This window comes from Eschrichtius robustus, chromosome 1 (genome assembly GCF_028021215.1).
Source record: "Eschrichtius robustus isolate mEscRob2 chromosome 1, mEscRob2.pri, whole genome shotgun sequence".
NCBI classification, from domain to species: domain Eukaryota; kingdom Metazoa; phylum Chordata; class Mammalia; order Artiodactyla; family Eschrichtiidae; genus Eschrichtius; species Eschrichtius robustus.
The window spans coordinates 117,084,753-117,203,642 of record NC_090824.1 but is presented as its reverse complement, the minus strand read 5'-3'; the positions used below and the strand labels follow the sequence as shown (position 1 = coordinate 117,203,642).

General features: G+C 40.5%; 2 protein-coding genes across 6 annotated transcripts; both read left to right on the top strand.

The window, feature by feature from the left end:
• The first annotated feature begins 11,219 nt into the window (after positions 1-11,219).
• On the top strand, positions 11,220-84,072 carry RAB27A (RAB27A, member RAS oncogene family). Of its 5 annotated transcripts, XM_068551819.1 has the most exons (7): positions 11,504-11,621; positions 24,859-24,950; positions 57,051-57,225; positions 65,366-65,451; positions 67,430-67,533; positions 72,658-72,781; positions 81,742-84,072. In XM_068551819.1, exons 3-7 carry the CDS (start codon positions 57,073-57,075, stop codon positions 81,938-81,940), a joined length of 666 nt encoding a protein of 221 aa, XP_068407920.1. In that variant the 5' UTR covers positions 11,504-11,621; positions 24,859-24,950; positions 57,051-57,072; the 3' UTR covers positions 81,941-84,072. The 5 variants fall into 5 exon arrangements, with proteins under 5 accessions (XP_068407935.1, XP_068407920.1, XP_068407911.1 ...); XM_068551834.1 differs by lacking the exons at positions 11,504-11,621; positions 24,859-24,950 and adding an exon at positions 11,220-11,241; XM_068551810.1 differs by lacking the exon at positions 24,859-24,950.
• Positions 84,073-90,243: 6,171 nt separating this feature from the next.
• On the top strand, positions 90,244-105,526 carry RSL24D1 (ribosomal L24 domain containing 1). Its single transcript, XM_068551785.1, has 6 exons — positions 90,244-90,398; positions 94,668-94,781; positions 96,499-96,571; positions 99,323-99,386; positions 101,147-101,232; positions 102,209-105,526. Exons 1-6 carry the CDS (start codon positions 90,318-90,320, stop codon positions 102,280-102,282), a joined length of 492 nt encoding a protein of 163 aa, XP_068407886.1. The 5' UTR covers positions 90,244-90,317; the 3' UTR covers positions 102,283-105,526.
• Positions 105,527-118,890: the final 13,364 nt, after the last annotated feature.

Genomic DNA, 118,890 nt, shown 5'->3' with positions numbered 1-118,890 from the left:
ATTTCTTATTATTGATTTTTTTGAAAAGTAAATTCATTGTAACTTAATCTAAACTATGTTGAGACCAGCATAGGTAATTAAAAAAAAAAAGTGAATAAAAAATTACAGAGTAGTACATGTTCACCTCATTAAGAAAACCCAAACAATACAGAATGAACAAAGTGAAAATTACTGTTTTTCAGTATACATTGATTTAATTAGCACCTTTAATAGTTTGAGCTTTTGAGACTGTTTTTCTTCTATGCACACTGAAAAATATATGTAAATTTAAAACACATACCAAGTATCTACTGTGTGACAGGCTTGGCTTGTCTGTCGGTAGACTGGGGTTCTGTTCTGTGTGTCTTCTCATTGTGGGCCCCAGGCTCAAGGAGTAGCCCCTGTCTGGGATATGACAGAGTTTAGGATTAAGAGAGAGAGAGACTGAAAGGAAACATGAATTGTAAACGCCTGCTCAGTTGTGGCAAATATCTCCTCAGAGTCTGCTGGTTTAGAGCATGTCTCAAGGTCCTGCCCAAAGGTGAGGCCAGGGACAAAGACTCTTCCCACAGGATACACAGTCAAGTGTATTCCTGCCTGTGACCATAGGCAAGAATATATAATCCTGTTATCCAAGGAATGATAATCCTATTTAACATCATGTGAAATTGAACTGCTTTTTTTTTTTTTTTAATTTCCAATCTGGCAGAGATTTATGATCTATAATAGTTTTGTTTTTTTAAATTAATTAATTAATTTATTTTTGGCTGTGTTGGGTCTTCGTTTCTGTGTGAGGGCTTTCTCTAGTTGCGGCAAGTGGGGGCCACTCTTCATCGTGGTGCGTGGGCCTCTCACTGTCGCAGCCTCTCTTGTTGCGGAGCACAGGCTCCAGACACGCAGGCTTAGTAATTGTGGCTCACGGGCCTAGTTGCTCCGCAGCATGTGGGATCTTCCCAGACCAGGGCTTGAACCCGTGTCCCCTGCATTAGCAGGCAGATTCTCAACCACTGCGCCACCAGGGAAGCCCTTGAACTGCTTTTGATCCTCCTTTTGAGAAGGATGGGTTTGTCAGTTTGGTAGTCACATACCAAGTGCCAGAGAATGAGTTGTTTTTTGTTTTTTGTTTTTTCCAGTAAAGGTACTGCAGCCATTCAAATCAAAGCCACAGTGAGATGCCGCTTCACATACACTAGGATGACTACAGTCAAAAAGGGGAAATAATGAGTGTTGACAAGGATGTGGAGAAGTTGAAACCCTCATATATTGCTGGTGAGGATATAAAACAGTGCAGCTGCTGTGAATGTTTGGAAGTTCCTCAAAAAGATAAACATAGTGATACCATGTGACCCAGCAATTCTGCTTTTAGACATATGTCCCAGAGTAGTGAAAACATAGGTCTACACAAAAATTTGTAAATGAATGCTCATAGAATCATTATTATAATAGCGAAAAAGTGAAAATAACCCAAGTGTCTCAGCCAGTGAAGGGATAAACATATTGTGGTATATCCACACAATGGAATATTACTCAGCTATAACAAGGAATGAAATACTGATACCTGCTACAACATGAATAAACTTTGAAAACATGAAAGAAGCTGAGCACAAGAGGCCATATATTGTATGATTCTATATGACGTGTCCAGAATAGGCAAATGTGTAGAAACAAAGTGTATTAGTAGTTCCCAGGGACTAAGGGGAAGGAGGGATAGGGATTGACTGCTAATGGTTATAGTTACTTTTTAGGACGATGAAAATATTTTGGAACTAGATAGTGGTGATCAATGACAGCTTTGTGAATATATTAAAAACCACTGAATTGTACACTTTAAAGCTTTATTGTGTGGGATTATATCTCAACAAAACGGTCAGAGAAAAAAAAACCCACTGCATCCAGAATAGCAGCTGCAGTTGAGGTAGTCCATTGTTTCCTGCCATAATCCATCTAGTATGTGTGTGTGGTGTAGAATATACATAACATAAAATTTACTGTTTTTACCATTTTTAAGTATACATTTCAGTGGCATGAAATATATTCACATTGTTGTGTGACCACCATCACCATCCGTCCCTAGAACTTTTTCTGTTTAGTTTTTGCAGGACGCAGAGAGGTGAATTGAATGGTGATATAGAGAGGAACCCCCCCCCCCATATACTTCATATCTTTGAAGGTGGCATTAACGTCTGCAATTTTTTGCATGAATTGCTTCTAATTTACTATTGGAGCCAGGGAAAGCAGATTTAGGGGTTTTCAGTTGGTCCTTTCTACCATAACGATGTGGTATGGACTGAGTGCTTTTCCCCATTCATATGTTGAAGCCCTGATCCCCAACGTGAGGGTATTTGGAGGTAGGGCCTTTGGGTGGTAATTAGGTCATGAGGGTGGAGCCCTTATCAATGGGATTAGTTCCCTTATAAGAAAAGATACAAGAGAGATGCTCTCTCTCTCTCTTGCCCATGTGAGGATACAGCAAGAAGGTGGCTGTCTGCAAATCAGGAAGAAGGCCTCATCATACACTGAATCTGCCAGCACCTTGATCTTGGACACCATAGCCTTCAGAACTGTGAGAAAAAAAATACCTGTTTTTTAAACCACTCATTTAATGGTGTTTTTTTAAATAGCAGTCTGAGCAGACTAAGGCAGGGGCTCTTCCTTTAAGGTCAGTGTGAGGTTTCTGCCAGCTACTGAGTATATGTATGTATCCTATGGAATGTACCCTATGGAATGACAGAGTGGGTCCTGTAAAACAAATTTGGGCCAAACCTGCATTCATCGTATCACCCCCACAAGCCCCCACTCTAAACTGAGGGACTGTGGTAGCATTTAGAGCCTCCTTGTACCAGTTTCAGCTCAGATCTTGCGGTCATCAAAGTCTGAATTCCTCTTTCCCCAAGGCACATTTATCCTGGTTGAAGGCCTTGGTCTCTTGGTAGGAGCAGAGGAAAGTTTATGATATAATTCTTGTGGCATTGGTATAATTCTTGTGGTATTCACCTTCCTCAGGTGAATACAGCTTCTTCAGTCATTGGCTCTAAGTCTGTGAAATGACTTAAATCAGGAAGCTGGTGAAAGACCATGATTGCCATTGTGGAGACTGACAGGCTTCTGCTCACTAGTTCTTGATTTTCTTTTAAAAATATTTGAGTCAAGAAACACCCCTTCTCTCCTCAAAACAAAAACACCCCATCTGTCTTTTCCTTCAGAACACCATGACCTATAAGCCACCATCACAGATCTCTGTGGGTCAAGACACCCTGGTTGCACCCCAGCCTGGCTTCCCATTATAGCACTTATGGCCTGCCATCTGTTCTTTGCCATTTGGGCATTCTTCTGTTTCTAACTGATACTCAGGAGTCCTGTTGCAGCAGCATCTTCTGTCAGTCTCAGCTCATAAAGGACGTCCACCATTGTGCTTTTCCGAGGCGTCAGTTGCCCTCCTCACCAGTGCCTCAGTGAAAGGAGTATCATCAGGGCCTTCCCAGGTAACATAATCAGATGGTGGTTCTGCAGTCTCATCACAAATCCATTCTAACTCCAAGGTCAGGAGAGCAAGATAGGGAGAATAAGAGACTTAAAGGGGGAAAGCCTAGACAATGGTAGATTTTCAAGGGGGCCACTAGACTTGATCCTGTGGGATTTCCTGAAGAGAATTCTAAAAGTTTTTTAGATATTATTTTGAAATAATTTCAGACTTGAAGAAAAAGTGTAAGAATAGTACAAAGAATTTTCATATACCTGTTACCCAGATTCCACAAATGTTAACATTTAACCACAGTTGCTTTAATCTCTATATATGTGTGTGTATGTCTATGCACACACACACATTATTGTTTTTCTAAACCCTTTGAGAACAATAAGTTGCCCGTGTGATTCCCTTTTACCCCTAAATATTTCAGTGTGCAATTCCTAAAAACAAGGATATTCTCATTTATAATTATAGTATAATAATCAAAATCAGGAAGTTAAGATTGACAGGATATTATTATCTCATCTCAGATTTCATCCAAATTCTACCAAGTCCCATTAATGTCCTTTAGAGCAAGACAAAAATTTTTTTCTGGTCTGGGAACTAATTCAGGATTACATATGAGTTTAGTTGTCATGATTCTTTGGTTTCATTTATTCTCATTCCTTAGTCATTGCCTTTCATGATCTTGAAATTTTTAAAGAATACTGGTCTGTTTTGTAAAATTTCCCTTAATTTGGGTTTGTTTAATGCTTCCTCATGATTAGACAGATTCAGGTTTTACCTTTTTGGTAGGAATACTGCAGAAATGATCTGTCAGTATGATTCACAGATCCCTATTTTGTTCAGTGAGTTACAATCTATTACTGTCACCAGTGCTAGCCACATGATTTGTGGGGCTTAGTGCAGAATGAAGATGCACAGCCCTGGGTGAGGATGAGAAAGTCAATCTCCTCTTCTCATGGACCCACCACTCCAACCCATGGTGAATGTGCACCCGCCCAGGGATTGCAGCCTCCATGCTGGAGTGCTCTTGATTCCTGGGTGGTGGCAGGAGCCCCCTGCTGAGTGGCACATAGAATGTACTGTGGTGCTACCAGACTACGGCAGTGATATCTGCCTTCTTGCCCGCCCCATGGTGCCATGGGGCCTGGGCTCAACCCTGATCCCTTCTGCTCTCACACCCAGGCTCCTGGCCAGGTGGAAGGTGATGGCGGAATGTGGGCCTCCCCCAGCCAAGGTGACTTAGTCACTGCCCTGGAGTAAGGTAGTGAATGCAAGGCTGGGTAGGGCCCAGGGGACCAGGGAGTGAGGAGTGGGCAGTGGCAGGAGCCAGAGCCATGTGTTTGCAGAGGCTTCAAGCCTCCAGCATCCTCCATTGTGCCATCAGATTTCACATAAAACACAAATTCAAGGGTAAAATTATTAAGAATTTTAAGACAGTGACTGCAGAGCATTAAAATTCTGAGTGCAGGGCCCTGTGTGATGTCCTAGTTGCATACCCATGAAGACAACCCTGACAATCACTACATGTTCAAATTGTCCCAGATTTGGCTGGTTGGAGTCCTTTCAAGCTGGCTCCTGTATTCTTTTTTTTTTAATAAATGTTTATTTCAAATATGAAATGTAATGTTTAAGCATTTTCTGAAAATAATTTTGTAGTTTAACAAGTGTAAAATAAGACTTCTTAAAAAAGTTTACAACTAGGTATAAAATACTCAAGAATATACTTTGACATTCACAATGGACATTTTTGAAAAGTAAGTTTTGTTAATGTAGCTTATAAACAAAAATATATTGACAGTCCCAGTTAAAATAAGCAAGCTCTTAGCTGAGGAATAATCCTCCCTCAGATGGGTCCTGTGTCCCTTTGTTATGTCCTTGTCATTCTCTGAGTACTTCTTTACTTTCTGGCTCATCCTTTTCTTAGACCAAGCTTTGACTCTAGGAGTTTGGTTCTTTTTTAAAAATTGAAACAAAATTCACATAACACATTTTAAAGCATACATTTCTGTGGCATTTAGTACATTCACAGTGTTGTGAAACTATCACTTCTGTCGAGTTCCAGGACATTTTCATCACCCCAAAAGGATGATGTGCAGTAAGCAGTCATTCCCTATTCCTCTTCCCCACAGCCCTGGCAACCAGTCTGCTTTCTGTCTCTATGGATTTACCTTTTCTGGACGTTTCATATAAATAGAATCATACAGTATGTGACCTTCTGTGACTAGCTTCTTTTACTTAGTATACTTTCGAGTTTCATTCATGTTGTAACAAGTATTAGTGCCTCACTCCTTTTTGTGGCCAAGTAATATTCCATTGTATGGATATACCACAATTTCTTTATCCATTCATCGATTAATGGATATTTAGATTGTTTCCACCTTTTGGAACCTTTTGGAGTAGTGCTGCTATGAACATTTGTGTACAAGTATTTGTTTGAATACCTGTTTTCAATTCTTTTGGCATATTTCTAGGAATAAACTTGTTGGGACATATGGCGACTCTCTGTTTAACTTTTTGAAGAACTGCCAAACTGTTTCCCAGAGTGACTACATCATTTTACATTCCCTCCAGCAATGTATAAAGGTTCCAGTTTCTCTATATCTCGCTAACACTTGTTATTTGTCTTTTCTTTTTTTGTTGTTTTTTTAAATTTATTTATTTATTTTTGGCTGTGTTGGGTCTTCGTTTCCGTGTGAGGGCTTTCTCTAGTTGCGGAAAGCGGGGGCCACTCTTCGTCGCGGTGCGCGGGCCTCTCACTGTCGCGGCCTCTCCCGTTGCGGAGCACAGGCTCCAGACGCGCAGGCTCAGTAGTTGTGGCTCACGGGCTTAGTTGCTCCACGGCATGTGGGATCTTCCCAGACCAGGGATCGAACCCGTGTCCCCTGCATTGGCAGGCAGATTCTTAACCACTGCGCCACCAGGGAAGCCCTGTCTTTTCTTTTTTTAAAAAAAAGTTATGGCCTACCTAGTGCGTATGAAGTAGTATCTCATTATGGTTTTGATTTGCGTTTCCCTAATGACTAATGCCATTGAACATCTTTTCATGTGGTTGTTGGCCACTTTTATATCCTCTTTGGAGAGATGTCTATTTTAGTCCTTTGCCTGCTTTTTAATTGGATTGTCTTTTTGTGGTTGAGTTGTAAGAGCTCTTTATATATTCTGACACTATATTCTTATCAGGTATATGGTTTGCAAATATTTTCTCCCATTCTGTGGATTGTGTTTTCACTCTCTTGAGAGTATCCTTTGATGTGAACAAATTTTAAATTTTGATTAAGTATAATACAGTTTTCTTTTGTTGCTTATGCTTATGCTATCACATGTAAGAAACCATTGCCAGATCCAAGGTCATGAAGATTTCTGCCTATGTTTTCTTCTATGAGTTTTATAGTTTTAGTTCTTATGATTTAGGTCTTTGATCTATTTTGAGTTAATTTTTATATATGGTGTGAGGAAAGGGTCCAACTTCACTCTTTTACATGTGAATATCTGTTCTCCCAGCACCATGTGTTGAAGAGACTGTTCTTTCCCCATCAAATGGTCTTGGTACTCTTTTTGAAAATCAGTTGGCTATAGATTTATGGGATCATTTCTGGACCCTCAAGTCCATTCCACTCATCTATATCTCTGTCTTTATGCCAATACCACACTGTTTTGATTACTGCACTTTTGTATTAAGTTTTGAAATCAGGAAGTGTGAATTAACTTTATTCTTTTTCAGGATTTTTTTGGGGGCTATTTGGAGTCCTTTGCAATTTCATGTGAATTTTAGCATCAGCTTTTCCTTTTCTTTTTTCTTTTTTTTTTTTAAGAAATTCACGTTCTTTTATTTATTTATTTATTTATTTATGGCTGTGTTGGGTCTTCGTTTCTGTGCGAGGGCTTTCTCTAGTTGCGGCAAGCAGGGGCCACTCTTCATCGCGGTGCGCGGGCCTCTCACCATCGCGGCCTCTCTTGTTGCGGAGCACAGGCTCCAGACGCGCAGGCTCAGTAATTGTGGCTCACGGGCCCAGTTGCTCTGTGGCATGTGGGATCTTCCCAGACCAGGGCTCGAACCCGTGTCCCCTGCATTGGCAGGCAGATTCTCAACCACTGCGCCACCAGGGAAGCCCCAGCTTTTCCTTTTCTGCAAAAATAATGTTGAATTTGATAGGGATTGCATTGAATCTACAGATTGCTTTGAGGAGTATTGCCATCTTTACAATATTATGTCTTCCAATCCAACAATGTGGTATATCTTTTCATTTATTTAAGTCTTCTTTAATTTCTTGCAGTAGTGTTTTGTAGTTTTTAGTGTATAAATCCTACATCTCCTAAGTATTTTATTCTTTTTGTTGCTATTATAAACAGGATTTTTTAAAAAAAGTTCCTTTTTTGATTGTTCATTCCCAGTGTATAGAAATACAACTGATTTTTGTGTATTGATCTTGCAACCTGCATCTTTGCATATTTCATTTATTAGCGCTAATAGTTTTTTTGTAGATTCTTTAGGACTTTATATATAAAAGATCATGTCTTTGGTTCCTTTTATTGGAAAAGGGTATTTAGAAATCAAGATCTGAGTGCTAAGTGTGTTCATAGCTACTATGATATACTTGCTTCTAGGACCTCTTAGCAGATGGAGCTGGAAAATATATACTTAATACATATCTATACATAACTCTATTTCTCCATATTAAAAATCATGAGTTTGTACTGATACCTCCAATTTCAGTCCTATTAATGTGACTGGAGCTGAGACTCTGCATGTTTCAAGCAGCAGCCTGCAGTGTCAGAGAAGCTCCAGAGCTGGAAGCAAGAGGTGTACTGTGACCAGTTCTGTGGCTAGAGTAAGAAGTGGTGTGGGGAGGATTTTGAACTGGTGCACAAGATGGGTTTAATATACTTAGTTTCTGTAATAACTTTCTCTCTTTGTTTTCCTCTGGACACACTTTTCTCAAATTCCTTTTTGGATTTCCTCTGCCCATGCCTTAAATACTGAGTGATCCTCTGGGTTCTGCACCAAGCCCCCTCTTTGCCCTCTCAGCACATTTTCTAGACTAGCTCATTGCCTCTCATGTCTTTGAGTCCCCTTGGTAATAGCGCCAGTTCACGTCTTCTGTGCTTCAGACCAACTTATTCAACTACATATTAAACAGTTTCACTTGGATGTTCTGCTGGTGCTGGTATGTCAGAGTTGAAATGTCCTAAACTTGTTTATTATTGCCTGTTTCACTCTCCTTCCCTGTTGCTTTCTTCCTTTTGCTCAGGGGTTCCTAGTTGCCCAAACCAGAAATCTGGGCATCTCCATGGATTCCTCCCTCTTCTTCACCCCCTACAGCAAAGTCTTCCTCTTTTTTTTTTTTTTAATTAATTAATTTTTATTTTTGGCTGTGCTGGGTCTTCGTTGCTGCACGTGGGCTTTCTCTAGTTGCGGCGAGCGGGGGGCTACTCTTCGTTGCGGTGCATGGGCTTCTCACTGCGGTGGCTTCTCTTGCAGCAGAGCACAGGGTCTAGGCATGCGGGCTTCAGTAGTTGTGGCGCATGGACTTAGTTGCTCCGCAGCATGTGGAATCCTCCCGGAACAGGGATTGAACCCGTGTCCCCTGCGTTGGCAGGTGGATTCTTAACCACTGCGCCTCCAGGAAAGTCCCTAACAAAGTCTTCTTGATTCACTCTCTTAAGTATCTCAAATCTGTCCATTCATCTTCATTCTCAGGACCACTGCCTTAAACCAGATCACTGTTATCCCTCACTTGGACTTCAGCGTGCTAATTGGCCTCCCCAGCCCATTCTTCGCCTTATAGCCATTAAGAAAATGGGTTCTAAGTTCTGGTCCTGGCTTTGCCACGTATTAGCTATATGAACTTGGGTTGCTTAATCCCTTTAAGGCTCAGTTTCCTCATCTGTAATATGGGGACAAGAATAGTGCTTATTTTATAGGGCAATTGTGAGAAGTAAATGAGGTGATATATGTAAAGTTCTTAGCATATTGGCTGATTCAGAGTAAATGGTCAATAAATGTTAGCTAATATTATTATAAGCATTCCAGGGTTCTTCATATTCCAGCCTCTGCTCATTTCTGCAGTTTCTTTGATTGCTTTCTTCCACTCAGTTTTTCAGCTCTCCGAACTTCTTTCAGTTGCTCCAATATCTCATTCTCGCCTCCAGACCATTCCTCTGCTCTCTTTCCTAAAATTCTCTCCTCTCTCACTTTCCCCTCTTATTCATCCTTCTGAATCTATACATCACTGTCTCTGGGAAGTCTTGACTTGGTGTCACTTATCTGTGTTCCAGTTACACTCTTTAACTTCCCTTATCAAGAATCGTATCTCACTGCACTGGAGTTAACTTGGTTTCTCTGAGGGCAGGATCCCTGAGAGCAGGGACCAATTTACCTCGTTCACTATTGCCTCTCCCGTACCTAACACAGTGCTTGACTCACTGAATGAAATGAATGAATGGGTGATGACGAATGGGCCACAGCATCGCTATTTTCTGATCTCCTGCCTGGTAAACTCCTGGTGACAGCCCTGCCTGGCTGCAGGAGTGGGGAGGGCTGAAGGGGGAGCTCTCCTTATATGAGCCATTAGCGGTTGCTGCATTGTTGGCCCCCCAGATCTTAGCTGATCAATGACTCCCAAGACTTCCTTTACACATGAGCATCGGGCTACTTTTCCTGTCCTAACTTCCATCAGCAACAGTTTGATGGCCTTTCTCTTCCCTGGGAAACATCCCTTGAAAGCATCACCCTATGGTGAAATCTGTTATCCCTAACTTTGAGATGACTGTGTTATATTTGGAACTATTAAATTGAATGTATATTCAATATTTGGCAATTTCATACGGTTCATCCTATATGTGAATCTGAGAAGCTAATTGTACTGTAGTGCAAACTGTGAGTAGTTATAGACTGAAAGAATGATGGAGTTGGGCAGGTCGCCCTGAGACAGCTGGAATTTGTGGTGCAAGAAGAATCAGTGAGATAGAACAGATAGTAAGAGACAGTAGACTAGGGCTTCCAGTCATTTTCTTTTGCTTAGAAGTAGAATTATTTGGCTCAGAAGTGCTTTGCCTGAAAGCCCACGGGGCAGGCCCAAAAGCCACTGTTCAGACCCCCAGGCCACTGGAGGAGAATTTGGCTGCCTCTCAGTGGGAACCTGGTGGCCCCAACAGCCACAGGTCCAAGCGGCCCCCACAAAACCGTCGGCACTGAGAGAAGGAAGCCGCTGGGGGGCAGCAAAGGCTCGCAGATTTCTCCTTACAGGGGCTACAAGTGCTGTACTTTGCTTTTTTTTTTTTTTTTTTTTTTTAACGAATTGCTCTAATCCTCGGAAATTTAACTGAGAGCGATTTTATAATCTGAACTAGACTGTAAGAGTAGAGACCCCGTTTGTCATTTCCTTCCGGAAATATATTTTTTCCTGCCAGAATTCTACTACTCTCCCCCCGCCCCCCCTTCCCAGGGTCATTTTCAAGAATCCCAGAGCTTTCTCTCACTCCAGGAAGGCCATGTCCAGGCCCGCCGAGTGAGGAGCTGGCGGGGCGGGATGGACAGTGGCAGAGCCGGATGCCCAGCGCGGATCCGGTCCCTGGGGAGCCGGACCACGGGGGCACTGTGAGCTGGAGCGCCCCCGGGCCTCAGGAACCGCGTGCAGGGCTGACTTTGCAGCCGCTCAGCACCTCTGGCTGCAAGGTGGACACACCGACCTGCTGCCCTGGAAAACACCTTTAGAAAATGGCTTTTAGGGGAGCAGATTTGGCGAGAGGCACCAAACTATACCTTGCAGTGCCCGATCCCGTGGCAGTTTGTAAGTGTCACCACTGTGTCTCAGAACGAAAACAACCCCCTAAGGTTTCGCGCCTTCCAGGAAGCGGCAGTGGAGACCCAACTTGGACTAAAAAGAGGCGAATGGGGCCTTTGCTTGGCAGGTGCGGTGGGGCTGGGGGCGGCGCGCGGGGAGGGCGCCTGCAAAGCGCTCTCGCCGAGTTGGGCGGGGGTGCTCGCCGAGGTGACAGTAGGAAGCGGGAGGTGGAGGGTGGAGAGGAGGTCCCGCCCCCACCTCGCTCTCCTTTACGGGAAGTGATGTGGGGCCCGACGGAAAATACCCGCCGAGGACCCAAAAAAGGCCGTCAGCGGGTGGACGCGGCGTGCGCAGAAGGAGCGGCGTGGGGACCGCGGGCGGAGCAGGTGAGGCGGCGGGCGCGGGCGCGGGCGGGGGAGGCGCGCTCAGGCCCGGGGCTCCGGGAGGCTCCAGTCACCCCGCGGGGCTGAGCGAAGGAGCGGGCGGGCGCAGGGTCCGGCCCTGGGGCGGGGGGTGGAGCTGCAGCTCCTTCTCTCCCCGCCTGTGGGCAGCTGAGCCCACCAGAAAAGCTGCTTTGCTTCTCCCAGGCCCTCAGCACAGACCCCGCGATGACAGTGACGGGGGTGGGGGTCAGCTTGGGCGAGGTGCTGATTAGGTGGAGTCCCAGGTTGGGACGGGGCTGAGGTCACCTCCGGGCGGCATCCAGGTGCGAGGCTCCCCATCTCGGGGTGGGAGGAAGGAAACTTCTCTGGCAGGAGAGAAGGAAGGTCCCAGACCTCCTGCACGCCCCCCCTTCGCCCCCCAGTCCCCCGCCGTTCTTTCCTCCCCCCCTTTGTTGTCGGTTGAATGATTTAAGGTCTTGACACCTTTGCTGGTGAGGGTCTGGACGGACAAACTGCCCGGGTAGGAGAGAGTTCTCTCTTTCCCTGCCAGTCAGACAGAAAACCCTGCCAGGCAGCCAGGCTCTCGGGTCTTGACTGGTGGTAGGGCTGATGTGATGACTCGTTTCGGTAACTATTGCCAAAGCTTTTACCTCTGTCCCAATAGATCACCGATTAAGCAAAGTCAGGCCTGAAGTGAAGGAAATCTTGTGAGCCCTTGACTTCACCTTCCCAGCATTTCGGCTCCTGCGGGCCACATGGCTTCCTAATCTCCTGCCAGGGGGTCCTCTTTCTTACCTCTGTGGGCTACCAGCTATTTTTTCCTGCTGGATAGATTATCACTTTTGGGTCAGCTCATCATTCAGATGTTGGAAGGGGGAGTAGTGTTATGCTGCATAAATTTTCTATAATTATTGGTGATATAATTTGTTGGTGCTTCACTGTTCTTGTTCCATTTATTTATTTATTTATTTTAACCTTCTTAGAAACTTGCTGTAGGGGGAAAACAGTCTGGAAAACAGAATTTCTGCAGACGGTTACAAATGAAGAAACGTTAATGTAGTGCTGAAAAAACTTGACTGACCATCATTCTTTTCTGTATTTTATGTTAGTTTTCATTCCTACTTTCTTCCTTTCCTTTATTCTTTCTTCCTTACTCCCTCCCTTCCTTAATTTCCATGGCCTGCCTTGATTTTTAACTTTGATGAAGTACAATTAATTTATTTTTTCTTTTGTTGCTCTGCTTTTGGTATCAAATCTAAAAGCCATGAAGATTTATGCCTATGTTTTCTTCTAAGAGTTGTATAGTTTTAGCTCTTACATTTCCATCTTTGACTCACTTTAAGTTAATTTTTGTATATGGTGTGTGGTAGGGGTCTAACTAAATTTTTTTGCATATGGACATCCACTTCTCCCAGCACCATTTGTTGAAAAGAGTATTTTTTTCCCCTTTGAATGCTGTTGGTGCCTGTGTTGAAAATAAACTGACTGTAAATGTGAGGGTTTATTTCTAGACTCAGTTCTACTCCACTGATCTGTATGTCTATCCTTACGCTAGTATCATACTCTCCTCTTTATTAGCTACGTACATGGTAAGTTTTGAGATCGGGAAGTGTGAGTCCTCCCACTTTTCTTTTTTGAGACTGTTCTGGCTATTCTGGGTTCCTTGAATTTCCATATGAAATTTAAGATCAGCTTCTCAATTTCTGTTGCCTTGGTTTTAAAAGAGATATAAGGGTCTTGAAGTGGGCAACAGTCTCTAGGTACCAGACTCTTGATTTTCCTCTTCCAAACCCGCTTTCGCTTAGGCTCACCTGTCTCAGTTAATGGCAACTTCACTCTTCCAGGTGCTCAGGCTAAAAACCCCAGGGTCACCCCTGATTCTTTTCTTTCTCTCACACTCCACATCTAGTCCCTCAGCAAATCTCATTGGTTCTATTTTGAGTCTATACCTAGGATAGGAAATTTCCACGGTTTCCACTGCTTCCACCAAGTTCCTTTCACTTCTGTCGCCTGGATTACTCAAAAGCCTCCTACAGGGCCACTCTGCTTCCACCCTCACCACTCTACGGTCTGTTCTCAGTGCAGCAGCCAGAGTCAATTATGTCTCTCGCTCCGGTGCTCAAAGCTCTCCAGTGGCTTTTTATCTCAGAAGGAAACCAAAGTCCTCGCTGTGGCCTGCAGTCCCCTTACATGGTGTGGGGGGCTTCATCTTCTATTACTCCCCTCTTTTCACATTCTGCTTCAGCCACGCCTCAGGACCTTTGTATTTGCTGTTTCCTCTGCCTGGAATGTTCTTCCTTCAAAAGTCTGCACAGCTTACTCACTCATTTCTTTCAAATCAAAAGTCATTTCTTTAGAGATGCCTTCTTGTACCATCCCGTCTAAAATAGCATCCTTCACCCCCCACCCCCGCCCTGCCCCATCATTTTCTTCCCCTTTCCCTTGCCTTATTTTTCTTTCGAGTATTTATAGCACTTACTGTCATCACACACACACACACACACACAGATTTTGTACACAACATCTATCTCCCATTGGTGGAATACAAGCTCCGTGAAGGTCAGGAATTTGTCTTGTTCACTGTGGTGGGCATAGCACCTAGAATGGTTTCTGGCACATACTAAGCCCTAAAAAATCATGTTGAGTGAATGAAAAGGGAATGAGAGGCTGAGAAATGGGGATCACTCTGCTATTTCTTTCTCACTCTTCTTCCCACTTTATCCGAGAAGCAATGTCCATAGCTACACCGCAACTCCTAAATCTCTCCTCTCCTCTCCTCCTATTTTCCTCAAGATAATGGCCTTACCCTCCTTGGAAAGGGAAAGGTCAAACAAGCAGAAAGGTGAGGACTTTGGGTCCTTCCCACCGTGGCAGTGGGGAGCCCTCTTCTCTGTAGCCTGGGCAGACTGGGTGGGGGCATTCAGCATCTGTCTCCAGTGATTCGGTCTCTTGTGCTGATCTAGGGAGAGAGTGAAATCCCTTGGAAATATGAGAAAATGGAATTTCATTTCCTAATGAATATTTTGCAGTACAGTGAATTTAATCTTTTTCTGACTTCTAACTGAAATGGCCAATTCTGAGACTCATTTTGGCCTTTAATGACGTAACGACTTTAGACTGTCAACTGAGTATGTGTACGTGGCCTCATTTCCATGAGTAGATTGTAATATCCTGGAGGCAGAGCACTGGCTTTAGCTCCTTTGTGAGTCCTATACTGCAAGCTATCATAGACAAAAAAAGAAGTGTTCAATAAACTCTTGCTGAATGTACCCATAAGTTAATGAATAAACTTGGATTTGTTTTCCTCATTAGAAACCTCTAGTCCATATATTTAATTTTTCTTAATGTACAGATATAAGTATCTTGTCTTAGTCTACCTCATCCTGCTGCTCCTGTGAGATCAATATTGGCCACAGTTGAGAGGGGTTTTCTGCGGACCTCTCTCAGTGAGAATTGAATTAACTGGCCCAGACAGCATAGTAATCAATCTTTATTTAAAAATTAAATTAAAAATTAATTTTTTTAAAATTAATTTTTAAAAAAATTAAAAATTATTTAAAAAACTGAACTAGCCTATTGTTATTTAAACTTACCTTGGAATGTGCCCTGTGTATATCTTCACTACAAACTATGAAAAAGGATTATTTTTACATACATGGAATATATATATATGTATATATATATATATATATATATATATATATATATATTTTTTTTTTTTTTTTTTTTTTTTTTTCCTCTCTGATAAATTAGGATAGGCTTGATACCACCTGAAAAACAAAACAGGGCTCACATGTTTAAAGTGTGAGCCCGTAATTAACTGGATGGGTGGGAGAATCCCTCTCACAATGTGTATGTATATCAAATCACCATGATATACACTTTAAATAATCTTACAATTTTATATGTCAATTATGCCTCAATAAAGCTGGCTCACAATAAAAAAAAAAAAAAAATGTGAGCCCCTAGGCAGCAAGATTGTCTTGCCATTGTTCGAACAAGATTGCCTTCTGAAGAGAGGAATTTTTCCCTTTCACTGCCTTCGCTTTTTATGCTGTGTGCAGGTTTTGCTTGGATCATATTTATTCCTCTGCCTCTTGGTCAGGAAGTTCCAGTTTATGGTCTGGTTTCCCTTAAGCTGATTATCTTGGGAGCAGACCTGAGCACTGAGTTGGAGGAAGAGATAAAGGGTTTGTAATTAACTTTATGTCCAGAGGGTGAGAGGTGTGGAGCTGTGAGCATGCAGCTTGTTTAGGCCTCCTGTCTGGCCGTGCAGTACACCACAGTCTTTTTCTTGTATGATTGAGGTCTACTAACACTCATATTTCACTTACTGTTAAATAAAACTTGATGCCTCACTTACTCAAAAGAAATGCTGAAAGTTGTTCTTCCTTGCCTGTTTTTGTTTTGTTTTTTGCCTCTGTGTATGTTACCCATGAGAAGGCCTCCCATTTAGTGCCTCAGCCACGCTTGGAACCACCCACAAATATGAAATCAGACTTTTGAGTCTTGAAATTGAACTTTTAACGTGGGGTCAGAGGTAGGGTGCCAGATTTAGCAAATCGGAAAAAAATAAAAAAGAAATTTGCATTTTTGGATGACCAACAACTAATATTTTACTATAAGTATGTCCCATGTAATATCTGGGACATACTTTTGCTAAAAAATTAGTTGTTTTTATGAAAGGCAAAATCATCTGGTGTCTTGGATCTAATCTGGTAACCCTGGTTTGGTAAACCTAGGTTTATGCACAGGGAATGCATTGATCATGATAATGTCCAAAGAACGACTGAGCTGTGGCTCACTTCGGTGATTGCACATGTGTCCATCTTAAGGAAGGAGATGGCTTGTAAACTCAAGGAGTATTAGAACTAGAAGGAAGTAGAAGATTGTCTTACTCTAGTGTTTGGTAGTTAAGGAAATTTTTATCCAGAGATGTTAAGTCATTTTCTAAGATCACACAGTTAGTAGCAGAGCCAGAACCGGAACTCTGGGTCCAATGGTTGGTCTGCTACATAATGTCTTCCCTGAAGAGATCATGTGTGAGTTGCTTATGTGTTTGTGCTGACCTTTAATCACTTCTTTTGCCACCCTCCCATGATCGCTCCATTATCCTGCCGTCCTTCCAGTCTCTAGATCCGTTATGTGGCAGGCAAAGCCATCCTCATGGATACCCTTGTCTTTTCTCTGAGAACCACAGGACTGTTTTAAGCCACCATTGGTTGTATTCCTGTGGTGATGCCAGAAAGCCAGAAAGCCTGTCTTTCCATGTGTTTTTATTCCTTTTAAGGTCTGGTTAATATTTTTGTCACCTTTGAGTGTTCATTGTAAGATGCTTTGATTTAGGAGGACTTGCTGAGAATAATTCCACAGCCAGCAAGTACTGTCACACTGTAAGTCACTTGCTTTGTGTGGCCTATTCCTTTGATACTGCGTATCCTTTTGTATTTTGGTAGAATAAATATGGAAGCTACATGGTAAGGACCAACGCAGTAGATAGGTATATGTGACTTCCTCTTTAGAGATGTGTCCTCTTAAAACACTGGGTTATTTTCTTACTGTTCTAAAGTTATTTGTACTTATTTGAGAAAGCAGTCTTGAAAACGAATATGCTTCCTCTGACTGCCACGAGAATACCATATTTCAGAGCCACTAATCCTGTTTTTTCATAGCTTTGTTCATTAATTCATATAAAGCCTTACCAGCTGCCCGGTCAAAGCATAACAATAAAATCGGTTGCCAAGAGACTGAAAAATCTGTTCGTTCTTATTAACTGCTGCTCATCTGTCTTGCCCTGATCCCACCACATGGGCAGCTGGTCAAGTCTTATTTGAGTATGGCTGGTTACTTCTCTCCTGTATGTTTGTATCATTTGCAACAAAGAGAGGGTCTCAATCAGCTAATAAAACTTATGGTAAGGTATTGTTTAAATTCTTGCTGTACTAGCCCTAATACGGGAAGGAATGAGACATGCACCTGAGAATTTTAAAATATAATCCATGGTTGTGGTCGGGATTTCTTTGTTCCCTGCAATGTGTGAATCATTTTCATAATGAATCTCACCACTGCAAGGGAGCAACCCCAGGCATGAGTAAAATAGTCCAGCAGCCCTTGAAAAGATAAGGTATCGTCCTTCTAGTCAGATACTGGAGACCAAATGTGGCCAAACAAGCTGCCGGCTGTTCCAGGCTGGGCTTCCTTCGTCAGGGACAAGGTCAGTTCTCCATTGCCCCCACTCTGCTTAGGCACAGAGGGCCGTGAAGTGGGTTGTGGTATTTCTTCAGGGAGTGACTCATCCCTGTGTTCCACAGCTCCTGCTGGAATGTGGAGGAACCAACACAGGCAGGAATTAGTGGATTGGTTTTTAGTTTCTAACACTGCCAATAATTAACTAAGTCATATTACACCAGCTTTCTCAATTGGGCTGGTTCCGACTCCCTCCTCCCGCAGAGGGCACCGGGCAATGTCTAGAGACATGTCTGGTTGTCACACCGGGGGAGCTATTGCTGGCATTTAGTGGGTAGAGACCAGGGGTGCCTCTAAACATCCCACAATGTACAGGACAGCCCCTCACGGCAAAGGGTCAGTCCTGCCCACCATGTCAGTAGGGCCAAGGCTGAGAAACCCTGCGTTAGACACATCATTGAACCTCTCTGGTGTGCAGTTTCCTGAGTTCCACATTCTCTCCATCATGTAAAGTTAACTAAGCCTAACTCCACCACTCTTGCCTTTCTAACCTCTCCCTCACCCCAATTCTAGGTCATTAAATGTGAAGTAGGACCCAGGCATCTATATGTGTATATCGTTTTTAATCCCCACCAGGGATGCTGATGGGCAGTTGGGACTGAGAACCCTGCCCTCAGGGACCATGGAGTGAGGTCCTCACCAAGGTGCCAGGGTGGACCATCTGAGGGAGTGGATGCTGTGGGGAGAGCCTGCCAGCAGGAAGTGAGAGCCGGGCGGCAGGGCCTGGCTGCCGTGTGATTCAGCGCAGGTGGAAGGCTGCCAGAAGGGCCGCAGGGAGTGCTGTGACTGAAGGCTTGGCCCCTGAATTCCTCAGAGATGGGGCCCTCAGCCCCTCGGCCTGACGAGCTCTCAGCTGCCCGGGAGTGTGTGCCCCACAGATTGCCAGCTGGCCACCGTACCCTTGTGCCAGAGGTGCCACAGACCTCAGAGTTTCCCAAGGAAATAGTAGGACTGGCCAGTTTCTTCATTAACACCCCATTTCCTGCTTAGCTAGAGCCTCTCTGGGAGATTAAAAGTCAACAGCAAAAACCCCAACCCTGAGTCAGCAGCCCATTTTGCCACCCAGATAAGGAAACCTCACTTCTTACACTTACGGCATCGTGTAATTTAAGGGCTGGTAGGCACCTTAGAAACAAGGGAGCCCAGCCTCCCCTCCACCTCAGAGGTTCAGAGCGGTCCCCAAGGTCACATGACAAATTGATGGCAGAGACGGTTCTAGAAGACAGATCTGCTGGTTCTTTCTATGCCCCTGTGCTAATGTTTCTTAATTGTAACCAGCAGTGTCTCTTCCTTGAACTCTTCTAAAATATCACAGGAATTGAAGCAAGTATATTAATGATTTTCCCCTATGTTAAAGCAGTCCAGAAATATCTGATTGTCTGCTATGGCTGTGTGCCAGCTGCCAGTTAAAGGCCACCATCATTTTTTTGCCTGTACTGTTGCTTTTCTTCTTCTTCTTCTTTTTTTTTAATCTGGCTCCGCCAGGTCTTTTTTTTTTTTTTTAATTAATTAATTAATTAATTAATTAATTAATTAATTTATTTATTTATGGCTGTGTTGGGTCTTCGTTTCTCTGCGAGGGCCTTCTCTAGTTGTGGCAAGCGGGGGCCACTCTTCATCGCGATGCGTGGGCCTCTCACTATCGCGGCCTCTCTTGTTGTGGAGCACAGGCTCCAGACGCACGGGCTCAGTAATTGTGGCTCACGGGCCTAGTTGCTCCGCGGCATGTGGGATCTTCCCAGACCAGGGCTCGAACCCGTGTCCCCTGCATTGGCAGGCAGATTCTCAACCACTGCGCCACCAGGGAAGCCCCTTTTTTTTTTTTTTTTTTTTTTTTGTGACCACACCATGCAGCATGTGGGATCTTAGTTCCCCGGCTCAGGGTCAAACCTGCACCCCCTGCTGTGGAAGCGTGGAGTCTTAACCACTGGACCACCAGGGAAGTCCCTGCTGCTTTTCTGGTGCTGTTCTTTGCCACCCATAACCCATTCCTCACACAAAGCCAGTGATCTTTAAAAAATGTAAATCAGATCGTATCCTTCTTCTGTTTAAAATTCCTCAGTCACTTCCCACTGCAGTTGGTGTAAGATCCAAATGTTCTAACCGTGGTCTGGAAGAGTCTCCGTGTTCTGAGCCCTGTTGACCTCCTTGACCTCAGTTCATCCCTGTGCCCCCGTCTTTCAGCCTCCTCTACTTCCTTTCTGTCCCTTAAAAATGCCAAGTTCTTTCCTTCCTCAGAGCCTTTACACTTGCCTATATTTCTTTTTTCTAGATCCTCGCCTGGCTGGTCCCTTGCAGCAGAGTAATCCCTGATCACTCTGTTGAAAGTAGTCTCTACCCTATTATTACACTATTGTCTTCACAGGACTTAGTACTATTTGGAATTATTTTACCTCTGTGTTCACTTATTACTGTCTGTGTCTTGCTGCTGAATTGTTCTCTCTATGAGAGCAGGGACTTTTTCTGTTTTGTGAACTCTCTATGCTTAGCACCTAGAATAATGCCTGGCACATGGTAGATGCTAAGGTAATAAATGAATGATAGAGTAACTAGGGAGTTGGTGTTAGAGAAGATTGCTTGACAGATTGTCCTATGTAATTCCTATTTTTTCCTACATTGGACTTTATTTATTTATTTTTTAAACCTGTTTCTTTTTTTAAAATTAATTAATTAATTAATTAATTTTTGGCTGCGTTGGGTCTTCGTTGCTGTGTGTGGGCTTTCTCTAGTTGTGGCGAGCGGGGGCTACTCTTCCTTGCAGTGCGTGGGCTTCTCATTGTGGTGGCTTCTCTTGCTGCAGAGTACGGGCTCTAGGTGCGCAGGCTTCAGTAGTTGTGGCACGTGGGCTCGGTAGTTGTGGCTCACAGGCTCTAGAGCGCAGGCTCAGTAGTTGTGGTGCATGGGCTTAGTTGCTCCGCAGCATGTGGGATCTTCCCGGACCAGGGCTCGAACCCGTGTCCCCGCATTGGCAGGAGGACTCTTAACCACTGCGCCACCAGGGAAGTCCTGGACTTTATTTTTTGAACTAAAACTGGAATGCCAGTTTGATACATGAGAAAAGCACAACTGTTAAGCAGACTAGATTCCTTTCTTTGAAGACGAGTGTACTCACTTCCTCTGGTAAAAACTCTGTGGGAAGCAAATATAAAAGGACAAGGGTACTTGGTAAGCACAGACACAGACACAGGGACTTAGAAATCAAACAGGTCCAAGAGCTTTAGTGCTGGATGGGGCCTGAAAGATCACCATGGGAATGGTTCCTCAAAACTGGCTGCCCATGAAAATCACACAGGGAACTTTTATTTAAAACATACTCACGCGGGGACTTTCCTGGCAGTCCAGTGGCTAAGACTCTGTGCTCCCAATGCAGGGGACCTGGGTTTGATCCCTGGTCAGGGAACTAGATCCCACATGCCGCAACTAAAGATCCCGCACGCGGCAACAAAGATCCCGTGTGCCACAACTAAGACCCGGTGCAGCCAAATAAATATTAAAACAAACAAACAAACAAACAAAAACCTAAAAAAACATACACACGCAAAACCACACGTTTTTCAGTCTCTCCTTTGGAGATTTTAATTTGCTATTCTTGGCATTAAGGCTGGGGAATCCATGTTTTATCTAAAATGCTGCTGTAGTGATGGATGGTGCACAGCCAGGTTTGGGAACCAGTGACTGAGCCCACTTCTGTTCCCAGGTGAATACACTGAGAGGTTCAAAGAGATCCCCTGTCTCACTCAGGGGCACCCACCTGGGGAACTGGGAGATGGCACTCAAATCTCCCAGCCTTCTCTCTGCGCCTTTCGAAAAATGTAGTGAGAAAGAGTCTCAGGGACAGAGGTGGCACAGCCTTGGAAGTTGTGGGTTTATTACTTTTTTCTTTATTGACATGTAACTAACCAGTCTGGTGTCAAACAGGAAATGCATCTAGCATCGTTTTCCTTTTTTATTACAAACTATCAGAACAATCTGATTTTAGTGGAGCGATGATCAAAGTGTGGTTCTGAGACCAGCAACACCAGCACCATCCGGGAACTTGTTAGAAATGCAGATTCTCAGCCCTGGCCCAGAACTACTGATTCTGGCACTCTGGAGATGGCGCAGCAGTCTGTATTTTCAAGCCATCCAGATGATTCTGATGCCCACTCAAGCTTGAGAACCACCATCACAGGTACTTTTTACAACCCAACCATTGGTTAAAGAAGCTGGCCTCGGCCTTTTAGTTGGTGACTCATTAACATGCAGAACTTAAGCTAGCCATCTGCTTTCCTTGGTGAAGTTTGTTCAAAATAGGGACTTTTGTTATAAATCTTCATTAGACTGCTACACAAGAAGAAAGCGGGGGATGGGTTAATACTTGCTGAACACCTGCTGCGTGTGAGGCTCTGTGCTGGAAGCTCTTACCTGTTGTCTCATTTAATTCTCACAACCATCCTGCTAGGTAGGTATTATTATCCCTATTTTACAGATTTGGAGTCTGAGGTTGGTGGAGGTTAAACGTGGTCTTTCCTCTGGGTTATTTGCCCAGCGATGGTTGTGCATTTTTCTGTCTGTTGTCTCCATAGAGCAGCTGCTCTCAAACCTTTTTATGCACAATCAGGAGTTTTCTGGGAATCTTGTTATAAATGCAAATTCCCTAGCCATCCTCTCCGAGATCCTCATTCAGGGGCCTGGGTGGATTTTCTTCAGGTGCTCCAGGTGACTCTGCTGCCAGTGGGCATCAGGCCATACTTGGAGAAGTTCTCTCCTGGATCCAATCACTCTTGCCTCAGTAGTTGGACCAGATGTCTCTCAAGGCTCCTCGGAGGTTCTGTGGTTCGCCAGTGTTTTGCTCACAGGCCTTGGGCACTGGGTGGGGACTCTGGCAGAAGAAATATGAGCATGGGAGGTGGGAGCTTGGGAGCCTGGACAGAGAAGTCTCTTACATGCCTGGTGGTTCATGCTGTCTGCTACCTCTTAGAGTGCCCAGGCCATGTTTTGGCTTTGAGTAACTTGTGACCCTTTCAGTTATCTACCCCAAATTGTGCAACTTTTCTTATAGCAACTTCGCCCTTGTGTTGGTGGACTGCCCTGATGTGAGCAATTTCCTTCAGCTTTTGAGGTCAGAATGGCATTTCATCTGTTTGATGATAAGATCCCTTATTTTTCAGGCATAGAATGGACATATTTAGTGAATGCATTGTTAATCCATTAGGAGACAATGATTTGGTGCCATTATGAAGGAAAAAAGTGAGATGCAAATTAAAAAAAGAATGTCAGGTATGATGTCTGATGTCCTTCTTTGTGAGTTGGAATGCTGATTTCTGTCCAGAAGTTTAGAAGCAACTGCTAACATAAATACCCCAGGGCTTCTGTAGTAGAAAAGACGCATGTATCCAAAGCTGGTGGAAACCTCTCAGGCCTTTGCCCAGTGGAGAAGTCAACATTGTTGAAATATTACATTTCTTTAATAAGTCTTAGTCCCTGAAACAAATTGTGTAGGAAAAGGGTGGAAGGAAATTCATGAAAGCAAACATTTCAGCTTCCTGGAATCCATTGTATAAAAGGTAAATTATTTTTCCAGTAAGAAAATAACCAAGGTACAGGTTAAGTTTCTAAGGATAATTTGTTTTGCCACTGATCAGAGTTGGTAATAACAATAGGTAACTGAGTCCAGTAGCTAGAGCTATCATTTATTGAGAGCTTACTATGTGTCAGGAATTATATGAACATTCTCTCACTTCATCCTCAATAGACTTTCAAAGTAAATATTATCCTCCATTTTACAGCTGATGAAACAGGCTCAAAAGGATTAAGTAATTTAACCAGTGCTGGGACTGGGGTTTCCAGGTATGCAGGACTTTCAGTGCTAAAACGCAGTCCCAGGTAAACTGGGATGGTTGGTTTCCCTGAGTGTCACCCAGCGCACTGACCTACAGTTGATAGTTAGAAAGTAAGCCCAAAGGGTTCTGAATTGTCAGATAGATGATTTGTATATGGAAATGTGCAGATTTGCCCCACAGAGAGACCTTCAGAACATTTTGTGGTGCCCGTTTTTCTCCATTTTATACATAATTCTAATCTTGGTTATTTGGTTTCCATGTGCCTTGTCAATTAGAAGCTGCACATTGGCAGGGGAAGGGGTCACCCTAGAAAGGCACGCTGATTATTGTGGTGAGGGACAGCTGGCTAACTGACAGAGAAGGTGAGGGCAGGGAGAATGAAATATAAACTAATAAAAGACAAAATCAATACAGTGTCAGGAGGCTTTTACTACAGGGGCAAACATACCTTAATAAGAATAACTACTATTGAACATTTACTATGTGCCAAACACTGTTTTAAGCACTTTATAGGTATTACATAATTCAATTTTTACAAGATAATCCTGTTATTATCCTGGTTCCACAGATGAGGAAACTGAGGCACAGAGAGGTTAAGTAACTTGCTGAAGGTCACACAGCCAGTGAGTGGTAAAGCTGAGATTCAGAGCCAGGCAGCCTGTCTCCAGGGCCCAGATCCTCAGCATCCTGTTTCCGTGTAGGCCCTAGATCCTGAGGATGTAGCACACATTTGGTGTGTTTATTGTGATGGCCTGACTCATCCAAGAAAAAAAAATTTAAGCTTGGGCATTACATTTCATTTTGTATTAATTAATTTTAAAGATTTTATCAGGCCATAGTTCTACAAGGCCTGTTAGGAGAAGCTGTCAGAGTCCCCGCCCCCAGTTCATTTCCTGCTCCCCAGAGTCAACTGCTTTCAGTTCTTGCAATGAGTTGACTCTTGCTGGTCGTTATATCCCCTGTCTCTAAATGACGTACTTATATTTCTATGGCCGATTTTTCAGTTTTAGGCATTATCTGTTGATGCTTTACTATGGAAGAAGAGAATTTTAGCTTGTTTTTCCACCTACCCCTACCACACACGTATACCATTTCCATCTCCTCCTTCTCCCAACAGGTACATCATAGTTTTAGCTAGATTGACATGTCATGGGCTCCTTTGTATCTTTCAGCGTCCCTCCTGGGTTGGGCAGATTCTCCCGAGAAGACCATTTGAACCACCTGTCTGTGGAGTATGCCTGCCTTCTGGAAGTCCAGTGTGTAGGTGAGGGTGGAGGTGTCTTCATACTTACTCTGCAACTTCTCAGTGCCTCCCCCTGCCTCCACTAAAGTTGGTATGACTCAGAGACCCTCTGAGAGTTTGATACTGGGAGTTCTACTCTCTCCAGAGAATAAACCTTCGACTACTGCCAGAGCTGGAGGAGTTACAAGGCTGGCAAGGGTGGGGCTTGGGGTGTGAACAGACTTCCACCATTTTTAGCCCCACTTTACCCTATCCCCTCCCTCAGAGGTGTTTGGGGCTCCAACTGCCTAAGCCTTTCTGGAGATTCTGTGATGAGTTGCTTGTTGGCTTTCTCTAATGGCAGGTAAGGAGTCTGCTTTCCTGGGTCTGCTAATCAATTACCTCTTGTTCATCTATTCGATACTTTCTAGCTTGCAACATTTTCTTCCTGTTGTTTCCACTCACTTTCTCTTTGTTTTTGTAAGTTTATGTCTATAAGAAATAAAATTCTCTTCATTGTTATACTAGTGAGATTTGGGGAGGTAATAGAACTAAATGTATTTCGTGTGCCGTCTGTATCCTGAAGCCTGAAAGACGTTTGAGAAAGCTTTCAATGCAAAGTGGTCAAAAAAAGGTTGTGTTGCTCTAAGGAGAAGACTTATAGTTCTATGAAAAATGGGGTTGTTGAAGTTTTACTTGCTACTGAAAGTGTAGTTCTAGGATCAGGTGCATCATTGTTACCTGGGTATCACCTGGGTGCTCCTTAGAAATGCAGAATCCTGGGCCCTACCCAGACCTATTGAATCAGAATTAGCATTTTAACAAAATCCTAAGATTCCTAAGGACACTGAAGGCTGAGGAGTGCTAATAGGAAACTCTACTCAGCTTCTACTGTAATTTAGAGTAAGCTAACTATAATGAATTTTAATCTGGGATTTAAACATTTTGGTACATTCCGTTAATAAATTATTCTCCACCTTCTAGAGGTTGCTGTGAGAAAAGAGGAGTATATAAGTTTTCCTTTATAAACCACATAAACCGAAAATTCCGTGTCATTTACCAGATGATGTCAGACTGGTTATGTTCAGGCTTTTTCAGTTGCTCACATTTCAGGTTGGTGATGAGATTGTGTAGATTGTATCGGTGGAGTCTTCAGTCACACTTTGAGTGGTCAAAGTGAGAGGGTGGCTTCCCCCAGAGGCAAAGGATAGAGTGATTCGTTTTACGCCCAGCATCTATCCCAGTGACAGGCTTGTGTTCAACTAGTGATTTGTGGGACGGGTGAGTCAGATAAGACACAATTCCTGTCTTCAAGATATTCAGGGACTTCCCTGGCGGTCCAGGGGTTAAGACTCCGTGCTTCCACTGCAGGGCAGCACGGGCTTGATCCCTGGTTGGGGAACTAAGACCCCCACAGGCCGCGCGGCACGGCCAAGAAAAAAAAAAAAAAAAGATATTCACCAACCAGCAAGAAATAAATTGGATAATTACCATACAGGGTTAACCTGTTCTAGGAAGAGTGAGCACAGAGAAGGGGCATCTAATGCAGCATTACTGGCAGAAGAAGGAGCCGAAGGACTGAGTCTCTGGGTGAACAGGGCTTGGTGGGTTTAGAGCAGGTGCCCTCTGGTGAGCATATCAGAATCACCTGGAGGGCTTGTTGGCCGCCCCCATCCTTAGAATTTCTGCTTCCATGGGCCTGGGGTGGACCCACGAATGTGCATTTCTAACGGTTTCCCAGGTGCTGCTGATGACCCTGCTCTCCCATTTTGGAAATCACTGGTTTAGAGAATTACAGCTAGCTGTGGTGGCTGGAGTCAGGAGGCAGGGATGACAAAGAAGGCAGAGGCCTAAGGAGTGGGGATGCCACTGCGGAGGTGGTGGGGAGCCGTTGGCTGCTTTTGCAGAGGACAGTGATGGACACCCGCTTACCGTTTGGAAAGATCACTTTGGGTGAGGCGTGGAGGATGGGTCCGTGGGGGGGGGGGCCCAGTTGGGGGCCAGAAAACCAAACGTGTGGTTGATTGTAGCCATCCAATGAGGAATGAGAGACACTTGGAATACAGGCAAGAGGAGGAAAGAGCCCTAGAACTTGGTGGCTAGTGGAAGTGGGAGGGGTGAGAGGGAGGGGCCACTGAGGACCGTCAGATGTCTGGCTGGGTGTGTGTTCAGATTGTGTTACTCAAGACGCAGGAGGAGAAGAGGGTCTGAAGCAGGGTCTGGAGAGAAGAACACAGGAGGTAAGTGGAGGGCAGGACATGTTGAATTTAAGATGCCAGCAAGATATCTGGGTGGACCGCGCAGTAGAGAGTTTTCCTCATGAGTCTGGAGGCCAGAGTGAGAGGTGTGGGCAGTCCCATCACTTCTGCCACTTAACACTGATCTCCCGTGGTGTTTGTTTGGATCAGGCCTTGTATTGGTAAAGAAACAGTATTAATATAAACCTTCAGGGCCTTGAGAACACAATACTTTTAAAGAAGTTTTTTCAAGAAACATCTAATTTTTTGATGGGGGGGAAAAAGAAAAAGTTGAAGTATGAGTCTTCTAACATTGGAAGGCGGTGAATACAGCCACCTTCTGTCTGAGAGACCAGGAGATTGGGTTTTAGTAAAAACTTGAAAGGGGCAAAGTCACTTGACTGGTTTGCAGGCCATATGACGAACAGCTGAGACTAATTAGCTGGATTGTGGGTTTTTACAGAGATGCCTGATTTGGAAAGTTGATGGAGCAAATTGCTTTTCAAAAGGCTCTTTTGAAAAACTTTTACAAGTAGGCGATTCTGACTTTCACATCTTTGTATTAGACAAAAAGTAACTTTTTAGAAGAGGACATGTGATTCCAAGTTGTCTAATTGTTGAAGTATTGGGAACGCCAGTCTCTAAAGTTTTAGGAAAATTAACCAGCGATTTATACTTTGTCAAGGTATGGTTTTGCTTTTTTTGGTGGTGGGGAGGGAGGTAGAGTTCTGCCATGCCAATTTTCAAGTACTTAAAACATGTGCAAGTTAACATAAAATACCACTGCACATGTTAAATTTTTTTTAAACAAAGACTTCAAGACATCTGCTAAATTTCTTGGGTTTAGTTTGAAAAGTGCATTTTCAATTACCAGAGAGTGAGTATGAATACTGACTGCATTCTTCCTTTCTTTTCTGTACTTTAACAAAGTAACAGAGGCTTTTATTCTCAGATAATATGTTGAATAAGAGAGCCGATTATGGAATCGAATTGCTCTAAGAGTCTTGCTCATCCTCTGAGCATTTTATCCACAAAAATTCAAGCTTATTGGGATTTTGTTTTCAATATTGTTAATAGCTCTAGTGGAGGATTATGTAAGCATGTGTTTTAGTATAAGGTGTATTTCTTCTGTCAGTTAAATTTGCCTTCAAATTATTAATTTTGTGATGTTTGGAAACAGCATTGTGAGGAAAGGTCCATCTATTTTAGAGATGCTTAGTGATAGTATGCAGGAATGAAAGATCTGGGTGATGAGTGTGATGGGGTATCTTATTATACAATTCTCCCTACTTTTAGATATGTACCAGTTTGCTGGGACTGTCATAACAAAGTGTCACAGACTGTGTAGCTTAAATAACAGAAATTTCTTGTCTCAGTCCTGGAGGCTAGAAGTCTGAGATCAAGGTGTTGGCAGGGGTGGCTCCTTCTGGGGGCTCTGAAGGAAGGATCTGTTCCCGGCCTCTCTCCTTGGCTTGTATATGGCTGTCTTCTCCCTCTGTCTCTTCTTGTCATCTTCCTTTTCTGTGTGTCTTTGTTCAGAAATCTTCTTATAGGGACACCAGTCACACTGGATTAGGGCCCACCCTAATGACCTCTTTTTCATTTGATACCCTCTCTAAGGACCCTCTCTCCAAATCAGGTCATGTTATGAAGTACTACGAGTTAGGACTTCAACATATGAATTTTGGGGGAACACAATTCAACTCATAACAGATAAATTTGAAAGATTTCATTACACCACACTTTGCCTCCACGTGCATGCAATAAGTATTTATTAAGCCAAGTGCCTAGACTGTGTTGGGTGTTGAGTGTGTGAAGGTAAATAAGACATGGTCTCTGCCCACTAACATTGGTTTAATCATATGTATGGATATAACTTCGTGAGTGTGCGTTCACTTATCTCTTCCACTGAGTTGTGGCCACTTTCACTGTTGGGTGTCCCTGGAGACACAATCAGAATCTTGGCACAAGGGCACCTGGAAGGGCTCCCTTGCTCTGGAACACCCTCAGGATAGGTGAGGAGAGTAGAAGGACCCTTAACATTCATCTAGTCTGACCTCCTCATTTCACAAATGAAGAAACTGAGGCTTCAAAGTGCTCAGGTCATTTGGCTGATGAGTGTCAGAGCCAAGGCAGTGTCCTGACTTCCACTCCAGTACATCGTTTTGTTTTCTTGGTCACAGTTCATGCTTTCACCTAGGAGTGAACCCAAAGTCTCATCAGAAATCAGATGAGAGGGGGACTTCCCTGGTGGTCCAGTGATTAGGGCTCTGCGCTTCCACTGCAGGGGACCATCCCCGGTTGGGGAACTAAGATCCCACATGCTACATGGTGTGGCCAAAAAAAAAAAAAAAAAAAAATCCCATGAGAAAGAGACTTGGTAAAAAGCCGACATTCTCTGTTGAGATTCTTGTAAGTACTAAAAAAAAAAAAAAAAAGTTTTGGGGAGGAGTGTTTATTCGTGAGGGCATTTCATCCATAGAATGTCCAGGTTGTATTTAATACATCCCAAAGGAGTTTGCTCCCACCTTGGTTAGTTTCTCTCTTTCCACTTTCCCTTTATTCTTTCCAGGCACAGTGTTCAGTGACCCAGCGGCCATTAGAGTACAAACAACATTTTTTCTTCTTTCTTGCTGCTGCTGCCGCCCACAAGACAGGAACTGTGGTAGAAAGAGAAGGCTGATGCAACATTACCGGCCAGCAGGATGGCGCCATGGCAACCAGGACCTGCGCCTGTTTGGCAGGTGCTGGGAGCCCAGGGCTGCCTCTGCCGCTGTTTCAGCATGTGCCCTTTCCAGTCCCTCAGTACCTGAGTGCTCACGGAGGACATGCTCCCCACTTCCCTCTGCTTCTCTTCTCTCTTTTGCTGTTATTCCCTTCTTCCTCCCTAGGAACTTGGTTGATTTATAGCTTGAGCCAGGGTGCAGCATATGTGATAGCTGATGAGTCATGGAACAGGCCCATTAAAAACAAAAGCTGGTTTTTGCAGAAGCCATCGTTCTCTGGGGCTGTCTTTGCAAGAGGACACCTTCCTGCTTTCTCCGGCGCTCCCGGGGTTGCTGTGGCGTGGCTGGGGCCCTGCCCTCTTGGCAGAGCAGAGGCTGGGTTCGGTGGGGGTTGGAGGGTAGGGAGGTGATGAGATGAGGGCGCTGCATGAGAGGTGAGCTTGCATTGCTGCTGCTTCTCTGGAGGCAGGAGCCACTTTGCTCAAACACAGATGCAAATCATCCAAGAGCTGAGAGCATCGATTTTTTTTTTTTTTTGTCTATTTATTTTCTTGTTTTCCCCATTTCATCCTCTGTTGGGCTTCTCTTCTCCCTGATGTAATCTGTAAAGGGGTCCTTTATTGTAAGTGCTGGATTTATCACTCAGCAAATATTGAATGGATCCTCTGTTTTCACAAGAAGGCGAAAGTCCAGACGGCTTTAAGCTGGCACCTCTGTGCGGTGGTGACTGACCCAGCCTATGGACTGTCGTTTGAAAAATTTCCTTCCTAGGGTCCTTCTTGGATCTCTCTTGCTGAGCCTTACATTTTGGCTCTTCACTCTAAAAGGCCATCTTATCTCTCCCATTTTCTCAGTAAATCAACTGTGTTGATGGCTTTAAAATCCATCTTGTTAACCCTTGTTTTTCTTTTGAGCCCTGGTTCTATTTTCCACATGCCAATTAAACACAACTCCCTGAATGTCCCTGAGACATGAGGGACATTTAATTGGTCTTGTCCCATACAGTATAACATAGTAGTTGAGAGTGTGTCTGGGTTCAAATCTTGGCTTTGCCTTTTATTGGCTGTGTGACCTTGGAGAACTTACTTAGCCTTTCTATGCGTGAGATTTCTCATCTGTAAATTAGAGAATTCATAGGGTTGTGAAGCTCTAATGAGTTAATATTTTAAAGGGCTTAGTAGTCAGTGAGTGTTACTTATAATCATCTCAAACCAGCTTTTCCTCTCTTAGTTAATGATAATACCTTTCATTCAGTTTTGGTTATCTTTAACTCCTATACCAGTCAGTTAAGAAATTATACTGATTTTCTGCCTCCTAAATCTATCTTGAATTAATCCCTTCTTCTTCATCCCACTGTCACCAACACATGTCACTCACTGTCTCTCCTCATAGCTTCCTGGTCCTCTGTGTATTCCCAGTCTCCATGTGGCTGCCAGAAAGATCTTTCTAAGACACAGACCTTGTGTTCCTGTTCTTCGTAAAAGCCTGTAGTGGCTTTCCATTGCCCAGAGGATAACACAAGACTTTCTAGTGCCACATAAGAGTCCTTTCAGGCCCAGGTCCCAACTCTCTCCCATCTTTTCAGCCTGTTGGGACACCTCCTGTCGCATCCCCGTGCAGCCCTTTAGCAGCATGCATCTGCTGAGGTCCCCTAAGTGAATGTAGCCTTTTCCCTCTTAGACCTTTGCAAGTGCAAGTGCTTTTCCCCTGACTCCCACCCTCCCATTCAGTCACCCCAGCATCTGCTCCCTTCTCATGGCTCTAAGCCTGGCCTGTGTTTTGCACTTCGAATGTCAGACAGCCCTTACCTAATTCCATCAAAACTTGGTTACACCTTTAGGATTGGCATCGGTGATCATTTCGGTTGATGGTTTCCGTTATCTTTAAAGGATAATGCTTATTTGACATATGAGGTGAAGTCCTTTACCACATCATATGTGAACTGTGTAATTTTTGTTCATTCACATTTGTCACTTGTGTCTCTGTGTGCTGATGTAAGTCCTTGGCTCAGGTGCCCCTCTGTGAGGCGGCATAGTGGGCTCCCCGCCCCTCTGGCCCTCTCTGCGCCAGGCCTCCTGGCTGCCCAGCATTGTGTGCCTATTTCTGTAACATTCTTGTTCCACTGCATTTTCGTTGTTCCTTTCCACGTACAGCGCTTCTATTAGACCGTTGCTTTTCTGGAGCCTTGTTCTAGGTGCTTAACATAGCGATGAGCACAGGGCCTGTTCTCAGTGCTAACTTATTACAGGCATGATGTTTGAACTGATGTGCTCATCAGCCACGACCTGAATTTCTGTCATTCATACCAGGCTCTCCCTCCTCAGTGTCTTCAGGCTTTGCTGGTGTATCTTTGGATCATTGGTGTAGGACAGTCCACTTGTCAAATTTTATTTAAAATTATTAACACCTTTTAGATTGATATTTATATATCATTTTGCATTTAGTTTTGGTTATATTTAAGGACATTTGGTGTATGTATATTTCTTGGGAAATACTTCCGTATCCGTCACAGCCATTCTCCACATCATCCTATCCTTTATAATTTTTGCAATTTTGCATTTGTCTTTTTTTTTTTTTTTTTGGCCGTGCCTCACGGCATGCGGGATCTTAGTTCCCTGACCAGGGACCAAACCCGCGCCTCCTGCAGTGGAAGCACAGAGTCTTAACCACTGGACCGTCAGGGAAGTCCCTGCATTTGTCTCTTGAGCCAAGATTTTCCTTTATTTATTTATTTATTTATTTATATAAATTTATTTATTTCTTTATTTATTTTCGGCTGCGTTGGGTCTTCGTTGCTGCCCGCCGGCTTTCTCTAGTTGCGGTGAGCGGGGGCTACTCTTTGTTGCGGTGCATGGGCTTCTTGTTGCGGTGGCTTCTCTTGTTGCGGAGCATGGGGTCTAGGCACGAGGGCTTCAGTAGTTGTGGCACGTGGGCTCAGTAGTTATGGCTTGCGGGCTCTAGAGCACAAGCTCAGTAGTTGTGGTGCACAGGCTTAGTTGCTGCACGGCATGTGGGATCTTCCCGGACCAGGGACTGAACCTGTGTCCCCTGCTATGGCAGGCGGATTCTTAACCACTCTGCCACCAGGGAAGTCCCCCAAATTTTTCCTTTAAAGCCACTTAAAAGTGTGTTAAAAAAAATAGATTCCCATCTAGTCTAGTTTTTATAGTTCTGAAAAGTGTTTAAAAACTGAAAGTGATTAAGTGTTTATAGAAATCACAGAATGAAGATAGTCTGTTTTTTGTTTTGTTTTGTTTTTGTTTTTGTTTTTATGGTGTTAGAAAACTTAATGCTGGCAATGGCCCTGGGGCTCCTTGGAGTCAGGTGTGAATTACAATTCTATATATTCTTGTGGTGTTTAATTTACTTTTCTTAGGATGAAAGACTCTAGAAGTTTGTTTGAGAGCTGCTTGCTGATTTCTATTTAATTGCCCTTTTTCATTTCTAGGTCATGTCTCATCTAACATCCTTGATAAAATAAGTGTATTTCATGGAGTTAAATACAGACTTTAGTATAATTGTATAGGCCAATTGAAACAAAAAAAACTTGGCAAAGTTTTTTCAAAAGTGCATCCTAAATAATTAGCCAGAGTTTAGAAATGTACCTTCAACTTCTTTAATTTTAAAATGAAGATGTCACTTTTTAAAAAAATTTTTTATTTTTTTAACTTATTTTTGGCTGTGTTGGGTCTTTGTTGCTGCGTGGGCTTTCTCTAGTTGCGGCAAGCAGGGGCTACTCTTTGTTGTGGTGCTCGGGCTTCTCATTGTAGTGGCTTCTCTTGTTGAGGAGCACAGGCTCTAGGCTCACGGGCTTAGTTGCTTTGTGGCATGTGGGATCTTCCCGGACCAGGGCTTGAACCCGTGTCCCCTACATTGGCAGGTGGATTCTTATCCACTACGCCACCAGGGAAGTCCAAAATGTCGCCTTTTAAAAAGTGATAAGATCACATTTAAAAAAAATTTTATTGGATTATAGTTGATTTACAATGTTGTATTAGTTTCAGGTGTACAGCAAAGTGATTCAGGTATACACATATTCATTCTTTTTCAGATTATTTTCTCATATAGGTTTTCATAGAATATTGAGTAGAGTTCCCTGTGCTATACAGTAGGTCCTTGTTGGTTATCTATCTCATATATAGTACTGTGTGTATGTTAATCCCAAGCTCCTGATTTATCCCCCACCTTTCCCCTTTGTTAACCATAAGTTTGTTTTCGATATCTGTAAGTCTGTTTCTGTTTTGTAAATAAGTTCATTTGTATCATTTTTAAAAATTAGATTCCACATATGAGTGATATCATATATTTGTCTTTGTCTGAATTACTCCTGTTAGTATGATAATCTCTAGGTCCATCCATGTTGCTGCAAATGGCATTATTTTGTTCTTTTTTAATGGCTGAGTAATATTCCATTGTATATGTGTACCACATCTTCTTTATCCATTCCTCTGTCGATGGATATTTAGGTTGCTTCCACATCCTGGCTATTGTAAATAGTGCTTCTATGAACATTGGGGTGTATGTATCTTTTCGAATTATGGTTTTCTCTGGATGTGTGCCCAGGAGTGGGATTACTGTATCATATGGTAGTTCTATTTTTAGTTTTTCAAGGAACCTCCATGCTGTTCTCTGTAGTGGTTGTACCAGTTGACATTCCCACCAACAGTGTAGGAGGGTTCCTTTTTCTCCACACCCTCTCCAGCATTTATTGTTTGTAGACTTAATTAATTAATTAATTAATTTATTTATTTATTTATTTTTGGCTGTGTTGGGTCTTCGTTTCTGTGCGAGGGCTTTCTCTAGTTGTGGCAAGCAGGGGCCACTCTTCATTGCGGTGCGCGGGCCTCTCACTATCGCGGCCTCTCTTATTGCGGAGCACAGGCTCCAGACGCGCAGGCTCAGTAGTTGTGGCTCACGGGCCTAGTTGCTCCGTGGCATGTGGGATCTTCCCAGACCAGGGCTTGAACCCGTGTCCCCTGCATTAGCAGGCAGATTCTCAACCACTGCGCCACCAGGGAAGCCCTGTTTGTAGACTTTTTGATGATGGCCATTCTGACTGTTGTGACGTGATACCTCATTGTAGTTTTGATTTGCATTTCTCTGATAATTAGTGATGTTGACCATCTTTTTATGTGCTTTTTAGCCATCTACATGAAAAGCACATATTTTGACTAGTAGAGGGAAATGGCAGATTGGGTAGGATCTAGTGCATAACAAGAGAGGTATAGTAAGGCAAGAAGGATGAGGAACCTATTTCATACTCACTGTCATAGTCTTCTCTCCAAGTATCTGGGGAATACATTGATTTTTTTTTTTTTAAACTGTAGCCTTCAGGGTGAGTCACACAGTTGTGTGTGTGTATGGGCAGTGGGGTGGGATGAGGGGAGAGTATGAATGAGGGTCTTTGGATCTTTCAGCTTTTCTATTCTCTCCTGTTCTACACTGTTGGACTGTAGAGTGCTTTCCCCCCAGGGAATCCCAGCTTTAATGTACTATTTAGGGCTGCAAATTACTTAGAGAACTTCTCCATCTCCAGACACCAAACACTTTGTACACTTCCTCTCAGAACCCACCTCACCTGTATCTAGGTTAGGTGTTAATCTCATGTGCTCCTTCCATTATGCCAGCCATAGGTACTAACCACACTTGGAGTCTTGCTTCAGTGGTCAATATTCTCCATTAGATGGTAAATTTGAGGCGGGGCAGCAGGTGCTGTATCTGTCTTATTTGCATTTCTATCACCTTGCACAGTGTTTGCCTTTGGTGGGCACTCAACTATTAAATGAATGAACAAAACAAACATATAATAACCCCTCATTAACATAGAACGTGGCCAGTCTTTTCTAGAGGTATAACCTCCCTTGATGCAGCATTCCACAAATCAGATTTGTTCACCCTGATTTAAGCAAAAGGAAATAACTATATTTTCCCCTCTATCCTCAGATTGTACAAATTACATGATCATTGTGGCTGGTCTGGTTTAGGTTTGGAACCAAGGTTTTGAGACATGGGCTGGCCCCTTTGGCTGATAGTGTTGAATTGCAAAATATATATAAGCATCACTTTTTATCTCTCTTAAGATGCTTACCATTTTTGAAATCTGTTACCCTCATTGCTAGGTGTTATAATGGGGGGGGCGCTTGAACCCCAGTACTTAAAGTCCAACATAGTACTGAAAAGAAAATTCAAAAGACAACTAATGATTTTCTGATATTTCTCTAGGGAGTAAAAGACTATTTCAGTTGAAAACTTTCTGTGATAATTACTTCTGTCTCTAACTGACTGCATCTTGAGTAACCTTTTTCTTTTGGCCCCAAGCTAGAGCAACCTATGTACACGTGATGTGTTACATTTGAAGATTGGTTTTGAGTAAATCCTCTCAATTATGTGATACTTATTAGGTATTTCATTTTTTTATTCATTCAAATATTTATTAATGATTCTGAGAACTATAGCGTCCTCTCCTCAGGGATGCACATGGAAGAAACAATGACTTTGAAAGAGAATTCTTGGGTAGAGAGTATAGGTAAAGAGGAGAAGTCAGGAAAGTTAGAGAAAAAACTAGAAGAAAGGAAAAATAAAGATCAAAGGCAGAATAATTGTAAAAGCTTGTAAATTAACAGAGGGAAGGAGAAAAAAAATCACATAATTTTCCCAATAGATTTAGGAACGAAATTTGATAAAATTGATATGCATTCATAATACTCATTCTTAGAAAACTAGGAATAGATGGAGCACTTCCTTAACCTGATAAGAGTGTGTACCAAAAACCTATAGCAAATGTTATTCATCACAGTGAAACGTTAGAATCAAGACAAGATTTTTATTCAATACTTTTGGAGGTCCTAACTAGTAAAGTAAGACAAGGAATATAAATAAAAGGTATAAAGATTAGAAAAGAAATATATAGAACGTATATATATATATATATGCGTGTGTGTGTGTGTGTGTGTGTGTGTGTATATATATATACTACATATATATTATATATATTTAAAAGATGTCACTTATAATAGGCACAAAAATATAAAGTACCAGTAAATCTAAAAATGTACAAGGTCTTTATGAAGAGAATTTACTTTGACAACATTTTTAAAGGCATTGAAGAAGACATAAATAAAGGTACAGATTATACATTACATGGATAGATTCAATATCATGAATATGTCAATCTTCTCAATTTGATCTATAGATTTAATGTACTCCAAATCAAAATTTCCTTATGGTTTTTGAGGAACTTAGATGGAAGTGTGAAAGGTCAGGGATGTCCACAGTGAGGCAGAGGGGCCTGGTCCTCCCAGATATAAACAATAAATATAAAGCTGTATTATAAAGCCATAGTAGTAGTTAAGACCATATGACATTGGCCCAGGGGTAATGAAAATGACCAAAGGAACAGAAGAGAGAGCCCTGAAACAGATCTGCCCAGATATGGTGACTCACTAGGGAAAGGATAATTTTTCTCAATAAATGGTACTATGATAATTAGGTGTCCTTCTGGGGAAACTAATGAAATTGGATTCCTACATACACCTTAAAAATTCCCACTGGATTGAAGACTTAATGTGAAAGGCAAAATCTTTTGGAAAATAATGTAGAAGAATATCTTTATTATTTTAGGTAAAGAAGGATTTCTTTTACATGATATAAAAAGAACTATCTATAAAAGATTGATAGATATGACTACTGGAAGATCGAGCCATTAAAAAAGTGAAAAGACAAACAACTAGACCCTACTGTGTAGCACAGGGAACTATATGCAATATCCTGAGATAAACCATAATGGAAAAGAATATAAAAAAGAATCTCTTGCGCTCTCTCTCTCTAAATATATATATATATATATATATATATATAAACTGAGTCACTTTTCTGTACAGCAGAAATTAACACAACATTGCAAATCCAACTATACTTCAATTAAAAAAAAAAAAAAGAAAAAAAAGTGAAGAGACAAACCACAAACAGGAAGAAGATATTTGCAACCTCTGTAACTGACAAAGGACGAGTAGCCAGAATATATGAAGAACTCCTGCATGTCCATAAGAAAAAGACAACCCAATAGAAAAAAAGGGAAAGGACATGACTATGCTCTTCCACAAGAAGAAATCAAATGGCCAACAAGTTAAAAAAAAAAAAAAAAAAAAAAGAAATTGAATGGCTCAACCACATTAGCAATCAAAGAAATGCTGATTTAGATTACAGTGTGTTACCATTTTGAGAAGTCTGACAATAAAATGTTGGTGAAGATGTGAAGCTGGGAGAGTACAACAATTATGCTGGACAACAATTTGGCATTGTCTTGTACTGAATATTATTGAACACGCACATACCTATGCCCCAGGAATGTCACTCTTTGGTATCTACCCTTCTCCCCTGGTATGTTCTGAATTGGTTCAGATGTGTTGAGACAGTAAACCCTTCTTAGGCCTGTTGGGCAGGGCCTGGCATTGCTGGAATGCCCAGATCTGTGGCCTTCGATTATGAGCATTTGACCCAGTTTGTCAAACAAATAGCATGAAAAAGGTTGCCAAGCAATTTGCTGGAGAAGCTCTTGCTGGCATGCATCAGGAGACGGTGCACATGCATATTTATAGAAGTGTTGTTTTATTTTAAATGCGAACAAAAACATGGGGGACATGGTCTAGTTAGCGAATTCTCTTCTGAAAACCCACAGGCATTAAGTAATTAGAAAAGGGTTTGGGCTTGTCATTTCTTAATATCAGCGGTAAAAGTGGTAATTATTTCAAGCCAAGTGAGAGAGGCAGAGAATGAGGCTGAAGGAAAATGATATACTCCTGGCCAGTATGTATTTTTATTAACATGTAGTCAGATGAGTGGGATATAGGATGATGTTTTGAACCTGAATTGGTGCCCTAATAAAGGCTCCCCAAAGGAGAGAACAGTCTAGAGGCAAAGAGATAGCCAGCTGTCCTCCTTGACATTTCCTTTTTACTTACTGTCAGATACTAGAGGCGTGATGTCTGCAAATGAAGTTTCATCAGAACAGCAGGGACTGCCCATCATGTCCCATGTAATTTAGTTTGAGTGAGAACACCCTGCTGTGATCCTTGGTCTTGTGTGTTCCCTCTTCTGTGGTTTGTACAGTCATGGCCTTCTTTTTGGACCTTTCACTGTTAGCCCCTCTGCCTCTGTCCCAAGGACAGGGATAAATGTGGGACCATAGTGAAAGGGGATGGTTTTCAAGCACTCCTCTGTCATGTGGCTTTGTTGACCCCTCTCAGTCTCTCCCAATCCAATCTCATCATCTTTTCCCTCCAAAAATCTGATGGCCACCCACAAGAACCTTCTGCCCACTTCAGCTTTCTCCCTTCCCCCACTTCAAATATCCTGTTTCCGTCAGCAGCCCCATTTTGCTCTCTTGGTCACCCAGTTTCATCCTTTGTAGTACTTTCTCTTTGCTGCTTCCTCCTCTACCCAGTGAGACACTGCATTTTATTATTATTATTTTTTTAATACTATAACCATTTTATTTACCATCAAGAATCCACACAATCAATGCAGATGTCTCTTGGATCTTTTCCATCTCATGCTCATGTCTAGGCTCTCATCTTTAAGGAGTGAGAGGTGACACGAGGGACAGCTGCCACCATGACCCCATTTAAACTTCTCGTGGCTAAACTCTTCAAATGTAGAATGTTTGTGTAGGGAAGAGACCATTGAGTTCAGCCCTCTTATTTCATATTTGAGGAAACAAGGCCCGGAGATGGGTGGTGAGCCATGCTGGATCACACACAGATGGTAGCAGAGCTGAAACGAGTACCCAGCACAGTGACAGGTTCGTTGTCCAGCCCTCTTCAGCTTGCCACATTGCCTCATAAGCATTCCTTTGAATTTATAGCCAGTTTTATAGTTATTTGTGGATTTGTCTTATGTTTCTCTGACTGTAAATTTTGAGGGAAAGAACTATATCATATTTACATTCATAGCCTTTGAAGTAGTTAACAGGGCTTCTCAATACTTGTTAAATTGCAGTCAAAACATGCTCTTGCACCAAACATGCCATCTTTCCTACTCCTCACCACTGAGCTAAATCCTTTCCGGCTTTGAAGGTGTTCAGCTAAGGCCCTGGTTTCTGTTTGAAGCCTTGGTCAGATTGTGCCCTGTTTCTGACCTCTTGGGGTCTTTAATCCTCCCAGTGATCTTGCTAGATAAATACTCCCATATTGAGGAAACAGGCTGGGAGAGGTTACATGACTTGCCCGAGATCACACAGCTAGGAAGTAAGTCGCAGAATCCAGGTGTTCTGACTTCAAGCCCATTTCACTTTTGATATCCTGGGCTGGGTGACATTTTGCTTCCTGATTATCTTATTTGTCCTTTGTTGGAAGTGAGTTCATTTTATTTGCTCATCCCAATTACCAAGTTCTTGAGGGTTCGCATATTTCTTTTGTGCCATTTGTAGTTACCAACACAGTACTGGGCACATAGAAACTGCTTATCAAATACTGTTGAGTTGAATGCCAGTATAAATTAATTTACCAAAAAAGAGCAGCTAGGGACTTCCTTGGTGGCTCAGTGGCTAAGAATCTGCCTGCCAATGCAGGGGACACAGGTTCGAACCCTGGTCCGGGAAGATCCCACATGCCGCAGAGCAACTAAGCCCGTGCGCCACAACTACTGAGCCTGCGCTCTGGAGCCCGTGAGCCACAACTACTGAGCCCTCGTGCCACGACTACTGAAGCCCATGTGCCTATCGCCCGTGCTCTGCAACAAAGAGAGGACACTGCAATGAGGAACCCATGCACTGCAATGCAGAGTAGCCCCTGCTTGCCACAACTAGAGAAAGCCTGCGCGCAGCAATGAAGACCCAACACAGCCAAAAATAAATAAATAAATAAACTTATTAAAAAAAAAAAAAAAGAGCAGCTATCAGTGGAGCTCCAAGACACTCTATGAGTCATTCCTGAACGAAATCAGCAGGGAACAGAGGGAAACGGAGGAAGGAAAACGCTGTCAGAGAAAGCCAGATGGTAGACACAATTAGCAATTGAGTGGCAGCTGGCCTGTTTTAAGTCCAGCGGTGAGGTGTGGAGGGGAAGCGACACACAAGAAGAACAGTCCAGGCAATACGCACGTTTACTGGGGAGCTGCGGAATGGGAGAGGAGTACTCAGAAGTAGTGTTAATACCCGTCCAAGTTGACGAAGATAAAGCACTCATACATATTGAGAAAACATTGGTTAAAGGAATATCCAGAGCATGATGTGGCCTAGGAGGACTGGTTTCCAGGGTGAGAGTGGAATGGGTAGAGAAACTTTTGGCTTAGTTCGTGATCATACTGTTAATTACTGAGACGGTGAGAAAAAGAACGTAAGTAGGTGAAGATGTTGCCATTGAAACAACTTCCCTTCCCCTTTCTCTACTACGGCGATCAGTAGGGTCTCAGTCCTGAGCCCTGATGCTCAGAAGTGAAGGGAACTCAAATGATTGCACGTGTCCTCTGTGCCCAGAGGTGTGTTGTGATGGCCAACTCCATGGCTTTTCTGATACTGCTTCATTTCAGTTTTTTCTATGTGTATTTGCCCTATAAATTAGTGAGGTGCTTTAGAAATTCCAGTACTTTGATAACTAAACTATATTCCCGATTCTGCCTTTTTCCCAAAACGGTCATGAAAATCCACTGACAGACCTCATGCCCCAGATTTTGGTTTGGAAAATCACACTGCATCTCCTGAGTTAATAAACATTTTGCATCTTAACAAAATGTAAAACCTCTTGCACTAGAACGTATGTGGTAAATGTCCAGTTTCCTAATAGAAGCTTGTTCTCTTGCTGATTCATAGTTTCCTTGCTAACACAGAATCTTTATTTTGTGTTAGCAAATCTATACTGAGGTTTATTTATTCACTCTTTTTTTAACAAGGCCCTGTAGATTCTTTCTGAGCGGCCGTCTTGCTTACTGACTTTGGTCCCTATATTCTTAGTCCTCTGCCTTCAAATAGCTTTCTCATAGGTGCATTCAGAAAATAGGAGCCTGGGCCTTTCTCCCCTTCCGAGACGGCCCACACTCTGTCTGTGGAGTGTGTTTCTCTCTAAATAAATCCACTTCTTACCCATCCAAAAAGAAAAAAAAAAAAAAAAAAAGAAAATAGGAGCTTGGTTCCCATAGGTGTCCTTATCCCAGGCTTGGCTGATGACAAAGACAGGTATGGCTTTGGGAACCAAGTTCTCACCTGGATGCTTGACTTTTCCATTTGCCCAGGGCAGCAGGAGGACACTTAGTGAAGGAACCTGTTTGGGTTGATTAGGGAGGCTTTGAAATTGGATAGGTTAAGCAGGGGAGAGCAAGTAGATGGAATAAATTGCCCTGACTTAGAAGGGAAGAATCTCTCTGGCTTTTGATAAAGTAACAACTACCTGGGTCTTTTCTAGGTGTTGTTCCTACTGGCTCTGATGAGCAAGTGGTCTTCCCAGTCTGTATGGCTAGCTGTCCTCCTGAATTCCTCAAATCCACAAGCCATCTCTCCCCTTTTTGATCTGCTCCTTACTTTTTTGGTGTTTGACTTTGATGTGCCTTTATCCACCTGTCTGGGACCTCCATTTGTATCTCCCCCTTCTGGCCTGAAGTTGGTTCTATGCCATCTTCATATGAGGCTGCCTGGTCTGGTAGGGAACACTAGGGATTGCTCTGTTTCCATCTTCCCCATGCCCTTTCCTCCTTCCCTGGAACTTTCTAATGGTTCTAAGTAGCAGTCCTTTCTTTTTTTTTTTTTTTTAATTAAATTTATTTATTTATTTATTTATTGGCTGCGTTGGGTCTTCGTTGTTATGTATGGGCTTTCTCTAGTTGCAGTGAGCGGGGGCTACTCTTCATTGTGATGCGTAGGTTTCTCATTGCAGTGGCTTCTACTGTTGTGGAGCACAGGCTCTAGGTGCGCGGGCTTCAGTAGTTGCAGCACGCGGGCTCAGTAGTTGTGGCTTGCGGGCTCTAGAGCGCAGGCTTAGTGGTTGTGGCGCAAGGGCTATGTTGCTCCGCGGCACGTGGGACCTTCCTAGATCAGGGCTCGAACTGGTGTCCCCTGCATTGGCAGGCGGATTCTTAACCACTGCACCACCAGGGAAGTCCCAGTAGCAGTCCTTTCATATGAAACATTCCTCATGACATAGCCATTAGCTGGAACAAGGGGTTCTATGGAGAAAATACAATACTAGCAATTTCTTTTGAATTTATAGAAAAAAGTCAAGTTAGTGGAGAGAATTTTTTCTCCCATCAGTATTTTTTTTTAATTTATGCTGCTTTGTGTTATCCTGTGCTGTACTTTAGTACAAAGTGGCTTCTGACGTAGCACAAAATAATATCTTCTCAGTTATTTTAAGTTTGCTATATCAACATTTCATTGTGGTCTTCAAAGCATATCTTGACTTTTGAGGGTTCCACCCAAGCATAGGTTGTTGAGTCCATTGAGACTGACATGGCTATGTTTTATATGCCCTTTGGGAAAAGATCACCAGTGTAGCTGGTGATAAGCATCCTTCCAATAGTTCCCTTTTTCAAGGACACTGGTTTTCTGTCCCAAGGGGGAACGCTGCCCCTTGCTTCACTTCTTGCCAGTTTGGTCTAGATTTTTCCCTGGACTGTTCAGCCTTAGATCCAGAGCTCTTCTTTCCCTTTGGTTGACCCAATGATCATTGTCCTTTCCTACAGACTTATTCTGTGAAGCTCCAGGTAGCCCTTCTTGGAATTCTTACCAGGGTCACCCAATACATTCCAGATTTTCAATCCCAGATAAGGAGAGTCCTAAGGTGGTGGTAAGGGGACGAGATCTGAGAGACGGCATTTTTAGGAGATGCTGAATAAAAAAGTGTAGCATACCTTGTAATGAGGTCTCAGTTTGAGGTGTTCAGGCAGACAGGAAGTGTTGGGTACAAAGTTGAAGGTAAACGAGATGATTCAGAGCCATTTGAGGTCGAGCTTTCCACATTGATTTTTCACATGTGTACAATGGAGCACTTGTTAGGACTTTGTTGGGTCCACAGGCCTTGGAGGTGGGGTCTTACCTTCACTTCCTTTACCAGAGTGGTTCTACTTTCACCTGTTTTATATGTTAAAGTGCCAGGTAAGATTTCATTTGAAGAATCTTGCTAAAGAAAGTTTGCAACCAGCTGGACCAGAGCAGTTTTCTGAGGGAGCGAAAGATTTGCTGCAGTGACATTATGTAGCTTTTCTGAGACGCTATGCAAGAGTATTCAGCTGGCTGTGAAAACACTGATCTGCTATGAACAAGAAGTAACCCAAGCTTAGCGTAGCTCTAAGTCAGATAAGAAGCCTCCCCAAACATAAAATCATCTCTGCAGTGCTCTATAATAAAATATTAGGATGCAGCATACTGTGTTAATTCCTTATTGCTCAATTGACTGTCCTAACTGGAGAAAAGCCAACATGTGCTGAACAGATGTGCCTGAGCCTTGCTGTCATTTACTGAGTGTGGCTCACATATGCTTCCTTAAATATTCTCACAAGAGTGGACATGTGAATCCACTCCAAATTTTTTTTAAAAAGGAAAGAGAATGACAAAAGCCTAGTGCAAATTATAGCCTTCTCAATTAATGACACATTTATAAGAATTCCAAATAATATGTATGCACTAAAGGCAGAAGCAAATAACTTAGCCAGGCAGTAAGTGAACAATTTGGAGGTCTCTAAATGTGGTATATAACTCATTTGACTGTAAGTGTTTATTCCAGTTAAAAAAAATAACAATAAAGAGAAAAAGGACATTTGAATAAAAGTTTATAGACTCCTAAAGAACCTCAATGGGTCCCAGAGTTCCACAGACTTGAGGCCTCTCTAATAAGAACTGCAGTGTCTTATTCTTTTATGATGTGTTATATTCATCTCATTTAAGACATTGTCTTGTGCTTATTTTCTTTTTTTTTTTTTTTTTATGAAATATGTTACATTTTATTTATTTTTTTTTACATCTTTATTGAAGTATAATTGCCTTACAATGGTATGTGCTTATTTTCTAAAAATAAATACGATCCAATATTTTTCTCGGAACCTAACAGGTGAAGTAGGAAAACATAAACAAGGATATATCAGATTGAAAAATACAACTAACTAGCTTGAACTAGTACATACGTAATTCTGCATACAACAAACAGGGAATACAGATCCTTTTTACGCAACCAGGGGACATTCGTAAAACTTAACAAATCCCCCCAAATTTGATATTAGGTAGCATTTACTGATTCAAAGGTAATAAAATTAGAAAAAACAACAACAATCGCAAAAAAGCCAACTGTGATCTGACAGGCTGATTTAGAAATAGGCTGGATGGCTGCAAGTACCTCAGTCCTCTTTTGCATAAGTAAACCCAAGGCACGCCCTAGTCTATAAACAGCTGTTGATAGAAATGCAAACAGTCCCTGCTAAGACTGCCTACTGCATAGGTGGAACGGGGCAAGAATCAATAGGAAGTATATCAGATTGGACCTGCACCACAGGTGAGTTTCTCTTCTTTCCTTTTGATTCAGCTATTAAAGAATATGATATTTAGGGAGCAGTTAAACATGTATTGTAAGTATATTAAATGGAGAGAGTGGACCTGATCGAGGACCAGGAAGACCTATAGCTGGCTGTTTAGAGCTTATTGACACCAAACGAGAGAGGCTAAGAATCCTAGTACTGTTGTTTTGTGGTGCTAAAACATCAGGAAACAGTTTGATTTTTCTGAGCCTATTTTACTGTTTTTAAAAGAACTAAGTTAACACATGGTAGAATATTTACAGACACTAGTTTTTTTAAATAAATTTATTTGTTTTTTATTTATTTTTGTCTGCGTTGGGTCTTCGTTGCTGCACACGGGCTTTCTCTAGTTGCAGCAAGCGGGGGCTACTCTTCGTTGCGGTGCGCGTGCTTCTCATTGCGGTGGCTTCTCTTGTTGAAGAGCACAGGCTCTAGGCATGAGGGCTTCAGTAGTTGTGGCTTGTGGGCTCTAGAGCACAGGCTCAGTAGTTGTGGTGCACAGGCTTAGTTGCTCCGCAGCATGTGGGATCTTCCCAGACCAGGGCTCGAACCCGTGTCCCCTGCATTGGCAGGTGGATTCCTAACCACTGCGCCACCAGGGAAGTCCTCAGACACTAGTTTTTTAAACTCATGATTAACTTGTGTCAGTATGCTGCCTTTTCATCAGTATATGGTAAACCCCAAACTGGCACAGTGGAGAAGCACTTGGGTTTCTGAAATGGCTCTGTTCCCAGACTTAGCTGGGGGAAAATTTTCCTTATTGGAAAAGCAGAAGTCCCTGAAGACAGAGTAGCAAATGAGCTTATGGAGGAGAGTCCAGTACCTTGAAATTGATATAGCAGCTCACTGTTACAAGGAAAGCACCAGTATTCATGAACTGGTGTTGTTGGTGTGAGGTCAGTTTTTGCACACACAAACTGGAGTTTGGGAAGAGTACGTGGAGATGAGGGACAAGGAAGAGTAGAGAGGCTCAGGGTAATGGATAGAAGTGGGACTGTTAGAACCCAACATGGGGGTGCTGTAGGGTGGATAGGAGACTATGGGAAAGAAAACCAGTTGTGCATGGGGCTTCCCTGGTGGTGCAGTGGTTAAGAATCTGCCTGCCAATGCAAGGGACAAGGGTTCGAGCCCTTGTCCGGGAAGATCCCACGTGCCGTGGAGCAACTAAGCCTGTGCACCACAACTACTGAGCCTGTGCTCTAGAGCCTTCGTGCCACTGCTACTGAAGCCCGCGTGCCTAGAGCCTGTGCTCCACAACAAGAGAAGCCACCACAATGAGAAGCCCGTGCACCGCAACGAAGAGTAGCCCCCACTCGCCGCAACTAGAGAAAGCCCGTGTGCAGCAACAAAGACCCGACACAGCCAAAAATAAAAACAGACAAATAAATAAATTTATTAAAAAAAAAAAAAAAGAAAGAAAACTAGCTGTGAAGAGATGGAATCCTGTGTGCTTTCATAAGCCAGACTGCACCTGAGAAGCATATCCCTGGGGGTGGAGAACAGCTGTGCCCTGGTGTGGTCAGCGCGGGTGAGGCTGTGGTGTAGGCAGGACGAGGGAGAGGTGAAGCCCTGTCTGGTGCATCTTAGTGGCCTTTGTAAGTATCTGTGTGCCAAACTGATGCTTCATCTTAGCCTTCAGAGTAGGGTGTGTGGGATAGGAGCCCTCACCATTTACAGTTTCTGCAAGTATACAGTTACAGTATCTCATCACAGAAAAGTTGAGGTATGGTCTATGCCCTTTGTTTAAGAAGTCAGGGAAATGGTTACAGTACACTGTAGAAGTCACCCTTACAAAACAACAGTGAAAATAATATCCTGGTATGCAAATGACTGGGTCTGGAAAGGCAGGGTGGTGGTATATTCTGGACACAGTGTCTCTACGGGGTGAATAAATATAGAGCACTCATTCTAGTTTTTAAAAAAGGCAATGATAAAGGAATCCCTCTCCTCCCCAGCTACTGCCAACTCAGGGATATTAATCTAATTGTTTTTATTACTTGGACAGTCATCCTCAACAGGTCTTGATTCTTTTAATTCACAATTATTTTTCCATCCTAAAATTTTTCTTGGAATGAAAGAAGCATCATTGCTCCATCACAAAGTGAAGTGATTCTCTTCTTGATTTGGTGCATTTCCTCTGACAAATCAACATCTTTCCTGTGTTGCAGCACATGAAAAACTTTGAGGCAGGTGAGATGCAAGAGGGCAGCTAGGTTGTGTTGGTCGGAGGCCTTACAACCCTCGCATATTCCGGGAGGACCAGGCTTGGCAAGAATCCCTGACTCCATTTCTAGGTCATAAATGGAAAGGTGTTCTGTGTTTTGCAACCTTGGAAATGCACTTTTTTTTTTCCTTTTTTTTGAATTTTACTTTATTTTTTTATACAGCAGGTTCTTACTAGTCATCCATTTTATACACATCAGTGTATACATGTCAATCCCAATCTCCCAATTCATGGAAGCGCACTTTTCAATTTCAAGTCCTTTGAGTGCTACTTGATTTGTAATCCTTCCGGTCCTGGCCGCGGTAGCAGCACAGTCACTCCTAATATTTCCACCTTTGAGTCTTGGGCCCAGGAGTTTGGCATCACTCTGACACAGCCAAAGGCTCTTCACTTCTGCCTCTTCAGAACTTAACAGCAGAATTCCCTCTATGAATCAGTTGGTCTTGCATCTACCTTCCAGGTGGCTTAGGTCGCTCCTCCTTTTCCATTTTCGGAAAACAGTTTTACTCCATTCTTTAGGAGATTTATTAGGTTCAGTGTCCCTCTTAAGGAATAGTGGAAAAAGCACCAGTCTTGATGCCATAAGGTCAGTGTTCAAACCTTAATCTCTCGTAGTCATAAGAACAGCTACGATATATTGATCTCCATCATGCATTTTGCTACTCACTTTACACCGGTAGGTGGTGGTCCCCTGTTTGAATTGAGGAGACCCTGACTCCAACACCTATGTCTTACTGTTTTCTATGTGCTCACAAAAAGCAACCACTGAGTGGGAGTAGACTTTACAGGTTTTGCACTTCTGTGGAATTCTTGGAGAATTCCAAGAATTCTCCAAGAATTTCCTGCTTCATGGTGTCATTAGGAAACACATTTAGCCATGGGTGGGACATTCCATTGCAGGGAAGTGTGGTTGTGGCCATTATGGGGCTACTTTCACCTTATTTGAGATATTACTCAGCAAACCAAACAGCCACTCCTATTGCCACTGTATTGTCTATATTTTACAAAGGACAGATTCTGTAGTATGCCTTTATTCCTATTACCGTGTGTCTATAAAATAAGATGTACTTGTCACAAACTGTAAGTAAATAACACCCAGTATTTACTTTCCATAAATTTCTGTAAACAGTTATACTCTGATTGTAAAAGAGGTGTGGGCAGCAAATTATGTCTTTTGAATAAATGAATCGATGATCTCCATATCTTAAAAAAACAAAAAAGCCAGTATCTCATTTGAGTCGTTGACAGTGGTCTTCCAGAAGAACATTTTCTACTTTCAAGAATCATTCCAGTGCCCCTTTCTTTCTTAATGCTTATTAGTTACTTGTATTATTTGACTACTGGCTTATGTTAGTCACCTACTGAGGTGATGGTAACATTTCAGAAATAGTAGGTCAGCTCCTGGATTGAGACTGCTTATTTTTTCTTTATTCTCGTCTTTCTCTTTAATACTTATAAGGAATTGCAAATGGCTGAAGGATGCTTTTACAAATGATATATTTGGATGTCCTGGCAGTATTTGGGAATGTATATTTAATTCAACAGTGTTTGTAGATGATTTTATTTTTTCTCTGAATAACTTGCTATGTTGGAATATCATCGAATACTATAATTTAGTCTTTTCACTTTGTGTAATTGGGGAAAATGGAATATTCCTGTGTAACAGGCACATTTATAAATATTAAGCCAAATTGTATGTAAATTTAGATTGTCAATTTTTAGCTATGTACCTCTCTTCTCAGTTAAGGGTGGATCTATTATATTACTATGAAACAGATTCCAATTTCTGTCTATTCTTCAAAGCCATTACATTTCTACTTACTTCTCTCTACCTAAGATCTTTGCACAAACAAGATAAGCTCTTTGTTTATAATTTCATCTATTCTATGTCAACCTATTCAGGAGGGCAGAAACCTATCACACTAGATCAGAAATTGAGAAGAGGAAGGTCTCGTGCACAGAGAGCAGAGGCTATCTCCTTTTGTGGAAATGGGGAGCCCCACTCCTGGGCAGTACACATCTTGCTTTTGCAGTGAAAGTAAATGTATTTCACTTCAGGGTATAGCAATTGCAGTGATCTAAGACAGTTGTAGCCAGGGCTCATCTGGTAAACACAAGTTGCCCCTACTCATATCTTGGTACATTATAAAATGCTGCTTTTTTTTTTTTTTTTTTTTTTTTTTGGTTTTTCCTTGCGGCTTGTGAGATCTTAGTTCCCCGACCAGGGATTGAACCCAGGCCCCCCGCAATGGAAGCACGAGGCGACTTAATCACTGGGCCACCAGGGAATTCCCCGTTATAAAATGCTTTTATGATGAACACTCTAGCTCTGAAATTGCCAAAAATCACCCAGTTAAAACTCATTGTTAGATTGGAATGCCACGGTAGCTTTTGTGATAGAGACCTCATAAATGATTGCACCTAAATTGACTTTCTTTGTCTATTTTTCCTAAAGGTTCAGGTACTGGTTACATTAAGAATAGGTTATAAAATTACATGCCTTGCCTAATAAGAACTTGATGAGGCTATACGTTAGTAATAGTATTGCTAAAAAGAAGTTTCAGTTATTGAACACTTAACACAAACCAAGCAATGCGCTAAAACTTTCTGTGGATTATGTCACTTCATCCTTAAAGTAACCCAGTGAGGTTAGTAATGTTATCTCCACTTTGTAGTTGAAAGAGAGGAGACTTAGTTTGAAGAACTTGGACCAAGTCACACCAAGAAGAGTCCAGAATTTGAACCCAAGCCTACTGGCCACCACAGTAAGAAAACAACGTTCTCTTTATGTCTTACCCAGACATTAAGTTCCGCTTAAGGATGATAAAGTAGAACCATGTCTACTACCATTCGTGACACATAATAGTTGTTCAGGTAGTATTATCCCTCCCTGCTTTTTTACTCTCTGTATTAAATGTGGTTGATAGAGGGAAAATTGGGCTTTTAAAAACTGGCTTATCTGGAGTAGATTTTGAATGATTCTGCCTAGTGATTGGGGATCATAAGGCTGTAATCTATGACTGAATTTAATAGGAAGTTTCATGGAGAATTTGGGCTATAGTGTGTGTGTGTGTGTGTGTGTGCGCGTGTTTGTGTGAGAGAGAGAGAGACAGAGAGAGAGAGAGAGAGAGAGAGAGAGAGCTTTCCCGTTTGCACTTAACTAAAATCAATTTCTTCTATCTTATTTCCTGAAAAGCAATTAAAATATATTTTATTTTTTAAATAAGGAAGAAGATCATTGACTTTCTCTCACCAGGCAATTATCACCACATGGTACATGTTGAGGAAGTAGGTGTTCCTTGCTTTCTGTTGTTAATCTGTTGAGAGTGAGGGTGTAGATCACTTTGAAAAAATATTTGTGTAAGGAGGAGAGATAGATGTGAGATGAATAAGAAAATCTTTTGCCTGTTTCAAATTGAGGGCATTCTTGACTTTTTAGAAGACATTTCCTTGAGGTATTTAGATGCTACTTCCTCCAGGAGGTACAGTGTTTAAAGAAGTGACCTTAGGTTCAAGTGCTCTCCATAGATTCTTTTTTTTGATAAAATTTATTTTATTTTATTTTATTTTTTACATTTTTATTGGAATACAGTTGATTTACAATGTTGTATTAGTTTCAGGTGTATAGCAAAGTGAATCAGTTATACATATACATATATCTACTCTTTTTTTTTTTTTTTAAGATTCTTTTCCCATATAGGCCATTACATCTCCATAGAGTCTTTTTTTTTTTTAATCTTATTTTTCGATTAGGGATTCAGTTCTTTCTTCATTTCTAAGAAAGAATATTGCCTTTGTATTGACCCTTCGGAGCTAGACTGCTTGACCATGCTAAATGCAGTTAATACTTATTACAGGACTTACTGTGTGCCAGGCACTGTTCTAAACTAAACTTTATATGTATACTCAGTCCTCACAACAGCCCTCTGAGATAGGTTTGCTGTTGTGCTCCGTTGAATCTAAAATGTGTTGATGCTGCATTCTTGATTTTGCTTAGAAGTTGCTAATGAAAGGTTTCACACAACTGTATTTCCAGTGCCACCTTATTTAATAACAATTGCAAGATGTCATGGGTTGTAAGACTGTGAAATATAAGATGCACCCCGCTTTTAAAGAAGTTAAGAAAGCAGATACATGATAGTATTAATAAAATAGGTTATCATTCCCATTGTTAAGATGGGGATCCTGAGGCAAAAGACATTAAATTTTCTAAAGTGAGATGACTGGATTCATAGCCAGGTGATTCAACTCTAGAGTCCTTGCTCTTAATTTCCACTTTTTTTATGTCTCTCAACAATTCATTGGAATTGAGCCCATGTTAATATGTGGAGAGACTGCCCAAGGCCCACTTCCTCATCCTTTCATTGTGGCATTCATGATAGACTGGCACCGAGATTCTTCCGAGGGAGGAAGTGTGTGTGATGTATGTATCACCTGCCTTTAGGGCTGTGATGAGGGCTGTTACACTAATGCACGTAAAGTGCCTGACATGTGGGCATCTTACTTATTTTTAGCAAGAGCAGTGCAATTGGGAGGCCTTGATGAACTAGCTTCCCAAGCATCAATAGGCTGGAGTGCTTGCTGGAAATTTTGTGCACAAAATGTTGTTTGGGTGCCCCAAATTCTGCATTGTGTATTTTTACTGTTTCCCTGTCTGCTCTAAAATGCCAACATAAAAATAATTTGTTATTTCCATAATTGGGGAGTGGAGTTTTTTTTTTTTTTTTCTGAAGAACAGGTTCCAGAAACACCACTCAGGACTTGAGTAACAAAAATAGGAAGCAAAAATAATTTTTATTTTTTTTTAATTAAAAAATTTTTTAAAAAATGTTTATACTCTTTAAAAAAATTTTTTTTTCTTTTTTTTTTAAAATAAATTTATTTATTTTTTATTTTTATTTTTGGCTGCGTTGGGTCTTCGTTGCTGTGCGCGGTCTTTCTCTGGTTGCGGCGAGCGGGGGCTACTCTTTGTTGCGGTGTGCAGGCTTCTCATTGCGGTGGCTTCTCTTGTTGCGGACCATGGGCTCTAGGCACGTAGACTTCAGTAGTTGTGGCACGTGAGCTCTAGAACGCAGGCTCAGTAGTTGTGGCGCACAGGCTTAGTTGCTCCGCAGCATGTGGGATCTTCCAGGGCCAGGGGTCGAACCCATGTCCCCTGCATTGGTAGGCGGATTCTTAACCACTGTGCCACCAGGGAAGCCCTGATTTTCTTTTTTTTTAATGTGGATCATTTTAAAAGTCTTTATTGAATTTTTTACAATATTGCTTCTGTTTTATGTTTTGGTTTTTTGGCCCTGAGGCATGTGGGATCTAAGTTCCCTGACCAGGGATCAAACCCTCACGCCCTGCATTGGAAGACCAAGTCTCAACCACTGGACTGCCAGGGAAGTCCCAAAAATGATTTTTAATAATATGAAGATGGTTCTACGTGAAGACCTACCAGAAGCTGAAACTTAACATTTAGTTGTCTTTACCTCGTGGTGGTAAGCGGTGGCGAGACAACCACATATAGGACTGCAGGATGGGTTTGGGATTGTAGTCTGCTATGGACTAGAATTATTTTCTCCTGAAAGATGGAATGATTCCATTAACTGTAGGCTTTGACTAACTGACTGTAAGCTCAGATAAGGAACCTGTCACCACCAATACCCTGAAAAATCTCTGTCAACAATTTGAAGACCTGCCTGTTCCCTGAATACTTTTATTTCCTAGCAGCTTCCTTACTCTTTAGAATTCTGGTCTCTGTTAACCCAGACCAGCCTGGTCATTGTGACCAACTTAGGGCAAACTCTAAATAGCATCCCAATTTGCTAAAGGTTCCCCCCAGCTGAAATCTCTATTTTATTGTTGGATCACAGATCAGTGTTTTGCTGCCAGGTCCTTGAGATAAGGTAGGAGGTGAGTTCTCAACCAGGGAAGACTGTGTCACTCATCATACCTTTCCCTGTTGTTTATCGTATTCTCCTCTGCCAGTATCCCTTCTCCCAACCTGTTTACTGTACTCCAACACGTACAAGCTGTTCAAGTGTAGAAAGAGACTGTACTGTGGTGGAGATAAATATTTGAGCACAGATTGTCTACAGTTGGGGTAATTATAAGTAAAATTTTAAGTTTGTTGATTTGGTGTAAGTTTAAAGCACCAAACCATTGCTTTTGGTGCTTCTGAGTATCATTTTACATTTTTAGTCTTGAACTGTTTGAACATCTGATCAGTCAACTTGGACTGTTTTGAGCCAGTTTTTACCTTGAACTAGTTACAAGCAGTTTGATAAAATTAGAGCAACTATGACCCAGTTGGAGATAGATTTAATTGGTCAGCACTAGCTTGATTCAGTAAAATATGCTCTGAACCAATCAAACCTTAGGTGAGCCAGTCAGAACCTGCTTGTCCAGGTCAGAGCTTATTTGAGCTAGCTAAAACCAGTGTGAAGCAATTTGAGCTCTTAAAACCAGACCTAAATGATTTTCGTTAGATACATGTGGTTTTAGCCAAAGTGGCTTTAGATCAATCAGAAATGGTTCTGTAGGTAGAATGTCTTTGAACTTAACTCTTTCACTCTGAACCAGAATGAATCATTGAGATCCTTTTGAACAAGTATGAATTATTTAGTATGGATCAGAGTGTTTTATACAATTTAAACCTGTTCTTAAGCTGGTCATAACTCTTTTGAAATTGACATATCTACTTAAAATTAATTGAAAATGGTTTGAACCAGCCAAGAAAGAAGGTGATGTTTGCTGACTCGGTAAACTACTCTGAGCCAGTCAGCAATCTTTTGTGCCAGAAATACATGTTTTGAGCTGCCCAGAGGCAATTTTAGAAATTGTTCTAGGTCTTCAGAGCCTGTCTGATCTGTCCAGAATGGGGAGAAGAGAGTGAGCCAACATTTACTGAGTACCCAGCATATGCCAAGCATTGTGCTGGGCACTCCACAAAGAGTATCTCATTCAATCCTTAGAACAATGGTGTGAAGTAGTGTACATTATCTTCTTTTTCATGGAATGGAAACCTGAAAATCCAAGACTGAAAAACGTCTGAGTAGCCAGTATGTGGGAGATACGGAATCCAATCCAGCTCTGCTTGACTTCAGAAGTCACATGTTTCCTGTTAGGCTACCTTGTATGATATCATACCTGGTCACTTTTAAATCCAACATCCATTTGTAAAAACTTGAGTAATGGCCACAAAGCTTGAGGTAGAATGGACATTGGACTTGAAGTTAGGAGACACATGTTCTAGACTGTGCAAATGAGTTAAACTCTCTGGGTTCTGTTTCATTCTTTAGCAAACTGAACCCAGAAAATGGAAGGTCTGAGCATTTATTTTCAGGTCAGCAAGGCAGATAATTGTCTAAAGGTACAGTCTGAAGAGTGTAAAATATGATTAATTTCAATGGTGGTATCTATACCTTCAGTTGTGGTATTTTGTTTGTTAACACTTCCTTTATGATGGTTTGGTTTGGGAACAAACTGTTATATATTGCTGTCATCACGAATAGAAGACAAAACCCATGAAGATCATTTGTAGACTTGCCTGTGTAATTCTTCTCCCATGATAACTAAACATATTAAATTTTGGTGCAGCAGAGATAGGTTCATCTGTCTTTGAATTCCATTCAAGTAGGTTTAGAGAATTCTAGAAGAGTATGCCATTGGTGACATTTTCTCCTGTACCTGAAATGATACAGAAACTAGTTATAAAAATGACCAACTTTTTTCAAAATAAAAGTAAAGAGGAAATAAGGTAGCCACAGCGACTTCTTGCATCATTCTCCTTGCAGAATTTGGAGTTGCTTTCTGCTTCCTCATTTATTTGGAGGGGAGCCCCCCCCAAAAATGATTCAATGTTATCTGGACCTACTTTTCAATTCTTAGCTCTTATTTATGAATAACTTGGAGCCAAGTGAGATACTGTGATAAAACATACTAGAATCTTTATTTGTACCCAAGTGGTCATCTTCTAGAGAGGCATTCTGTTACACACCATTAATACTGGCAACCTGCACCTGTGAGTACAGAAGCTATAACATAGGAAAGCCATCATCTGTACAGTGTCACTCCTTATAGTGTGTAAATAGAATGCCAAATGTTTGTAGAGGCTTTGCCCTTGTCGACTGACCAGCCATATCTGAATGTGAGGCCACAGCTCTGCACTAAGGGACTCTGTGGAAGTCACTGCAGCAGCTCTTGGGGATCAGAATTCAGGATTTTTGAGCATAAGGTGAGTCACCAAATTGAGGATAGGGTGGGGGAGGCAACCTTGAAAATCAATAAATGTCCTTGCCTGAGCTTTTATGAATTTTATGGATCTGTAGAAATAATCCTATAGGAAGCGTTGAGAATTGTGGTAAAGTTTCTGGGCAGGAGATGGCTGGGTGAAAAGGGGACAATGAGAGGAAAATCAGCAGCATCTAATGTAGGGCATATGATGTGTATGTGGATGGGTGAATATGTATGTTGAATGGGCAGGTAGAGTTGTCAGTGGTAACGGAATAGCTGATTGTTTTTCTGATTTTCAGGAGGGTTTATCGGTATTAGAAATGGGAGGATAAAAAGAAGTAAGCCTTCCCTGTAGACAGACTATATTTCTAGTCAGACTGATATTTTGAATAGTTTGAATCTATTTAGAGGATAAAAACAAATCTTGAAAAGTGCTGATTGCAAAGGATAAAAAGTAACCATGGTTAGGTCTTGCTGTAAAACCAAGAATATTTCTTCTCAAAGGTAGACCAATATTGAAGAGCTGAATTGGTAGCATTTCCTGTAGAATACCAAGGCAAATGTAGATAAATGAGCCCTTCATGGTGGAACTCAGTTCTCAAGTGAGCAGTGATATTCTAGAAAGATCTGATTTAATATGTAGTAACAATAATAATTTGTAAGAAAGGTGCAAACCAAGTTTTACTTGTGAACTTAACATTATCTTTGAAGGAATGATAATCACATGTGAAAATGCATAGGATAAATGAAATTGCCTCAATGTCCACGTAAAAAGAGAAAAGCCAAGGATGCAGCACTAGGAGACTTTGAAAAAGGAGGGGCAGTTGGAACCACTTGCACTCTAAGAATTATTGTTATTCCTGTAACATTCTCCTTCCTCCTTTCTTTCTTTGTTTTGTCAACTCTTGTTCTACACGATCTGCATATAAGCCTTAGTGACCATTATCTTTTTGATTTTCATTCTCACTTGGAATTTTTGTCTTAACAGTACTATAATATGCACAATAAATTTAACCTAAACTGTTAGTTATTTACAAGTTCAGTAGCATCTCATCTAGCAAATGATTAAGTCCTTGGAATAGTGAATAATGTCTAATCCTCTCTTCACAGAACCCTTAGGCACATAAGTGTTACGTAGAAGTACTTGATGAACTGGATATTAAAGGAAGTCATTTTATTCATGGAAGATTCTAATATTTTCTAATTGGTTTTTGGTAAATATATATTTGTTTGTATTTTTCAGGTGAACCACTGAGTTCTTCATTATGTCTGATGGAGACTATGATTACCTCATCAAGTTTTTAGCTCTGGGAGACTCTGGAGTAGGGAAGACCAGTGTACTTTACCAGTACACAGATGGTAAATTTAACTCCAAATTTATCACGACAGTTGGCATTGATTTCAGGGAAAAGAGAGTGGTAAGTTCTGTATCCTTCTATATAAAAACATAATCTGAGCCAACATTTGCCTGTCTGTTTTGTTTACTTTGTAGGAATTAGGAGGACAAAGGTTGGAATCTAAAATTAAAGAGTCCTCATACCCCTGTTTTGTGGGCTATTTCTTCAATTTTTGATATCATTTTTAATGGATTTTCTCTTAATTAAGGCCTCAGCTATCACATAGGGAACACTAAGTGGCAGAACTCATTGATCCCACCAGGAGTGTGAGGTTGGAGTAGGGATGGGAATGGCGGTAGGGCATGTGGATCTGGGAGGTAACCAAGGGAACAGCAAGGTTCTGCAGAATAAGGGAAGAGGATATTTTTTAAAAATTTTATTTAATTTATTTTTCAAAGGACAGCAAGGCAAGTTATTGTGGGGTAGGGAGGAAGGCAGGAGGTTAGTATGTCCAGGAACTACATTTCTTACTGAAAAAGCAGCTGTTCCCATGAAGCAGGTCAACAAGTAGTCAGGAGATTAATGACAAAAACCCTGCAGTGGAGAGTATTCTACCTAGGAAAAATGAATGGTCTCTGGCTTCTAGGACAGAAATATTCATTCCCTCTGATCCACCCTAAGCCTTCCACTACCAGAGAGTCTGTTTTTTTTTTTTTCTTTTTTTTTCATTTTAAAAAATTATTTTTAAATTGAGGTATAGTTGCTGTACAATATTGTATAAGTTTCAGGTGTACAATATAGTGATTCACAATTTTTAAAGGTTATATTCCATTTATAGTTATTATAAAACATTGGCTATATTCCCTGTGTTGTACAATATATACTTATAGCTTATTTATTTTATATATAGTAGTTTGTACCTCTTAATTCCCTACCCCTATCTTGCCCCTCCCCTATATGCTTGTGATTATATTTATTAACTAATCCCCATTTTATAACTTTGTTTTTAAAAAATAACTTTATTGAGATATAATTTATATAAAATTGACCCATTTAACATGTACAATTCAGTGGGTTTTTAGTATATTCACAGTTGTGCAACTGTCACCACTACCAAATTTTAGAACATTTCATCACCCCAAAAGAAACCTCATATCCTTTAGCATTTTTCCATTTTCCCTCCCCCAGCCACTAATCTACTCTCTGGATTTGCTCATTTGGATTTATCATGTAAAGGAATCATACAATATGTGGCCTTTTGCGTCTGGCTTCTTTTACTTAGTGTAATGTTTTGTGCATAATGTTGTATCATGTGTCAGAACTTCATTCCTTTTTATGATCAAATACTATTCCATTGTATTGGTATACCACGTTTTGTTTGTCCATTCATCCAGAGGTGGACATTTCGGTTGTTTCACTTTTTAGCTGTTATGAACCATACTTCTATTAATATTCATATACATTTTTTGGGTGAACTTATGTTTTCAGTATACTTATATAGGCTTGGAGTGGATTTGACCGGCTATATGATAACTCTCTGTTTAACTTTGAGGGACTTTCACATTTTTCGGAAGATGCTGCCCAGTTTTACGTCCTCACCAACCATGTATGAGGGTTCCAATTTCTCCATATCTTCACCAACTCTTCTTGTTGTCTATTTGATTGTAGCCATTCTAGTGGGTGTGAAGTGGTACCTCATTGCAAGTTTGACTTAAATTTCCCTAATGATGAATATTGTGGAACAATCACCTTTTCATATGCTTATCGGCCATTTGTTTATCATCTTTGGAGAAATGTCTGTTCAGATCCTTTGCCTATTTTGAAATTGGTTGTTTTTTTGTTGTTAAGTTTTAAGAGGTTTTTTTGTGTGTTTATTCTGGATAAATGTTCTTATCAGATGTATGATATGCAAATAGTTTTAGCTTTTACATTTAGATCTGTGATCCATTTTGAGTTAATTTTTGGGTATAGGGTGAATAGGGGTCCAACTTCATTCTTCTGCATGTGTATATCTAATTGTCCCAGCACCATTTGTGGAAAAGACTATTCTTTCCCCTGTTGAATGTTCTTGACACTCTTGTTGAAAATCAGTTGACCATAAAGGTAAAGGTTTATTTTTGGACTCTCAATTCTATTCCATTTATCTATATGTCTATCCTTATGCCACTATCTTGATTACTGTAGCTTTGTTGTAAGTTTTTTTTTTTTTTTAAGGTAAGCGGTACCTTATTTTATTTATTTATTTATTTATTTATTTATTTTTGGCTGTGTTGGGTCTTCGTTTCTGTGCGAGGGCTTTCTCTAGTTGCGGCGAGCGGGGGCCACTCTTCATCGCGGTGCACGGGCCTCTCACTATCGCGGCCTCTCTTGTTGCGGAGCACAGGCTCCAGATGCCCAGGCTCAGTAGGTGTGGCTCACGGGCCCAGTTGCTCCGCGGCATGTGGGATCCTCCCAGACCAGGGCTCGAACCCGTGTCCCCCGCATTGGCAGGCAGACTCCCAACCACTGCGCCACCAGAGAAGCCCCTGTTGTAAGTTTTGAAATTCGGAAGCATGAGTCCTCCCACTTTGTCTTTTTTCACGATTGTTTTGGGTTCCTTGCAATTTCATATGAATCTTAGGGACAGCTTGTTAATTTCTACAAAGAAACTGGCTGAGATTCTGATAGGGTTTGCATTGACTCTGTAGAATAATTTGGTGAGTATTGGTATCTTAACACTATCGAGTCTTCTGATTTGTGAACGTGGAATGTTTTCCTATTTAGATCTTCTTTAATTTCTTTCAACAATATTTTGTAGCTTTCAGAATATGTTTTATACTTTTTTATTAAATTTATTCTTAAGTATCTTAATCTTTTTATGCTATTATAAATTAAATTGTTTTCTTAATTTTATTTTTGAATTGTTCCTTGCCAGTGTATAGAAATACAATTTATTTTGTAAGTTGAGCTTGTATACTGGAACCTTACTGAACTTGCTTATTAGTTCTAATATAACCTGTACATGTGTGTGTAGGGGGTGTATGTATCTGTGTGTGTATTTATGCCTTAGGATTTCCTATATACAAGATAGGAAATAGATGTTCGGAATTCCCATCTTCTGTTATACTTCTTCCTTTCCAACTTGAGTATGTTTTGTTTCTTTTTCTTGCCTAATTGCCCTGATGAGAACCTCCAGTAAAATGTTGAATAGAAGTGTTGAGAGAGAACATCTTTGTCTTGTCTTTTAGGGAGAAAGCATTCAGTCACCATTAAGTGTAATATAAGCTGTGCAGTTTTCATAGATGCTGTTCTTCAGGTCAAGGATGTTCCCTTCTATTCCTAATTTGTTGAGCATTTTTATCATGAAAGGTGTTGGACTTTTTCAAATGCTTTTTCTGCATCTATTGAAATGGTCGCGTGGTTTTAGTCCTTTATTCTACAACTGTTCTATTTCATTACAAATCAATATTGATTGATTTTTGTATGTTAAACCAATCTTCTTGTTATCGTGATAAATTCTACTCAGTCATGGTATATAATCCTTTATATATTTTTCTGGATTCTTCTTGCTAGTATTTTGGTGTCTGTATTCAGAGTGGACATTGGTCTGTAGTTTTTTTTTCCCCTTGTATCTTTGATTTTGGTGTCAGGATAATATAGGCCTCCTAAAATGAGGTGGGAAGTAAGTATTTCCTTCTTTTCTATATTTTGGAAGAGTTTGGGAAGGATTGGTGTTAATTTTTCTGTAAACATTTGATCAGATTCATCAGTGAAGACATTTGGGCCTGGCCTCTGCTTTGTGGGAAGTTATTTTTATTATGAATTCAGTCTTATTGGTTATATGTTTCTTTAGATTTTCTATTTTTTCTTGAGTTAGTTTCAATTGTTTGGGTCTAGGAATTTCTCCATTTCTTCTAAGCTATCTAATTTTTTGGCATACAGTTGTTCATACTATTCCTTTATAATCTTTTTACATATGTAAGGTTGGTAGTGTTGTCCTTTCTTTCATTTCTGATTTTAAGAATTTGAGTCTTCTATGTTTATCCTTGATTAGTCTAACTAAAGGTTTATCAATTTTCTTGATTTTTTTTCAAAGAAAAGTTCACTTATTTCTACTCTAATCTTTATTATTTCTTTCCTTCTGCTTGCTTTGGATTTAGTTTACTCTTATTTTTCTAGTTTTTTGAGTTTGAAGTTTAAGTTATTGATTTGAGATCTTTCTCATTTTTTAATATAGGTGTTTACTGCTAAAAATTTCCCTCTGAGCACTGCTTTAAGTTCACTTGGTATGTTTTGTAAGTTGTGCTTTTCATTCATCTAAAAGTATTTTCTAGTTTCCCTTGTGTTTCTTCTTTGACCCATTGGTTATTTAAGACTGTATTGTTTAATTTCCACATATTCATGAATTTTCCAAATTTCTTTCTGTTAATGATTTCTAATTTTACCACATTGTGGTTAGAGAACATACTTTGTATGACTTCAGTTTTTTAAATTTATTGAGGCTTGTTTGATGACCTAACATATGGTCTGTCCTCGAGAATGTTTCATGTGTACCTGCGAAGAATGTGTATTTTGCAGTTGTTGGGTGAAATCTTCTGTAGATGTCTATTGTGTCTAGTTGGCTTACAGTGTTCTGCAGGTCTTCTGTTTCCTTGTTCATCTGCCTGCTTGTTTTATCCATTATTGAAAGAGTATTGAAGTCTCTAAATATTATTGTCAAATTGTTTATTTCTCTTTTTATCCCTATGTATTCTTAATAAGTCAGCCCTTTTATCGTTATAAAATATCCTTCTTTGTCTCTAGTAGCTCTTTTTGTCTTCAAGTCTATTTTGTCTCATATTAGTGTAGCCACTCCAGCTCTCTCTTTGTTCTTGTTTGCATGGTATATATTTTTTTCATCCTTTTCCTTACACCTTTTTGAATCTAAAGTGTGTCTTTTGTAGATAGCATATAGTTGGATCATGTTTTTAAATCCATTCTACCAACCCCTGCCTTTCACTTGGAGTCTTTAATACATTTACATTCAATATAATTACTAATAAAGTAGGATTTATATCTGCCATTTTGCTACTTGTTTTCTGTGTATCTTATCTTTTTTCTGTTGTTTTGTTATTTCTTTGCAACTGTGTTACATAGATATTTTCCAGTATACTATTTAAATTCCCTTCTCATTTTTTACTATATATTTTTTGAATTATTTTCTTAATAGTTCCCCTAGGGATTACAGTTGTCATCTTAATTTTTAACAATCTAGTTTGGATTAATACCAACTTAATTTCAATGCCATACTCTGCTCTTATGTGGCTCCATTTCCTACCCCTTACTTTGCACTGTTATTGTCATACAAATTGCATCTTTATACACTGTGTGCCCGTCAACACAGGTTTATGATTATTAACTTATGCAATTGTATTTTAATCAGATGGAAGAAAAGAGTTGCAAAAAACCATTTATACTGTCTTTTATATTGACCCACGTAGTTATCTTTACTGGTGCTCTTTATTTCTTTGTATGGATTCGAATTACTGGCTAGGGTCCTTTCATCTCAGCCTGAAGCTCTGTCTTTATTATTTCTTGCAGGGCAGTTCTGCTAGCAATGAATTTTCTGTTTTTGTTTTTCTGAGGATGTCTTAATTTCTCTTTTAATTTTAAAGGATAGCTTTGCTGGATATAGGATTCTTGGTTGACAGTCTTTTTTCTTTCAACACTTTTTGTCATCCTACTGCCTTTTGGCCTTCATTTTTTTTGATGATAAATCAGCTCTTAGTCTTATTGGGATCCCTTGCATGTACTGAATCACTTTTCTCGTGCTGCTTTTAAAATTCTCTCTGTCTTTTGATTTTGACAGTTTGGTGGTGATATGTCTAGTCAATATCAGCAAGTTTATCCTTCTTGGAGTTTATTGAGTTTCTCGAATGTGCAGATGAATGTTTTTCATCAGATTTGGAAAGTTTTTGGCTATTATTTCCTCAAATATTTTTTCTGCCTCTTTCTATCTCTCCTTTTTTTTATTTTTATTTTTTTACAGGATTGCTAGTATGCATATATTGGTATGTTTCATGGTGTTCCATAGGTCTCCAAGACTCTCTTCACTTTTTAAAAAAAATTTATTTATTTATTTTTGGCTGTGTTGGGTCTTTGTTGCTGCGCATAGGCTTTCTTTAGTTGCAGCAAGCAGGGGCTACTCTTCGTTGCCGTGTGCCGGCTTCTCATTGCGGTGGCTTCTCTTGCTGCGGAGCACGGGCTCTAGGCTCATGGGCTTCAGTAGTTGTGGTGCAGAGGCTCAGTAGTGTGGCTCGCAGGCTTCAGAGTGCAGGCTCAGCAGTTGTGGCATGCAGGCCCAGCTGCTCCGTGGCATGTGAGATCCTCCTGGACCAGGGCTCAAACCCGCATCCCCTGCACTGGCAGGTGGATTCCCAACCACTGTGCCACCAGGGAGTTCCCTCTCTTCACTTTTATTCATTCTTTTTTTTTTTCTTTTGTGCCTAGACTAGATGATCTCAATTGACCTACCTTTAGATTCAGCGATTATTTCTTCTGCCAGTTCAAGTCTCCTCTTGAGACCCTCTAGTGAATATTGCACTTCAGTTATAATTTTTAACTCCAGAATGTCTGTTTACTACTTTTTATAATATCTATCTCTTTATTGACATTCTCTATTCAGTGAGGCATTATTCTCATACTTTCCTTTGATTCCTTAGACATGATTTCCTTTAGTTCTTTGAACATATTTATAATAGCTGATTTAAAGTCTTGTAAGTTCAACATCTGGGCTTCCTTAGGAATGGTTTCTTTTGGTTGCTTTGTCTGTGTGTGTGTTCCTATTTCTTTGTGTGTCTTATAAATTTTGTTGAAAACTGAACATTTAAATTGATAGAATGTAGCAACTCTGGAAATCAGATTCCTCCCCGTTCCCAAGGGTTTCTTGTTTTTCCCGTTTATTTTTGTTGTCACTGTTTGTTTCGTGATGTTCTTGGGCTAATTCTGTGAAGTCTGTATTTCTTGTTACGTGCAGCTACTGAAGTCTCTGCTTAGTTAACTTAGTGGTCAGCTAATGAGTGGACAGATAGTTTCTTAAATTCTTGAGCCAGTATATCCCTCAGCTTTCTCTGCAGGACTCTGTGTGTGTGTTCTGGGATGTTTGCTTAATGCTCCTGCAGGCAGTTTACAACTCTGCCTTAGCCTTCACTTCTGCTTGAGAAGAGCCTCAAGGTCAGCCAAAGGTGAGAGATTAGGGCATTTTTAGGTCTTTCCTGGACATATGTACAACCATGCACATGAGCCTGGCCTAGTAGGTTCCAAGGAATATTTTGAAACTTTTCAGATCTCTCTGTGGACATCTCATATCTTATCTTTAAGATTTTTGGTTAGATTTTTGTTAGGTCCAACTGGTCTTGCTGCCTTTGGTAGCTGTGATGTTAAATAATTGCTGCTGATTGCTTTCAACAAATGGTCTAAGGATAGGGTTTTCTCATAGAGCAAGCTAAGTCAGATAAAATAAAGACAAGACTTGGGAATGGAGCTTCACAGGCAGATTTCAGACACTACTCTGGGGATGAGACTTTTGGGGAACTCCAAACCTGTTCTGCCTCTCCTTCCTACAGTGGTTGCTGCACTGATGGTTTTCACAGCTACTGTAGTTGTGCATCTGTTGGTTTTCAAGGCTACAGTGGAGCTGGGGAGGGGGAATGGGAATAGGACAAGTTAAAACAGCACAAAACTTATAATTTTTACTGATATTCAGCTGTTTTTCTTGAATAGGTGCTCCTTGGAATGTTGCCAGCTTTTGTTAATTTTAAGGGTTTGGAGAAAGTTGATTTTGACTATTTTTGCCAGTGTTTTTATTGCTTTGTTGGAGGAAGAGATTTTCAGAGGTCCTTCCTGTAAAATTGTTTTAAGAGTACTTTTTAAAGATAGGATGGGGAGAAGGTGATATTTCCTGAAACTAGTGACCTGAGGGGACTTTGAGGAAAGGTGAGCTGATTATTATTTTTTAATACAAATTATGTATTACTTGCATATTTTGTAATATATTTATAAAGATATATAATGTGCATACATCATTTAATACAAATTATTGTGTTACCCAAAGACGATTATTTGGAATAAAATACAAATAAGATTGTATTCCAGATGGGATTTCCCTTAGAAGTTTAGATGCTTAGGGGAGTTGTACTGAATAGGAAAGTGAGAAGAAGTTCTCTCAGAAGTTCTCTTTTTCTCTTTCATTTTTCCATTTTAGGTGTACAGAGCCAATGGACCAGATGGAGCCATTGGCAGAGGCCAGAGAATCCACCTGCAGTTATGGGACACAGCAGGGCAGGAGAGGTATGAGATCTTCAGTTACATGCTCCTTACTGGAGGAAAGGGGAAAAACAACTATGCTCTTCACACAGTGACCTGAGTAGGAAAAGGCCAGCTGATTAGTTGATTTGCACCTGGATAAGACATGCTGCCAAATTAGCAGGAAATGTATCAGTCTGAGGTGATAATGGTGGCTTTATTTCATACAAGGTCAAAGGAAAAATGAATCCTTTTCAAAATGGACCCTTTTACTTCTGGACTTTTTTCTTTTTCTCCCACCCTTTTTTTAGACCTGTATACTTTTCTCCATTTGCTTTTGCTCTTTACTCAACCACAAAGAAAGCTGTAGAGTTGCATGCATTATTCTTACCTGATTGTTGAAACCTAGTAGAAAATCTCATTGGAATTAATTTATATGGTCAGAGGTTGCTTGACAAAAATGTCACATGAAATCTTCATATACAGTTACTTTTTAAAAATTGCAGTATAGTTGATTTACAATGTTGTGTTAATTTCTGCTGTATGGTAAAGTGATTCAGTTATACAAATATACACATTCTCTTTTATGTTCTTTTCCATTATGGTTTATCACAGGATATTGAATATAGTTCCCTGCGCTATATAATAGAACCTTGTTGTTTATGAAAGTTTGCATCTGCTAATCCCAAACTCCCAATTCATCCCTCCCCCACCCCCTCCCCTCTTGGCAACCACAAGTCTGTTTAAAGTTGCTTTTAGTTAGCTGTAGCTCTGTTATCTCTCACAATTTCCTTGAAGGATTTTGTTTAACTTTTTATTATGGGGAAACTCCGAGTATATGCAGAAGTAGAGAGGAGAGAACGGTGAACTCTGGTACTAATTCCTTGGTTTCAACAGCCATCAAGTTGTGGCCCATCTTACTTCACGTATATCCCTCACCTCTTCTCACCACCCCCACCGCCCAATTATTTTGAAACAAATCCCAAATAGCAAATTATTTCATTCGTAACTATTTTGGTACGTATCTCTAAAAGATAAGTACTCTTTTTGTAAAAACATGGATTAGAAATATTTGAGAAAACTTAGAAGAGCGGACTAGATGACAGATTCGTACCAGTATCTTCTTCCCTGGAGCTTATGCCTGTCAGTTGCAGGCTTTGCATAAAAGCAAAATAAGAGAAAACCTGCTACTAGAGGGAGGGAGAGGGGAGAGAGCAGGATAAATCCTTGGTGGAGAGAGTACCTTTCAGGGGAGACTGAGGGGATACTATCCCCACCTTAAAGCCAAAGAAATGGTTCTCAGAGATAAGAGATTTCTTTAGAGACTGAAAATTAATAGGTCATGGAACACATTGTGATGTTAAATCAAGTCAAGCTTTCACAGGACAAAGAAGACAAACACAGCAAGCACCACTGCTTTTGGCCTATTTAACTCTTAATTGTACAATAAATTCTTGGCTGCGACTAAGGAATCACGAGCTAGTTCTTGTCATCCCTGTCAAGGGATGGGTTTTTAAATCACATGGCCTATTAACACATAAACTTTTATCAGTTAGATAAATAACTGTATTATACGTGTTCGGAATATCATCATCTAACTTATTTAAAATTTTTTAAAAGTTTACACAGATGGTCTTTATTTTAAAAGAAAATTGCAAGTTTAACTTTGGATAATTGTTGGCATTTTAGAAAGTCTAGATTTGTTTTCAAATATTCTTTCTTGCTCTAGATACCTATTTACTGTATTTTGTATGCTATCCAATGTCATTGATTATGTACATAATTTTACACTGTTGAAATGATCTATTAATGTAATAGCATAATTCAGTAAATCTTGCACAAATAAGATTTATGCATGTATAATGTGCACATATAATGTGAAGTTACTAGAAACAGCGGCATGTTATTAAACATCTAACTTGTTTTTGATGAACTGTTGTAAGAGGCTGAGGGCACTGCTGGTGGCTTTATATTTCAAGAGTGGGGCCATGGTTTAGGTGACCAATCTGCTTTATGTTCCCAGGTTCCGCAGCTTGACAACCGCATTCTTCAGAGATGCTATGGGGTTTCTTCTGCTTTTTGATCTGACAAATGAGCAAAGTTTCCTCAGTGTCAGAAACTGGATAAGTAAGTGTTAATAGTCTCCATGCCTCTTGCTTCCCACTCCCTGCAATAAAACCCCTTTTATATTTTACTTCTTTTGTAAGTTGTTTTGTAAGAGCTCCTAGTGCTGTTTAAGATGCTGTTTAAAGGAGCAAGGCTCTTAGTTTAGGGGTGAAGATAACTGAAATACTCTGCTTTCCCTAGTCATGCTAACTTTCATTTGTTGAGTGCATCCTGCACTCTAGATACAAGGGGTGCTTTCTGTGTAATCTCTTCATCAGTCTTTTCCACAAAGGGGACTCTTAGCTGCATTTTATAGATGAGGCAGTAGAAGCCTAGAGAAGTGCTATCAGGTATTTTACCATCTCAGGGTTTAAAACATTTATTACATTGACCCTTTTGAAAACTTAATGGACCCTACCCCTGGCTCCATGTCTCTTCTGTATTTAGAGGCCCCCTTTCTACTTTTAGGGCCAGAGCATTTACCAAGAGGATCTCGTCATAGAAACCTCTAGAACTGCATTGGCCAGAGTGGTCCCCAGCACAATATATAATGAACCTGCATTTTGGCTCTTTGGAGACAGCCTAATCTCTTACATGATTGGTTATAGTAGCCATTTAAAATCCTGCTACTTGACCAAATGTAGCATTTTCTTGCGTTGCAAATGTACATTTTCCTCTGTTGGTTGTATTAGTGTTACCTTAGAGAATCTATTGAGAGGGCTATGATGTTAAATTCTTAACATCCAAATCTTTAAAGTGAAAACACTAATTTTGAAACACCCACTACTTAAAAATTTGGAGTTTTGGTATTATGAAAGGGTAATGGGCTGTGGTTTTTATAGTAGAAAACCTTATTTAAAAAAATGAGGGACCTCCCTGGTGGCGCAGTGGTTAAGAATCCGCCTGCCAATGCAGGGGACACAGGTTCATGCCCTGGTCCAGGAAGATCCCACATGCCGCGGAGCAACTAAGCCCTTGCGCCACAACTACTGAGCCCACGTGCCACAACTACTGAAGCCCGTGAGCCTAGAGCCCGTGTTCCACAACAAAAGAAGCCACCGCAATGAGAAGACTGCGCACTACAACGAAGAGCGGCCCCCACTCGCCGCAACTAGAGAAAGCCCACGCGCAGCAACGAAGACCCAACACAGCCAAAAATAAATAAATAAATTTTAAAAATTAAAAAAAAATGAGTTTTTAAATAAGTAATTTATTAGTACCTTGTGGTTTTCAAAACATTTTCACATAGTTTGTGTCTGATCCCCACGTGCCCCCTGTGAGCAGATGCAGGGAGGTGGTGTGTCCTAATTTTAGGATGAAGACGCTGAGCCTTACAGAGTAACAGACTTGTACAATGACGCGGAGCTTTTGGCTTTTGATTCAGTGGCCTTTTTTTTTCCTTGATTCAGTGGCCCTTTATGTTCTTTCTCAACTAAGTTGATCACTAAGAGTTGAAGAGCTATTTAATACTTTAAATATAGGTTCCCCAATTTAGTCATGCTTACTGGGCTTCACTTCGTTAAATGCCTGCCTGAGTCACACACCCTTACAACTGAATGGTGGTGGCTATTTCTAATCTCTTATCCTCATTCCTTGCTCATCATTCTCTCCTTTGCATCATCGGAACAAATTCTGGGGCTTTCTTAAGTCAAGCACTTTATAAGGATTGTTGTTAGAGACGGGCTCATAGAATCTTAGCATCGAAAGAGTATCAACCCACCTGTTTTTCACTGGCAGAAACTGAAACTCTGGACAAGATAAATCTTGTCCATTTGGGCTTTATGGCTAGTTAGATGAAGAACAAAATCATGTGAAATCATGTGTATGTATGTATTATTTTGTGTTTTCCTTATAGTGTAAAAGAATTCTTTTTGCCCAGTTAGGTAAAGAAAACACGCATATTGGAGATTTCGCATCTTCAATGGAAAGTTTTCTTCTCCCTCCAGCCCCGTTTTTTAAAAAAAGGTATAAGGTTCAGTGTCAGAGGTGGTAATATCAAATCTTAATTAGGAATAAAAATTTGTTAATTATCTATACATTTTATTTTTCCTCTTCCTGTTAGTATTTTGAGTATTAGAGGGATCATTCATTTCTTCTTTCTTTTTGGTCAAATTAAAAAAAAAAAAATATATATATATACACACCAATGGTGATAGAAGAACAGAGGCAGTGTTGCATTGAGCAGGTAGCTGAGTCCTGGGTGCTGAAGGCCCAGGGGGAGGAAGCAGGTCTGCCCCCTCCCTTTGCTTCTCCAGAGCTGCATTGCAGTCCCTTCTCCCTTGACCCAAGATCTGTCCATGCCCTCTTGGGCAAGGGGTAAGAGTCCCAAGGTGATCCCTGCTGAGTTTAGGAGACTGAATAGAGCGCTGTGTCCTCTGGGCCTGAATTTGAAATCTGAGAGGAATCAGATAGTTTTGTATCACTCACCTGTCTTTCTGGAGCTTGGAGGACAAGCCAGTCATGCCCACAGGCAGCGTGTTTTGTAGGAAAACTCTAAAGCAGCCTATATTTCTAAACTTTTCTTCTGTAGCCTCACATAAATAGGACAAAGAGCCCAGCAGGTATATTTTTAACATTTTTGCCTTTATATTTTTATTCCTGTTATTCCCTCTGTCTGAAAAGCCCTCCCCACACCCAGTCCCATTTCCTTAAAAAGTTGAGTTTCACTTATTCTTTAAAATATAGCAAAATATGGCCTCCATGAAATTTTCTGTGATAACTTTGTTGGATTAAATTTTTTCTCTCCTCTTAACTCCTATTACATTTTGTACTACTTACAGGGTCCTTATCACATACCACCTCTAGTTGTAGTTATTTATGTGTGTGCTTTTTGCCTTGGTGAGATTTTTTAAAAGAATTAATCAATTTACTTTAAAAAAAAATTTTATTTATTTATTTGGCTGTGCCGGGTCTTAGTTGAGGCATGTGGGATCTTTAGTTGCAGCATGCGAACTCTTCGTTGTGGCATGTGGGATCTATTTTCCCTGACCAGGGATCGAACCCGGGCCCCTTGCATTGGGAGCGCAGAGTCTTTAGCCACTGGACCACCAGGGACGCCCCTAATTTACCTTCTCTAGTTGCGGTGAGCGGAGGCTACTCTTCGTTGCAGTGCACGGGCTTGTCATTGCGGTGGCTTCTCTTGTTGCGGAGCACAGGCTCTAGGCACACAGGCTTCAGTAGTTGCAGCACGTGGGCCCCAGTACACGGGCTTCAGTGGTTGCAGTGCATGGGCTCAGTAGTTGTGGCACGTGGGCTCAGTAGTTGTGGCTCACGGACTCTAGAGCGCAGGCTCAGTAGTTGTGGTACACAGGCTTAGTTGGTCCACAGCATGTGGGATTTTCCTGGGCCAGGGATCGAACCCACGGTAAGTAATTCACAGATTTTGTAGAAAAGTTGGGAAAAAAGAAAAAGAAAAATTATCAATTATCGTACTTCCCAGACTCCTCAAAATAAATACTATTAAACATTATTACTGGTAATACACAGCATCTCTAAATTCTTTATTATATTAACTTAATGGTTGTCAAGTGCAAGCATGCATCTAGATCCCCCAGAGGGCTTGTTAAAACACAGATTCCAGGCCTCAAACCCAGCCTTCCTGATTCAGTAGATCTGGGGTGGTACCTGAGAATCTGCATTTCTAACAAGTTCCCAGGTGATGGTTAGGCTGCTGGTCCATGGACCTTACCTGAAGAGTCGCTGAATTAGCTCATTTAATCCTCACCTAAACCCTATGAAGTAAGTACCGTCATTATCACCATTTACAGATGGGGAAACTGAGGCACAGGGTGGCCACATAACTTCCTCAAGGCCACACAGCTGGGAAATGGCAGAGCCAGGATTCCACCTTAGACACCGTGGGTCCTGAGTTCATGCTCATAACCATGACACTAAACAGATATGTTGTTAACAGAGCACAGAGTCTCTCTGGAGACCAGAAAGGTTTCACAGTAGAGGTAACTGAGAGGCAAGTCTTAAAGGAAGGGTTGGGCGTCCCTGAAGGAAGGTTGTGTTTGGGTATTCAGGGGTGTGGGGACAGCATGTGTTAACAGCCTGGAGGAAAGAAAGGATGCGGCTGTTGTTGGAAATGGTACACAGTTTGGTCTTGCCTGTATAGGTCTTGTTTCCCCTAACTGTCCCTTGAGGGCAAAAGTCAGTGCCCTGAATTCTACACCAAGTATCAGGCCTCCCTTATTGCTCAGTAAATACTTGCCGACTTGACTTTCTCATGATAAGATATAGCGAACGTGACTTTATAATGAGGAACTAAAATGTCAACACTTTTCTGGTTAACCATGATAAAAAATAAATTAAGCCATACATTTTTTGAGGATGTCTTATTGTGCAAGTTTGGGTTGCTTTCATTTCATTGTGGAGTGTGATGAGGAAGAAATAAGGCTTTATTTTCCTTCTTTGGGAGATTAAGCTCTTTAGCTTAGTTGAAGTTCCCTTGATTTAACTGCTTTTAAAAATTACTGCCTATTTACATGTTTTCAGGTGAAAAGAAATAGCAGCTATGGAGTAAGAATTGTAGTCTCCTGCTTCTTGGTTCTGGTGACAGAATCATTTACTATTTATTCTGGGTTTTCTATCTTCATTTGATCCTATATTTTGTTTGTTTTAGATAAATTGATTCTGCCTTAGGATAATAGAAAAATGTGAAGAACATTTCAGCTGGAAGTAGGTTAGTTTATAGAAAGACAATTTGTTTTAAAATGTCATTGCTATGGAGAGAAAATATATGAAAAACAGAGCTTTAAGATTAGCCATAAGCACTAGTAAATCCTCCAAGTGTTTTTTTTTTCTTCAAATGGCCTTCATAAGAAAGACAGCTATGTTGTATGTGTATGCGTGTGTGTGTGTGTGTGTGTGTGTGTGTGTGTACATAACTTTTGGAGAGAGAACAAATTCTCCCATTCCTCTCCGATATAAATAAGCTGGGGTATGTGCATGAGGACAGGATTAGTTTTACATCTCTGCCCCATCCATTTAGTTTTATAGCTTAGGGTCTTGGTGCTTTGAAAGAATTATATCAGTTCCTTATATCTGTATATCCATTTACAGTTTCAAAGCACTTTTGCATGTATTCTCCACTGATCATAGACTTACATTACTTACCTATAATAAATTTTCTTATATTAATAGGCCAGCTACAAATGCATGCATATTGTGAAAACCCAGATATAGTGTTATGTGGAAATAAGAGTGATCTGGAAGACCAAAGAGTAGTAAAAGAGGAAGAAGCCAGAGGACTTGCAGAGAAGTATGGGTGAGTATTTTTGTGGAGGAATCTACAGAGCAAGTTTCCAATACAAACATTTGCATATGAATGGGTAACAAAAAGGGCAAAAGCAAAAAATTGAAACACTCAGATGTAGCCCTTGGGGGGAGGTGTCAAATACCTACTTTGCATATTAATATTATATGATATGGGAACCATAGCAACAGCAGTGGGCCAGGGCCCTCATTCAGCGCTTCAGTACCGTTTTTCTCAATCTCTTGGTGTTTGAAGAAAGACAGCTTTGAGGTCAAATGCCCTAGCTACGTAAGGCCTCCTTTCCAAGATGCAGGTAAGAGACACCCAGGATAAGGAAATTCTCTATATTCAGTGAGGAAATTTCAAAGCCAGTTCCTAGGCTGCTGTAGAGAGCTCCCTCAGACAAGAAGGTCTTATTGGCTTTGGAATATCTGTGCTGGGAGAGGAGTGTGAAGATCTGCTTTGGTTTAAGTTGTGTTTTTGTGCTGGAGAATCAACTAAATACTGTCTTCCTCCTTTAGCTCAGGGAATAGGTTCGTAGTAGCAGCAGCATTAACTGGACATGAAAGAAGGGGTCAGCCGCTGCTAATTAAAGTGTCTGGGGCACCTCTACAAAACAATTTGCGCTTTACTTTCTTTCTGCCTCTAATATAATGAGAATGCAAATGTGTATGTATTAATTACCCTTAATATAAGTGGGAGGCAGCAAGTGGGGTAGAGAAGGAAGGGGAGAGAGAGAGAGAGAGAGGGAGGGAGAGGTGGGGTGGTGTGGGGTGGTAGGCTGTGTGTAGGGGGCGTTACCAGGCCGGCGGCCTCTGTTGTTAGGCAGGTCCGAGGAGGCCGGAGGAGGCCCTTTCCCTTTTCGTTGTGTGACCCCTGCTTTGTTCTTCCTTGGGCTGATTGAGTTGGGAAAGCACTCAATGATGGTGTTCACACCGGGGGGATGGGGTGGGGGGGGAGTGGAAGGATAGGTTGGCCCGGTGGGAAGGAGCCAGAGTTTGGAGAGCTTTGAATACCAGGTAAGAAGAGTGGACTTGATCTCCTGGGACACAGGAAGTTGCTGAAAGCCTTCAAACATGGAGGGCTGTTATGAGTACTTTCCCAGGTCAGCCTGGGGATGACAGGTGGGGTGGAGTGGAGAGCTGTTGGGCGGCCTCTGTAAAGTGTTGCTTTGTGCCTGACGCTGGAGCCCACAGGGCAGGCGGTCAGAGGGGAAGATGGATTTGAAGTGGCGGAGAGCCAGAACCAGCTGGGACCCGTAATGATGGACTGAAACTTGTATCAGTTCTTACTGCTTCTGACCTGGACGGTGTGGGTGTCCTACGGAAGCCAAGACCCTTTGCCACAGAGCTAAACACACATACCTGGCCCAGGAGGTGGAGAAGCTGAAGGGGGATCTAGGGGAAGGTGGAAAGGGGGCAGGTCTGGGCACTGGTCTGTGCCAACGAGGTGAGCCAGCAGAGAAGCGTCGATGTATGAGCAGAAGGGCTGCTCCTTCACTTCCGCCCTCTGCATCCCCCCCGCTGCATCTCTCCGTGGTCCACCCTGACTGGGAAGGGAATTCTGGGAAGTGTTGTTCAATCCAGCCAAGCTGACAGATTGCAAAGCCACCACAGGTAGGGAGTGGGGGCCGGGCACTGGTATCTTTTAAAAGCTCTCCATGTGATTTTTGTGAGCGGAGGTTGAGAACCTCTGATGGAGGTGATTCTGAAATGGGGGCTGACAGAGCCCTGCAGGCGATTCTGATCACCTGATATGCCCCCTCCTCTCGTGAGAGGCACTTGTGTAAAGGAGTGAAAGGAAAGAGGGAGGGATCAAATACCACGGAGGCTTCTGAAGTGTTGAAGCTGGGCGCTGTGTTGCAAGGGCGTGAGGAGGAAGTAAGTGATGAAGCAACGGAAACTGTGGACCATGCTTTTGAGAAGTGTGTTCGCAAATACCAAAAAAAAAAAAAAAGGCAGCTAGGGGAGTTAGCTGGATCAAACAAGCACATTCTCAAGCCTTGTGGGGGAGTCTGGATTGATTTCTTACCCCTCTGGCCTTCTTCAGCCCTTGGCTTGTTTCCTCTGGGCAGGTTCTTAGGATTCCATCTCCTGCCTGGTATGAAAGAGCCTGGCATTGCTTTCTGACTATATGGGGTATCTGGGGATAACAGGGATTGTCTTCCCTCTGTGCCCAGGTTGGAAGATCTGGGGAGTATTTCATAAGAGGGACTCAATGTAAAGTTTCTGAACTGAGTTAAAATAAGGAGAGGAGAGATTAGCAGATAAGATAATTGAAATGATTGAAGAATGGAAAGGGATGGAAACGGACTTCCCTTAGGATTTAGGAAGCATACAATAGAGTTCTGTAGGCTGAGTTTCAGAGGAAAGTGTAACGGGGAAATTTGGTTCACGTGCATTTCACAAATTTGACATATGTTTAATGATTATTTTCACAGAAATCTTTTTTTCATTTTTAATAATCGTAATATTTTCATTGGTTGCACATGCACTAGAGGACTATGTTGGTTAGTCCATCGATGTGCTCACAGTCAGAAAACAGTAGTTTATGGCATATCTTCATATCATTTGTATGTTGTCTGATAAATTTGCATTTTTTTGTTACTATCGTGTTGCCTTCTCTCCTCAGTTCATAAAAATGGGTCATTGGTTTGCAAGTGGTTCTCTGAAATATACATGCATTTGGAGAGTGAAAGACTATGTCTCAGAAAAACTTTGCAAACCTAATAAAAACATGTTACAGTGCAAATATGGAACATAAATCTGTGTCTGCTGGGACAAGTAAATCTGAGAATGAGGGCTTCATGCAGCAGCCCAAAATAGAAAGGGTGAATTGGATGCATGATGATGAATATTCAAAAAATTATTTTTAGTAGACTAAGAATCCCTTCACCCCTAATTCCCTTTTTTTTTTTTTTTTTTTTTGCTATAAAACTTGGTTAAATTGTAATGTGAAGCTCTTAGGTCACTTCCTAACACAACAAAGCGATGTGCCCCATAAACCAGTCAAGTTTTTTAGAACAACTACAAAATAATGCTTTCCAGTATGTAATATTGAACAATATTGTCAATGAACTCGGAGAAGAGAGCAAAACAGAGGGTTATTCAGATTTGTACCTCTGCCAGTCAAAACTATTATAGTTCACACTGTTGCTGAAATACTTTCAAAAATAGCTACAAAGTCCGTGACAAATGTATTAAAAGAGAAAGCAGAATGCAACATTGACAACATTCATCGTAGATGATACTGATGGATCTCAGACTTTAGTGTGCTCCAGCTTCACCTGAACGCTGTGCCACTGAGTTTCTCATTTAGTAGGTCTGGGATGAAGCCCCACATTTTACATTTCTAGCTGATTCCTAGATGCTGCTGCTGTTAGTGATTGAGGATAACACTTTGAGAACCACCTGTGTAGATGTCAAGTTACTATGAGCTGTGCATGCTGCCAGATACTTTCCTTGACAGCAGAGCTGGACAAAATCATTATGCACAGAATATGAAGCAGGTGTCTACTTGTGCCACGCTTGGAGAAGGGAAATGTGCTCAATGACTTAACATCGGAAAATCCATGCTAAATCCAGGAGGATTTTTTCTCTTGCACAGTTAATGACATAAGCTTTGATAACAGACTGGGCAGGGACACTGGGATTGGTACCAAAGGAGCACCAGCCACAACTGGGTGGGAAAGGACTTTATCGTGAGTGAAAATGGTTGCGTCTAAGCATCCTTCTACCCTCTTCTTTATTCACAGAAGATAGTTTGTCAATATAAGCCTTTGTTTTTGATTCAGGGTCGAGGGAAATAGAGAACATTATGAATATGATGAAAGTATGATAATTGAAAGTATGTATTTCACATGTGCTGTGCAAAGAAAGAGTCAGCAAATTTTTAACAAATGAGATATAATTGATATATAACATTGTATTAGTTTTAGGAATACAAGTTAATGATTTGATTTATGTATATATTGTGATATGATCACCACAGTAAGTTTAGTTAACGTCCATCACCACATGTAGTTACAATTTTTTTTCCTTTTTTTTTTTCTGGCCACGCCTAGCAGCGTGTGGGACCTTAGTTCCCAGACCAGGGGCGGAACCTGTGGCCACTGCAGTGGAAGTGCAGAGTCTTAACCACTGGACCACCAGGAAAGTCCCATGTAGTTACAATTTTTTTTTCTTGTGATGAGAGCTTTTAAGATCTATTCTTAGGGGCAGCAAATATAAGACAACTTTTTCCCCCACTGGAGACTGCTGGCTAGTGATGAGAAGGGTGCTCAAGGGTTTCTTGAATGAAGGATGTGTTAAAAACATTGATTTACAACAATAATATGAGTACAGACCATTTCTGGGATTTCAAGTGGCTTAGCTCAGCATACTGCTGTCGGTGTCTTATCTAGTCTGAACTAGATGAAATGTATGAATAGCTTGATCTCTAATAGTTTTTTATTCTTTGAAAACTTGTTGACCTCCGACCCTTATTTAAGAAATAAATTAATGCCGTATCATCGGGCACATTTTAAAACCACACGCGTAAGCTGCAACTAAACAAACAAGGCTGATTTCCAGAGCCCCAAAGAACTCAGTAGAGGACCTGAATTTCATTTGGGCACTATCTCCCAGGCTGAAACAGTTTATACACTCACTCTTTCCTGTAAACGCTTGTTCGTTTACCAGCCAACAGGCCATGAAAAGTAGTGAGACTCGCTTCTTACTTTAGTGAAAAATACCTTCATAATTTCTGGATCCACACGTGAGCCAAATATCTAGAACCATTGGACAGAATCACCAAATACACTTGCTTTCATTCCTGGGATCTAAGATCTTCTAGTGTTGTAGAAATAAGTCATGGAAACGAAAACATCTAAAAATGTGGGTCCTAACCTATGACATGAGCTGGATATAGGTGTCTCGGTGAAAAGCTGCAAATGATAATGCCCACCCTAATTTTCGTTTTGCTCATTTGTTTTAACTTAAAAATTTGTCATTTATCTATTTATTAAAAGCACATCAAAATTTGTGTTCTGCATGTGTTCCAAAAGGTCATTAAGTGCTCGTTTACAGATTGATATCAATTAGCTGCACAGGATTTTTTCAAATGTTTGGCGGTACTGCTCCCTAGTCATGCTGCTCTAGCACCACCATGTGGCGAGAAGGAACAATACACCTGTCTCTATGCTTAAAAGGGGGACAATTGATCCTCTTGAATTTAAGCTAAGATTACTAAATTTTTGCCTAGAAAGTTTTAGGAAAAGCAGAATATTATTTTTAGAGAAGAAGAGAACCCCATTAGATGAACACTGATTGAGCACTTGCCGGATGCTAGGCTTGTGTTAAGCCCTTTACGTGTATTATCTTATTGCCTCCTTATCAAGACCCCATGAAGCACTGTTACACCTCTTTACAGATACGGAGAACTGTTCAGATAAAGTAGCCCGAATGCCTTCTAAAAGTGAACATCAGGAAGATATGGACATAAAAATATGACTGACTCAATCCACTAGACTTCCTGTGCCCTTAGGACAAGCCGAGCAGCCCAATTTTCGAATGTGAGCACACGGCACATTTCTGTGTCTGGGGCATCATTTTATGCTGGAACAGAAGTCTTAATTCAGGGTCTTTGCTGTGCGTCTCATCTAGTTTGCTTTTCGTCTGGCAGCTCAAAGAACTGAGAGTAGAGAGGAGTGATCTCTAGCATTCATTTATTCCTATAGAAACAAAAACCATGTTGCCCCAATTGCTCAGAAGACTCTGAATAATTAGTCCAAAGATTTTAAGGTTGTTAACTTGACTCCTGGTCACATCACCTGAAGATTCGCAAATGGCCAGGAAATATATTTTTAATTTTTAGTTTGTTACTAGAATTTGAATTAGGACTCTAAACTACATCTTATTAATACTGTACCTCTTTTAATATGAGTGACTTAAAAATGTACACCTCCACTCATATACCCTGAAATTCTACCAATTAAATATTTGCTGAAGTTAGTAAGTAGAGAATAACTCATAGTTCTGCTAGAGGCACCAGTCATTTATACTTCAGTATTGATCAGTAAAGTAAGATCCATTTTCTCTCAGCATTTAGTGATGATCACTTGGGGGCAGTAAGGAAGCTCCTATGGTTTGACAAGGACTGGAGGGAGACATGCTTTGAAGCATGAAATATTTTGGCTAGGACAGATCTGAGTGAGCCATCTCTGACGTAGGGAAGCATGGTTCAATTTACCAGAATTTAGGGCAGGACTGTATATCAGCTACATTGTGGATTAAATCAATGCTTATGGGCTAGTCTGGAAATTTAATGTTTATAATCTTGCTGAGGTCTCTTGGAGCTATGATTTTCCATGATTCAGTGACATTGTTTCTATGTGTCCTGAGTTTTAAACAACAAAATTAAAAACAAACTTTTGTAACCTAACCCTTTACTGTGTTGGAAATAAGAAATGTTTATCAATGACACATTTGTCAAAAATGACGCATTTCTAAGTGCTTTAAATGTTAACTCATTTAATCCTTAATAGGAAGATACTGATATGATCTAGTTTTATGGATAAGGCAACTGAGGAACAGATGTTAATAGCTTGCCAGGGCTACACAGTCGGTAAGGAGTCGTACTAGGATTTGAATCCCGGCAGGCTGGCTCCAGAGGTTATGGCTCTTAACCATTCTCCAAACTGTAACTTCCATGCATAGGTTTTATCATTTTTTAAAAAGTATTTTCAACTGTGTTTTCTCATTTATGCCTTAAAAATTATTGTGAGGTAATTACCAGGAGCTAAGATGGAAGAAACTATGGAAAGTAGAAATAGCTTAATGGAGACCCTGTTGAGGAATCCATTGAGGCTGAGGACGCTATAGCTGGAAAGATATTTTTAATTGACTTTGAGGAAATTTTTAAAGTAAGATGTACACTATTATGACTAGTATTTATGAGGAAGTTTACTGCTCAACTACTTTTTTATTTTTGTATTTCCAATTTCAGCCCATTATTCTCGAGGGAGAGATGAGTTTTTCAGTTGCTTTTCCATTAAACAATAGCTTTCTGAATGGTGATAGAATGATCAAGCCTTCTCCTTAAGTATAAGAAATGTTCTGCAGATATTAAATGATTCTTCATGGGTATAATTGAGAAAGAGCACGATGGAGAAAATCTAAGTATTTAAATTTTGAGAATTCTTAATCGAAAATTCAGCTCATGTAAAAATGGCAGCATTACAAAGTGTCCCCAGGACTTAGCTCAATAACATAGGTACTTGATAAATAAGTATTTATTCAGTCCCCACAAAGAATGTCTTCTTCATACTTGGTAAAGAAGTACTGCATGTGACCAAGGGGATGGGAAAGATGTATTACCTTCATTTTGTGGCTAAGGCGCCAGATGAAGATGTAGGGAAAAAAGACTGACAGTAACCAAAGAGGTATCCAGGCAAGAGGTTTAAAAACCACTGAGATGATGTAATTTGCCCAGTGGACCCTTCTCTGATTAAGATATTTTAGAGTCAGCATATGAAGGGCTATGAACATGGTCATGGTAGAATCAGTGGACCAACCATGTCCTTCAGAACTCACAGATAGGTAGATAAATCCTCAAATGAAGTGATGGTTCCTCAACCGGCTTTTAAGAGCTATACTCAAACAGGAGAGGATTGTAGAGTCCAGTTGCAAGGCCTGTTAGCTCCCATAGGAAGCGAGCAGATAATAAGGCAACATCTTGAGGAAATCATAATGGGCAGACAGCCTTCCATCCCTACACACGTGCCCCTAATGTGCTTCTTGGTGACACAGGAAACAGAACAGTTGTGAAAAGATCTGTAAAAGTAGTAAGAACGTTAAAACAAATCTGTAAAAGCTCTCCTGTGGAAGCTGCTCGAAGCCAGGAAATAATGAAAGAATAACCAAAGTTGTAATCAGAGTCATTGATGTAGTGTTAACATGCTATGAGAAGACAGGAAAACAGAGACATTCTTCAGGAAGAGTATTGTAATAGAGTCGGATGTTAAAGTCTCTATAAATGTAAGGAATATTTTACTGAATTCAATTGCAGGACTCCCAGAGGTGCTAAAACAACTTTCTTTTGTAGATTTTACATCTAAGAGCATTTTTGCTTACTAAGTGGTGGGAATGAAATCAACGGTTTGAAGAAAATACAATTTTATCACTATTTTCATGCCTTTATTTAGAAGGAGGAAGAACTTGGCAGGTGATTGATTAATCCCCTTGCAAAGACGGACTCTAAGTATGAAAGGTGACCACCATGACAAGCCTGATGTCTTAAGAATATGTGAAAAGCAGCCTTACAGTTTTGAAATGATGCTTTGTGAGTTACTAAAAAATTACACCTAACCTCAGGCCCTGGGATAACAAAACAAACATACTTAAGATTGATAATACCTGAGGAACTCTGAAGTGCTGTGGAATTCAGAATGTCTTCAAGTGTGTGGTCCAGGAATACACACTGGAGCTGACAAGTGGCAAAGCCTTTGACAGATACAGCCAGGGACCTCTGATGTCTCTCTTATATCAGCTTGTTTTTTGTCTTTGTTTTTTTTTCCTCCGTATGTAGCAAGTGAAACAGAGTTTTCTGTTTTGGAAATCCTCATGCAAGTATGCATATTTGGAACCAGTGGAGCCTATGGTTTAAGTTGGTTACACTAGAATCAAACAGCTGGGGATTCAAATCCTGGCTCTGCTACTTTCTAACATTATGAAATTGGGCACGTTACTTTATCTTTCTGAGCTGCAGTTTAATCGTCTGTGAAATGGGAGTAAACACTTCCGGAAGTTTTACATCTGTTAGGAATGCATTGTCAATTATTTTATTTTTCACTTTTTAACGTGGCCTGTGTGGCAAAATGCTTTTGTTGTCTTGTATATTTGTATTCTTCCGATTTTCTAAGTTGAATTATCAAGAGCAAAGGTCACTGTCCTTTCCCTCCTCATGTTGTTACCCGAGTTGTCACTGTCTTCCAGAATCCCCTACTTTGAAACTAGCGCTGCCAATGGGACAAACATAAACCAAGCGATCGAGATGCTCCTGGACCTGATAATGAAGCGAATGGAACGGTGTGTGGACAAGTCCTGGATTCCCGAAGGCGTGGTGCGATCCAACGGTCACACCTCTGCAGATCAGTTGAATGAAGAGAAGGAAAAGGGGTCATGTGGCTGTTGAAGAGTCCTGCGAGCTGCACAGTAATTCAGGTGGCCCACGTCTGTGACCTGCTCTACGGTGATACACGGCACAGGGAGAAATTAACGGGCATTGTGTACAAACTGCTTCTCACCGTCCCGGTTAGACCTATCAGTAAAGCATCCAGTTTTAAACTTACTTTTCTGCAGCTTTGTAAATATTTCTTTAAGATTCAGCCTGAGAGTTAGGGGAAATATTTCACATAGCCAAAAGTGCCTTATAAAACCTTAGCCCATGGCAGTAGATCATTCAAGTATTCAGGATTTTGTAGCCACAGAACAGTGCATTTATTATGTAGGATGACTGAAGATACTGTCACCTGCCTTAACATAGATAGGCCTGGAGTCTCACATTCAAGATCTTAGACGTAATATCAGTGTTTAACCCAAATTTAAAGACCCTACTTGCACCATAGGGGACCTTCTAAAATGCCATCTAAACCATTTGAATGTTAAATAAGAATATACACAAATGATGGTTCAATGTCTTTGAGTATTAATTTATGTAAGCATTCTCTTTAAAATGAAATAGGGCAAACTATTGGCCATATCTGTAGACCTTGGATAAACTGGATCGAGAAATTATATGCTCACTGTGACTGTTGCTGGTGGGAAAGGGCTTGGGGGTGAGGCCTGGGGTGGCTTAATGTTGTATAAGCAGCCGAAGGGGGACTTCTGGCTCCCTGCTGGATTCCCATTGCTCGGAAGGGTTGATTGAAGGGTCAGGGAACTAGATTTTTATGGCTTTAGTTCACTGTGATCTGTGCATTTATACTTGGCCTATGTGCTGGCCCCATCTGAACATAGCTGGTGCTTATGCTGAAGTTATTTGTGATAAGTAAACATTTAGCTTCTCTTTCTTCATATTTATAATGTTGGTCTGGCATCCTCAGGCTGCAGTTTCAATTAGCTTGTGAGCAACTCATCTTGTTTTCACCCTCAGTCTCTATATTGTTGATCTTTGCAACTTATTTTATTTTTACATTGGTGGAATTGAAGGAGTTAGCTTATAATTACATAAAATATCTGTTTACTATTTGGTGGAAGATGGATGTTTGTGTTTAAGCAGTTACATTTGTACTCTAGCTCGGTATAAGAAAAACGGAGTGTTCTGTAGCCTGTAGTTATCCTTGAGATCATGGGCATTTACCGTACTTGCTGGGTCTCTCCAAGGTCATGTACTCTTCCACATTGCCAAAGTGTCTTTTTACCAAATTTAGAGGTGGTTTCAAAATATGCTTCACGGCAGTTGCTTATAAAAATCAAAGGGGAAAATTCTTACTTATTAAAGTAGTTTAAGTAAAGTAGATTAAAATTTCCAAAGAGCTTAATGGCTATTTAGGAAGAAACACCACTCATTATAATTTAAATAAAGAATAAAAATAAATGTATTTTGCGGTGGCAAATGTTTGGCATAACAGTAATTAGAAAAATACAGCTATGATGGAAAGTAATTACTTTTATGATAATTTTCAAACGGCTTTTTGTTGAGCATCTGCTCTGTTTTTTTTTGCCACTGCCCTCCCACCATCCCCTTAAGAAACTTAGCTGTGTTTACTAAGATCTTATATATTTCTATCCTTGAAATGAGGACCTTTTTAAATACTAAGGCGTCATTGAGTCCTATGCGTTTGAATTGTGTATCCTGGTGAGAAAAAGATCCAGACATTTCAAGGGCAGGGTCATTATCACAGGCAGTGCCTTCTAAAGTTGCCATAAGACTTAAGTGGAGTAAATAATAATTTTATAGCTACGTATCAGGGAACATTTTCTATGATTCATTTGTATAGTTAAAAAGAAGACAATATCAGTATGTTCCAGCCTATTTAGGAACCAACTGAGAAGTTAGCTGCAGATTCCATCGGCCTTAAACATAACACACAATTAAATATATACACGATATTGGCACACGCAAGAGCCACCTTTAATTATTGACGTAAATAACCTGTATTCTCTCTGGAAATCATTTGTTTAAATTTATATCGAAGTACCAATATAAACTTTTTTGTGCGTCAATGTATTTTCCTATTGACAGGCTTCTGTAAAAGTGAAGTGTATCTTCAGTGAACTTTGTGCCAATTAAGCTTATAATAAAACAGTGGTTTAACCTGTCAAGTTTGGATGTGAACATAACTTCACTTCCCATCGCAATAAAGTTTCAACCAGAAGTCATAATGCTACAGGAAACCACATTCAGAGACACAAATTCCATTAGGTACGTGATGAGGGACCAGCCAAGACAACGTATTCTGGAGAAGATAATTCAAATACGTTATCGTCGAACGTTTATGTAGCATCTACAGTGCAGGAAATGTTGTACTAGCTGTCCTCAGGTGAGCAAAGCAAGGATGGTAAGGGCGTGCACTAACACTGGGGCTGAGAGATGGGTGCGAGAGGCATTGGCAGTGGTGTAGTACTCGATTGGATGAGGAGGGAATATGTGGGGAGATGGACACTCTTACCTTATTTCCTACCACACCGTTCACCCCACTCACTCCTCTGCGGGCATACTGGCCTCCCTGGAGCGGTCAAGTGTGTTCCTGCCTCAGGAGTATTTGCTGTTCCCTCTGCCTGGAACGCTAGTCTTCCATACATCTGCATGGCTCCCTCTCCCATCCTTTAAGACAGTTCAAATGTCACGTTGTCCAAAAGGACTTTACTGATCACCTTATATAAAATAGCAGTCAATCCCCCTCATGGCCCCAACCAGATTGTCACCTACTGCCTTGTTATCCTGCTCTGTTTTTGTACATGTCACTTATCACCACTCAATATATTTGTATGTTTGTCTCCATCCACTAAGATATAAGCTCCATGAGGACAGGGGCTTGGGAAGTTTTCTTCAAAATTGTGTTGCCACTACCTGGAAAAGGCCTAGTACACAGTAGGTACTCAAATGGTTATTGGTGGACTGAATAAAGGACTTGAGATGCAGCAGGGTCAAGTGAAAGAGTTTTCAAAACAGGAGTCACTATTAATGTTCAAAGACAGGAATAGAATTTGAAAGTAACCGCTTCAAAAATGTTTAGAAATGCTCTCATATAATAAATCCATATTGGTTTATTATGAAAAATTAGGAAATCTGAGAAGTATATTCTGATGTTTTGAAGTTGATGTCAAGATAGCTAACAATCTATTGAAGAAATGTTCAACGAGGACTTTTTGTTTTGACCGCTCCACGTAGCATGCAGGATCTCAGTTCCCTGACCAGGGATCGAACCCATGCCCCCCACAGTGGAGGCATGGAGTTCTAACCACTGGACCGCCAGGGAATTCCCAATACGGAGTTTTTTTTTTTTTTTTAATTGAACTGTAGTTGATTTACAATATGTGTTAGCAAGGTAATTCTTTGCTAACGTTATGCATACATTATATATGTATATATATACAATATACATATGTATATTCTTTTTCAGATTCTCTTCCATTATAGGTTATTACAAGATATGGAATATAGTTCCCTGTGCTATATAGTAGGTCCTCGTTGTTTATTTTATATATAGTAGTGTGTATCTGTTAATCACATACTCCTAATTTATTCCTCCTTCCTCCTTTCCCCTTTGGTAACCATAAGTTTGTTTTCTATGTCTGTGAGTCTGTTTCTGTTTTACAAATAAGTTCATTTGTGTTATTTTTTAGACTCCATATTTAAGTCATATAGTATCTGTCTTTGTCTGCCTGGCTTACTTCCCTTAGTATGATAATCTCTAGGTCCATCCATGTTGCTGCAAATGGCATTATTTCTTTCTTTTTTATGGCTGAGTAATATTCTATTGTATATATATTACCACATCTTCTTTACCCATTTATCTGTCAGTGGAGACTTAGGTTGCTTCCATGTCTTGGCTATTGTAAATAGTGCTGCAATGAACAGTGGAGTGCAAGTATCTTTTCGAATTAGAGTTTTTGCCTTTTCTGGATACATGCCCAGGAGTGGGATTGCTGGGTCGTATGGTAGCTCTATTTTTAGCTTTTAAAGGAACTTCCATACTGTTCTCCATAGTGGCTGCACTAATTTACATTCCTACCAACAGTGTAGGAGGGTTATTTTTTTCTCCACACCCTCTCCGGCATTTGTTATTTGTAGACTTTTTGATGATGGCCATTCTGACTGGTGTGAGGTGATACCTCATTGTAGTTCTGATTTGCATTTCTCTAATAATTAGTGATGTTGAGCATCTTTTTATGTGCCTGTTGGCCATCTGTATGTCTTCTTTAGGTAAATGTCTCTTCTGATCTTCTGCCCATTTTTGGATTGGGTTGTTTGGGTTTTTTGATATTGAGTTGTAGGAGCTGTCTGTATATTTTAGAAATTAATCCCTTGTTGGTCACATCATTTACAAATATTTTCTCCCATCCTGTAGGTTGTCTTTTCATTTTGTTTATGGTTTCCTTTGCTGTGCAAAAGCCTGTAAGTTTGATTAGGTCCCATTTGTTTATTTTTGCACACTAAAGAATGTTTTGCTTGGCTTTTTATAAGCTGGAAAACTCTATATGGTATTTCCAGGTCTTCTATTTTTGGCAATATGGGTGAGTATAGAACTGGAAGACTCTCCCAATATAAAACACTTGATAATGCTGGATAAAATATAATGAACATTTTTTTAAATGAACTGTTGATCTCTTAAGAAAGTAAGGGAAATACCTTGAGACCATCCCTCTTTTTCCACAAAACAGACAACAACAGCAGCAACAACAATGGCAGCAACAGAGGGAACTTACAACAAACTGATACTGAGTGTGGTTTGCTTTTGGTTTGGTTTTTGCCAGTATCAGTAATCTAGGTGCTTGGTTTTAATGGCTACATGCCATCATGGGAGAAAGCCTTGGATCTGTTGGAGGTAGGACACTGGGATGGAGGGCCCCTACCTCCAAACACACACAAAGCCAGGGCCTGGTCTATGTCTTAATCTTCCCTGAGCATTTATAACCATAAGTATGCTTTTACACAGGTTTGAGGTTCAAGTTTACATTAGCCCCCTTTTTTTTCCTGGGAATGTCTAAGCCAAAAAATGTACATAAACTAACATAAAGTGATTTGTGGTTGGTAATACCTCTGGATTTCTTGGGAGAAGCAAAGTAGAATCTCTTCAGAGAAAACATATTCACCCAGAACTTACAGGATTTTTACAGAAAATACCCTACTAAGAGTGAGCTCACTATTTAAAATGAAAACCCATTCCTTCCTCACCCCCTTCAGCCCCAAACATGAGCAAGGGCCAGTGAACCAAAATTCAGCAATATGGCACTTAAGAACTTCAAATAATATACTTATCGGATGGAGACCATAAAGTAAAGATGTTTAACATACTTACAAACATAAAAGGAATGGAAACATCTGGGAGAAGAAGACTTTATTAAAGATACAAGACTGGTTTGAATTTTAGAAAAAGACTTCCATATATGGAAAAATGTGGCCATTGATATTCAGAATGTAATGGTCAGAAGTTAAGTGGCAAGTTTGACAGTTGAAGAGAAAATTGGTGAACTAGAAGATAGACTGGAGGAAATTATACAGAATTCAGCAGACAGGGATAAGGTATGAGGGAGGTTAAGAGAGAGAGAGGAAAGATTAAGGCTCCAACTTATGTCTAATAGGAACTCTAGAAGGAGAAATGGGAGAACATAGAGGAAGAGGAAATATATGAAAAGAAAATAGCTGAGAATTTTTCAGTAATGATGACAGACATACACCTTCAGATTCAGGAATCATTAAGTTTCAAGCAAGCTAAACAAAAAGGAATAGTATTTCCAAGATTTCAGTTCAGTCTGTTGGACGTGAAATACATGTTTGTTGTTGTTGTTAACCCCTTCTTCTGTATTCCATTATAATAATTGGAAAGAAAAACATTTTCTAAGACTGGCTACTCACCTATTCAACCTAGAGCGAAGCACTGAGTATGCTCATAGGCTGAAGGGAACAGAGTCTCAAATGAAGCCTTAAGGTGTGGGATTAAGAACACAGATAAGGGATAGGGCCCCTGACACTGAAGGTAAGAAGTGAAGCTGGGTTATCACGTTGGTGAGAAAGACAGGAAATTTCTTTTTGAAGTAAAGGGATAAAACTGAGAGAGTTGGGAAGGAACTGTGTAAAGAGCTTGGGAAGACTGATGAGGCTCTTCTATAATTATTGAGGGGGATGAGAGAGGGAGAAGATCAAACAAAAGTAAAATAATTTTCAGTATCTTGGTTGCCAATGAAGTGTTGGGCAAATGTTTATTACTAAAATTTCTGATGTGTGTGCCTTTGTTATTAATATTGTTCTGGAATTGCATGTCAAGTGATTAGCAAAGAAAAATAAATGCAAGTATCAGATAAAAGGAAAACACATGTATTCACAGATTATAACTAGACAAACTGATTCTAAAGTTAAAAAAGAAAAAAAAAAAACTTTAAGGAATAGCTAGAGAAACAAGGAATAAGAAGGCCAAGGAAGGAAGAGGAGGACTGCTGGTAAACCCAGTTATTTAAAAAATTACAATAATTTAAACATTTTGGAACTGGCACATAAATAGATAAATCAGTTGAACAAAGTAGATAGACCCATGGAAAAGTGATACTTTGAATTAGTGGAGGAAGCAATGCCCTTATTCAACCTATGGTACTGGGGGGGAAAAAAAAAACGCACTGGAATCCTATGTTATTATTTATACTTAAGCAAATTCCAGATTAGTTGAAAATTCAAATGTGAAAAATGATACTATAAAAATAATAGAGAAAAATCTTTGAAAAACAATTTTGAAGAGGGAAATGCAGTTTCAAGCAAAACACCAAATCCAAAACCACAGAAGTAAAGATTAATTTGGATACATACAAATAAGACATTCCTGCACAGAGAAATGCTATAAGCAATATTTAAAATACTGATAAATTGGGAAACAATTTCTGAAAGTTAGAGCAAAGCTCTAACTTTCTTAATATGTAAAATGCTGTTAAAAATCAACAACAGTAGAAAACTGCGTGAAGGACATAAACAGGCAATTCACAGAAAAAAATAGATTTCAAACATTCGTAAAGATTCCTAACTCCATTCATAATAAAATAAATGCCAGTTAAAATAATAATAAAAAAAAATTTTTTAATCTCAGATTGGCAAAGATCACCTTCGACAAAGACGTCGTGAAATAGGCATCTTATTTGTTCTTGTTGAGTGTTAATTGGTAAAACCTTTCGGAAAGCATTTAGTATTATCTACCAAATTTTAAAAGTGTTATAGGCCCAGCAACTCTATACCAATAAACTCTCTTTTGAAAAAAAAAAATTAGTAAGGATGCTTATTATTAGTGAGGATGCTTATTATCTCCTGAAGATAGGAGACAAGATACGAAACAAATGTCCATCCACAGGCGACCGATTAAGATGATACCCTCCTACAATTGCGTTTATGTAACTATGGAAGAGAATGGGAAGTATTCACTGATAATAAAATGTGTATTGGATGCTTAATTACGTGCCAGGAACTGTTCTAGGTACTGGGAGTATAGCTGTAAACAAAACGACAAAAATCCCTGCCCTCATGGAGCTCACATCCCATTGAGGGGAGGCAGATGACAGCAAGATGCAGAAAAGGGTGAACAGGATGCTCTTCAGTGTTACCAAGAAGAGGGAGTGGAGACACGTACACACAAATGCTTGTCTATGCACAGAAAACCTCTGGTAGGTAATAAAAGGAAGTGACTGCTACTGGAGAGGAGGACTGGAGGTCTGGGGAGAGAACCTTAGTTTCCCGTGAAAAAAAAAAAATTTTTTTTTTAACCACATATGTATATTAATTAAATAGCGCGGGGGTGGGGGAGTAAAGGTGGCGAACACCACTACAAGTCTTTAAAACACTGCCGGTTAAGTCCTCCGAGCCTGAGGCTCAGCTGCTTCGGCTGCAGCGCGGGGCAGCAGGTTCCCGCCGCGGACATCAGGCAAGTCGGCTTGGGACCGGAATCACGGGCGGGGCTCGGGAGGCGGAGAAATGAGTTCCTCGAGACGAGCCACGTGTGGAGAGCCGTCTGGGGAAAAGCACAAACCAGAAACAAGATCTACAAGACGTGAGTAAATGCTGACGTTATACGACACGGTAGGGAGGAAAACCAGGGGCTCGGACAGCCAGTTCAGAAGTCTGCGTTAGAACCTCGCACTTCACCAGAGGGCGGCCGCACTCTGCGCCTGCGCCAAACGGCAGCGCTTTTGCCGGCGCGCCCGCGGGGTGGCGCCGTCACGTCCGGCTAGCTTTCCAGGGGCCCGAAAGAGCGAAGGAACACCGCCTTTTCCGGGGGGAGAACTAGAAAGAGAATTACTTCCCGTGGCGGGGCTACGTCACTTCTTCTTAAGTGCGGCGGTTGGCCGGGGCGTCCCCACGAGCGTTCAACATGCGGATTGAGAAGTGTTACTTCTGTTCGGGGCCCATTTACCCAGGCCACGGCATGATGTTCGTTCGCAACGATTGCAAGGTGAGATGGTCCGCTGCGCTCCCGCCGGGCTGAGGCCGCGCCCGCTCGGCGCGGGGTTGCTCTGCGCCTGCGTGGCGTTTGGTCTAGGATTTCGGCACCTGGGGCTGGTTTTGCTAACGACTCCGACCTCGACCTCCCGCTTGGGGAAGCTTCTCCTGCCGGCGTCGCGACCGGAGCTGGTCACTAGGCCGCCCTTGGGCGAGGCTGGCTGCGATGAGGTTGAGGAGCGATTCCAGCCAGCGCCGACGGGGAGGCTGGGAGTCTGTTTGCCCACTTTTGCACATGGGCCACGTTCTTCAGTTTGGTAAACTTCGTTGAACGCATGCCGGGTCAGGCATCATTGCTGAGGCCCGCGTCTGTACAGATGAATAAGACTTGGGGTCGGCTGTAGTCTGTAGAGGTTGATAGAAATGTTGCATATGGCTTAATAGTACAGTTACGTATTATGAAGCTGTTGGAGGTGTTTTGGAGAGGGTCGTCTGTAGAAAGGCACAGGAAGGAAGTGACATTTATCCTGGATCTTGCGTTTCGCTTAAGAACGTGAGGAGAAGGCAGTCTAGGTGAAAGGAAAACGAACAGTTTGAGCAAAGGCACAGAGGGGAGCAGTTACTTCTCTGTTTAAGGAAGTGACGGATAGCAGATGGTGATAGAGGCTTGGGTTGGGGTAAGGCTATAAATACAAGTATAAGTCTATATAAAAAAGGTGCCTTTGTAAGCATAAGCTATAAACATAAAGATACAGATTTTCCTCGACTTTCGATGGTTGCTTCAGGATAAACCTATTGTAAGCGAAGATGCAAAACCTAACCTACTGAATATCATATATAGCGTAGCCTTCCTTAAACGTGCTCAGAACACTGAACGTTAGCGTATAGTTGGGCAAAATCATCTAACACAAAGCCTATTTTATAATAAAGTATTGAATATCTCATGTAATTTATTAAATACTCTACTGAAATAGAGAAACAGAATGATTGTAAGTGTATTGGGTTGTTCACCCTGGTGACCTGATGGCTGACTGGGAGCTTTGGTTCGCTGCCACTGCCCAGCATCAGAGAGAGTTGTACCGCATTGCTAGCGGGGAAAGATCGAAATTTGAAGTACGGTTTCCACTGAATGTGTATCACTTTTTCATCAACATGAAGTCGAACAATCATAAGTTGGGGACCGTCTGTATAAGGCCTCTTTGTGAAAGACTTTATAAATGATACATGAATTTGCCTTTCATACCGGAATGGATCTCATTCCTCTGTTTAACACATTGTTTCTCAGGATTTGACCTCTCTTGTATTTGCTTCTGAATCACTGGACACTTGTAGAAAATACTGATTCCTGGTTTCCACCAGATCTATTGAATTGGAATCTCTGGGTAGAGAGGAAGAGGAGCTAGGAATCTTTATTCAGTGAGTTGATTTTGACATACTAAAGCACTACAGTTCCTACTTCATCACCTTATATCTGTATTCTACATGAAAGATATTGACCTCACTAAATTAGGAGTAAGGGGTCTTGCCAAAGTGTGGGACCAAAGCTATGTTTGGAAACTTGAAAGAGCATGTAAAAGATTTTTAATTCCTGCTCTCAGGAACATGACAAAGAATTTGTAGCAATGAATGAAATGATTGTCAGGTTGGGGTGTAATTCACAGTGGGCATTATGGCTTTGTGGATGATTTGGTCATCGTGACTATGATTTTTGTCCATCAGTGTTTGTCAGCTGGGTATGGGAATTAGAAAGGATGGTGGGAGCTATCTAGAGCTGGATGTTGATCTGGCAGACACAGTGGAAGTTCAAGTTGATGAGGAAGTCTATATTGCTAGCAAGGATAGTGTTGAATTAGCTGGGAGCTAGCTTGCTGTAGGGAAGACCAGTGTATCCAGAACAGAGTTGATTGGGGAAGTAAGAAGTAGAGGCCCTGAAGCACTAATGAAGAACAGGTACCTCATTTTTTTCTTTGCTGATGATTCCGAAACCTTCATCTCCTTAGTTCCAGGTCTGAGTTTTCTGCTTGACAGGGAAGTCCTGTTTGTACCTAACGGTGAGCCTGCTGAAAGAGTGTTCCTTATGACCTCAGATCTTTTTGCTCTCTGAGTTAATGCTGTCATCCACCTAGACAGTTCTGCTAGAAACTGCGAGTCACCTTTGAATCTTTCACCGTTTATACCTAGCTGTAGGTTCTGTCCATTCTGCCTTTGCGAAGGAGCGTGGCGTCTTAGCTTTCTTTCTGCGCACCTGCCCTCGTTCCAGGTTAGGCACTTGTCACTTTTGTAGCCTCCTAACTAGGCTTTCTGCATTTATGCTCTTAGCTTTTGGGACCATCTTTCATAGAAACCTCCCCTCTTATGCCTCTCAGCTAGTTGCTTAAGAGTAGAATTAGTGTATTACTGCTCCATATCTTCATAGTTTGCAAACAGGACCAATATACATACTCTTAAGGTGTGCTTGGTAAATGTTTGTTGAATTAGTGGCATAAGAAGGTGCTGAAGAACTTTGAGGCTCACGTGGATCATTTGTGTGCATGTTGAAGACTGAGGATGATGCCAGAGGACTAGATTAAAAGGGAAATTTGAGTCTATGAAGCTCTGTCTCACACACAATCGTTTACCACCTACCCCACCATAGATTTAACCACTTCCTTAATGTGTACTTGCATATTACTTTATACTTGACTATTGTGTATAGCTATATCCCATTGTTTATATCCTAGTCCGTTCTTTATCTCTCTTGTTTGCAGGATGAGATTTTACCACATTGCTAGACTAAGCTTCTCAAGGTAGGGCGTCATGTTTTAATTGTTCTTGTATTTCTTGCATCTAGTACAACATCCAGCACATAGTAGCTGCTCCTTACTTGGCTGTTGAATCCCCATCCCATCTCAGTGACTCCAGTCTCTTCAGATAATTCATTGTGCTTTTCAGGTGACGTCTGTTAGATATGGAGTTCAAGTAGGCTTGCCTGTAACTTCCCATTGGCTCTCTTTGGAACCGAGGAGACCTGGGACAAGTTCAGGCCTCTCATTCGGTCTATCTCAGAAATGGGGATTTGTTTAGGAGTTATCTAGTAGGTATTAAACATTGAAGGCTTTTACTTAAAAAAGGTAATAGTACTTTGGCTGAAAATACTCAAAGAAATTTTACCAATAATGATTTTATAGTGAGTTATTCCAGAAGACTACAATAGTTCTACTTTCTGGTTGGTTTGAAATTAATTCAAGGATGTAGACGTGCTTTTACTCAGGTCTCCCAGGAGAGGGCTCTCCATGAGGTCAGGGCTTAGATCAGATTGATCTAGTATTGACCATTTCTAAGAAAACTATGTCCTAGTGTGTTTAGTGACCTATTTGAAGGTCTCCATAGAACAAAGTGTATATAAAATGAAAAGTATTTTGGTTTGTGATATATGCGTGTGTGTGTGTGTATGTTAGCTTGAAATGGTGATACCTTATTTTGACCTTTTTTTTTAATGGGTCACATATTCTAGGTATGATAATTCAACTTAATTTTCTTTGCCAAGATCTACAAACTCAATTACTTTTTCTCTTCGGATTTCCTCTAGTAATACACACAAATTTCAATGTGTTCTAAGACAGAGTAACAAAATGATGCATTTTAGACTTATAAAATGATTCCCAATAAGCCATTTCAGGAGCATGTTGAATCATCATTAAATTGTAAACACTATTAAAGGATCACATCTTTTGGGATGAAAGTGAAGAATTAAAGTAGTGAAGAATCTTCCTAGTAGATCTCCGAATAAATACTTTAGAAAACAAATCTATAGCCAGTTTTAGTTGCTTTTTTGAAATCATTTTTTGCAACGGTGGAAAGAACCAAAGGAAGTTTCAGGGTGGTTGTTTGAAACTTTTAACCCCCTCCCCCCTTTGAGGTATTTAGGAAGTGAATTTTGAGAATTATTCTGAATTGCAAAGAGATTTAAATAAATGACTTTCCTTAAAACTGTTCCCTTAATTCAAGATCATTTGTAAGGTTTTACTGTTATTCTATAGAAATGGTTGTTTTTAACCATATTTTTGGGGCCCTCAATCTTTAGTTGTGATGATGTTTATTAGTCAAAAAATAGTCCAATTTTCATTTTATGTGATATTTCTCACACATTTCTAAATGGTGTTGTGAGTAAGTAGAAGCAGTTGTGAGTGAGAACCATTGTTATTTCTCAGACCTTATAGTATATTTTGTCTGGTAGGATAACATCCTATGGTATAAAATTTTTTAATATTGACTTTTCACTATTTTAACACTTTTCTTGTAGGTGTTCAGATTCTGTAAATCCAAATGTCATAAAAACTTCAAAAAGAAGCGCAATCCTCGCAAGGTCAGGTGGACTAAAGCATTCCGGAAAGCAGCTGGTAAAGAGCTCACAGTGGTGAGTACGGTTAGCTCTCAGTGTAGTTTTTACAGTTTCCAGATTTTAAGTTTTGGGTGGGAGATGAGATTTAATTAACTCTAACAAGGCTTCCTATAGGACGGTTAATGAGTGACTTATTTGCATTTGGGTTTGGTAATCTCATTCTCACATGATCCCCAAAACCATAAATCTGTAGAATTCTGAAAAGGAAAAAAATTCCTAATCTAGTTTGTAGAAGTGATTTTTCTTATTCTCGAAAAAGTATTTTTAGCTCTTGCAACAAGGGGAGAATTATTTAGATGGATTGAAGTTGGAAATTGCTACTTAGGGATTTTGAAAGGAGGTTAAGAGATTAAAAGGTTTTTGACTAGCAGTGAGGGCTCAGATGAGGTTTGTAATGGACTCATTTATCAGTTTCTTGATTTCTTTAGCAGGACTCTGTGTCTGAGAGCAGAGAGCTTAGTTCATAATGGCAGTGTAAGGAGGAATAGTGAGGAATCAGGGGTGAGGGAGTTCCATGAGGCGAGCCCCCACCATCATAATTGCTGTTAACTGAGTTGGTGTGAGGACCTGGTGAAGCTTATCTGCACTCGAGCCTTAAAAAGGGATGAGGGGCAGCTGCTGCACAGGCTACCTTTGAGGGAGGGAGAGCTTTCAACTGTCCCCTCCCGCCAGACTTCCTCTTCCCCCAAACCCATGACTCTTTCCCACCTCGCCACTCCTTAAAGGCAGTATCTAAGTAGTGGCTACAAAGCCCTTTGCTGTCTGTCTCGACACCTGAGGTTCTTCAGTGAACATAAAGAATATTTTTTGACAACATGTTAAGGCCAAATCATAATTGTCACAAAAGTAATTTTCACTATGGACAAATAGATATGTAGCGTCTCAAATACAGGTGGCAACTGTATGAGTGAAGAAAGGATGCCGGGTCATAGTCATTTGCTGGTGACCAGTTACCTTGTCATGGCTGAGGTTACTGTGATCTGAACAGAGGCATGTGTATATAAATGAAATAGCCAAGTGCAGAGTTAGTGCTGTTCCATATGCCTGAGTCTGATAGATTTGAAAACTAAGAAATATCTGTAGTTTTTCCAAAATTATTTTGCATGTTTTGAGATAAATAGGATTGTTAATTGTCAAAATACCAACTACATTTGGAGGGGACTAAAGAATTTCAGGGTGAAGCTTACGTCATGCAGAGTAGTACCACATTATTTGAAGATATGTAGTTTCAACTCTGTGCTGTAACACAAAGGTTTATAGGTATTGAAATATATAAACATGCTAGGTATTTTTGTTGAACCATATGCAGTTCTCAGTGTTTGACTCTTTTTGATCTATGGGAAAAGGCAATTTCATATGGTTGAATCTAATATAAAGTTCTCTGGCTGTGAGTCTCATCTAGGAACAGGAAAGTAGGGAAGCTTTTTTAGTTTGTTTATAATCCCCGTGATTGTTATAGGCCCCTCTGAGGGATGGGGGTGATCCTCTCCCCTCCCCTCCCTTTGAGAATCACTCATACATAGAGAGACATTTTCAATAGGGCTGTCTTGTACATCGTGGTGTTTAAAGGAGAAAAAGTTTGAAAACTTGTATGCTCTGGGATCTCCCCGGGGGAAATCTTAATATGTGCCCGTAGCTTGAAACACTTAGAACTTTTGTGAAAAGGAGAAAAAGTTTTAAGACATGCTTCCTTTCTACCTCTCTTAAAACCGTATTTCTCCTCTTCTTACAGGATAATTCATTTGAATTTGAAAAACGTAGAAATGAACCTGTCAGATACCAGCGAGAGCTATGGAATAAAACCAGTAAGTCACAAGGACTACCAGGAATTTTCAGGAGACACTGGTTTGGGATATTACCATAACTTTAATATCAGTTGGTTGTTTAAATATTAAATTTCGTCTTTTAATCAGTTAGCTTTTATACTTTTATCCTTATTTTAATGGCTCAGTTGTATTTGTGGGGTTTTTTAATAAGCTATCCCAAATCCTTTTCAGAATTGGCTGATGTATCCATTATAGAAATGACATAATTATTAAATTTGATATTATTTGAAGTGCCTACACAGAAATATAAAAACATTCAAATATCTGGGGAAAAAAATAGAGGTGTGGAATACTTTTGGGGGATGAGTGTGGCATAGTTAAAATATACAAAAACCTAACACACTTTACAAGTTTAGATAATTTGGTTTAGGGATATAAATATTGTTTTCTGTATACCTAATAAAACTTAGTGATTCTGTAAAGTTAAAAAGTACAGCATGTAAGGTGATAATTACAGATTTTCTAAGAGAACTTCTAAGTGCTTGACTTGGGTAAAAAGTGAAGCTATAGGCTACTGAAACTGAAAGCAGTAATGTTTAATTCTTACCTACCTGCCTACCTATCTCTCTGTTTTGTTTACTTATTTAAGTAAGCAGAGGCTTTAATTTAGAAAAAGTCTCATATGTAGTAAAACGTAGTTCCTTAAGCTAGCTTGCAGATTCCACTATGTCTCTATGTGTGTTTGAGGCCCTTGGCCCTGCCTTTTCTCCTTCCCCCATGCCTGCTTATGCAGCCTTTAGACATTTCTAGTCTTGGGTGTGGAGGTAATGTAGTTTGTTAACTAGAAGTCTCTAAGACTTAGAATTCTACCAACTTTATTGGTCTCTAAGGGATTATTGGCAGGGCATACTTTTCAACACCTTTTCACCAGTTAGTCACAAGACTTCAGAGGAAGAGTTGGAAAGTTATGGGCCTTTGTAGTAGCATTTGACACCCTCTAAAGCCTTGTTTATCTTCCTGAACTGTGTGGAAAAATCAGAGTCCCATTTGGGAATTGCCTAAGTATTCTGCCCCTTGGTGTGCTTGTTTATTTGGTTTTTTTCTCTTTTTAAAAAATAAGGTCTTTCCCTTCTGTTTTGTAATTAGAGGAGGAGTTAATTTCTGATTAGCAGTTGGTTTTATTGGGTTTATTTAGTAAGGAAATAACACTGATTCAAACTCAAGGATTTCTAAAGAGATTAATAGGATTTTTAAAATTGAGATTATAATTGATATATATATGTTTCAGGTGCACAGCACAATGATTTGATATTTGTATATACTGTTGAAATGATCACCAAAATAAGTCTGGTTAACATCTATACCATACATAGCTAATTTTCATAGGATTATTAAATTGATTCCTAAAGGTACTCTTGGCAGGGACATTATTGGAAGATCCTAAAGCATTTCTGGACCCCATTGAGCTTTATTTCACTTTGGCCTTTGTTTTCTTTTTTGTTACTAATTGAAGATAGCAGCTCCAGACCATTTTTACCTATAACTACTTTTATTTGGTGGGTATTCAGCTTGATATGGAAACTGAGGTACATATTTTAGTCATCTGTGGCTCTTCAGTTACTAAGATCCGCTGTGCTGGTATCATGATGTTTATGTTGTTCCTGAGAAATAGTGTGTGCTCTCTAAGATGTTGTATGCTTTACCAATAACCACTGACTCTAGCATACAAAGATGAACAGGGCATACACAGTCCCTGATCTCTCAGTGCATTTTACTGAGTACTCCATTTTATTGTTTCTTTTAGACAGTAATTGGTTCAGGTATTATCACAGAGTCTCATTCATTTGCCCCACTCAGAGCCACAGACTACACTTTAAGAATCTGGATTGGGAATTTTGCTATTTAGTATGGTAGCCACTAGCCACAGGGGCTACTTAGCAATTAAAATGTGACTAGCCTGAATTGAGGTGTTCTGTAAATATAAAATACATGCTGGATTTTGAATACGTAGTATGAAAACAAGCATAAAATATCTCAGTAATAATTTTTTATATTAATTACATGTTGAAATTGACAGTATTTTGGATATGTTGGGTTAAACAAAATGTATCTTAAATTTAATTTCAAACTGTTCCTTTTTACTTTTTTAAAAAAAATGTGGCTACTAGAAAATTTAAAATTACATATGTGATTTATCTTATATTGGACAGTGTGGATACAGATTCTAGAGCAGTTGGACTCAACTCCCTTATAGCCCAGGCTCCTCTACACATTTTCTGAAACAGTTGGATTTTAGTGGTTAAGAATGTGGCAAAGTGATTGACTGGTTCATTTTACCAGTATTCATCATGTGCAGATCATATCCTAGGCACTTGAAGAAAAAGTGGCTTTTGTGACCAGGAAGGTAGTGTCTATGTACGGAGATGACAAGCTAAGAATGGGATTCATTGCCATTAATCCAAGTTCTCTGTAGAATAAAATTTGAAAAGCGTTGGACTGGTTTCAAGTACAAGGAAAATTTAGTAGTAGTAAAGGCTTTTACAAAATAAGAGTTAGAGAAATGATAACGTGGGAAAGAGTCAGCAGTGATATCAGCCAAGGGTACATACCTTTGTCAGCTATTTTAGTAGGAATTGTTTTTTAATAGGAATTGTTTTTGCAGTGAGTTTTTTGTTTAGTTTAATCCACTTCTAAGTCACAGTAAAGTAGTGATTGTTAAAGCTCCTGTTGGTTAGAATCACCCTGCTTGAATGTACATAAATCTGTTAACGTTTATGAATTTTTTTGTAGTTGATGCAATGAAGAGAGTTGAAGAGATCAAACAGAAACGCCAGGCTAAATTTATAATGAACAGGTATGAATATTTTTAAATATCTTTATTTTCATGTAACTTCAGACTTTCAAAAACTGGCAAGATAGTATAAAGAAGTCTTGCATATTCTGTTAGCATTTTGCCAAATTTACTTTAACTCTGTGCGTAATAAGTTGAAGACATGATGCCTTTTCCTCCTAAGTATGCTTTTATATATATATATATATATATATATCCTAAAAATAGTATGTTCTTTTTCTCTGGGTTTTTAAAATTGAGGTATAATTGACACACAACATTGGTTTCAGGTGTACAGCATAAGAACATGCTCTTAATAACCACAGTATAGTTAAATCAGAAAATTAACACTGATAAAATACTATAGACCTTACTAGATTTACCTGTTGTTCCAATAAATGTCCTTCATAGCAGCAGAAAATCCTGGATCATGCATTGCATTTAGTGGTCATATCTCCTCAAGCTCCTTTAATCCAGACAGTTTCTCACCTTTGTCTCAGATGACATTGGCATGTTTGAAGAGTACAGGTCAGTTATTTCATAGAATGTTCCCCGGTTTTTGTTTGATGTTTTCTTCGTGATTAGATTCAGGTCCCTTTGGCCAGAACATCATAGAAGTGTGTCCCCCTTAAGCACCCCAGCAGAGGCACCTGTTGTCCCTTACTGGTGATGTTAACTTTCATTGCTTGGTTAAAGTAGTGTCTGCCAGTTTTCTCCACTGGAAAGTTACTGTTTTTCCCCCTTTTTAATCAGTACATATCTTGAGGGAGACACATTGAGACTCAGCAAAGAGCCTGTTACTCCTCACACTGATACCTACTGGTTTTCGCATCCATTAGAGTTCTGCCTGAATCTTTTACTACTGTGATTGTTGCCAAATGGTGATTTTTCTGATTTCAGCATTTCTTCACCGTTTATTAGTTGACCTTCTTATCTAAGAAAGAGCATTTTCCTTTTTCCCCAGTTCCAAACTTTATTCTTTTATTCATTTATTCACATCATATCTGTGTATTCATTAATTCTTATTGTATTCAATGAGTTATAATTCTTTGTCATTATTTTGATGTTCTGAGTACCCCAAGTTGGCCAGTGAGAATTCCTTTAGGCAGGCTGTGTGTCATTTTGACAGTTCCTCACCATTCTTTGAGTCCTTTCTTGCTTTATGGCTAATGAGATTTTCCCTGCCCCAGCTTGGAATTGACTGTTTGTTTCTTTAGAAGGGGCATCGCTTCTGATCTAGTCACCATAAAAGTCATAGAAAAGCATGCGTCAACAGCTTTCTGGCTTTAAAATTTTTTTTTTTTTAAAGCATATTACAAAAAAGGACCCAAATGCTTGAGAACTAGTCTGTTAGCTTTTTTTGTTGAATGTCTTGTGTTTTGTGCTCTTGTAATTACTGAATGATTTAAAAAATTAACTAACACAGAGACTACAAATCTTTCTCCTCAAATAGAGAACACAGACACTTTAATAATTAGAGATTCTTAACTCTGTGTAATCTCTGAGACTTGTTAATTCTTTGTTTCAGTCACATCCCTTCATGCACTGAGCAAATATCTTTTCAACCCCTGTTTTATTCCCGACTGGGTGCTAGGAATACAGTGAATGAACAAATTGGGAGTGCAGGAATCATGTTTAAGCTAATTAGGAACAATAAATGAATTGTGTTCCCATTGCTCATTTGTGTGGCTAACTTAATACAAGTTTTAAAAACTAGGAATTATTAATGTCTTTTAAAGAGGTTTTAGTAACTGAAATTTTGGCCTTAATGTGTTTGATCCTAGGTTGAAGAAAAATAAAGAACTACAGAAAGTTCAGGACATTAAAGAAGTGAAGCAAAACATCCATCTTATCCGGGCCCCTCTTGCAGGTAAGTACTGCATCATGCAGGAGCTCTCTGCCTTAAGTAGCGAAGTGAAGAATCTGGATTGTTGTGGTCCATGTGATTGGGCACCAACCAGCTTTTTAAGGTTGAATCTTTTCATGTAAATGTTCTCCCTCATCTATGATATGACTATTTATAAAAGTAATTTATTCAGTGTGCTTCCCAGTTCCAGTCGATTTATTGCATATGGTGTTTCTTTTCTCCCTTCGTAAAATCCTAGCTTCCACAAAATCCAAGTTAATCAAAACATTTGAGTAATAATTTAATAGATGATTTTGCCTCATACCTGTTTTGATTAAAGGATAATGTTTTATATTAGTAGCTCTCAAACTTCATTTGGTGTGGGAGTTACTTGGGGGACTTAGTATGTACACATAGAGGTCCAAGCCCCTTGAGTTTGGACCTCTGTTCTTTAGTAGCTCTCCAGGTGAGTGATACTTCAGTTTGAGAACTACGGTTTTGTATTAAAAACCCTCCTTGTGCTTATGTAACTTACAGTTAGGCACTCACTTGGGCAGTTGCTTGTGTGCATAATTTCTTTTGTGAGATGCTAGGAAACCACTCTTTTTACTCAGCTGGTGCCAAGTACAATCTGTTAAAAGGAGAGAAATTTTGGTGAGATTTAGCTATGCCTAAACCTTAGTAAAGTCAAATCCTATAACCACATATTGGGTAGATTTATGCAAAAGTCCTAGCTAGGTTGTTTTTGTACCAAATTTTAAAAAGATAGACAGGCAAAATCCTGGAGCATTGTTTCACATATAGATAGATGATATGGACTGACAGACACCCCGAAAACAATAGGAATGAACCATTGTTATCCAAGTTTTTAGGTAACCCTCTGAGGTAGGTAGTACAGTGTTAAGAGCAGAGACCCTGGTTCAAGGTGGCCAGGGTTCACATCCCAGCTCTTTGTCAAGAGTTTAATTTCTTTCCTTTTTTTTTTTTTTTTTAAATAAAGGCAAAGGAAAGCAGCTGGAAGACAGAATGGTACAGAAATTACAACAGGATGTGGACATGGAAGATGTTTCTTAGAACTCTTACTGTCTGTAACCATTTCTATAAGTGCATCTGGAAATCTCCTTTGGAGACTTGTAAATTATTGATTTTTTTTTTTTCCATATAAGGTCACTCATATGAAAGGGGATTAAAGTACTTCCTTCCTACATTGCTATCTGCAGAACAGCAGATATGGATGCTAGATTGCATCTCAGTGTTAAGCCTTCACTGAGAGATAGATACACTTTTATAAGTCATGAAAATTATGTTTGTAAATACAGAAGTGAATTGTAGACATAAAATGGTCATGCCATTTGGTTAATGGCACTAGGCAGCATTTATGTGATAATGACAAATTCATGACGAGTAATATATAAAATAAAATTTTCATTGCAGTAAAATATTCCTTTTCTAGAAGGGATACAGCAAGGAACTAACAAACAGTCTGTATGATAATTAACCTCTAGTAATTTCTTTTGATTTTAGTAATTCTGGTTTTGGTTTATAAGCTTCTTAGAAGAACATAATGGTCTAATATATTGAAGCCTAATTATGTTGGACCGTTTTGACCTGGTTTTAACTATTATGATAGGCATTTGTGGATGTTGGGGGTGAGTGGAATAGTCTGTTCCTGAAATGGCACTATATAATTTCTACTTTGGAGAATACTCACTTCTACTTTGGAGAATACTCACTTCTAAGTTGAGATTCCTAGTAGAATAAGCTTTATTTTTCTAGGAGTCCAGTACCTATTAAAATTTTTTGTGTGGTTTTCTTTTTAAAAACTCCTTAATTGGTTGTGGAAAATTGGACGTATGGGTAGCACATTATAGATTATTTGCACATAAAATTGTTTCTGAAGTAAGTGCCTACGTATTTATTATTTAAAAGTACTAAACAAAAGGTATGAGGTTTGCTCACACATACTAAGAAGTAGGAGATACATTTAAAGAGAAATGTATACTTTATACTTCATGTTTTCTTATTTTTACGTTACTTATGAGTAAGTATGTTAAGAGTATTAAGTAACTCAGTTTTTTTTTTCCCTTAGGACAAAATTTAGAATAAATTACAAGTTTTAAGGTTATATAATTATATAGTAATGGCTAAATTTTTATTTTAGTATTAGATAGTAAAAAAGTAGACTGATCACTGGACCAGGTGTTAGAAGACCTGAATCCAGCTTTGTTCTTATTGATAAAATAAAGCTCATTTGTAAACAACATTATTGATGCAACATTTAGGGGAAATATGTATGTAAAGACATTTGTAAAATTACTTGAAGTTTTCATCGCATTCTATATTCATGTTTGTTTCATAATATAAACTTGTTTAAAATTACATACTATTAAGAAACAAATTTCCTACTGTGCTAGTTAGGGAGCAGCTTAGCTATTGCTTTGAGATCATTAATTGGGGAAATTGAGCTGAAACAAAGAGCTGACATTGTGTCTCAGGTTTAACATTCAGGCAGTTCTCTTAGCTGTCAGGATTTCATATTATTGTGAGACGCCAGATAAGTATTTGGATGCAAATGCCATGATTTTATCCACCCACAGCTTTTTAAGCTTGGTTGGACCACTGAGGATGAGTTGTCTCTTTAAAGTTTGCCTGAGAGTGGCGTGGTACAATGCTTTCAGGCTACTGTTGTTGTAGCTTGTCTGGTTGAGACCTCTGCTGGGCAGTTAGCATAAACACAAAAGCGTAAATTGTCCAGACACTCACTACACAGAATATATTCTCTTATTGTTTAAGAAACAATAATATTGTTTAAGATCGGGCTGGAAGACATAGAATTTTTTTTAACATGTACCTCTTAAAAAACCTTGTAAGATTGCAGAAAAAAAATTCTCACATGAAAAAAAATCTCATTTCTTAAAAATGGAAACCCTAGGACGATGTTTACCCTGTAGAAGAAAGTTTGAGAAGGACTAGCCTATTATCTCATGAAGTAGACAGCATTTTTCTAATTTTATAAATGGCCAAATCTCAGGTGTAAAATCTTGCCCCTTAATCACACGGAACAGAAGATGGAAGAGGCAGGGATTTGTGTTCTTACCGGTCCGTTTCCAGCGTTACCCTGCATTTATATGGAAGGGATTGATCTAGAGCCTCTCAGATCCCATCTTCACAAGTCCAGGTGTTTGCTGCAACACTCACTTGACTGTACTTTGATTTCTTCATCTGAAAAAAAAATGGAGACAATAATATGACTAACCTCAGGAGTTTTATGAGGATCTAATTAGTTAATAACATGTAAAATAGTCACTTCAAGTCCACCACTATAGTAAGGTACTGTTAAAATGTTAGCTATTAAGGTTGGTTGTGTGACCACACAAACTCAGTAACAGCAAAGGACTTTGACTTGGGAGAAGGATGGAAGGTCTTAGGGTTTGGGGCTAGCTGTGCTAAATTGAGTGCAGTATACTTCGTCTACAAAGTGATAGGTATGGTTTAAAATGTTAATTTTAGCCTTTATGTCAGCTGGCAAGTTCAGTTATTAAAAGCATCTCATTCCACAAACATTCTCTGCTGTGAAGATTGGGAGGGGGAAATAATACGTTTCTGGTTCATCAACATTAGTTTAAAAAATGAATCATCGCCCGTAGGTTTAAGGGCTAATTTACATGATATAAGGGAAGTTATTTTTTCCCTCTGTCCTTTAGCTTACATTTTAAATGGAGATCTGGAAAAAGACATCAGACTTTAATCACTCAATATAAATTCCAATATTGAATGAACACTACACCTTGTAAAAATTAACCTAGCAGCCTGCTGAATTAAGAGTGTTGAAAAACTAAGGGGAAAAATATATAAAAAATCAGTTTCAAAGGCTATAGGAAGAATTTTCTAAGGTGTCTATTCTTTACTGATACATAGCAGAATGGAAAAGTTAACCCACGTGGTTTACCCTGATGTGTTTATACTGAGTGTATCCATCAGCCTCCTGTTGATTGGAATCGTTTTTGTCTGTTGTTGAATTTCTTTCTAAAGGAGGAGTGACCTTTTTCTTATCTTTTCTGACATTCTGGGTGTAACAATCTCTAGTTTCTGGTGCCATGGGGTGAGTCTCTAACATAAGCTCTCCTGCTTGAACACTGTCCCTAGGTTTTGTATCTTAATTCAAGCTATCATGCAGGGGTTGGAGGTGATGTTTCTACCAACATGACCTTCCCTGGGGTACCAGTTATCTGAACTGATTCTCTAGGCTCCCATTGATTCTGTGGTTTCCCTTTGATCCTGCCAATAAATTCCTTTTGCCAGTGTTTGTAACCAAAAATCTTGATTGATTGATAGACATCCCCATCCTCTCCAGCAAGTCCAGGCAACCCATTTCTGTCATAATCTATTAAGATTGCAGGGACTGTGTCTTATCCCAGACATATATTAGGTACCTGGTGCATGGAAGGCGCTCAATAAATGTGACTAAATGTAGCCATTTGCTAGGTTTACTCCTCTTTATCTTTAAGATAGCCAGTAACTTGGAAGATACAAAGAATCAATTAGCAGAGAGATACTACATTAGGAAAGGAGGCAGCCTGCCTGTGACTTTAACATTAATCGTATCTGCACTGTTGGGAAGACTTGCTGAAGCGCAGTGCTTGCCTTGGGTGGCAAAAAACTGATTTTGCTGCTTAGGTCTAACCGTCTAGTGGTGGTACACCAACCTCCGCTTCTGGGTCTGGCTGGAGCATTCACAAGTCAAGAAATCCCAGGAAGAACAGCATGAGCCATGGTTTTGGCGGGTTTCTTAATGTTTTGTCTGGAACTTGCTTTGCTGGTGGAAGTAGAACTTTACTTCAGGAGCCACAGAGTCTAAAATAGAAATAAGGACAATTGGGAAGAATCTGTTAAAAGAGTACTGCTTCTCTAAAGGAGTGTTAACCAACCAAAAAATACAGGAGACTGGTCCGTTAGCATTTTGAGGAACTCTTTGTTTTGGGAGTGCCAGATTTTAAATACTTCATTTGTTTAATATATTCCAATAAAGTGTATATATGTTTGGTTCGGCACCAAGCCTTGGACTCTTTAAGAGGAACACCAATGAACAGTATGCCATTCTAGTCAGTGAGTTACCTCACACTGTTTTCCAGTGTACATTTGATGATATTGTTACATATTAACTCTTCTGATAGGGAATGATGGAGGCAGTGAGCAAGTAGTTAAAGGCGGTCCAGCTGATCAAAAGGATTCCCCATCAAAAGCAAATGATACAACGTGCTTATACTGTGTAAAACTACAGTGTTGTCCACTGAGTTTCTCTTCAGTACTCTCAGATTCTTCATGCTGCCAAAACACCAGAGCTAGTAGCTTTTTGACTTTGTAGAGACAGTTTCCCCATTTCTAGAAGATAATATACAACGGAAATAGAAGTTCTGTAGGGGAAAATATCTAGGTCCTGACCTCTCAGTTCCTTTGATCACACGTTTGCCAAGAGGTAGTACCACCTTGTCCCAGAGTTGTGAGAACTCAGTGATACAGGCATTATTACGGCCAGGTACACTGCATATATTATCTCATAATATTCACAGCCCTTTGAGTTAGTCCTCATTTTGCAGTTGAGGAACATTAGAATATGAAAATAGCTTCATCCATATACTTGTCACTAACAAGTAGCAGAGCTTAAATTCAAGCTCTGACCATCACTAGCTGAAATCCTAAACAGCATCTAGCATGTTGGTGCTCAATATACATGTGTTTATTCATTCAAGGAAAAAAATCTAGCAGTAAAAAAGTATCCAGGAGAAAAGGATAGATTTCATGGAGTAGTTTAACCTATGACTCTAGAATGGACACTTTTTCTTCCCAGTTCTTCCAGGACTGACAGGTGATCACGTATCCCAGGTTGAGTATAATTCAGACAGCAAGTTTAGGGAAATGAAGGTTTTTTTGAAATTTACTTCAAAAATTAGTACAGCAGTGCAAGTAATTACAGTATAATTATTGGAGCAAGTGTTCACTTAGCACTGCAATGCATGCTAATCTTGTTATCCAAAGAAGATTTTGAAATTCAACACCTGCTGCAATTGAGCAACTTCAGTATTAATTTTAAATGTTTGTGTCTGCTATGTGTGAAGCATTGTTTGCCTCACTTAGCAAGTTAATTCCTGTTATATTTGAGAAATTTGAATCATTGCAAAGTGCATTCCTCTAGCTATAGTTCATGTTTTATAGGACTTGAATTCTAATAGCTGTTGCTCTTGGGCCAATTCTTAAATTCTCTAAGACTGTCAGGATTACTGACAATAGAGTTACATCTTTGTCCCAGGGGCTGAAAGTCCTGATGCTGACAAGCTTCAGGTTTCATCTAAGGTGAGAGGTGGCTTTTGAAGATGCCCAGTGTACTATTTGATTCCTCTTTCTAGTAACTGATGTGGAAAAGGATCTAAAATCATGTTCTTGCAATGCATAAGCACACGATAATATTTTATTCCCACTGTTAGTTAAGTGGAACCTCAGAAATAATGTGGGCCCTGCTAAGCAACGGTATTCCTTTTCCTTGATGGGAAGTCCCCACTGGAGATTAGGGATCCAGGAAGATTTGATCAAAACAGTTGAGGATTAGCTACAGTAGCACTCAGAGTGGGGGCCTCAAGCCTGATGGCACAAGAGAATCATCTGGGGCAATTTACAATTGTCAGTGCTAGGTCCCTGCCCTAGACCAATTAAATGAGAATCTGGGATTGAGGCCCAGGCATTGGTATTTTTAAGAAGTTATCAGGTGTTAGGGTCAAAAAAGATGGTGACAAAAGAGGTACCTGAACTCTTCTCCCATGGACACGCAGAGCAATCAACTCTGAAAGAAATTTAGAAACTAGCTGAATGACTCTTAATACACTGGTGAATGAACAAAACCCACATTGAAATGGATAGGGAAGGCTGAGACACTACTCACCATAAACCCCACCCCCAGCACAATACCATACAGTCAGGTAGAAACTCCCAACTTCCAGCTTCTCCCTGAGGAGTAAAGGGTTTGAACCTCCCTTCTGGTGTCCCAACTTTAAGGATTCTCACCTGAGGAGTGGGTCCTCCAAAACACCTAGCTCTGAAAGCCAATCAGGCTTGCACCCACAAGACTATAGCAAACAAAGGAGCAGTTGTTAATGGGTGTGTGAGCACTTGCTGTGGCTATACCCCCTGGGCTCTGTGTGGCAAAAGCGGGCAAAAATCACCAGTTTCCCAATCTTTCTCTGAAAGGAGTGTATGTGCATACTTTGAAAGCTGCTGCCTTAGGGTCAGGCTTCTACTTTAGGACACATCTAGGCACTAGCTATGTTTCCTGGAGACAGGAAACTGTCGGACACCCCCTCTGCTCTAGCCTCTCCCTATAGCCCCTCAAAGTTGCCACTGTCACCATGGAAGGAGCTTATACACGTATCTGTGCCCAGCTTTTGTGCTGCTGCCTGTGGGATGGACCCTTAGATTGCCTGGCTCTGATAGCTAACAGGGCTTGCATTCATGAGTCCTACAGGATAGTAGCAAACAAAAAAGCAGTTCTTAATGGGCACAGAAGCACCCCTTGACCCCTGCATCTATATATGCGGGCCTAGAGCAGAGGGAGCAGGCAAAAATTCTTATCTCCCAGTTTCTCCCTAGAAGGGGCTTAACTAAAAACTTTCCCAGCTGCCGCCTAAGGGTCTACCTTCTGATCAGTCTGTATCTAGGTTCTGGCTGAGATCCTCCACTTTAGGACATTGGCAGATCTTGGTAGACCCTCAAGTACTGGGAGCCATTCAGAACAAAGAAGGCAGCTTGGAAGATCACAGAGGTTTGATAGAACCAGGAGCTGGGGTCAGGCTGATAGATGAGGTTTATCTCCTACACAAGACCATTCTGTCAAGACTGGGAGAGGTGGCTGTTTTATCAGAAATCAACATAAAGAATCAAGGAAAATGAAGAAATAGAGGAGTATGTTCTGAACAAAAGAAGATAATCTCTAGAAAAAGGTCTTAATGAAATGGAGAAGAGTAAAGTACCTGATGGAATTCAAAATAACAGTCATAAAGATGCTAACTGTGGTCAGACAGCAATGCACAACAAAACGATAATTTCAAAAATGGGAGAGAAAATGCAGAAAAGCACAAAACAAATCACAGAGCTGAAAAATATAAATTGAACTAAAAAATTCAATAGAGGGATTCAAGAGCAGATTAGAGCAAGTGGAAGAAAGGATCAGTGAACTTAAAGACAGGGCAATGGAATTCATCCAGAGAGGCAAAACCCAAAAAGTATGAAGAAGGTGAAGATATCATAAGGGTCTTATGGGATACCATCATAGCACAATTATATTCATTAAAGGGATCCTAGAAGGAGGGGGGGGGGGGGAGGGGGAGAGGGAGAGGGAGAGAGAGAGAAAGAGGGGGGGAGAGAGAGAGAGAGAGAAAGCTTATTTTTAAAGATATTGGCTGATAACTTCCCTGATCTGGGGAAGGGAACAGACTTACAGATCTGTGAATGTCAGAGTGTTTCAAATAAAGAGGATTCGGAGAGACCCATTCAAGGCACATTATAATTAAACTGCCAAAGGATAAAGAAAAGGAAAGTATCTTAAAAGCAGCAAGAGAAAAGCAACTTGTTTCATGCAACAAGTTGTATATGTACCCCCATAAGACCATCAATGGATGTTTTAGCAGGGATTTTGCAGGACAGAAGTGAGTGGCAGAATATTTTCAAAGTAGAAGAAAGAAAGAAAGGAAGAAAGAAAAGGAAGGAAGGAAGGAAGAAAGAGAAAGAAGGAAAGAAAGAAGGAAAGAAAGAAGGAAAGAAAGAAGGAAACGAAAGGAAGAAAATGCTGCCAATGGAGAATACTCTGGCAAAAATATCCTTCAGATTTGGAGAGAGAGTTTTCCAGACAAACAAAAGCTAAAGGAGTTTATCACCACTGGCCTGGCCTTACAAGACATATTGAAATGTTCTTCAAGCTGGAATTAAGTGATCCTAATTAGTAATGAGAAACATAAGAAGGCATAAAACTCACTGGTAAAAGTAACTATATAGTTCAACTCAGAATACTGTAAAGTTATAACATTGATGGGTAAGTCACTTATAATTCTACTATAAGGATTAAAAGACCAAAGTATTAATAATAACCTCAATAATTTGTTAATGGTTACACAACATAAAAAGACAAATTGTGACAAAAATGTGGGTGGGGGAGTGTAAAAATGTAGAGCTTCAAAGTTATGTTATCAGCTTAAAATAGACTTATATTTTACGTAAGCATCATGGTAATCACAAAGCAAAACCTATAGTAGATGCACAAAAGATAAAGAGAAATGACTTTAAGAATACCACTACAGAAAATCATTAAATCGCAAAGGAAGAAATCAAGAGAGGATCAAAAGAAAAAGCAGTTGCAGAACAACCAGAAAAACAACAAAATAGCAATATCAAGTCCATTTCTATCAATCATTACATGTAAATGGGCTATATTCTCATATCAAAAGACAAAGTAGCTGAATGGATAAAACAAACAAAACCAAAAACAAAAAAAGGATGAAAAAAACCAAGACCCAACTATATGCTGCCTACAAGAAACTCACTTCAGGGAATTCCCTGGTGGTCCAGTGGTTAGGATGCCATGCTCTCACTGCTGAGGGCATGGATTCAATCCCCGGCTGGGGAACTAACATCCCACAAGCTGTGAGGCACAGCCAAAACAAACAAACAAAACAACCCCCCCACACACACACAAAAACAACAAAAAACAAACAAACAAGCAAAACCTCACTTCAGCTTTAAGGATACACATAGACTGAAAGTGAAAGGATTGGAAAAGATATTCCAAACAAATGGAAATCAAAAGAAGACAAGGTAGCTAAATTTACATTAGACAAAACAGACTTTAAGTCAAAGACTAACAGGAAACAAAGAAGGTCATCATATAATGATAAAGGGTTCAATTTATCAGTAGAACAAAACATCAGTAAATATTTATGCAGCTAACATAGGAGCACCTAAATATATAAATTCAGTGTTAACATACATGAAAGGAGTAATATATAAGCAGTACAAAAATAGTAGGGGAGTTCAATATCCCACTTTCATTAAAGGATACATCATCCAGACAGAAAATCCATAAAGAAATACTGCACTTTAAATCACACATTAGTCAGATATATCTAATAGACATTTATAGAGCATTCCATCAAACAGCAGCAGAATACACATTCTTTTCAAGTGCACACGGAATATTCTCCAGGATAGATTATGTTAGGCCACAAAGCAAGCCTCAATAAATTTAAGATTGAAATCATATAAATATACACTGACAACGAAAGATCAGAAAGAGAAATTAAGGAAACAATCCCATTTACCATCGCATCAAAAAGAATAAAATACCTAGGTATAAACCTACCTAAGGAGGCAAAAGACCTGTAGGAGCACACATGGGCAGCAGCAGGCACTAACTGCTTCCTCTGCTATCCTGAGAGTGCACGGCCTGTCGCCACCACTAAGAGACAGGAGCAGGCGCCAAGCACTGCTCCTGCTGTCCTGGGAGTGCGTGGGCCGCTGCCATGGCTGGGAGACCTGTGAGTGGGTGCCAATTGCTGCCCCTGCCGTACTGGGAGAGTGCACAGGCCGCCGCACCTGCATACCACCTATCAAGGAGACAATGGCCAGCACACACTGAGGAAAGAGGCAGCAAGCATCCAAACTAAAAGCAGCCCCTTGATTCTGGACAAGATGGGAGAGTAGAAGGACTTAAGCTCACCTCTTCTTATGAAAACACCAAAATCACAACTAGCTGCTGAACAACCATCAACAAAAAAGACTAGAACCTACCAACAAAGATATTTTACATCCAAAGACAAAGAAGAAGTCACAACGAGACAGTAGGGGGTGCTTTTGCAATATAATCAAATCCTATACCTGCCAAGTGGGCAACCCACAAACTGGAAAATAATTATATTGCAGATGTTCTCTCACAGGAGTGAGAGTTCTGAGCCCCATGTAAGGCTCCCCAGCCTGAGGATCTGGCATTGGGAGGAGGAACCCTGAGACCATTTGGCTTTGTAGTCCAGTGGGGCTTAAATGCAGGAGCTCCACAGGACTGGGGGAAACAGAGACTCCACTCTCAGAGGGCACACACAAGATTTCATGTGCACTGGGACACAGCACAAAGCAGTGACTCCATAGAAGCCTCTGCCAGACATACCTGTGTGTCTTGGAGGGTCTCCTGGGGAGACAGGGGTTGGCTGTGGCTCACTGAGGGGGGAAGGACACTGGTGGCTTGGCCCCAGGGAATATCAATCATCATGAGCTCTCTTGGAGGTCACCATTTTGGCACTGAGACCTGGCCCAAGTCAATAGTCTGCAGACTCCACTGCTGGGACGCCTGAGCCCAAACAGCAAGGAAGGGGGGGAACACAGCCCCACGCATCATCAAACAGGCTGCCTAAAGATGTACTTAGCTAACAGCCACCTCTAAACACATCACTTGACATAGCCCTGTCCATCAGAGGGACAAGACCCAGATCCACCCACCAGTGGGCAGGCACACCAGTCCCTCCCACCAGGAAGCTTACACAAGCCCCTGGACCAACCTCACCCACCAGGGGGCAGACAGCAGAAGCAAGAGGAACTATGATCCTGCAGCCTGTGGAAAGGAGATCAGAAACACAGAAAGTTAGGTAAAATGAGATGGCAGAGAAACATGTTCCAGATGAAGGAACGAGGTAAAAACCCAGAAGAATAACTAAGTGAAGTGGAGATAGACAATCTACCTGAAAAAGAATTCAGACTAATGATAGTAAAGATATCTAAGATCTCAGAAAAAGAATGGAGACACAGAATGAGAAGATAAGAAATGTTTAACAAAGAGCTACAAGAACAAACAGAGAGGAACAATACAATAACTGAAATGAAAAATACACTAGAAGGAATCAATAGCAGAATAAATGAGGCAGAAGAACAAATAAGTGATCTGGAAGACAGAGTGGTGGAAATCACTGCTGCAGAACAGAATAAAAAGAATGGAAAGAAATGAGGACAGTCTCAGACCTCTGGGACAACACTGAATGTACCAATGCATTCTAGAGGTCCCAGAAGGAGAAGAGAGGGAGAAAGGGCCTGAGAAAATATTTGTAAGGATTATAGCCGAAAACGTCCCTAACATGGGAAAGGAAACACTTGCTCAAGTCCAGGAAGTGCAGAGAGTCCCATACAGCATAAACCCAAGGAGGAACATGCCGAGACACATATTAATCAAACTCACAAAAACTAAAGACAAAGAGAAAATATTAAAAGCAACAAGGGAAAAGCAACAAATAACATACAAGGGAATCCCCATAAGATTATCAGCTGATTTTTCAGCAGAGACTCTACAGGCCAGAGGGGAGTGGCATGATATAGATAGATAGATAGATAGATAGATAGATAGATAGATAGATAGATATTGATATTTATTTATTTTTGGCACATAACAGATTTTATTGAGTCAGTTTGTTATTTACATACTCATAAGGGATTTAAAAAAGAAGTTAAATGGAAGATGTTCTCAACAGACAGAAATAAGATATTCCAATCTATTGTTCCAGTTTATAGCTCACATATAAATAATGGAATAAACATGATCTGAAAATAGTTGCACAGTGCGTGCTTCAAAGCCAGCCAATGAAAGGCAACATCTCCCTTTTTCTATGGCTGATGGCACTCCAAAGACACTACCCTTTTCTTTTTTTCCTTTTTAAGGAGACTGACCTCTCAGTTACACTGGTGTTTAGCACCATTGTTGGGTCTCCCAGGTCCGCAGTTTAACTTTTATTTGCAGAATGCCATTGTGGTTCAAGGCATGGCATTCCAGTGGGCTTACTACTCCCAGCAGCACAGGACTGCAGAAAGCACCTTCACTCTCAGAGTGAAATTACAGCTTCCCACGCTCGAGTTCTGAGCACAGCCTCATAAAATCAATCCCTATCACACTGCAAGGGTGGGCATGAGAAATCCCACTTTTCAAGGGCTTAGAGAGCAAGAAGGATTTGGGACTCCATGCATGCCTCTCTGTCCTTTTTAGAGGTTCACACACTGCATGAACCTGGCCTGTGTCTGGAGAGGGTTGTGGCAGAGCCCAAGCCCGGCCCTGAGCCCAGAAGAAGAACAAAGGGGACTTGCCCGCCTTTGCTCCTGGGGGCAGCACGTGCCCAGTTGCCAGCCCCACCCCTCTTTGGCAGCGCACCCTTCCCCCACCACACGGCCCCCATGGCTGGGCAAAACGGCGGCCATGCCACAAAATGGCAGCTGCGTCACAAGCTGGCAGCTGGGCCAGGCCCCAAGTGGGCACTGGCGGGGAAATTAAAGGTGCCGCAGAGAAATTAAAGGTGCCATGGACCCCATCCCTAGCACAGCAATGCAAGCCTGAGCTTCCTCTTGATGGCAGTCGGGAGCCCCAGCCCTCCTCAGGCACAGGCATACCTCCGTGGCCACGTGGAGACACCCTGGCCTTCCCATGCCACCCCACCCAGCAGCACCATCCTCTGCCCTCTCAAGTCCAAAAGACTTGGCAACTTTGTGCCTGGGTTGCCTTTTCCCTTCCAAACAGCCCCCTATTCAGGAGGCTCTTACTTAAGGGCGTACAAACTGGAAAGAACTGAGCATGGCACACCTGCTGGGTGACACTTGTCTGCCGAGGACACCCTTTTGGTTGGACGCAGGGAGGGAGCACCCCTTTCCTAGGGTCTCCACAGTCTCAGCTTAACTCCAGGTCACCAAAGATAGGAAAGGGGAATCAAAGAGTCCCCTGATGAGGAGAAATTAAGGAAAAGGGGCCAAAGCCCCATAGCAGACCTTCGGCAGCCATGTTGAATTCCAATGCACTGAGTCCACACCCAAGAGAGCAGTGACGAGCCACCAGTGGCCCACTGCATGCAGGCACTTTAGAGCGTGGATGTCAGCTCTCGCTCCACCATGCAAACACCCAGTGAGAGTCTTAGGATTTTCATCGTTCCCTCCTGCCCTCTCCCTTCTCCCTGTGGTGAGGGGCATCGGGGGCTGGGCAAAGGCAGAGGAAGGAGCGGCTGCTGTCATCCCCATGCTTTTTCCCCAGGCATGAGGGTCTTGGTGGGCTTGGGCTTTGCTTTGGTCATGACTTGATGGATGGAGGCAGGGCAGTGGCAGTGTGCTTTGGATTTTTTGCTTTTCCTTCTCTCAAATGCTTGCTTCCCTGCACTCTCCATCCCCCAGCTTCCCTTGAGCTCTGACTTTCCAGAAACTTCTCAGGGAAACTCAGCAAAAATCTGCAGGCTCTGACACCACCTCTCTCCTGGAGCATGCACGATGCACTCACATGATATATTTAAAGTGATGAAAGGGAAGAACCTACAACCAAGAATACTCTACCCAGCAAGGCTCTCGGTCAGATTCGACCAAGGAATCAAAGGCTTTACAGACAAGCAAAAGCTAATAGAATTCAGCACCACAAAACCAGCTTTACAACACATGCTAAAGGAACTTCTCTAGGCAGAAAAGAAAAAGCCACAAGTAGAAAAAAGAAAATTACAAATGGGAAAGGTCACTGGTAAAGGCAAACATACAGTAAAGTTAGGAAATCATCCATACACAAATATGATATCAAAACCAGGAATCATGAGAAGAAGAGAGTACAAACGCAAGATATTGGAAATGCATTTGAAATTAAGAGACCAGCAATTTAAAACAATCTTGTTTATATATAGACTGCTATATCAAAACCTCATGGGAACTGCAAACCCAAAATATGTAATAGATACACACACACAAGAAAAAGCAATCCAAACACAACACCAAAGATAGTCATCAAATCACAAGAGAAGCTGAAAGGAAGAAAAAAACCCCACAAAAACAAACCCCAAACAATTAACAAAATAGAAATAGAACTTACATGTTGATAATTACCTTAAATGTAAATGGATTAAATGCCCCAACCAAAAGACGTAAACTGGCTGAATGAATACAAAAATAAGACCCATATATATGCTGTCCACAAAAGACCCACTTCAGATCTAGGGACACATACAGACTGAAAGTGAGGGGATGGAAAAAGGTATTCCATGCCAATGGAAATCCAAAGAAAACTGGAGTAGCAATACTCAGACAAAATAGACTTAGAAATAAAGACTGTTACAAGAGACAAGGAAGGACACTACATAATTATCAAAGGGTAAATCCAAGAAAAAGACATAATAATTATAAACATATATACACCCAACATAGGAGCACCTCAATATATAAGGCAAATGCTAACAGCCATAAAAGGGGACATTGACAGTAACACAATAATAGTGGGGGAATTTAACACCCCACTTACATTCAATGGACAGATCATCCAGGAAGAAAATCAATAAGGAAACACAGCCCTTAAATGACACATTAGATCAGATGGACTTAAATGATATTTACAGAACATTCCATCCAAAAGCAGTAGAATACACTTTCTTCTCAAGTGCACATGGAACATTCTCCAGGATTGATCATATGGTGGGCCACAAAGCAAACCTCAGTAAATTTAAGAAAACTGAAATCATATGAAGGGTCTTTTCCAACCACAATGCTATGAGATTAGAAATCAACTATAAGAAAAAAAAACCCTAAAAAACACAAACACGTGGATACTAAAAAATATGCTACTAAACAACCAATGGATCACCAAGAAAATCAAAGAGGAAATAAAAAAATACCTGGAGACAAATGACAATGAAAACATGACAATCCAAAACCTATGGGATGCAACAAAAGCAGTTCTAAGAGGGAAGTTTATATCAATACAATCTTACATCAGGAAACAAGAAAAATCTCAAATAAACAACCTAACCTTACACCTAAAGCAATTAGAGAAAGAAGAATGAACAAAACCCAAAGTTAGTAGAAAGAAAGATATCATAAAGATCAGAGCAGAAATACATGAAATAGAGATGAAGAAAATAATAGAAAAGATCAATGAAACTAAAAGCTGGTTCTTTGAGAAGACAAACAAAATTGATAAACCTTTAGCCAGACTCATCAAGAAAAAAAGCGAGAGGGCCCAAACCAATAAAATTAGGAACAAAAACGGAGAAGTTACAACACAACAGAAATACACAGGATCATGAGAGACTACTACAAGCAACTATATGCCAACAAAATGGAAAACCTAGAAGAAATGGACAAATTTTTAGAAAGGTACAACCTTCCAAGACTGAACCAGGAAGAAATAGAAAATATGAACAGACCAATCACAAGTACTGAAATTGAAACTGTGATTTTAAAACTCCCAACAAACAAAAGTCCAGGACCAGATGGCTTCACAGGTGAATTCTATCAAACATTTAGAGAAGAGCTAACACCCATCCTTCTCAAACTATTCCAAAAAATTACAGAGGAAGGAACACCCCCAAACTCATTCTATTGAGGCCACCATCACCCTGATACCAAAAGGAGACAAAAATACCACAGAAAAAGAAAATTACAGGCTAGGACTTCCCTGGTGGTGCAGTGGTTAAGAATCTGCCTGCCAATGCAGGGACACGGGTTCGAGCCCTGGTCCAGGAAGATCCCACATGCTGCAGAGCAACTAAGCCTGTTCACCACAACTACTGAAGCCCACGCACCTAGAGCCTGTGCTCTGCAACAAGAGAAGCCACTGCAATGAGAAGCCCACTCACCGTGACCAAGAGTAGCCCCTGCTTGCCGCAACTAGAGAAAGCCCGCATGCAACAAAGAAGACCCAACGCAGCCAAAAATAAATAAATTAATTAATTAAAAAATAAGAAAATTACAGGCTAATATCAGTGATGAACATAGATGCAAAAATCCTCAACAAAATACCAGCAAACCGAATCCAACAACACATTAAAATGATCATACACCAAGATCAAGTGGGATTTATCCCAGGGATGCAAGGATTCTTCAATATCCGCAAATCAATCAGTGTTGTACACAACAAATTGAAGAATAAAAGCCATATGATCATCTCAATAGATGCAGAAAAAGCTTTTGACAAAATTCAACACACATTTATGATAAAAACTCTCCAGAAAGTGGGCATAGACAGAACCTACCTCAACATAATAAAGGCCATATATGACAAACCCACAGGAAACATCATTCTTAATGGTGAAAAGCTGAAAGCATTTCCTCTAAGATCAGGAACGAGACAAGGATGTCCATTCTTGCCACTTTTATTCAACATAGTTTTAGAAGTCTTAGCCATAGCAGTCAAAGAAGAAAAAGAAATAAAAAGAATCCAAATTGGAAAAGAAGTAAAATTGTCACTGTTTGGAGATGACATGATACTATCCATAGAAAATCCTAAACATGCTATTAGAAAACTACTAGAGCTCATCAATGAATTCAGTAAGGTTGCAGGATACAAAATTAATACACAGAAATCTCTTGCATTCCTATACAATCACAATGGAAGTTCAGAAAGAGAAATTACAGAGACAATCCCATTCACCATTGCATCAAAAAGAATAAAATACCTGGGAGGTATTTTACCTAACCTACATAACAAGGCAAAAGAAAACTATAAGACATTGATGAAAGAAATCAAAGACAACACAAACAAATGGAAAGATATACCATGTTATCGGATTGGAAGAATGAATATTGTCAAAATGACTATACTACCCAAGGCAATCTACAGATTCAATGCAATCCCTATCAAATTACCAATGGCAGACTGAG

Coding starts and splice junctions, on each gene's coding strand:
- RAB27A (XM_068551834.1), top strand. CDS start 57,073: ATGTCTGATGGAGACTATGATTACCTCATCAAGTTTTTAGCTCTGGGA. Junction 67,534..72,657: donor CAGTGTCAGAAACTGGATAA/GTAAGTGTTAAT, acceptor TTATATTAATAG/GCCAGCTACAAATGCATGCA. Junction 72,782..81,741: donor GGACTTGCAGAGAAGTATGG/GTGAGTATTTTT, acceptor ACTGTCTTCCAG/AATCCCCTACTTTGAAACTA.
- RSL24D1 (XM_068551785.1), top strand. CDS start 90,318: ATGCGGATTGAGAAGTGTTACTTCTGTTCGGGGCCCATTTACCCAGGC. Junction 99,387..101,146: donor GCTAAATTTATAATGAACAG/GTATGAATATTT, acceptor GTTTGATCCTAG/GTTGAAGAAAAATAAAGAAC. Junction 101,233..102,208: donor TATCCGGGCCCCTCTTGCAG/GTAAGTACTGCA, acceptor TTTTAAATAAAG/GCAAAGGAAAGCAGCTGGAA.